Source organism: Semicossyphus pulcher, unplaced genomic scaffold (assembly GCF_022749685.1).
Source record: "Semicossyphus pulcher isolate SPU_LCO1_2020_fin unplaced genomic scaffold, fSemPul1.0.p SCAF_16, whole genome shotgun sequence".
NCBI classification, from domain to species: Eukaryota; Metazoa; Chordata; class Actinopteri; order Labriformes; family Labridae; genus Semicossyphus; species Semicossyphus pulcher.
This window is the reverse complement of record NW_027211670.1, coordinates 20,952,538-21,096,716: the sequence shown is the minus strand read 5'-3', so window position 1 is coordinate 21,096,716 and position 144,179 is coordinate 20,952,538.

Below are 144,179 nucleotides of genomic sequence, written 5' to 3'. Positions count from 1 at the left end.
GCGGTCTCACACTGCTCAAGGTCATTAGTGCTAATGCCACGCTTTTTGCCATCTGCTGAGATTGTTTACACTTGCCTAGATAATTAGCTGCTAATTAGTGGTGGATGGCGGGGAGTATATGTTCTCACTGCGTACGTGTTTGTGCGTGTTGTAGAGATGCTGTGTGTGTGTGTGTGTTTGCTTTTAGCTAATATATGATCGTTATTAAGAACGGCAGGTTGACCTGAGCTTACAGATCTGCTGTCGAGAAGGAGAGAGGGAGGCATGGATGTGTTTATCCCATTGGAAGGACATTCAAGCTGCATAGCTGTACAATATTATATAGAACCGCCAGGGCTCACAGTATACCTACAACCGCCAACAGGTCAAATTTACCTGCTATTAGAATGTATTGATTTTCAAGGTACAAGGTTCATTTATGTATCATTTTACAACACAAAGTTGTATAATGTATATATGCAGCTTACAAAATGACAACATGACAATTAAACATATATATATATAACTATATTTGCAAGGTGCTTCGCAGAAAGAACAGCACATATAGTCCAGAGACCTCCCCGCCATCAGACTCACCGTCACTCGAGGCGCTGAGTCAATCTAAGGCCTGATTTACATCCATGCATCCCTTCCTCTTATCCATGTTGAATCGGAGTTTATGACTTGATGAGTAACTCGCTGACACACGGTAGTAGAAAAAAAGGCGTTGCCATAGTAACATACAATGTATCAATACAGACGTGCGAAATGAATAGCGGGAAAATGACAGCGTTCCACCTCTGGGTAAATTTGACCCGTTGGCGGTTCTAGTGTTAACAAGGTAGAAAAGTAGACACGTAATTTTATGTGCTAAAATCACAAAAATCAACTTTCTAAGACCTTATTGAAAAAGTATAATCTAAGTCTAATAGTCAAACAATTGCCACTACAAAATGGAGCCATGTGTCAGCCACAGAAGGTCCTTCATTGAAACCAACTTCTTGCAATCATAAAGGCAGAAACGTTATAGTGCAACAAAAATGAGTCAAAAGAAAAATCATGAATGCTTCTGTTGTTTTGCTTTTAATCTCTTTGTACTTGACCTCCAAATATTAAGCTTGCAACACTTATAGTTTTAGGGAATAAGTGCAAGTTACAGATTCAAGTTTGGATCTGATTTAATTAGTATTTTTATTAAAAAACTTTTTTCTTTGTATTTATAAAGCAAAAAGATTAAATTTGACTCAACAAAAAAGCCACGAATCAATTAGATACAATTGTAAACGGCTCCAATGTGCTTTGACGGCAGTTTCTAAGGAAAACAAATAGAGACCACTGCAAAAATATGTTTTTAATTGGTTCTACTATTCAAAGGTTTGTTTTTTGTGTGAAATGAGCTTTTGTTTTATTGTGTACAACATTTCTCACTACTTCCTGGAGCTGACACTCTTCCCAAAAATCAAGTTTGAACGTATTCAACGTCGTATGGAATTCATTCGAATTATATCGAACACTAACGGGGGTTACGTAGTGGTACATGCAGCGCTTCTGAGGTGCGTTGGTGTTGAGATGTAGCACAGGCTTATACTAGAAGCGTAGCTCTGTTTGGGAAGAGCTAAGTGAGTGAGAGCGGGGTGGTAGCAATGACTGTATAAAGATGGACGCAATTCTACATCTCCTCTCATTGTACGAAATTGATGCCAAAATACCCACGAGTCGAGCGCTGCTATGTTGTGCTGGTGACGTCATTTGGAGCCAGAGTCTGCGCAGTAGAGATTGGTGGGTGGAGCCGCCGTAGCTACTTCCGCTAACCAAAACACACACTTAACTTAACGGACAAAAACAGCACAGAACAGCAGAACAGCTTCTTGTGTTGGTCTGAAGCAGACATTCACCGGTATGGAAACTTGAATGACTGTAGTGATTGTTTTAGTTACGTCTCCTCTCACCATTCCTCCTCTACTCTGCTAATCCAGAACAGATCGGCTACAGGAGCCGTATTTGTCAACAGAGCTGTCAATCATCATTTTGACAGTATCAAATAACTAATTAAAAATAAACTTGTCAAAACACTTGGACGTAAATCAGCATGATAAGAACTAACTATAATGACAGAAACCATGTTTGAGAAAAATGTATTTGCCGTGTATTTTGATTTTATAGCTTGACTCATGTCCCATCTTTTAACATGGAGGAGGCGGGCTTTATGACCTGTACTGCAGCCAGTCAGCAGGGGGAGATAGAGAGGGTTTGGCTTGACTTTAAGGGAGCTGTCATGATGTCCATCTTTTAATACAGTCTATGGGTGGTAGAGTGTCAGCAGCAATGGAAGCACAGAGAAAACAGTGATAGCTGTATAAACAACCAAACTAATGCACAGTGTAGGCTGTGTTTGTGGATAATAGAGCCTATGACTCTTCAAGCCTCAAGCCACACTCCCGTGTCTTGCTTCCTGCATACTGCTGGCAGATTAAAGTGACAGGAGTCCCGGAGCGGGCTACAGCTTCGGCCCTGGAGCAGAGCAACAATAAGTCTCCCCTTTGCATTCTGACTGCGGTCGGGACACTGATGCAGGAAAGGTTAGCGACGGCTTGGCTCGTTAGTTTTCCCTGTTGGTTTGTAGCAGGCGGCGTATTATCGCCATCTTTTGGAATACAAGGCGCACTACTTTAAACGTGAGAGCATTCTTGAACTCTTCATGCATCTCAGCATGCTCTCCACCAGACTGTCGCGGTGCTGCTGGGTGACGTTAGGCCGCTCTTGGTGCAGCTCGGCTTTGTTCGACAGGTTGCAAACGTCCATCTTCCTCTTGATCACATTCAGGAGGTTTTCAATGGGGTCCACATCTGGATTGGGCTGGCCGTGACGTGTAGAAAAAGGTTGGCCATACAGATCCGGAAGTACCTGAATGTTTCACTATTAATAAGTAAAACACATGTTGTGTTTTGTTTGACATTAGGATTTAATCATTCCCTCTCTCTGTCCCCAGATCTGCCCCCCGTGGAGAGATAATGTGGTGCTGCGTGACCACAAATATATAGCACATGTATGTAGTTAAGCTCATGTGAGGTGGCATTTTAATTAAAAGGCAAGAAAAAAACCACAATCTGGCCCTCGGATTCCAAATAAACACAACACACAGACAGACTGAGCCATCGCAGCACTTTCTCCTCAACAATTTCCGCTCCTTTTTCCGCCTCTTTGTTCTCCTCTCCCGGTTCGTACGGAGAGAAAACACAGATTCTAATCACTTGATGAGATTACATCTTGTGCCCATGTGTTTGTAACAGAGCATGTGGTTTCTACTATAATCTCCACCAGCCTTTATAGTAAAGCAGATGTCGTGGAGGGAGATGGCCCTAATCCAGTGATGTACTATAATCCAGCAGTTCTCTGAATGGTATCACAGAGGATATTACGCTTCCTGTTTAGCGGTTGTTACATGAGGGGGGAAGGCAGGAGGGGTTTGGGTTCGCGTGTGGTTGAAATGTAATGCAGTACGTGTGGGGAAGCGGCTTGCCATAAGTGTGAGTTTTCTTAACCTTGATTCAGACATGAGACCCTTTTTGAAGAGGTCAGGGGTCGTCCTGCCGGTTTTCACAGCTCCTGCATGTCTGCGTAGATTCAACAAGTCCAACGGTCCCCTGCGCCAACAAGCTTTTAAATCAATTGTTAAGCAAACACGCGCACGCCTTTGCTTTACAAAATGAGGGCCGAAGGGGAATCAGAGACCCAAAGCTTCCTCGGTGTTTGGGTATTTGCTGGCATATCTGAAGTGTAGCCTCGGGCCATATGAGAAGTTGAAGACAGGGCTGTTTGCTTTTTATTTTTGTAAGGAATAAGATGTGACAGATAAGAGTATGAGCGAGCATGAGCTGAGAAAAACAGTGCAGCGACGCTGGGGGTTGATTAACACGTAGGTTTGGTGTAACAGACGAGAGGGGCATAACCTCTACTCGGCACTGTCAGATCCAGCAAGAGAGCTCGTTCTGTTCTATTAAACAGCTTGAGTTGTGGCCTTCTGTGACAGGCTGTGTTCTGTGGTGTATCTCAATGTGGAAATACTTAACCAGGCTTCTTCCAGATGAGATTATTCGCTCACATTTTCTGTATTCACAGATTCAAAAGCATAAACCTGCATCTTTCTTATGACCAGAAGGGGGCGACTCCTTTTGTTGCCAAAAGAAATCTGATGGTACGAAACCAGATGAGAAAATAAGCATTATTATAAACATTTCCGTAATGAGTTTATAGATAGTTTCAAGTCTTTTCTTATACAGCAAAAAATGGTCCCATTTAGAGTAAACTCAACAAAAACAACAGGGTATGCTTCAGGGCGGGGTTACCTGTGATTGACAACTCGCTAACACGGCTTCCTGTCAACCAGGATAGAGTCGCAACAGCGTGTAGCCACCCTGTCGTCCAAATATGGTCACTTCTGGTTCCCAAAAAAACAAGATGGCGACGGCCAAAATGCCAAACTTCAATAGGCAGAGTCACAAACGGCTGTGGCTCAGTGGTCGGTCGTTTCTCACTCGGAAGGTTGTTGGTTCGATCCCTGACCGCTACAGTCTACATGTCAAAGTCCCTGGGCAAGACACTGAACCCCGAATTGCTCCTGAAGGCAGGTCGGGTATGATTAAAGATTGACAGGTCATTGCCATCAGTGTGTGAAAGGGTGAATGTGACGTGTAGTGTAAAAACGCTTTGAGTGGTCGGACGACTAGAAAAGCGCAGTACAGTCCATTTACCATCCACAAACCAATGGGTGATGTCACAGTGTCTATAACCACTTCTTTTACACCGTCTGTGGGATCATATGTAACATACAGTATTCTTTGTCAATACTGACTTAATTGCGACTCTCCATCGACATAATACACTGCCCACTTCCCCTCATTATCACTCCAGGATACCGCTTCCTGTTGACGGCTTTAGAGTGCCGTTTCCTGTACGCAGCATGATCCAAACTTATTCTAAATAGCATTCAGCTCGATAAACCCAGCAAAACCCCAAACCATTTGACACAGATACACTGAGAAAAAAAAAGGAGTCTATTTCACACTAATCACCCATCTTGGGTAATGGAGCTTATAGTCCGCCGAGTATGAATCTCTGGCAGATGGTAGATGATAATGCAGCCTCTCCATTGTTGATAAGAGGCTTGAAAATTGAGAACAATGTATCAGAGAAATACAAAAAAGAAATCTGTCTTCCTCCTGTTTCAATTTGGGAAAACAGAAAAGAAAGCATGTCATGCTTTTTGAGGATTTGGAAATGTGTCTCACAGAGACATTTTCTCCTCCAAGTGATGAATATTACCATGCAAGAGTCCAAGGCAGAGTGCATCGCTTCACTCAAATGTAAAAGATGTGATTTCGGGCTGAGTTAAGAATAAAATCTTGCCTGGGGCCCCCTAGAGGCTCGAGCCAGCACTGCTCACAGTTCAAAGATGTTGTTGGCCTCCATGATCTCCTCTGGACTGGGACTGGAAGAAGATCAATATTTATGTTTTTTCCAGATCAAAGGATAACTGTTCAAAAATAAACACTCTGTCCACTGCATCTACCGCCTCCCTCCTCCATCACTCACCACTTCTGTTTCAAATACTTTTTCACCTCAGAAACTCAGAGTTTTCACAGCTTAGGGAGGTTAACTAGGTTCTAACTCAGTTAGGGGCGAAGAATATTTTGATCTTGCCAGAAACGGTCAGCTCTAAATTTAAGGCAGCGTATTCAGATGTGATACTTGTAACAGAAGCAGAAGGTCAAACTCGCGAGGAGAAAGTTTGACACCCACGGGGCTCTTCAATTGGAACAAACATTTTCTTCAGCCCTGCTCTTAATCCACACGTCCTTGTGCGCTCTTTAAACTTTGCAGTGTATTTCGCATGTCAGAAAAGGGAATGTTTTATCCCAAAGAGGAATGTAAAGACGAGAAGCGAGGTTGCACGAGTGTCTGATAGAAAGAAAAGGGCACGGGGGGGTTGTGGAGGTGAGAGGTTTGAAGAGGTGACTGAACAGAAAAGAAATGCTTGTGTTTGCTCCAGCAATGAGCAAAAGAAAAGAGCACAAGTCATTATGTAAAACTTAGAAGATGTTATAATAGTTCTGCAAGGTACTACTCTTCGAGTCTTTATTCCTTCACATTAAAGGTCATAAAAAAAAATCATGAATTTCAAAGATGCTGAACCATTGACTAACAAGAACTTAAGTGTTTAACATTTACATATAATCAACCCGAATCAGCATTCATGAAATGCATAAAGTCTGGAATCACAAGTCATCCTCTTTTTAGTAAAACATCATTGTCAATGCCAAATCTAGGTTTGGCAAAGGCATTTGGAGATACATCAGAAATCCTCCTTTAGCCTCCAAGCCCCTGAGTGGGCGGGTCGGTGTACGCGTTTGATAGACAGCTGAGCTGGCAGGAGCATAGAGAAACCAAGTAAATGAACTTTTAGCGCTTTTATCTGTAGCTTAAAAGCCAAGGACAGACTGTGTTATGTGAGCAGTGCTTTTAAAGAAGTAGTTCGACATTTCGGGAAATAAGGTTATTCACTTTCCTGCCTGGAGTTACATGAGAGCATCAATAGCACTCTCATCTCGGGTGATAAATATAAATCTAGCTGGCAGGCGATTAGCTAAGCTTAGCATAAATACTTGCAGCCAGGAAGAACAGCTACAGCGACTCTTTCCAAAGGTAAAAAAGTCTGCCTAACAAGAACTCTAATGAAAATCTGAATCTAAAAATGACTGAGCAAGCTTTAAATACTTCAGAAAGTCACTTTGCCTAGCCAACATATAGCTCAAGCTTTGCTAACCTAATCTTTGCCGCTTTCTGCTTAGCTAACCTAATTGCCTGCTAGCTTCATACTTAGACATTAGCGTGGTCTTCTCACCTGGCTAACCAAGAAAGAAAAGAATCCTAAAATGATGAAGTCTGTCTTTTAAAAATGAGGACAAGTTTGTTTTACAAGTAAAGATTCAACACCAGACATGTGCCCATGCTTGTTGCTAAGACAGAGACGTTAGCTAGAATGCTAACTTGTTTGTGTTTTTTTAATGTTTTGTCTTAAGCTGCTGTCTGGCTGTTAGTCAGCGTCAGCAATAGAAAATGCTAGAATGGTGACGCTACTGCATTATAGTAATATATATCTTTATATTCAAAGACCAGCCATGTGAAATGCCTCTTTCAAACGAAAGTGATGCTCTTATTCCTGACAGATATCCCCATAGCCTTCAAGTGCGCCATTTTAGCTAGCTTGTCTCAGTGTGAGAAAAAGTTCCCATCAATCCTACTAAATGAAACATCAGGGCGACACAGCAGAACTAATCCCCCTATGGTTAAAAGTCCACAATTACAGCAAACTCTTTGTCCAATTATGCTGAGACAGGACACTGAGGCACACACACTTATTCACACAGACAAAGGAGGGAGAGAAAGAACAAGCTGTTACAATACAGTTAGCTTAGTCCCCGCATTTCAAGGTGCAAGGTGCAGGAACACATTGTAGAAAGAGAAAAGAAAAGAGTGAGAGTGAAAAAAAAAAAAAAAAGCGAGAACAATTACGCCCGCCAAGGACAAAACAGTAATGTAATAAGACCCCGTGTCGCAGAAATTGCCTACCCACTATGAAACATGGCTGCTAACACAATGCGGAGATCAATAGTCGCCCGCTGGAGCTTCCTTCACAGCCCTCATCAAAATAATAACAATGATAATAATTGTAATGGCCTGACACACTAATAATGTCCATAACAATTACAATAAATTACACGCTGTCCGATGTGACGCTTCAAACAATCATTGTCCATTTAGCAGAATTAATCATGAAGGAGGGGGAAACAAGAGTATGTGCCATGCGGGTGTTTAGAGGGCTTGGTGCTTAAATGGATAATTTCTCATCTGTTCACTTTACAAAATGGAACAAGAGGGAGATAAATAAATGTATAAATTGTCTCCAGTTGGGTAGGCAAAGGTCAGAGTGTCTGATAGACGGACTCAGAGCGGAGCCGAAGTCCATGAGATGCACCGACGAGCGAAAAATGCTAATGTGCTAGGTGAGGCTTGTAGGGGAAAGTAGCAGTAATACCCATTTAACGGACTGTGGAGGAGCGCTGCCTGACTAACTGTGCAAGCGGTCTGTGTGTGTATGTGTGTGTGTGTGCTTTGTGTAAGACGCAGGCTCAAGGTTTTGGGGTTCTGCGGAGAGCCATTGTGTGTTAGCTTAAGCCTCAGATTTAACCCTGCTGCACAGGGAGCAAGATCAGCTATTACTGTCAGCAAAGTTATTACAGCTACACACCAGTTGTAGGATTACTCCCTGTGTGCCTGAGCGAATGTGTGTTGAGGAAAATCTGGGAGTTTACATTGTATAAGAGCAGATTTGACAGTATATTATATGTTGTTTGCGTTACCGCAGTATCGTGTGCATGCATGCGTGATAATGTGTCAGAAAGCATGACATGCATATGTGAAATGTCCTTGTCTGCTTACCTGTCTAACCTAATCTGCCGCCTTATGTATGTGCTGCTCTTTGTAGCGTCTCCACCATTGCTGTGTGACATATTTGAACGTTTCACTGACAGCAGGATGATTGGATTGATCATGGTCAACAATCACCCTTCTTGATGGATGGCAGTCAATGTGAAAGCGGATGTTTTTTCAGTATTAAAACACACAGTCTGAAATAAGATATGACACCGGCTTTAAGTGAAAAATAGCGTTCACCGACCCCTGTGGAAAAGATGTGAAAATGAGGTTTAGTATGCAGCCTTAGCTGCTTTTCAGCCTTACAGGACGCATTTGAAATCATCATTATTTTCACTGCAATCAGTTGAAATACACACATTAATAAAACAGATCGGCAGAAATGATCCTCTTTGCTATCAGGAGACCTATAAAGGCAGTACGGGTTCAGAAACAGCATGAGGATTTCATGGAGATGAAATAAAATCCATGAAGATTACATGGAGCATAGGCTTGTGAATTTTGCATTCCATGTTTTCTTTCCACAGTTGAAGTTTAGCTGCTGATTAAAGCCCGGCACAGTGTTTATATGGCAATTCAAAGGCTATATTTCAGCATTTGAGCGCTACCAAAGAAGTGAGCTGGAAATAAGTGAGAAGACTCTGTGGTAAGGTTGGCCTAGATTTGTCTATAAATGGATGCACACCAAGTAAGGTAACGTCTGTGAGTGTTTATTAGAAACCTGAGTACATTCCATGGAAGATGACCAGATGACCACTTGGCCACATAACTGCCAAGAGTGACCCAGGCTATTTCCTCTCAACAAACCAGACGACGGACATCACAATCACAGGCTATGTAGCTGAATGAATTTATTCAGATTTGGCTGGTCAATATGAAGTTTCAACGATGTTTTCCCTGTTACACAAATGTTTATCCGTTTTTTATGAGCACCATCTGCCTGACATAAAAACACTTCCAGAAGACTACGTCCTTACTGCTTCAAGTCATGTCATCCTCGTTTTTAACTGTATCATTTAACCGATGAAGTATTTTGGTCAGCAAGTAAGCTAACGTAAGCAACCGCTCGGCTAGCTCCCAAAGCGGCGTCAGAGAGCGCTGCAGAGACACTGACATTATGTGAGACTTTTTTATCCAGTGTTTTAATTAATAAGTCTGTTTGTTTTAGAGAGGACGAGATATTTGGACTCCTCAATAGGTCATGATAGTGAACAAGAGGAATCCTAAATTCCACGAGCAAAGAAGCTAATGGCAGGTAAGCTAGCTCCTCCTGACTCCTTTGTCTGCTGAAGAGTGCCAAAGAAATGCTTAATTTAAAGTTCAAACTGCTTTATTTGGTTTGATACCTGTTTTAATAACTTTGAAGAAGGGGAGACCTCTCATGACTAGCATGTACAAACAAGCTAGTGGCAGCTAAGCTAGCTCGACCTGCTGTGTCTGCTGAAGAAAGACGTAGAGACACTTAAACTGCTTTATTCAGTTTCATACCTGTTTTTATAACTTTAAAGAAGGGGTGACGTACATACCTCTGTGAATATTTGGACTACTGTTTAAAACTTCATGACAGAGAAGGAATCCTAACTTAAATACAAGACTAGCATGTACAAACAAGCTAGTGGCAGCTAAGCTAGCTCCTCCTGACTCCTGTGTCTGCTGAAGAGTGACGAAGAAACATTTAATTGAAAGTTCAAACTACTTTATTGAAGAAGGGGAGACCTCTCATGACCAGCATGTACAAACTAGTGGCAGCTAAGCTAGCTCGACCTGCTGTGTCTGCTGAAGAAAGATAGAAACACTTCATTGAAACTTCAAACTGCTTTATTTACTTTCATACCTGTTTTTGTAACTTTGAAGAAGGGGAGACCTCTGTGAATATTTGGACTATTGTTTAAAACTTTAAAACAGAGAAGGAATCCTAACTTAAAAACAAGACTAGCATGAACAAACAAGCTAGTGGCAGCTAAGCTAGCTCCTCCTGACTCCTGTGTCCGCTGAAGAGTGAAGAATAAACACTTAATTTAAACTTCAAACTGCTTTATTCTGTTTTATGTCTGTTTTCATAACCTTGTCGGTTTGTTTTGGAGAGGAGACCTCTGCGGATAATTGTTCAATTTAGAGATTTGTTTTGGAAAGTTTACAGCCTGCCATGCAATTGCTAGTGCTTTGTTCCACATACAATGAAGCAGCTCAACACAAAAGTGCACAGATTGGACATACAAAAAGCAAGTCAACTCGGGGGTTTTCTCAATATATTCAAATTGTCAACTTTGAGGGGGCAGCCTTAACAATCCAGACATAAACAGACTCATATGCACTCATACAGCTCAGACACAAATTATCAGTCCCAAGCCTCTCTTCAGAGAAGCACTCATCGTCTCAGAAGCCAGCATAACAGATCTCCTCCTGAGCTTCCAGGTTAAATTAACTCTACTGTCTTGCCATCATCTCCCTCCCTCTTGTCTTGTCTCTTATCTGCAGATGTCTCCTCTTCCTGGGCCCTCCTGACTCTTTTCAAAGCTTCTATTTTAAGGGCTCTGTTTCTCAGTTCGATCGCGCTGTCTGTCTGTAGTTGCTCCAGACGACAAAAGGGAAACAAAATCTGTCTGTGTGTACAGTATTTCTCTGTGAATACGTGTGGGTCTCTGTGTGTGTGTGTGTGATTGTGCCTGTCTGCCTCTTTGTGTTATGTGACTATTTACACAACCTACACATCCCCAGTTATAACAGAGGACCAAAACAGAGTGTTTCCAGATGGAGACACACAGTAGTGGCCCATCCCTTCAACCACAAAGCACACACACTCACACACACACATAGTGGAAGCCTGTCCTGTCGGGGCGTACCATATCTCACTCTCCTGCTATGTTTATCTCTTGTGACAACTTTCCAGGCCAGGCTATTGTTTCACTGTTTATCTGAACCTCAGGCTCCAAAACCAGCAGCACTATGATTCAGTCTTTCTGCTCCCTTTTATAGACTGCGGGCATGAAGTAAGAGGGAAGGCTGCTTGGAGAGGACTGAAGTGAGGGAGGCAGCGTGCTAAGAAATGAGTGTTTTATTCAAGGTCTCTCCAAGGTCTCAAAGCTCATCAGAGCCTGACAGACGTAAACCGGGGATATAGTGTGTCTCCAAACATTTGACATGCATTCGCCATCCCCTTTAATTTGGATTTAAAGGGTCAGTTTTCCCTAATCTCAATTATCAAAACAACTTCCTTTCAGGGGTAGTTGGGAAATATGCTCATTCAGTTTTAAGAAGATCGATATCGATCACTTGTCTGAATGCTGGATATAATGCTAGAGTCAGCAAGCAATTAGCTAAGTTGGCACAAAGACTGAAAGAAAAAAAGGAAGAAACAACTAGCAAAGTAAAAAAAAGAAGAAATGAAATAAAATGTGTACATAAATGGACGTGTTTGAACAACAAGATGTGGATTTACCAGGAGTTAAAAGATGGGAATGTTTCTTGGATTGGCGTCTAGCTTAGCCATGACAAGCTAAGCTAATCGTAGGCTGGCTCTTGCTTCATATGGTGCAAACATGAGGATGCTAATGCTGCTATCATCTAACTCTTAGCAAAGAAAAACTAAATCGTCATGGCTGGATCTGACAAGAGGGCTCAGCAAACTTTAGAACTACTTCAGGAATGTTATCTCACCACCTGCTCCTTTCCTCTATTGCTTCCCCTCTCCATACCATCCTTATCTCTACCCCTGCTTATTTCGGGAAGTCCTCATTCTTCCTAGAATGCCTCATTGCGGTTGGTAGATTGTAGAGATGATTCTGTCCCTTGGAATCTCCAAGGACAGCCCCATCGGGACAAACCTCGTAAACAAGGACAAACCAGCGCACATAGTTTACTGGAATTAGCACGTTAACCGCACTCAAAGCCGTTCTCCTCCTTCCACATTTGGCAAAGGCAGTGATGTACCAAATATGCTCTTTGACAACCTAATTAACAACGGTAAGATGTTGATATTAAACTTATGAGAGAACAGCATTAACATCTGAAGACGAGAGGAAACAGAGTGACTGCTCTCATCTTCAGTGGATGGTAAGCCCACTCTCTGTTCTCGTGGAGCTCTGGTAGGCTTAGAGCCCATTTCGGTCTGTTTAACTCCGACAAAGCAGTTGTCCTGAAAATCCCCCCTTCACTCTACACCGTCCACGGGCCTAGCTCAAAGCCCCGGCACTGACTAAGAACCCGTCAGACACACGAAACATTCCTTTTAATCCCCTTTTCCTTCGGCTTTGCTGTTCCTCAGTGCAACTCAGAACATGCAAGTGCATTAACTTTTGACTGAGGCACTCGTTTGGCTATTAACCATAAGGCCAACATATAGCAGAGATGTCCTCCATTTGTTAGCAGTTTCAAGATGATAGAGCCTATATTGATGCAAAGTCCATTTCCTGAGGCTCATTCTGCTTTAGAAGACAAAACTAACAAGCTCTTGAAGCTTAGGCCCGGCTCAGACTACAGGAGTTTTGGGCCGCTTTTTAACCAATCGCTCCTTCTGGTACCAACTATTGGTTGGTACCAATATTGAACCCAGATTATATGGTAATATTATGGGTTACAGATCCAATCTTAAATCTTCCGAACCGCTCGGAGACACATTTGATACTTAGAATTTAAAATCTGGAGGATTACGGCAGTACTTTCCAAACGAGATCAAAGTAGCTGATGGGGAAGAGAAGAAGAAGAAGAAGATGACGCTGATGGCCCTGTACTCGTTCTAGCCCTTAGGCTAATAACAGCTATTCTACTACTGTTTAACAGAAATTGATCAAGCACAATCAAACCTCAAATTCTTACTGTATAATAGACAACGGGTGATGACTGCTTTTCCTGACCATTTTCTCGTCTAGACTCATTTAGCCTTCTGCTTCTGTTGTCTCATATAAAGCATTGCTATAGCAGCTTGTATTCTCCATTTTTGTTAACATGTTCTTTCCAACGAGATCACACAAGATCACATGGCTTTTTGAAGCGGTAGGGATTTTAAAACTCCTGTGGTTTTAGGCCTCAGAGAAAATTCAATACGCCGACTGCGCCTTAAAGATCTGCTGCCATCTGTAGCTGTTCCAGGGTAGACTTTCTTTCATTCTGTTCACTCACCGTGCCGGCACGGTGATTCATTTCATGCACTAAACCCTCAGAGAGCTATCTATGTATATACATCAGCAAGTGACAAAGTATTCCTATAGCCACCTTTCTCTGTGGTTTCAGGGGATTCTTCTTCGCTGCCTTAAAGCCACAGGTGGTTTGATCGATTGAAGGCTAAACACACAGAGGAGCCAAGATGCAAGATGCGGTCACCCTGCTGGTTGTTAAGGGGGTATATGTAAAAATCTGTGTTTTGCACTACAACAAGAAAGATTCAGAAGTGCTAAATGGTGGTTTTGGAGGGGAGAGGTCAGTCCTAGAGAAGCTTATGCTTATAATTCTCCAGTGGCTAAAGGCCTTGGTGCATAAAAATGACACAAAATATGTTATCAATGTTAGCGAGCAATGTATAGAGGCCAGCAACCTTGAGGGTTTTAGATATAAAACCTAATAATAATCCCTTTGGTTAGTAGCAGCAGTTCATCTCTTAGTGGATGTCTGATTGCCAGGATTCAAAGGCATTTAAATGCAAATCATAACCCCTGTTCCTTTTAAAATTAATACAAAGAAAGGATTTGAGTACAGGCTGTAATACAATTTTAAATCCTTCGCCACTTGGGGATGTGTGGAATGGATACAGACACCATGCTAGAGAAACTGAGAGAGAAAGAAGCTGAAAAAAAAATGATTTGACCTCCTCTCTGAGTCCTTGTTAGTAAAGGCCAATACCCTTTCAGTTCCTCCGTCCTACGCAGCCGAAGCCTTGGCAAGCCAAAAAAGAAACACCAGCACCACAGCGGCAACACAAGAACCAACAGCTAGTGCTCCTCGTCCGTTTGGCCTCATGAATATGCATGTCAGTAATCTTTGCTGTAACATGCCGGGCCTCTGCAACTTTTCCCAACACCAGGGAGCGCCCTGGGGTGTAACAGTCATATTAACACACCAGGATAAGAGGCTAAATGAAATACAGAGAGGACGCCTGGGGGTGATTTGCCCTGCCTAGTGTTGTGTCTAATCAGCATTAGGGCTCTGTTTCTCTCAGTGAGCGAATCTAACTTTTTGGGATGAAACTCCAGCTGAATCACAATAATGATCGGTCTCAGGAGCACATTTGGGACCAACATCTGGCTGACCGCAGCATCTAATGCAAGCGTATTGATACATTGATCGCAGTTGAGGGTCAAATAAAAACGATGAGAAGGATTTATCTCGCCCTCCTTCCTTTCCTCACGTTTAATCATATCCCATCATCTATGAGAGGTAAATACGTTTCCCCCTGGCAGCTATTTACATTTCCCCAATCTGTATGTCGCTAATCCTTCAAGCTATCTTGGACTGAATCATTTCCATACACAGGATTATGCTGCGGCGGAGGGATATCATGAGCTTTTTAGTTGGCTTTTTTTGCAGCAAATGGCCTCTGAGTTTCAGGCTTGCCCAAAACACTTAAGACCTTTATTACAGGCACTTAACCATAAGGCCCGTCAGTGTTGGCGATGGGCTCTAAGTCACAGATAATGGGCTGGGATGCACACACACGGGCCAAACACACACACACACACACAGGTATCATCATCTGTTCTCAGTCAGCAGTGTAAAACTACGACAGCGTTTGACGCAGTGAGATGTGTGTGTGTGTGTGTTTACTGTGCAGTCCTTGCAGACTCCTTAACAAGCCTCCTACTGCTGCTATAGTAGCATCGTCAGTATGCACGGTAGTCACTATGCAAAATATTAGCACATATGATATCAAAACAAGAGGCAAATGTATTTATGTGTTTCACACTGCATGCATGTTTGTGTGTGTGCCTGTTTGCGTGCATGCCTGCGGGCTGATTTTAATTCTTATTGCTTTTTCCAGCCGTTGCACAGGACAATTAGCATTCCAGCCCGCTCCCCCGGTCTCCCTATGAGATGTCTCCTCATTTGAAGATGATACATCCCCTCAAGCTCGTGTGAGTGTCAGAGAGGAAGAGAGGGAAAGAGAGGGTCAAGAAACACTCGCTTTACGTTAGAAGGTCGAAGCAGGCGAGCTGAATGTGCAGTATTCCTCTAAAGTCAAGGCTTTGAAGTGCAATGTTAACCTCCACCCTGACCCTGCTGTGAAAATGAGTCGACAGGGCTGACATAGTTTCAAGCCTTATAGGCTGTGCATAACACTGACACAACAGTGGACATGCATACTACAGGTATACCCCAAAAAAATGCGTCAATATGCAGATGACTCACTCTTTTATACATAAACACATGCGGCGCCAAAACACACACACAAACATGCAGCACACACCCGTATCGACCCTTTGTCCCATGAGTCATCCACCGCACCCTCATTCATCAATATTAGCACTCCACGCACACACTTTTCCGATGTAAAAAGGTATACCGGACCGATGCGCACGCGCACACATTTACCATCCACACAATTACTCCTGCAGCTTCCTCTGTGCGAGCCAAGTAAGTGGGCTGAAGGAGGACGGCGGAAAACAGAGGACACAGAGCTGCTCTGCAATTTCTTGCCAAGCGGTTGACTTGCAGTTACAGCTTCCTCTGATGGAACCGAGCTGAGGTGCGGGGAATTTGATTATTCCGTCCCCCTCTCTCTCTCATTTACTCATTTAATTTCCCCCTTTCAGCAGGAACTTGCTATTTGTTTCTCCACTTGCTCTATTATCCCTCTGCTTTCCACTTATAGCGCTCCATCTTGCTCGTTCTTCTCTCTTTTTATTACCCCCACCCCCTCCTGACTTTATATCTCTGTCTCTCTTAGTGCTTCTCTTTCCTTCTCTCTATATTCTACGAGCTTATCCTCCAGTTTCTGATAAAAAAGTAATAAGGCTTCTAATGGCTTCAATTTCCCTCTCTCTCCTCCTCTCCTGGCAATCCTTTGTGTATTGCATTTCTGAAGATAGCCATTGTTGTTGCTAAAACAAAGGGCAAAAGTGTACGAAAGAGTGCGTGCGTGTGCTCTCAAGGATGCTTGTGAGCATATTCCACATATAAAAGCAGGCAGGTGTGTGTATACGTGCGGCTCTCCCCTGTGATTCTACCCGACCACTTAGGCCAGGGGTTTAATTGAATGGTTGAAGTGGTTGGCTGCTCTTGCCTTCAGTGGGGAGAAGCTACCCATAACCCCCCTCGGGCCACGCTAGGGGCTTGCCCGTGGCTATAAAACTTTCACTAAAGCAATCACATGCATGCTCTGAGAGTGTGAATAAAAGTCTTGATATGTGTTTGTGTGTGTGTGTGTGTGTGTGTGTGTGTGTGTGTGTGTGTGTGTGTGTGTGTGTGTGTGAGGAGGGGGAAGAAAATCAGTGAAGGTCAGCGTCCTCCTCCTCATCTCGCCTTGCCTCCTTCCAAGAACATAGATCCACTTTTAATCTCCCCTGTGATCTCCTACCGTGGTATAAAGAGACCCAATACGGGCCTGAGCTTTGGCGCTATTGTATTCCTTGACTCAGACAATGCCTTCTCCAGCCGCACAGGAAGAATTGGTCTCATAAATAGTCTTAGGGAAATGGGACCCATTCACAGTCCCCCATATAAGACAAACGAGACCTGGTCTAATATATTGTATGTCTTTCCCTTATAAAACAAACCTCTGCCAATGTTTCTGAACCCTCTTTGCAGAGCTACAACACACAGCTTTAAAGTATTTCACAGGTGAATTCACAGGTTAAACCTGTCATGTTACATCTCGTAACCTCTGGGGCCGGTATGGACTTTTGCGACATGCATCTTGTATACCTTACGGAGCCTTGAGTCGTTTTATGTGTGCATGTCTGCTGGAGTGGAAGTAGCCGGTTGCAGCAGAATGACATAAATATTTTGTCTGTGGTAGAAGCAGAGCCAGGAAGCAGAGCCAGGAGAAGAAGAAGCAGGTACCTCAACATCATGGTTTATCACGTTATCTTAAATCTCCAGCAATGAAATGGTTTTTGTTCCAAAGATAATTTTTTGGCCTTTTTGCTTTTATTGGATAAGAAAGCTGAAGATTGACAAGATATAAGGAAGAGAGAGTGGGGGTGACATACCAAAGAGCCGCGAGTCGGAGTTGAATCCACGGCCTATGCATCGAGTACTTTGCCTCTGTACACGGGCGTCTAATCTGCCAGCTGAGCTACACCAGCGCCCCGCGGCAAAGTTGTTTGAATTCTTACGCAACAGACCGCAAATCAAAAACAAGGCAGATTGAACTGTACGTTCTGGAAGTTTTTAAGTGCTTTAAAGCTGAAGTTACAGCTTCTGATGAAGCTTACAGGGGCCAATGTCTCCATGAACAGAAAATAAAAAATGCACATAAATGCAATGTACCCCTGTGATAGCTGTGGAGTAGTTTAGCATACTTTATAGTTAAAAAAGACTCTCATACAGCCTCTGCCTGAAACGACTCGGTCAGCTCCTGTCCCTTTAAGAAACCCCGCCCCTACAAGCCCACTTTCTTCTGATTGGCCAGCTCTTCGAAGCCTCTCCCGATGTCTTTCCTTCACAGCCAAAAAAACACTTTCTCCAAAACATTCTGTCCTTGAACTGGCAGGAAGTTCTGCTGCGTCTCTGGCAGATACCCAAATATAGAGTTCCTCCACTTTGTGACATCACAAAGTGAAGCATCTGAATAAGCCTGTCAGAAAGCGACTCCAACAAATTTTTTACAGATTTGATACTTGACCCACGTTTAGTCTGGACATCCAACATTGTAACATTATCTGTCTTAAAATGTGAAACAGCATAACACGTCCTCTTTAAGATTACTTTTTATTGGACAGGAAGGCTTATGTCCAACAAAAAGTATGTCAAAGTTCTTGCCTTCAGATTTCTGGCTGTAGCTTACATGTGTCCAGTCACAAACAATCTTAATGTCTCCATAAACCTTTCTTTACTGCTTTTGTTGCAATGGAAAGTGACCTGCAGAGATTGCTACAGTTTGTTGGTGTATTTGGAAACATTCTTCTATATTTGCAGACAATTCTTGAGATTTCAAAAAGGAGAGAAACTCCCTGTCTGGGTTTTATTTGGATATATAACACTCTCTAAATGAATTTAAGAAGGATGCCCTCTCTCTAAAACACTCACTGACCCCTGCTCTTGTTTCCTTTTCCTATCCGTCTGGATTCACTCCCAGCCCTTGAAAAGCTCTCCATCTCCCTCCCTTCCTCTCTGTTCTGTCAACTTCATTCTGAAAATGAGCTGAAGAAGAGAGGAAAAGGGCCTACTAGTTAGAAAGAGAGACAGAAAGAGGAGAGATATTAATAGTGACAGGGCAGAGCTATTGAGGGCCTGACGGCCATACCTCTGCCTCTCTCTGAAGGTGTGGGGACGAGGTAATGGGTTGATGGTGACATGTAGAGATGGAGGGATGGATGTAGGGAAGGATATGAAGGGCTAATGCCTATAGATTGCGACCTCTGGGGAGTGAGACGCCATTATCCGGACAGAGTTGGGTTGAGAGGCCTCTAAAAGCCTGAGGTCCCGGCGTTGATCCAACGAGCAGCAGTCCCCGGACTAAGCTAGCAGGGGTTGGTCTATGTAAGTGGACCTGACAACCCCCAACAATGAGGTCTCCCCGCAGAGTCACTACTCCACTGGCAGACTGTTTATTTCAGCCAAGGGAACGTCTGCAGGGATTTGTCTTCTTCTATTTGCTTCCTATAGATGTTCTCATGTCTATGAGTGCCACTATTAGCGTAGCAAGAACAAGCAATATGCCCAACAATCGCTCCATTTTCCAGTGATAAGTGAGGGTTTAATAATCTGTTGTGATTATTTATTTCAAAGATACCTTCTCAAGGCTGTTTGAATACTTTCCTGCTTTGTCCTTTCAAGTTTCTCTTTCAGCAGGAACTTATTTGTTTCCCGACTTGCGTTACTATCCTTTCACTCTTGTTGCGCTCCATCTCGGAAAACAGAAGTCGCAGGACAACGTATAGTAGGTTTATCTTCCAAAATAAAAGGAAAAATACTTTTTGGTTGTCAAGCACCCGGCGTATAAGGGCACACGGTTCTCATGCAGATTAATACTGAGTTACTTTATAATGTACTGACTTAGTTTTGCTTACTATGTCTGTTATATATTATCAGTGTAACAATCTTTTAACAAGCTTTACTCGGCTTTGAATCAAGTGGACTGAACTGAAGAGTTGATGTAATGGAGTGTGTGTTTTGTATCTATGACATGTGGGGTAAAGAATGCTTAAATAGGGAGATAAAAATGCATTTTACAATGATTTGGTTGTGACTCAACTCAACTTAACTTTATGTATACAGCACCGTTCATATAAACAAGCATGCAGCCCAAAGTGCTGCAAAGAGACAGACAGAACATAAGAACAGAAAATGACAACAGATACATTTTTTTTTAAAAGAAATACTTAAAAAATGACTGAATAAATGAATCACTGCAGTAAAAACAATAAAATGATAGAAATGAATTAATTAAAAATCAGTTCAAAGTTAAATAAGAGAAAATAAATACAAGAGATAAAAACTTTGACCAAGGCCACAAAATTACTTTAAACTAAAAGCCAGATTAAAAAGATAATCATTGAATTTAATCCTTTAATTAAAGTGGATAATACTTTCCTGCAGCATGAGCTTTTGTCATTTTGTAAAGAAAAACATTAGTATATCATAATTATATAAATAGTCATCTCTATTCCACATAGATATGTAGAATCTGTCAGCAGGGACGTGGACTTTAGGGACGGAAAGTGTTCTGGTTTCTTATCGTACCACGCTTGTAGTCTGAGTAATATTGACCAATCACGTATCAGCAGTTCTGTGTGGAGAGCAAAAGCAGGGGGAACTTGATGCGCCGTAATGACATCCCGGCTCCCATCAGCGTCATCTGACAACGATTTAGCTTCTCATTAATCTCTGTAAACAAACATCTGCATGCTAACAGCTAACAATCTGTTCTAGATCCGTTCAGCGTTCAGATTTCCAGACTTCCTCGAATACATCAGAAATGATTGATCCGACCTCTCGCCAACAAACAAGCATTTTAAAAGTAGTTTTCATCTGCATCATGATTTTGAAATTTCGGCAAAGGTAAGACCCGTTAATTAAAGTCAATCAGAAGAAAAACAGGTTCTTTTTCTGTTAACAATGCAGCACGCGGAAAAGGAAGTCGTTTAGCGCTAACTGCCGGCTACATGCCCCGGCATATTCACCGTTGTGCCCAGACGCTATATCGTCGTCAGACTGTAGCCGATCGGATCTAAGGGTATATAAATAGTGATGTTAAGTCATTTTAATTTGAAAGTTTATAACACACAGTTTTAAAGTTGTGATTGACTATATTAAGACTTTTTTAGGACTATTGATATACAGTATATTAAATGGAATTGTGACCCCGATAAGGTGTGCTGCAGCTGGTTTCACTGATACCACTTTCTAACACTCATCCTGTGTTGCTTTAACATGAGCTGACAAGCCATAAAACATGACACCACATCCGTCATCAGTGACGATCCTCTGGGGGCTCGTGTGTGTGAAGAGATAACGGAACATCTAAGACATCTTGGATGCAGCATGGATAGAAGGTTGCTGGGATGCTTCCCTGCATCAAAGCACTGTTACAGTCCGTCTGAGGTGAAAGCACATCCACTGTATCTACACTACTTTATAAAGGTAACAGAACTTTACTTGACATCTCGTCAAGTAGTTCTCGGCGCGGTTGCTGTCAGGACGTGTGAAACGGACAGCAGAGTTCTGGGTCAGAGCTGATAAATGATGAAATCCATGAGGACGTTTGGGAGGTTACTCACAAATTCTAGCAGGGTTACTGAGGCAGGGGTGAGACTCCCCACAATGCTGCATGTGGACGACCGCTAAATAAGATTTATATATCATCACTGAGGCAGCGTGTAAATACTCCACCTTGATGATATTTTGGCTCTAACTGCTGCTCTCCCGCCGTGCTCCCGTCACGGTGCGGAGGCAGAGAAAGCTGCAGATCTACCTTATCGTGTGTCTCCATCCATAATGTTCCTGTCATGTTTGCACGGAGTCAGAATAACAGAGATGTATGTCTGAAAGCCAAAAAGCTATTACAGTAACAGATAGACGAACTGAGCGTTATGCTAAAAGGGGCTGTGTACACATTATGCCTGAATAAAAGCAAACGCAGCTGCAGAAATAAACAGCTGCAGTATGTCTGGCTATTTGCATAATGGAAGAGACGGTAGCTGTCACAGCATTGCAGTTTAAAGAGGGAAAACAAAACATGCTGAATGTAGAGCTCACAATGTCAGACATGCACACCGTTTTTAATTCGCTAATACACCTTGATCACATGTTATTAGAGAGACCAACCAGGCGCCAGACTATTATTTACCTAATGCAATGTTTTTTGCATGCACACTTGCATCAATTTTTGATCTCATTTGGAAAACTGGTTGAACAAAAAGTTGCACAACACGTCTACACTGACAGTAGTAAACTGGGCGTGCAGATTTGACATGCATAAGTGTATAAACAGGAGGTCCTATATCAGAGTTCCCCCTCCTCATAACCTGTGTTCATTCTAAGTGACTTATCCTAAAAAGGCCGAAGCTTTCTTGTTCCTTTAGCCGATCATACAGACACACAAGATCAAAGTACGTCCACCTTTTTTAAAAGACTAAGATCCTTTTTGTGTAACCAGAAACAGAAGCCTCGCTCTGAAATCTCGCGGGTGTTGAGGTGTTACCTGAACAGGATGGCGGGTGGAAGCCATGGAGTCGGAGAGAGGGTTTGTTTACGTGGAGGACTGCCAGCGAGAATATATTTCAAAAGCCATGTCTGAATATTTACCTGATGGACGATGAAGATGAGGCATTTGAGCCACCGTCCTGTTCAGGTGACATCTCACCACCCACGAGATTTCAGCACAAGACTTCTCCTTGAGCGAGACTTCTGTTTCGCTCGAGGACGATCTTTGTAGGGATCATTTCCGTAATGTTGTCGAACACCTGGAGTAACAATCTGAGCTTGTCAGTGCACTTTTAGTGGACGTGCTTTGATCGGGCGCGGTTGCCCCAGCAGCCATTGCGGCAGTATCGCAGCAACGGCGGAGGACATCTACTGGACTGATTCCAAATGTTTTCGTTCCTTTGAGTCAATTCGACAATTACATGGATTATATTTAAATCAAGGGCTGCACGGTGGTGCAGTGGTTAGCGCTGTTGCCTCACAGCCAGTTCCTGGTTTGAATCCCGGTTCAGACGTAGGAGGCCTTCCTCTCACAGTTCGTTAGGTTCATTGGTGATTCTAAGCTACCTGTAGATTTGAATGTGAGAGCGAAAGCTTGTCTGTGTCTGTGTGTGAGCCCTGTGAATGACTGGCGATCAGTCCAGGGTGTATCCGACCTCTCGCACAATGACAGCTGGGACTCGAGGGTAGGCGGTATAGATAATGGATGGATATTTAAATCAAGTGCATACTTTTCTTAAATATAAGTGCAAACAGCCTGATTAGTTTTAGAATAAGCTGCTTCCTGGTGTATTTTTAATATGTATTTCTTTTTTGAAAAAGCACAAATGTGTGAATTTAAAAACAGAACTGCCAACAGTTAATTTAGACTCCTAACATGTACTCTGTATTCGCACTGGTGTCACACCGATTGGAAAACCAGTTTCTCAGACTGTACACACGGCCAAGAATTCCACTTCCTCTACAGGCTCCTCTAATCCCCCACCATGATGAAACCAGGCTTCACCTTTTATGTTGGATTTGAAAATGAGGCTGCGGCTGGAAGTTCCCAGCAACCAGGTCCCCTAAAATAAGTGTGTGTAAACGCTTTGGCTGTCTCTGCTGCCCCGATGTTACGAATCTATTTTGACTCAATCTGCTTTTCCTCCGTCTGCTTACACCTGCCATGCCAGCTCCTCTCCGCGTGCTCCAATGGGTGGCCCCTAACTCGACATCACACGATAACATCACCCCTGAACAACTTCCTAAAGGTTAAGATACACTACTAAAACATAGAGTGATAAAAAAGGGATGAAAGATTAAAGCAAAGGCCTGTTGGTCTCCCTGCCTCACTCCTGTTATTTCTCTTTTCTTTATCCTCTTCCAAGGTGCCAGACACCTCGCTCAGCTGGCAGAGCTACAGAGCCGGTGAGGCAGCAACACAGAATGAGACAATGAAAAGAGAGGAGAGGTGCAGAATGGGCCAAATGGCTAGTTGGCTTCAGGCGATGGATCGGCATCGACTCTGCAGGAAGGCGCTGCTTGCATTCACCTGACAGCTTCAATAAGGGCCAAACAACTTTACACAGAGAAGGTCACGGAACCTCTGCTGATATCTTACTTTGCCTCCCACCTGGGCCTAACAGCCGGGGGTCAGGGCTCAAAGGGGCACGTTTTGTTACTATTATTTGTCATTTGGCTTTGGAAATGTAGGCTCCTTATAAAGGAAGAATGAGGAGGGCCAAATGCCTCTGTGCTGAATATAAAACCAATCTTCAGCATGTATGATCAAAAGACAAGAGTGAGAGTGCTGTCAAAATATGTATGCGTATGTGTGAGGAAACTTGTATTGATTTATTCTGTCAGGGGAACGCTTTTCTTTTTGAAAAAACTACAAAATGTGGAGGAGGTTGAAGGTCCAATACTGAATAAATCCGGTTCCATTTTTTCCGTGCAGAAACACCCTTGAAAACAGCACATTTGTCTGGATGCTAATTTCATAGGTGAGATAAACAAAAAGTTTGATTTTGAGAAGTCAGCCCCCAATTGTCTTTGGCTTCTCCCAGCCTCCGCTCCGACACGAAACACATTATGAACAAACACTCTCCTCTTCCCTCATCAGCCGTGCTGGGAACATCTCACACTTGGCAAAAAATGAGGTGTTGCTTGAATCGCAGGTGGGGATGCAAAATAGGTCGCAGCCGTGCGGGAGCCGGAGAGGCAAGAGGCAACGTTTTATAGTTTGTTCGTGGAATGTCAAAAATCCATTCATAATCTATAGTGCTTATTATCTATACGCCCTGGACTGATCGCCTGTCAATCATTGTGCTGACGATAAGACAGAACCTTTCACGATCGCATTCAAACCTACGAGCCACCAATTAACCACTGTTGTCTTATGACTGTGAGGAAGAAGCCGGAGTATCTGGAGGGAACCCATGACTGCAAATTCCAAAGGCCCCCAATGGCCAGACCGGCAAAAATGTAGCAGGTCTAAGGCTGAAACTTGCAGATTAATTTCCAACAAAAAGAATCATTAAATATGAAAATTTCTCGATCTGCTGTTCGGCTTTGTCAGTTTGATAAAAGTAAAACCACCAAAGTCACTGCAGAAATCACAGAACGTGGCAGCACGGCCAAAAACATGTCAATCAATCAAATCAAATTAATGTTTTGCAAGATTAACTACCAATTTACTTGGAGGTAAAACAGAAAGATGTTGTCATTATCCATCATCGCACAGGGAAAGCTTAAGTGTACCGAATACGGCAAGTATTGAAGGTCAAAGCTAAATCAGGAAGGAAACTTTCCGAGGCATCATTAAAGAAAATTAAACCTTATTACGACTTGTAGGGATGCACAATATTGGATTTTTTGCCGATATCAATACCACTACTCTTATTGTAGTGGCCAAAAACTGCCATTCCGCAGACATCTTGCACCCTTCTTCACGCGTGACGGAAGAGGCGTTGTATAAAAGGTCACGTGTCAAATCACTCACATTTCTGAGCGCACCTGAATGCAGCATCCCCCTGAAACACGGCAACGAGGGAGACATGCCCGAGCTTGTTTACGGCACCTACTACGGAGACGTCAGTGATCGCTGACAGACTCTTTTTATCGCCTGTGCGTCCATGAATATGTGAGTTAGTTTTGTACTAATGTTTATGTTACAGTGTGTTAGCGTCAGCTGTGGCCGCGAGTGTATTATCGGCGTGTTTGATGTTGTTAAGTCGGTAAAATGACGAGAATGTGAGCTAACTGTTAGCTAGGTAAGAGTTGTGAAAGTTGTTTAACTCGCGATTCTGTGACTTTTTAGTCTTTGTTTGTTTATTGTTGATAACTTTACACACACACTCGCGCCAAGTTAATGTCGTAGCATTACGTCAAGCTTTTTAATTAGCAGGAAATAATAGCAGAAAAGTGACATATCTGCCGATAATATCGTTCATCCCTAACAGCTTGGGGTTACGGCTGTTGCACTTCACCTGGAGTCCATTATAATGCAGCTGAAAAGCCAAACTGAACCTGATTGCTTTGTTCAAATTAGCACGTTAGCAAGTTCCGCTGAATGACACTTACATAATGAAACAACCTCATATATTCTTTCTGATACAGGTGATTCAGGGCAGTCTGTTGCAGCCAGTGCAGGTTTAAACTATTCCTAAACCTTTATTTTGTCGTGATAACATCCTATCATGCATAAAACACAAGCAGTGGGATGAACAGAAAGGCTGTAAACAAGCTAACGGTTAAGCCACAGTTTCTTAACTGCTGAGCACATGTAAAAGTTGATGATAAAGAGACACATTTCCCTGTTTTCCCTCTTTTCTTCTTCCAAGTACATCCTGCGTATGTTTTCAAGGCTTCTTCTGAGCCTCTTTCTTAGATCTCAGCACTTAATTTCTGAGTACAGTGTTGTTATAACTGACAGCAATGATCGCCAAAGCCACAAAAACAAGAGCCGGGTCTTGTAAAAGGGGAATTTCAGTCCCCTCAAGCCACATAACAGTAGGCTAAGTGAGCATGGTTTTGAAGGCTGGAATGCTGTCTCAGACTATGTGCTCGTTCCTCTTTACCCCTGTCATGATAAAGAAAGCAAGTACTTGAGCCAGCACGCTTCACTGATGTACTGTTCCTGCCTGTCTCTGTGACTGCGCCTCGCTGAAAAGCCTTGTCAGAGGGGGCTGACATCACAGTTCCTCCATCTGTCTCCTTCTGTCTCAGCCATTGTTCTTCGGAGGGTGAGAGCTACGAATGAGACGGGTGAAAACGCAGGACGCTTCCTCCAGCTATGTCCTTCTCCGTTCTCCTGTCCCCCCTCCTCCCTACCGCTCAGTTGATCGATATGCCGCCGTAGGGAGAGCAATGGAAGTTTGGATCAATCTAACTACTGCTGGGAGGGACTGTGATGGGATGAGAAAGGGAGGGTTAGAGACAGAGAAAAAGACAGTAAGAGAAGAAGCGGATAGCAACAATAAGAATGAATCAAGGGACGTAGGACTGAATCAGTCAATAAAAGCATAAGAAAGAGAGGTGATGAAGGTTTATATGATTCAGAACTTAATAAAGGAAAGAGTAGTTCCAAAATATAGTTTGACTAGAATCATATGATACCACAAGTAGGTCAAAAAAAAACAGGAAATAACTCTCAAGGAAGCTTCATTCAGTTGGGGCTCAGGTGTAAGCAGTGGCTGGGAAAGTCGCTGTCCATGGTGCTGAACTGCAAAACACATCCATTTAAGCTGTCAACACTTTCTCACCTCAGAACGAGAAATGACCATGCCAATAAGGCTTGTGTGTGGTGATTTCTTCTAAAAGGGGGTGTCCATATGAGCACAAGATGAGCTCTGCACTGGTTCTAAGAGAACTGGTTGTAAAAGCCAGTTGAAGACTAAATGGAGAATCGAGATGAGTGGAGACTATTGCAGTGAGATTTAGGCTAATGACTGAAATCTGTATTCTTTTAGTATCTTTATAACATCACATAGATTACTGTCTGTACGTGCAATAAAACAACCGCTGTGTTATTAGTTAAACTTACGAGAGAGGGGCTTCTGCTAGATTGGTATCCCGTGGGTTCCAATGCAAATGCTGTGAGCGAAGGATGTACTTACTCAGGCAATCAGCACGATCGCTGCTTTTTAAAAAAGGCTGATTTTTCAGTGCGTTGCTTATTAACAGGATGAGTGTGACCAGATAGGGAAGACAGGCGGACAGGAGTCCTCTTCAAACAGCCTCAACATTTACAGCGTTTACAGAACTCTGTGACGTCATTATAAAGACAAAAAAAATAACCCACTCGAAAAAGGGTTTGTTGTATTACAATAAAACTTTTTTTCCTATGCGGTAAAAGATTGTAACCATAGCAAGGTGGATTTCTTACGTGGCTTTCTTGTTAACCGAGGGCTGACCCCACTTAAAACTGCTTTTTTTCATAGTACCTGGAGTCAGAGTCCTGGCTGGAGCCGCTATAAATCACCTCAGTACTGTATGCCATGACTGCAAACTGGCCTTCTTTACCGGGAGGCTAATGATTGTGTTCCGTTGTCAGCTAGCCCTTCTCTAAGCTGCTCATTGCTAGCTCATTACAGGTGCAAACAATGACATTAAGACAGTACTCCAAGCATTCAGTCCAGCGCAAACTAAGCTAACTAGCAAGTAAGGTCGTCAGGAAGCTCCATGAATCACCAAGAGGACATTGGGACATCAGAGGAAACACCAATACTTCCAATCCATTAAATATGTTTCACCAACAAAAAAAACTATGAAGGAAGTTATAAATTCTCTTTTTTGTCTCAGAAACACTTTAAGTTTTTACTCTTCCCTACACCCAATAGAGACACCAAGTCAGGTTTGTCTTTGGAAGCTTGGTGGATTACATATTTGCAGCTCCTACTGAAGTAATGAGTCGTAATTCGGTTTTGGCAACAGCTGTAATTTAGTTTTGGCCTTGAGCCCATTATTAAGTTATTTGTCAAAAAAAAATTTGGCAAACATTGCAGCTAATCAGTATTGTCGGGTAAATGACTCAGAAAATATGAAATACGACAAAGTTGCCAAAATACACAGAAGTGAGCGCAAAATGTAGATAGTGTCTGGAATCTGAAAGTGCATTAACACGGCTCGGACTGCCAGAAACAATGCGTTTCAGATAGTGCAGTACATGCACTTCAGCTTTGGTTATCTTTCTTGGCGGTGCCGTTAGGCTCGGTACAGATGGATGTTTCCTCATGGATCACTCCAGTAAAACTCCGAAGTGATTTGCACAACTGTAACAAGGCAGATCAAAGCCAAATGGATTTTCTGTTGCCTTTCCCAAAACTATGAATTCTGATCCGATCCTAGAGCCATTACTTCTATTCTTCAGTTGTTGCCACATGCTGTATTGATCGAAACCAAGCTAATACTCCCGTCTTCATGTCAGACCCATTGGTTTAGCTTTTGAGTATAAAGTGCCACAGACAACCGCATTGATTCGCTCCCCTAGGTCAGCAACACAGCAAAAAACAAAACATGGCACAATCTTTTTTCAAACCTCCCTATAAAGTTTGGTAACAGCCATGAGCCGTGAATGAGTAACTTCTCTCACAGCCAAGCTGCCAAAGAAAAGTCAAAAAAGAAATGATGCGAGGGGAGAGATTGAATATCTTGTTTTCCAACTGAAGTGTTCTTAGATACACAGCCGGGGGGAAAAACAACAACAAAAAAAAACTTGATGTTATTTTTTGCCCGCCACTTCTGATCTTCAATTCAACTCCTCCTCAATTTCCTCTGCCTTTGGTATTACCCCTTCCATCGGCTTTATGACCAAAAGCATGCACAGTCGAGGATAAAAGAATCAAACACAGAATCAACATCAGAAACATGATAAAAACGATAGCGCAGTGAGAGAAAGAAGTGGGTGAATCATGCCTGCTTCTCAAGGCAAGCCTCCCGAGACCCGAAGCCTGCAGCAGCGAAGCCAGACAGAATGGATCTGTACTAGAATTAAAACAGAAAAATAATCAAAAAGGACATGAAAGTATCCTCTCATAACCCTTTCTCTTTCTCTCTGCTGCTCTCTTCTGACAACAGAGCTGGGCTCTGGCTTCCAGAAGTCTGATTTGGGAACCAAAAAGAGACGGCCATGGTGGAGGCCCACAATGAAACCACATGAGGCTGAGGCTATGGTTAAAAGACTGGCTGCTCCGAACAGAGAACCATAAGCTGCCCATTTTGACTGAACAGGCAGCCTCGAGATGGCAGCCTGACAATGGACGCTAAAAAAAGGGAATTTCAGTGTTCGCCTCTAAAACTCGACTGCACCAGAAAACCCAGAGCAGCAAATTAACCGAGAACTAAAATGTCAAAAAAGACGTTTGCTCGTGTTTACTTCTGTGCCCTTGAAAGTTGCTTGGTCCCATCTTAGATTTGTGTGGTCCCAGGCCATCAGATTTAATTTCGTGATAGATTTTCTGTTGATTACATTTTCTTCTTGGAGCATTTAGAGCATCAAGATGAGCCAGAAGTTTAGAGAGGACGTTTTAAGCACGAATGTCGTCTCTCCTAGATTCAAACAGGCTAGACACATTAAAGACCAGTCCACCTCCTGATGGCCTTTGAAAACAATACAGATACATTTATCAGGACACAGTACGCCAGGGGTCTCTGACTGGTAGCTTGTGTGACGGCCTCCTGCCAGTAGGGCCTGCTGTCTGTTTCTCTGTTTTTAGTGTTGGTCTTTCTTTGTCCTTGCAGGTCATTGGTGGGTGGCGCTGCAAGACCTGGCCAGTCTCGCAGGGGTATACATATATATATGTATATATATATAGTATAGTAGACCATGCAGTCAATCTGTGCGCCCCCTCTCTCCTCCTCTGCTCAGTTCTACCGGGCTCAGGGTTGGGTTCAGTTCACCTGCAGCTCCTAGTGGTGCATTTCTGTTCGTTAATTTTATGCTTGTTGTACGCTTATTTGTGACTATGTAATAAAACATTTCCATTCTTTAGTTAGCTAAACCGTGCATTCCCGTGTATTTGTCATGTCTCCGAGCCGGGTCGAGACACTTGTGAGACTCCGACGACAATAAATGCACCTTGTAAGCTTCGTCACTCCTCAATTCAAGCAAATACACAGACGTGCCACCCCCTCCGATACAAAATAACAGGATAGGACTATCAGCTGTCAATAAAAAAGAGTGATGCTCCTCCCTCTCTGCCTCATCTGTGGTACCAACGTTACAGTCGACTAAAGAATCAACACGGGGCGCCACCAGCAACTACAGCGATGTGATGTAAGAAGCTCTTGGCCACTTTCCCCTGCAATGCGCTGATTACTCATAGCAGAGATTAGCATTTCATATTTTCCCATTTGAATGAGAAAACCCTTAGAAAATTATGTCTCATGCCACACCAACAGTAGCAAACATGGACATTGGTACACTGGCTAACTGTTGCTAGCAGCTGCTAAGAATTATATAAGGGAATAGAGGTTGTATACCACAGTTCCTGGGTCAATGTGATCCCCATGAATTTGGGTTTTCAACATTAGATGGTCGTATGTAAGTCGTTCAGCAAATGGCTTTTGACCAAATTGTAGGCCTAGAATTAGCATTAGCTGCTAACACTAGCTTTACTTGCTTTTAGATACTTATTTCATGATATAATTTTGCATAGTAAAGAATTGCAATGCAATGCATAGCTGTCAGGTTTGCTGAACAAAGTAGCAGAGCAGGGAATAGTGTGGTTGGCTTGTAGCAAGTATGTGACTGGGGTATGTAATAAGCTAGCAGGGAACATATGATTGAACACAAACAAACTAAAAGCATAAGAGCAAAATTGGAGTCATTTTACAAGATCGGTTCGTAACAACAGGAAAAATGTCAGAAAATAATTTTGGCGTAATCCATGGGAAGGTTTTTGCTCTTTTCCATTAGCATTAGCCGGCTAGTTCTATCAAAAAGAGTGCCCCTTACCTCCAGTGGGATCTAGCTATGCAGATAATTTGGTTTGGGATGGAACCAAAAATAAAATGTCAAAAATATGTGTACAGTACTATCTTCCCCAACATTGGCCTTCAATCTTTGCACATTCTTTTTCCATTTCTGTGTGTACGCTCCCGTGTCTTCACGGTTTTCCCTGTTTTTTTTATATCTTCCTCTCTCTATCTGCTTCCTTCCCTCTCGTTCTCAGGACATGCAGATGACACGGGGCTTGGCCAGACAAAAGTGATTCCACAGTGGTGAGGTCTGCCAGGGAGAGATAGCTTAGACGCAGTGTCACCGCTGTTAGCTAGACGCGGGCTTCAGAGGAAAGGAAGACCCGAGCTGGAGTGAGGAAGGAAAGACAGAGAAATAAAGGAGAGGGAAAGATGGAAAGAAATAGACTTGGCACGAGGGATTTTAAAAACCAGAGGATGGAACCAATGTTCGATTGCACACCGAGTTCCACCATATAGCACTTGCTTAATGAGACTCAGAGGAGAGGGTACTTTTTTTAATGTACTTTGTTTTATCCCTTTCCTTGAGCACCTCTATTAAATCCAAGAGGAAGTTTCCTGGCTCTGGCTGAATGAGATGCACCCCTCAAAGAAAATCTGTGCTGACCCACTTCCCTCGGTGTGTCAGTTATCTGGAGGAAAGCAACACACACACTCTCTACCATCTCCGAGCCTATACTTCAGCTAAAAATAGAAATACACATCCCGGGATCGGTTCCCTTGGAACTTCGCAGCTATCAGATAACAATACACTGGATATAAGTTGGCCCGTATCGACCCAGAGGGAAGTCTTCCTCAGGTTTCGTCTGTTTACACACCCATTCATCCTTCCATCCTTCCGTTATTTCTCCAGTGTGGGTAAATAAAGTTTCAGATGTAGGATGGGAGATCTCCCCAGCCAGACGGGATGAAAAGAAGAGGACCACAAAGACGGACGTGTGTCCAGCTGTCACCCATGCTGCTATCCAATCTCCGATGTGGAATCTCTGTTATGTGTCTGGACATGTGTGACTGACAACTCCTGACAGGCCTGCTCAGGTTCTGGCCCACTGGGATTTACCAACTTTATGAAGTAAGTTTGAAGAATGAATGAAAAGAAGGATACTGAGCAGCTGTTTGAATTAGGTGGTTTTATGGATGTATATCTCTTTAGATGATGTAATGAGTGTTTCAGGGTTTCCGCCAGTTGCAAGCCCAGCAGCCCCATCAAAGTATTTAAGACGCTTTAAAGCTACAGTAACAATGGAGAAACTTGGTTAAAACGGATATAATGGTGGGAAAAATCACCGAAAACATCTGTCGGTTAAGACGTGAATGGTTTGATTTCGGTGCGTCCAAACTTTGCAAGCTAGTTAGCCAGTAAGACAACTAAGTTAAAAGGCAAACAACTTGATCGAGTTTCAGACAGCTAAATACTGGAGATGATGGCAATGAGGAGGAAACATAGGCGGCTCCACTGAGTCAAGAACGTTAGCCTAGCCTTAGGTCCATAGAAAACACCAACAAGAACCTTGTCTTCTGTACAGCTGAGCATCCTGTTCTTGGTAATCCTGGTCGGTCTCCATCAAAAGATTCCAAATTCCCGTGTTTAGTTTTCTATATCAGTATTCTTCTCACCCTCATAGGGTGTAGAGTGAAGTTTAACATTTGACGCTTCCAACTTTCACAAGCTAACTGTACCTTGCAGTCTTAGCTAGCTAAGGCCAAACACTCTATAACACATCTTTAATAAAAGCCAAACAATCTCAGCGAGTTTAAGACGGTCTAGCCCGGTCTAAGGTCGATGAAGCACAGTTGTAAAGCAACATGTCGTCTGCAAAGCTGAGCACTCTGTCCTTGGTAATGCCTCCATGCCGCCCCCAATTACAAGAAACTTATCTGGAGGAAACCCTGTGTTTTTTTTCCGAACTGTAGGTTGAACATGTCAAGGAACCTTTGATCTCCTTTCCATTGATAAAACAGGCAATTAATCAAAAAAAGACCTGAAAACAAGTCAAAAAAGAAGAGTGTAGATGCCGTAATATTCATGCCAATAAAGCATGCTTGGACTCAAATGGCAGAAACTTACAGAACAATAAATCACACTGGCACTTTCTTCCAAAAACACAAAATAGAAGCCACCAAAAGGCAGAACAAAAGAGCTCCCATTCATCTGTTGTACCTCTGAACGTGGGTGGCATCTATCCTGGGTGGCTGTAGTGTGCTTATGAGAATTTGCAGCTATCCTACTACATAGACAGGGCTACATGAGTAACAGGCAACAGAAGGGGTTTCTATGGATTTTACTATAACACCACACAGCTGCGTCTGCGTGTGTGTGTGACTGTGTGTGATGGAGAGAGGGAGAGAGAGAGCAAAAAAGTCGACACAGGGACTTGGAAATGGCACCGTTGCACATTGCCAACTGGCCCAGTCATCTCAGAGTCATTACCAGATGGATTCACACACACACACACACACACACACACACACACACACACACACGCGGAACATCCACCAGCACGGGCAGGTTGGCACAATGAAAGTGCCGTACCTAAAAGGCATCCAGCTAAAAAGAACACACACAATCCTGCACGCGCTTTGACACATCGACCCAGTAGTAAAACTCGCGCTATTTTTATAATTTATCCAAAATAGTCGCTGCGGCTGTCTGGCCGGGTGTTATGCCATGTGGTTTGGTGTCACCTCACAAGCATATCAAAGTCCGACACACATCGGTGCTGCAATTTCAGGCTAGTGATGGAATGGAGCACTAATCTGGCAGGAAGGCAGGAGCTGTTTCTTTAGGGCATGCTGCCTGCTGTTAAATCCCTCTCTACCTCTGCTGCCTGGCTGCTGCAGTGGCACGCTGACCCCTGGCCCAGTTGTTCCGGCACTATTGATGAATGAGGGGGCAGTAGTGTGTGAGTCATGCAAGAGAGAGAGGATTGTGTCGGTATATGTATGTGTGTAGGTGGCTGAGATGGCTGAGTGAATGTGTATTAGTTATAAGGAAACGTATGCATGTTGTTTCTGTATGAACAACCCTTGCGTGTAAGCGGACATTCAGAGTGCCAAGTGCCAATGGAAGTCCACTTATTTCCTACAGGGCTGAGTGAAAAGAGAAACTCAGCCGATGGGTGGTCATGAAAAAAAGTCTGCCCTTGGAAGGCGGCCATAACTTAAATACCTGTGGTCTCTGAACGACAACATTCAATATCCCTGCAAGGTGCCTGTTTGGTCCATTGGTGTAATTATTCTTCCTGCTATAGTGCTTCCTGGCATGTTCAAAATAGACTATAAAAACAGTCGTGGAGGTTTTAAATCATCCATTTTTTTACCTATCTAGCACGTACCAGCTAGGTAAACCATATTTTATCTAGGAACATAAGGAAGTTGCTTAAATGAAGGAACAAAAGGAACATTTTTGACCAACTTTCTGCAAGTGTGCGTAAATTATAACACTGTATTTAAGTTACCACTGGTTCCTTCATTAACCAAGACCAGGTTGACTTGCCGGGATCTTTATACACAGAAGAACAGCACACCAACTGTCGCTGACCTGAATAAGCAGGATGATCATTTAGCAAATGATCTACAGTTCTTGTTGCAGTCATCATATAGGATTCTTTGTATGCCTCATTTCCCTTTCATCTCACACATCTCACCCTACATTTGTCACCAATTCATCTTCAAATCGAAGCATGGTTGTTTCACTCTTGTTGTTTTCTAGGCAGGAAGCAAACAATTCCCTACAATTCTGACAACCTATTTCTCACATAAGGACATCTGCTTATTATTACCGTCTACACAGCACATGCAACTGCTTCTTTTGTGTTCATGTCCCAATAAGGGAAAGAAAAGCAGCCAGAGACAGACAACCCCGCCGAGGATTTGATTATTGACCTTTGCTGTTTTTCCGACCGCAGAGGGACGGTGTTGTCTGGGAAAACAAGAGTTTACATATTGACACATGGCTGTTTGTGTGTCACTTGACCTTGTGGTCACCATTGATCAGAGGTTAACTGGAAGTTAAAAATCGATAAAAATAAATAAAGGTCTGAACTCTGGTAGGGGTCAATTCAGCAGCTGTGTCTGAACTCGACAATGTTAAATACATACTTGCGAAGAGCCCCGGCCCAAGGCACATATTAGGGTCAGTGACTGGATTGTGCTACTCTAGGCTGAAACATCGATTCTCCTTTCACGTTTGGCTTCACATTTCTTTGCCGTTTTTCAATAACGAAGAAAAGATAATGACATTACAACTCACACATTAGATGCTCTGAAACCTGAAGACAGATATGTACATTTTTAGGCCGATACCAACATTTTTAGAATATCTGTATCACCTATACAGATATATCTATGATTGTCCAATATTAGCCTGATATTATTGGCCAATTGATATATTGTCCAAAACCTCAACTTATCCTTACCCCGACTTTAATCCAAAGCACCATTGAATTTAAGCACAGAAGGTCCTCAGTAGGCTGCTAATATCACCTATACAGATATCTGTGATGGCCAATATCGGCCTGGTAATATTGGCCAAAGGATATATTGTGCAAAACCTTATCTACAAAAGCAACTGAATTTATCCCGACTTTTATCCAAAGCACTGTTTAATTTATGCACAGAAGGCTGCTTTCTTGAATAAACAACTATTTCAGATCTATACAGATATATCTGTGATGGCCAATACAACTTGACCTATCCTGAATTCTGTTTGCATTACTTGGTTAAGAACAGATTTACATTCTTAAAGCTAAGTTGTTTCTTTGGCTTGCCACCTGATACAAATGTTTAATGCTTTGACAGAATGCATGGAGTCAGACACAACCACAACACTCGTCTCTTTTCACCCCGTTTAACCACCTTTCTCGAACAGTGATGGGAAAACGTGTTACCATGATTACTGAATGATGTTTGATAATTACGCAGCCTAGGAGGACGCTTCTTTGACAGCTGCTCAAGAACAGATGGATTGTGTAAATGTAAAAGCGGTTGGAATTAAAACGGCACCAATCTAGTGTCACACAATCCTGTGTTTAGCCCCTCTTGCATTCACACCACAAACAAACAAGTACAATTGGAAGTGGCTAGAGACCACCCCCTTTGTTTTGTTGCAAATCACACAAAACAGGAAAGGTGTGAAATCCCTCTTAGACAGCATTAGTTGGATTGGGAACAGTTGCTTTGGTGCACCTGTAAAGCCCTTAAGACACTGTATGTGATAATGGGGTATGCAAATAAGCTTGAGACATGACTTGACATGCATTCACGCAGAGTGATGTTGGTCTTCCAAATTAATATTAAAATCACATTCCTACAATTTGTACTCCTGAAGACTTGCAGTACATACAGAATGAGAGAATTCATGTGAAACTAGAGCATATAAAATTGGATTCCCCCATTGCTTGACCCCGGTGTAGGGCGTGCTCAGAGTTCAGAATAACAGTGCTCTTGGTCTTGTAGCTTTCGAGACTGGCCTGAACGCCCAAGGACACAGGCAGCTGGTCCTTGCAGACCTGCTGGCACTGGAAAGTCTCAGGGATTGTGCCTTAGTCTGTCGGTATAGCTATGTGTTTCCAAATGCTAACAGCTGCGGTCCTCACAGCAACTCCCCCTCTCCCACAGACACACCTGTACAGAAATATGAAGTCCAGGTTGGAGCTGGCATCTGGCACATTAATACCTTTTCCACTCTTTGCCCCAGTCAGCACACCACTGCAGGCAGAGAAGCATTTGTCTTCAAAGAGTCTTCAAACAAGCACGGCGCTGAACTTAATCAAAGACATCACAGACAATAGTAGAGCAATAAAACAGCAGTCCTTTCAGCGTTTAACCGGAGCATATATCCCAGGTGCCCAGAGGGTTTCAGCACTCGGCTTCATAAGTCAGCGATTTTTCAAAGTAATATCTCTGCTTTGTGTCCCACCTGCCTCCTGTTCCAGGGAATCAGGAGATGCCGGTAGTGTGTGTAGTATCTCATACTATTCACTGAATATGGGCTGCACTGGTTGGACGACTGGGTTAGCTGGAGATTAATCAGCAGCTATACCCTTTGATGGGCTTCCAGTGACTTGCTGTCAGGACCAGTGTGCGCTTGACTCAGCAGTTTGGGACATTTGCATTCAACAAGGTGGTTCAACAATATGGAAAAACAGTTCTAGAGTAAGCATCCAGGTCATGGTAATTCTCATTTTAATCCAAAATGCAACTGGACTAACTGTCACTTCTAACTGACGGGTGGACAGAGCTAGAAAGTTAGCCAGTTAGAATTGAAGAAGTCTTTCGGATGAGAAGTGAAACGTCTTCGAGAACTTCAACCAAGTCCAGTTGCCTTTTGTTTGTGTGAAGCGTACGTCCCCACGCATGTACTGTGCTTCAGGATGAAGAGCATGTGCAGAAAGAACGCAACCAGGAAGTATTTAGGTTAAATCATGGACATGACATTACATTTTGTAATTTGTCTTTGGATTGGTTAAAGAAAAGGTTTAAACTACCCTACTGCAATTGATTCAAATTTGCCACTAAGTCCCTTAAAGGGGAAACCAACAAGGTGCACGCAACCTTAGAAACATTTGGGAACTCCAGTGGCAGTATCTGCTTGGTAAATGGTAAAAGGACTGTACTTTTCTAGTCGTTTTCTAGCCTTGCAACCACTCAAAGCACCAGTTAGAATCCATGCACATTCATATACCCATTTCCCACCAAAATAAGGGCGCTGACGCAGGTTTTTCAGACGTGGGAGGATCTGCTTATGGATGCCGATTGTCTCTTTTCCCATTGCCAGTGAAGTATACTCCTGTCTGTCTCTTTTCTGCTGCGTCACCGTCTGACGTCACAAACGCGCCCGAAACAGGGTTGGCAAACAGTGAAGATGTTACTGTGAATAGGTCATTATTGTATATTACTCATTCAGTCTATTTATCAAACTCAGAACGATGTTCGAGCACTGCTCGGACGGAGACGGGCGGACTTTGTAGCTGAGGAGTCGCACGGAGCGAAGTTACAGACGGAGCATAGCATTGCGCCGGAAAGGTGGCGGAGATTTACGCGTCGACTCGGTGTTCCAAACATTGTGTAGCCTTTCCCACTAAGCAACAAAGCCGGATGTTAGCAAGTGTTTTTTTGACCAGTGGGAAAGGAGCTATAGGTTCATAGGGATGCCAATTTGGAGGTTCAGTGTCTTGTCCAAGGACACTTCGACATGTGGACTACAGCAGTCAGAGATCTAACCCCAACCTTCCGATTGAGAGGCGACCACGGAGACCACGGAGACCACGGAGCCACAGCTGCCCCTGGCGCTTGTGTAGGTAACAGTTGAGATTAATTATAGAAACTGGGGGAAGAATGGCGCACACAGACTTTTTTAGGAGCACAGGAAGGTGGAGGACAACAAGATTACAAAAGAAAAAGGTTTATGGATAAGCACCTCATATTGTAGCCACTCTACACTTTGTAGTGCTTAGACATATGGTACAGCGTCCAAGGTTGAGCGGTATAAGTGCATTCGACAAATGGGTCCCTGCAGAGACACCTGTAGGAGGCCAAACTAAAAGTAGCCGTACATTAGGGGCTCTCTTTGTCATCCTCTCTCTCCCACAAACACAAACACACACACACACACACTTTCTCACGCACAAGTACACACATCCACACCCACATAGTGGCTGCTGCCAGTAAGACTTTTGCTTCGTCAGTAAACAGTTGACCGTCCTTGTCAGTAAAATGTTTATGTAGCTGGCCATAGCCCTGGTGAGCCTGGCAGAGGGAGCTGGCTCTGTAGATAAGACTTCAGATGAAAGAGGAGCGTGATGATAAATAATGACACCGAGCCACCAAAGAATAATTACACAGAGAAAAATGGAGAGAAAGAGGGATATTTAAAATGGCCAGAGGGAAATTAGGAAAGTGTGTGTTTTTTAAGCACTTGGCCCCTCGCCATCAGACGCGACTGATACACATCTGGGCTAACTGCAGCTCTCCCCGGGCCAGACGGCAGACTGAGCTAGTGTTCGTGCTGCAAGGTCAACGCACTGTGGAGGCATTTTGGATGATAGTGCAGAATATGTGAATACATTGTCTTCTAGTACTCGCACACATAAACAATAAGGGTAGTCCTTTGCATCTTCAGTGTTTGTTAGTCACAGACTATCTTCTTTTTCTTTCTGCCATCCTTTCTTGTTCTCTTTCCTGTCCTTGTACTAAATCTCCCTTCTTTCTTTTTTAACCCTTCCTCAAATTTCCCGTCAACACATCTTCTTCTCTTTTGTCTCAAACAAACGCTCATCACATTATTTTATAATAACGCAGATACTTTGCAAGAAGTAAAAAAGGCTTCACAATTTGTTCTTTAGCTAACGGCAAGCATTTTCAGGCAACACCGTCAGCTGCTTCGCCTCCTTTGTTGATGTCTCCTCTCTCACTTGCGTCTGTGTTCTCGCTCGGAAAGTAATGGCGTAATCCTCCACATATTAAACCTTAAATACTCAACATGTTTCATATCGTTGGGTCACCCCCTCTAATGTTTTAGAGCATCAAAGAAGAACAGATTTCAGGTCATATATCACTTCAAAAAAACAATGATGCAATGCTAGCACAGAGTGCAACATAAGTCAGAGCATCTACTCGCGTCATTGCATTGACTTTGTATGGAATCTCGCCGCAAGTTCGCATCTATTCACATTCGGTGTGAAGGCACAGCGAGGGCCCGATAAGAAAGAGAGCGTTTTAGCAGCAGGGGCTTTTTTGTAGTTGTTTTCAATGAGAGGCTTTTTGCGCGCTGCTTTTGCGCTGCAGAGCGCCTCGCTTCTTTGAGGAAACGCTCTGAGCGCCTCGAGTTGAAAAAACTTCAACTCAAAGCAGAAAAGCGCCGGACACCATCGCCATTTTTTCTCCTTGTCCAATCAGATGAAAGGAGGCGGGCCTTCTGTCAGTTTAAAAATAACGGTTAGGATTATGACAGCTAATGATTCGGTGGTTGCCGAATCATTATCTGACATTCACAACAGAAAAAAAGGCGCATCAAGCTGCTCTTTTTATATACCGTAGGCTTCAACAGAAAAGCGCCTCTGTCTGATCGGGACCTGAGGGGGCTGCACATGCACATGCCGCCTGAGTAGTTGGAAGGATTCAGTGCCTTGCTCAAGGACACCTCGACGGTGCCCAGGAAAGGAATCGGTAGGAACTCCAGCTATCAATTCCATGCTTGGTCTGCACCGGGACTTGAACCGGCCACCCTCTTCTACAGACTGAACCGTCTACCCCGAAGAAAGGAAAACATGGTAACGGATCACAGAACTCTCCTCACATTGTCATTATTCCCCCTACTCACTCCATCTCCTCAGATCTCCATCCTGTTATTGCAACATTTCATCATCCTCCCCTCCACCAGACACCAGAATGGGGATTTCTTTTATTTCCAACAGCCGAGAATTTGCAGAGAAAGCATAAATAAAAAAACGCGTCGTTTCGACACTGTCGTTAAAAAGTTACCAGATGAAACCACGCTGCTTTATTTTGAACAGCTTCATTTAATGTATTAGCTCTAACATGACTTGTTTTGGCACCAGTGAGAGAACACTTCTGAAGCCATTTTGCCAACCAATCCAGAAGTTTCCCAAATCTCCATAATTTACAAAGAGGCTGACCTAAAAAAGCTTTCTCTACTTGGCTGCTCATATTTACAGTCTGTACAATAAACAGAGTCCCGAGTCTACCTCCCTTCTGCCTTCTATTCTGGCCCCAAACACACATGAAGCGCTCTTTCTTCCTCACTCCCTCGCACACCTCTCTCTCTCTCAGCCATCTTCCCCTAGAAAGCTGATCCGTCTGAGTCGTTGCTCCAGGTTGGGGCTGTTGCAAATCCATTACATCAGATAAAAAAAGGGGACAGAAATCTGATGCCGCTTTACATCCCTGCGGGGTTGACAGAGAGGAGCAGATGAAAAATGGGGGATTACTCCACTCTCTCCTTATTAAGTCTCCACAGAAGGAGGTCCGCCGCAGCCATATGTCCCGTCATCAACTCTTATTGTAATCTGATTGAAATGTTTTGGGAGCGCAGATGACGTCAGGGAGTTGGAGGGGGTTTGAATCCTCAAAACAGCCCCCCCTTCCTCTGTGTCTTTGAGGTCTCAATCTCAGTCAACAACAAGGCTAAACAGAAAATAACACAAGAGGAGTGGCGTGTTGCCAGGTTGTGGGTAATCCTTTATGTGTGTGAGGCCTCGTAGTGAGCAAAAGGCCACTCAGCCAACTAATAATCCCCTATTTGAATAATGGCTTCTATTCTATTTCACTCCCAGCTTCTCTCCATTTAGGCAGCTTGTAATTTCCTCTCTTATCTATGGCTGAGCTCACACAACGAATGAGAGTTCAATCTGCATCTCTCCGCAGACCAATTGAATGCAAAGTGAGAGCAATCGTAGATCATTTCCCCGCTTCCTACACGTCGCCCTCACTGTCTCCCTCCGTCCCAGTCTTCCTCTTCTTCTCTGCCTCGCCTTCTGCCGGCTGTCATCCCGAATGCTCGCGCTCCCTACATCAGCCACCTTGCATTGTCACAGAAGACATTTAAGGTGGAGGGCCCCGGAGATGAAACGATGCAAGTAGTCAGGCTACATTACCCCTTTTCTCCATTTCCATTTAGCTTGCACGACAGAATCCTTGTTGACAGAGGAGGACGCGGGAGGGAAGTAGAGCAGGGTGAGAGAAAGTAGAACACAGCAGAAAATACCTCTTAAAACATTGCTGAATAAACTCTGGCGTGGTGGATGCAAACAGGAAACCGGCGCCAGAGGATGAAAAGTTCATCCGCCACCATTACGATAACAACGGTCACAGCAACCCTGAACTCCTGACAGACACACTCAGCCGCGGTCAGAAGCGCTTTCAAGATGCGCTGCAGTAATGGGATTTGAGGCAGCACTGCACTACAGCTACGCTTACAACATGGAACAGAGTGTAACTGTCTTAACAGGTCTTGGAGAGAGAAGAACAAGTTATCTGCCTTTATTTGCTCTCCTGGGAAGTACTACTGACTGCCATAAAACAAACAAAATAAAGTCTTACTCAGCTGCGAGCATGAGTCATAGCCGGCATCTCCTCCACTACACTGACAGAACACGGTTTGAGAAAATAAAAAGTTTCTCTGCCTTATATACCCTCTACTGCTAGAGACAGCTAATGCTACTCCTGAACAGAAGTCAATTAACTGATTGGTACAAAAATAATAAAGACAAACTAAGGAATCCGATGTGTGATTACTAGGGAAGCCCGAAGGGGACATGCAACTATAGATTTTATGTACTCTGTTTTCCCGTGATAACGAGTAATTTCTGGTTAGTTTCTCAAGATCTCGACTGATTTATCTCGCTATCTCGAGATAACAAAGCTGATTTTCTCGTGATAATGGGATCAAGAAACAAGCAATAGTCTGGTCACTGTGATATTACAGACCACGACATGGCATGCTGCCATTGCCCACGATAATGGGCTAAGTTCAGCCTGTTTCTATGTTTGTCTTGTTCTTTTGCAACTTTGGGGATATGAGTTATGAACTGAAATTAACGCATCATGCCATGTCGTGGTCTGTAATATCACAGTGACCAGACTATTGCTTGTTTCTTGATCCCATTATAACGGGAAAACCAGCTTTGTAATCTCGAGATAATGAGATAAATAAGTCGGGATCTCAAGAAAACAACAGGAAATTGCCGGGCAGCTGGCAACAACTCCAGAGACTCTGTACCACCAGAGGCCAACAGACTGTAAAAGGTCTTAACTCTCCGTAAAACCACAACTTGTTGTTTCCCTCTTTGTGTACTGATACAACAAACGACATGCCGCATGTTAATTTCTGAGCTTTAAAGTATGTTTTTAACTTTGGAGACAGCGAAACAAGCCTTTTCTCAATGCTTTAGTTTTTATGCTAAGCTAAGCTAAGCTAAGGTAAGCTAATCACCTCCTGTCTATAACACACCAAAACAATATTGGTATCTATCTTCTCATCTAATTCTCAGGAATTTAACAAAAGAGTAATTCACCTAAAATTGTAAACTTTTTCTTGTATTACCTTTAATAACTCTTTTTTTAATCATTGCAGATTGGATGTGTTTGTCAGACTTACAACAAAAGAAGACCTAATTTTGGTTTTTGAAAATTGTAATGGCATTTTGATTCCTCTTTTGTTAACTTACACTTTGTGACTAAATAATTTGTTGATTACTTGATAAAAACATCAGCAGATTGATCTTTAATGAAAAACACTTTGTACACCTAAATAAGAATCAAACCAGCACTTCTTTATGGAAGAATGGAAGACATGAAAAATATAACTTTGAGAAAGATTGATGTAAATATTTGTTGTACAATAATTAACACATTTATATTCTGGATATAAATAACTGGTTGCCTTGGTTACATCCGTGGGTGCATTTGAGGCTTCGTTGGAAGTCTCACATATCACTGTCAGGTGTTTCAGCTGTCGTCCATATTTAGCTCACACGGTCAAAGAAGGGCACATCACAACAATGCCCAGCTGTTTTACAGAGCTGTGTTTCAGTAGTTAGAGAGAAGTTAAATGATCAGAGGCGTGGGCAGCACTTTTCTTCAAAGCTTTCTCTTTCTCTTTAACTTCCTAACTCTCCCAGAACTAAGTTTCAATAATGGCTAATTGAGACAAAAACTTTAGTGCAATCAAGTTCATTGAGCGCTCTTGTCCTCTCTTTCTATTGGCCAGAGATGACATAATAGTTATTGATACACTGAAGCAAGTCTCACTCACTTTATAAGTCCCATCACTCTGCTTCTCTTCCCTAACAATTGTTCGACAGAGCTGCCACAAAGGTTACTGAGACATTAAGAGACTGGAGCAAACATCGATGTTGGTTAACTTGTCTGAGACAAATGACCCTGCTTGGGGAACCGTTGAGTGAGCACAGTCTGGGAGCTGCAGGGTTCGTTAGCATTTTGTCCCTGTTGTAAAATGCATACCACTGGCCTGTGTCCAAGTGGACAAACAAAAATGCTATAAGCTCAATGGCTGCCCAATTTTCACACAGCTGATAGATAAAGTTTGCATGTAGCTGGTGAACAATGTTGGGCATTTAGAGAGTTATACTCTGTGAGGGAATGGAGGAGACCAGAACTGAGATAAAAGGGGAGGGAAGATCGGACTGAAGTGGCCAGAAATACAACTCTAAAAAAATGCTACATTTCTCCATGTCAGCTGGATATGTGGCGGCTGTGGCTTAGTGGAAGAGTCGGTCGTCTTTCAATCGGAAGGTCGGAGGTTCGATCCCCAGCTCCCTCAGGCTACATGTCGAAGTGTCCTTTGGCAAGACACTGAACCCCATAGCCATAGGGTATGAATGTGATATCTGATTGACAGTTGGGCACTTTACGTAGCAGCCTCTGCCATCAGTGTGTGAATGTGATATGTAGTGTAAAAGCAGCTTTGAGTGGTCGCAAAGACTAGAAAAGCGCTATATAAGTACAGTCCATTTACCATTTTACCATATGTATGCAGTCACCTGTTTGCTAAGGAAACTTCAGAAGTTGGTTAAAATGGAGCTGCAAGGGGCACTGGTTTAGCTCAGTTGGTAGAGCAGGCGTCCCATATACAGAGGCTACAGTCCTCATTGCACTGATCTCCTGACTCCTGATCTGCCGATCCATTTGGTGCATGTCATCCTCCACTCTCTACTCCCTACATTTCCTGTCTGACTTCATCTGTCCTATCCAATAAAGGCAAAAAGCCAGAAAAATAATCTTAAAAAAAAAAAATGGAGCTGCAATGATTAATCGATTAATCGTAAACAATTTGAATAATCGATTAATCGTTACATCATTTTTCAAGCGGAAATGTCAAACATTCCCTGGTTCCAGCTCCTGGATTTATTCCCTATATTTGACTAAAATACTTATTAAGATAAATTGTGATAATAATCTACATACTAATGGATAATAAAAATAATCGTGTTCACAGCTTGTTCCACTCCGCCCGAGTTGCTGGGAAAAAAAACAAAAGACAGATACTGATGATTTAATATCCAGTACCCAGCTAAATGTACTCTCAGGTACAACTTAAATATGTACAAACCTTAGCTAAGTGCAATAAGAATCCTGCCTTGAGCATTTTGTTAAATGATTTATCTCACCACTGCTTCACAAAAGGATACAAAGAATGCAATACGATCAAAAAGATGAAGAAGACACACAAAGTTAATTTTTTTTTTTGACATTTGTCAAATGTTTGCTTTGTTCTTTTGACATACTTGAGTTTGACTTTTCTCAAGCTCCAAAAAAAGAAGAAAGAATCTAACAAGGGAACATCAAACCTTGGTTTATCTGCTCAAAGCTCACAGCTATGAAACCTGTGAGAAGAGGCAGCGAGCAGACTTTGATTGGAACCATTAGCAAGAAACACGGGGACCAGAGTTCTAGAGGTTGTCAGAGTGTATCACTAAAGCACAAGTAGATTAAACGCACAAAAAATCTCTTGAAAATGTACTGAACATTACAAATTGAAAATTCACCACATAAAAAGGGAACAGTATCTGAGAGAGCACTTTCCCTCTCAGGTGTACAGGTAGGCAGTGAAGGGTGCTTTGAATAATAGCTGTAAATCAATGTGCTCTATGCTAAAAGGCCTGTCGCCTCGCAGTCTTTGCATCCGTGCTGAAGTTTTCAGACTGCTTGGCTGGCATTTTATCGGCATCATGCACCGGCTGCTTTTATGTGAAATATTGGATTTTTTACTCTTTTTTTTCAACGGGCGAAAAAAAAGTCAAAAGAGCTGACTCAGCGGAGGCAAATGCAGTATGTGATCCTCGTTTGATTGAGGACTTCTTTTTTTTTTTATATACCGGATAACAAGAAAGGCCTTCAGACAGTGATTTGCTTCCAGTGAAATGTCTTTATGTGTCCACAACAGTTCCCTTGCCAAACAGTCAGAGGTCCAGGGCAATTCTGTTGTGGTCAGACAGCGAAGAGAGGAAATGATAGGGTGGAAGGCAGCTTGATGGAGAGGTGAGAGAACACCTCAGAGGGAGGGGAGAGGAAAACGAGGAGGGTGAAACTGAGACGGGAAGCAAGAGGCAGAGGTCAGGAGCTCCGATAACTGCCTGCTATTTGTGTGCCGGAGCTGTTAAGCTGCTGGCGCTAATTGCTAAATACCAAATATTCATTATCATTCCAGTCAATAGTCCTTCAGCGTGTGTGTGTGTGTTTGTGTGTGAGTGTGTATTTTTGCAGGTGGCCTGAAGTATTAACAATGCTAGAGGAAGTAGGTCGCTGGAGAATATCAGAGAAGGAATGATAGAATGTTTGAATTACCTGTTTGGACGTCCATCAGTGAGGGGAGGCAGGAGGAACAGAGGAGGGAAAGAAAGAAAACAAATGTTAGAATAATCAGAATAAAGATTTTCACATCAATCTTTGCTAAAAAGCATGCACATTTGATTTCCCCTGCATATATTGTGTTAAAACCAAGCACATATTTTATGCTCAGATGATGAGTCGAAGAAACATTGTGCATGCATTCTGTTTTGCAAGAACTCTCAATACTGAAGAGTTCTCACTTTTGGAAACTTAATTTAATTTGCTACGTTTGGAAAGAGTTCAGCGTCTCAGGCCCAGACGCATTACGGTTCACATCTCATCACATTCTATTTCCCCACCAGCAATCATACGTTAAAGCCGTTCGCTTAAATGAGCTCGGATGTTGTCGCCGGTTGCGCCAATATCCATACGACATTTATTCAGACGGAGGCAAAATAAATAGAAGAGCGGGAAGTGATATACAAGACAGGAGAAAAGAGAATAAAGCAGCTATAGTCTTTGCAACAGCATTGACGTCATTGGCGCTTACACGTCCTGCAGAGAATCAGCTGCTATGATTACGTTCAATCAGATATCATTACGTATTATTGGATGTAACCAGTGAGACGTCACCCATTGGTTCTTGGGGCCCACAGCGTTCCATTTTTGGACGACATTGCTGCGTCTCTATCCTGGCTGGCAGGTCAACGTTGCAGTGACATGTCAATCGCGTATAACCAGGCCCCACTTTTTCAATTGAAATCTAAATGGGACCATATTTACAAAATGATCTGTATCGAAGAAGACTTTGACAAGAGATTGGGACCTTAAACTCAATAAATCTTCTTATGCTGTTGAGTACAATCAGGTATCTTTTTGTAACCAGAATGCAGGCTTAAGGAACTCCAACTCTGGCTTCCCCTAAGGCCACGTCAACTGATTTGGGCAATGCGATCTCACATGTAGGTCCTCCAGGTAACGTCAGAATAAATTCAGGATTCTATGCATGTGTGAAAGGGGCTTCAGAGTTAAACACTGACTATCCAAGTGGCAGATTTCTTCAGCTCTAAAATAAAGACAAAAACACAACCAACACACTGAGATCTGCTCCTGCTAAGCTTTACTTGTGCACTGATTCAGCTCAGCATGGGTCCTGTGTGTGTTCCAGCTTGCTATAAAGACTGGCAAGGAACCATATAAGTTGAAAGATTGCAGGAATAAAAAGTGGGACCAGTATTGAGCGAGAGGGGGGAAAACTTTATTTTAAAGTTAGTATAATTACAGTCTGTTAAGTCTCCGAAGCCTTGAGTCATGGGCGACAATTTGAGGCTGCGGAGCTGCGCTAAACTGGCGTCGGCTGGGGGAGATTTGGCACCAAGACACAGGCATGAAAACGTAACCGGATGGGATTAAAATAGAATGATTATAGTTTTTATATTATTGTCCCTATAGCCTTGAGCTGTGACAATGAATTCATTATGACTAATTCATATACTTATTAACTGTATGCAGCAACATTCATGAACATCATTATTGCTAATTTGATTGTGAAAGCACCAGGAGCTCTAAAAGATAGTAACACCAACACATTTGCTTCTGTTACAAAGAGAGTGAAGAGGAAGACGTGTGCTTTGTCTGCAGGTTTCGTCGCTTAGCAGACCTTGAAATGGAAGACATTGATATTCCAATAGCCACCCACTGTGTTCCAAGCCAACAAGGTGTAAAACAACCCATCAAGAGGAAACTGCAACACTTTGGACCACTTCACGCTGTGAATAACAAACTCTGCAGCCGAACAAGGAGATCTAAGTTTAACTTTTAAATTCTGCTTTCCCTGAGTGTAAAGACACAGGGGAAGAAAAAAACACATCGCTCTGCATTCATCTCTGTCTCGTCATGATTCTTTTCCTCCCTGGCCCTCATCATCCCCTCCCAATCTGTCCCCGTGAGTCAGGACGGGTGAGGTGAGTCAGGCAGATAACCACAGATCTCTTCAGATCCAAGTTCATCTAACTCCTCTCTAGAGTGTCACTCTGCACCACATTTGTCTTCGAGCTCTGCATTGTGGAAAATGGCTGAAAATTGGCTTTTCCCAGGTCGGACTGTCCCCTTCATAGATCACCCAGATGTCCTCCAGATAACTGGCCCACATCCACTGCCAAGGCAGTGCGCTCAAATAACTCTCCCTGATAGCTCTCTTTCTCTCCCCACACTATCAGAGACCAGTCGAGTTAATATCAGATCGAACTCCTTGTATGCTGGCAACACCGAGCACTGACACGGATTATCTGAGGACAACGGAATATATCCTCCAAGTTTGAATACGTAAGCTTAATGGTAGTGGTCTGATCGACTGATAAACAGAGTGGATTTATGGCCGCTTGGTTGTATGCCTCCGCAAACCAGTCAAGTTGCAGTTTACCTTTATGAGTGTGTGTCACAGAATCACTGTGATAAAGGGATATAAGAGAATACTGACAATATTTAAAAATGCAATACCCTGACAGCCAAACAATGGCATGAACAGGCTTACAATCAACAGAAGAGGTCGCACCAGAAGTGACATAATACAAGAAAACGTCTCTCTTTCTATCTGAGCATGAGATTGTCAGTAGACCCATCGAGACGAGCAAAACGAGCAGGTACAGGAGGCGTACAGCTGCGGGGGATTGTCCAGAAATCATCATGGATGGCGTAATTTTCTCAAACAGAAAAGAAAACTAAAGTAAACCAGATGTGATGAAATTGCCTTGTGGTGTTGCTGAGATATCAGGTTCACAAGAATGGGACAGACGTGAGAGCCCAGTGACCTCGACCTTTGACCTTTCAAAACCAAAATCCATCCATTTAATCCTTTAGTCCTAATGATTGGTTGCACCAAATTTGAAGATGCTACCTCCAGGTGTTCTTGAGATAACACAAAAATGAGGTGGAAATAATGGGCGAAAAAGTGTTTTTTATGATGTCACAGTGAAGTTGACCTTTGACCTTTTGGGTAATAAATGTCACTACTTAATCCATTTATTTTGTTATACTTTTATGTAAAATTGTGGTATGAATTCTTGAATTATGGCCTATCGTATTGTTGGAGAGATGACAGTGACCTTTGACCTTTGACCATCCAATTCTTATCAGTAAATCCTCAAGTGTGAGTGGACCTAAAAGTACAGGAGGGGGGGTAGGGGGCAGGTAGTGGTGTTGCAGAGATATCGGGTTTTACAAGAATGGGACAGACGTGAGAGCCCACTGACCTCGACCTTTGACCTTTCGCAACCAAAATCGATTAATTTCATCCTTTAGTCCTGATGGATGGTTGTACCAAATTTGAAGATGCTACCTCCAGGTGTTCTTGAGATAACACAAAAATGAGGAGGAAATAATGGGCGAAAAAGTGTTTTTTATGATGTCACAGTGAAGTTGACCTTTGACCTTTTGGGTAATAAATGTCACTACTTAATCCATTTATTGTGTTATACTTTTGTGTGAAACTGTGGTATTAATTCTTGAATTATGGCCTAACGTATTGTTGGAGAGATGACAGTGACCTTTGACCTTTGACCATCCAATTCTTATCAGTAAATCCTCAAGTGTGAGTGGATTTTACAGGTACAGAAATGGGGTAGGGGGAGGGGAGGTGGTCCACAAGTAATCATGGATGGAGTGCAATATTTATCTCTTGAAAAGATAGAAGAAATTAAAAATAAACCAGGTGTTGTAATTTCCCCTCCAGGTGTACAGACAACCGAGGAACATAATGCCTCTAGCCATGGCTGTCGCTGGTGCAGAGACATAAAAAATGTGTTAAAATACACTCTCATTAGCATTTCTTCAGCATCTTCTTGCACTTTATTGATATTTACCAGAAAAAATGGACGTTAATGGAACTTGTGTTGTGTTCCTTTAAAAAAAAACAGTGGTGGTCAAGTTCTGAACTGTGAGAAAAGAAGAAAAAAAAACCTTAAGGTAGCCTGTGGGTGGAGGCCTTTGATGTTCTGTCTTGTCTTTCTTATCTGCCCTTGTTATTTCTGTTCCCCTTCCTGTACACTGGCCAACACACACACACAGAAACGCACACACACTCACTTTTTCCAGTCATCATTATCTCCCCAGACCTACTACTTGCAGGTGTGTTGTGAATTATCTACGAAGCAGCTTCGGATGAGGTGGCTTCTTTTTTCCTTTTCTCTCACCTGACTCTAACAGGACACTCTCTTTCTGGCAACCAGCCAGTCTGTGTGTGTTTAGGTGTGTGTGTGTGTGTGTGTGTGGATGTAGCAGCTCCCTGCTAACTGATAACAAGCCAATCTAGCAGGATGGACAGAAGGACAAACATGAGGACTGGAGAACAAAGAAGAGAGGACAAAAAAGGTGACAGGAAAAGAAAGACTGGAAAGAAGAAGAAGAACTGGCACTGGTCACTCCTCTTCTTCTTCCTCTTCTTCTTCTTTTCTATAAGTCTAACAGTTTAAAAGGACAGAAGACTGACCCATGTCTTCTTCGCTTGTCTGATTCCTCTCTCCCGCTGTTCAGCTCTCTCTTTCTCTCTGTGTGCAATTTTCTGTCAGTTTCTCTCTCTCTGCCTTCTCTTCCCTCTGAAGGACAATTGGTCTCATTTGATATGAGGAACTGGAGGCAAATCAAACTTTGCTGCATAAGTGGATACGGGGGAGGGGCGGGTGCGATGCAAAGGGAATTGAAATCGACTAGCACTCAATGTCAGAATGCCAATCGTGATCAGTGTCATACTGTATAGGAAACGAAAGCTGCTTTAATGAGAGAACTCTATTCAACTTTTAAGGTGAATAAAGAAATGAAACACACCCCTGTAAGGATGAAACACACACAGCCCTGCGTTCTCTCCACAACGTTAAATTACAGACCACATGACTCCAGAAGCGTGGCCTTTGAGATGACACGCCGTGTGAACTGTGACGGTGTTTGCTGACATGCAGAAGGGAGGGAGAAGAGGGTGTAATTGACCAGTTATAGCCACTGGGAGAGGTTAATTGAGGCGTTCCCGCTTGTGAAGGTGGGGGAGTTTCAATTAATGCTGTGAAGGTTGCCGTCAGAGACGAAGCCACAGGAACACCAAGTCCATTAACGGTTTAATCAGCGCTGGCATTCAGGTGCAACACATATAGGCCGGCTTCTAATAGACTTCATTATGCTGTATGCAGACCAAAGCAAGGTTAAACAGGGGCTATATGTAGTGCACAGAGCATTATGTGCAAACATATATCTACATTATGTATACACAAGGACAGGCTATTGAAACGTGGCTACGGACTAAATATGAGTGTTGGCACTGAAAGCCCTCGGAGACGAGTGTCCTCGTTTGATCAAATATTTCCTTAATTAAACAGACAAAATTAAAAACGGATACATTTGGCTTACTTCTAAGAAGAAAAAGCTTTTGAGGACTTTATTTGAGGAAGTAAAAGATAAAAAGAATCGTATACTCTTTATATCGATACTAAAGGTATCGGTCCAACAGCAAGAACCCTTTTAACATCTGACATATTGTTAGTTCACGCATCACTTAAACTGGGTGTTGGAACTGGTTACTGAACAAATACGTCTGAGTAATGAACGCTTGCAAGTCCTGAAACTTGGCACCGCGTGTCCGCTGAGATTTTCAGCCCCGTTTGTTCTTTGATCAGATGTTTCCTTAACTAATTTTGAATGTCAGACAAATTTAAAAACAGATACATTTGAGAACTTTGGGCTCACTTGTGAGTGGAAACAGTCTGTAAGTAGCTTTTCTTGCACTTTTTATTTCCCTCAAAGTAAAAAAGAAAAAGAGATCAGTGGGTTCTTCTTGTGCGGAACACTAGTAATGTTTTAAAATGAGTCCAATTAACATGCCTGCGTATGCCATGCTTGCAAGTAAAAGTTAGCACTGGATGTGCGCTAAGACTCTCAGCCTTGTTTGTTCTTTGATCAAATATTTATGATATTCAATATTAATAGAATATTAATCCCCAATAAGACTCAAAACAGATACATTTGAGAAGTTTGCCCTACTCTCAAAAAGTAAAGTCTTTATTTGCAGAGCTTTTTATTAGGGATGCAAGATATTGGATTTTTTGCCATTAGCTGATATTTTCCAACCCTTTTTGCCGATTTCAAAACCGATACATTAGGCACTACGGCTGGTATCAATATTGATTTCTCAATTTGGTTAGATTCCGATTCACAGGGTCCTGATTTGATTCGATTTGTGTTACAGTTACAATATCAGTGCACCTCTAACCTTGTGCATTATCAACATGTTTAATGTTTACAATAAGAATTGACCCCAAATAAGTTACATCATGTCCTTTAGTTTAACATGACACACAGCAGTCGACACAATACAAACAATGTTATGAATTAGACAGCTTATGAACTTTTTATCCAGTTCAGATTTTCAGTCTGAACATCTGGCTCGTGGTTTTGATTAAACGAACTGGGCTTCAACTGGCGCGAGATTTGACCACGAGATCTCGTGCGAAGAACAAAGCCACAGGAGAGTTAAGGGGAAAGGCATACTATATAACAACATGCTGAAAATACACTTGCGGCCACAGCTGACGCCAACCGTGTAACATAAACATCAGTGCAAAACTAACTTACATATTCCTGGACGCACACACGATAAAAGCGATCGCTGATGTCTCCGTAGTAGGTGCGGTAAACAAGTCCGGGCATGTCTCCCTCACCGGATTTGAGGGGATGCGCTGAGTCGTGCTGCGTTCAGGAGCGCTCAGAAATGTGAGTGATCAGACACGTTTTTACATATTTTTAAAGATCGGTCTCGGGATTTATGAATCGGTTGCATGAGAATCGATTTGAATCGGAAAAATCTACTTTTTAAACCCAGCCCTATTAGGCACATGGCAGAGAACATCACGTCTCCCCTGTAGTGGAATTGATATCATGCCTGCTCTTATTGTAGTGGCCCACTGGCAGATGCAGAAATAACATAATACAGTGCTTTTTAAAATGTACACATTCACTGGACGAGATAAGAAAAGTACTTAAACTTAGGGTATGTACATAATGCCGTATTTATTTGTTTGTAACATTTTCTTTTCTTTTTTAAGGGAATGATTGAGCATTTAGGCAGAATTAAAACTTTTTATCTGCAGAAAAATGACATATCTGCCGATGCCAATAATGTGCCGATAATATCGTGCATCCCTACTTTTTATACCTCAAAAGAAAAGTGAAAGTCATGTATCAGAAAAAAAAAAAGTCAAAGAATATCAAAGAAGAACATTATGTTTTTGCTACTAAAGTATTAATCTTATCGCAATATTCTTCTACTGAAAATATGTTTTTAGTCTTTAACAGCTGTCAAAATCGATCCTCAAAAACGGCTGTGAAAATTACAGACACCCAAAAAGTACATCCCAAACCCCATCTCTGTCTTGTATTAAATCTCAGTGTTTGTCTTTAAGCCGATGCTACTGGAACAGTTCACTACAAAGCTGCAACAAGTAGTGCTATAAATAACAAGTCTCCTTTGGCCTATAGCAGACAGAAGGCAGGAGAAATATCACTACATTTCATGCACTAAGTGACTTGTCTCTATAAAAGAGTTGTGTATTTACAATTCCCCTTTTATGTGCTGGAGTTTGGCCGGGTTAGAGATGTGGCTTGAAAGGTAAGGGGAGGTCAGCGGCACGTCAGACTTCTATAGCCGTTGGATGACACCGCAGAGCTGCTATTGGTCATGGCTGTAGCGTCTGATCGTGTCTGTCTGGTGCACAATGGCTCCCTGAAGGTAAAACCGCTTATAGGAGGCCGGGACGATTAGGCTTCATTTTATAGCACTGTTCCATGGTGTGGCTGCCTGGGCCCGCACCAGATTTACTCTGCCTGGGGGAGGGAAATAAACTAGAGTCTATATGACGGCTGAAGGAAGTAATGAAATGGCAGTCCCATGAGACACACAAATCCACACACTGTAGGTATTCCCAAGTGTTATAGCCTGAATCAAAGGCTGCTGTCTGGCAGGCATGGCTCAGAACACTGACAGCCTGACTAAAGATTTTCACAAGCCGTAGCTGGTGGAAATTCTTCAGACATCTGAGAGAAGAGCTGAAGGGGAGCAGGCAGACACGATTCAACACAGGCGGAGAAAAGATTTCATTTTGTGTGAGATGTGTATTTTGAATCATAGTTTGAAGATACAAAATCTGACTTCAGTGCTCGACTGTGTGGGCTCGGTAATAGCACGGCTGCCAATTAAATGTAGTGGGGGAAATTGGAATTCCCTTAAGGTAGGATTAAACTTAAATACTATATTTCCATCATCTTTTACACATCAGTTTTCGTGTCAGTTTTTGACTGGTGCTTTTAATTATGTCATCTCGTCTCAGCCTCTCCGTCTGCCACTGTCTAATGCTACCAGACTGGAGAAATCGCACCAGCTGTTTATCTCGTCGAAGCTAACGTCATATATTTGCGTTACGTCAGCGGATGGAAACCAAACGAATGAGTCATTTCTTTTTTTATAAATTAATTTAATTTCGCTCTATATTTGGAGAAAAACTCATCCAGTTTGAGAAGGTCTACAAATAACACTGAGATCCAGCGCAGTGGGCCTATGGAGGGTAAATCCAGCTTATGACAAAAGTGCACGTGGGGTGCATTTAAATTTGTCAACTTCTGCTTCCACCATCGTTTGTAGCATCAACAGGAAATTCATTTTTAATTTGGCTTTAAATTTGGAATAATTTTATTATTTATTTATTTTTACAAAGCTTTATCTAATTTAACTTTTACTTTTTTAATTAATTGATTTTGAACATTTACATTTTACTGGAGTGATTTATTTATTCATTCATTTTTTAATTATTTTTATTGCTTTCATCTTTCAGTCTTTTAAAATGTGACAGATTGTTTTATTTTTCTGTTTGTTCCTTTGTGAAGCACTTTGGGTCGGGCTGGTTTGTTGGGCTTATATGTATAAAAGGTGCTCCAATGGAACTAGTTTCTACCAAAAAGAAGAAATGTTCTGAACAGTAAAGATATAATCTCGAAATTTTTCATTTAAATACATGTCTTTTAAGTCTCTATCTCTCACCGAATGAGGTAACACAATGGTAATTACGCCTGTGGCCCACTGATGAAAGCCTCTGCATTTGCAGTATTACAGACTGGGTGTCTGTGGCGACTTTTGCAGAAAAAATCACAAGCGGCGCCCAGTTAGTGACGCGTTTTCCATCAGCCAGCCGCTGCTTTTCCGGTCTCTGCAAGTGTTGCGAGTAAACAGTAATCTATTATGGCTGAACAAACAAAGAAAAGATGGATGACTACAGATACAACTTCAGAAATAAGTGAAAATCCCCCAAAAAATAAACAAATTCGACGCTCAGATGAAGGCAGACAAATCAAGAGTAAAAACCATGACAAAGGGAGCCAGCTGCAGACGTCTGGTTAAATTGAGACGGGTGTCCAGTAAATACATATTATTGCCAATGGGAGGCGCTCAAGAGCACAAAACTAAAACATTCAAGATGGTATCTTTAAGTGGTGAGAAGAAAAACTCACTCATCAAACTAATGGTGAGAAAGCATGCTGAGCCTCCTGCCATATTCCTGCATGCTGTCTTCATTGCTAGAAAATGTGCGAACTGATGTTTGAAAGGTTGACTATAATTACTGCCTCATGTTTACAGTCAAACCACTTCATTATTTATTGCTACCTCGCCACCAGGGGGTTAAGTTCTTTCTTTTGTTAATATCTGTCTGCATTAACTGGGCAAGGACCGGCTTTGAATGGATTAATCACTCTGATAAACAAGTTCCATGCAGGACCTTCACCTGCTATACTGGCCTGCAGAGGCGACCGACTGCTTTTCATTACGGGACTTCAAAAACATAGAAGTACCTTCAGCTCTTTACATGCCTGGAATGTAATTAGCAATATAAAAGTTTTTCAACCAGCCAAAGACAGTCTGGGATGACTTGGATGCTTGTGCTGTAGAGCAGATGAGGTGGCACGGCAAGAGAGGGGAAAAGCTGCCAATGAGAGGCTGCAGGAAGTTGAAGGAGAGGGAAGGTTTTGCTTTTTAAATCCCTCTATTGACATGACAGCAGGGTGTATTTGAGCACATTTAATGTTTTAGTCCCAGACAAAGGTGGTATTTTTAAGCACTCTTAAAATTGTCCTTTCTAGTAATTTGCTGCAGAGACGCATCAAATGTGAGGAAATTGGGGGGAAATGAGACGAGATCACCGACCGGAAAGAAAGAAAAGAACAGACAGGAAGAAGATAAATTATAGAAGTTTCTGGACCTTGAAAGAGGATACCTGTCAGATCTGAAAATGCCATGAAAGAGGGGCTCTGCATCGAGGTCCACAGACTGTTAAAACTGACAGACCATACTTTTAAATGAGTAAAAACAAAGAGAGTCAAGAACGGTCATTTTGCAATCCAACCGTGTAGTGTTCCCTGTGGATTTACAGCACAAATGTCTGCAACCTCACCCATGCTATTCTGTACATCTAATTTGCCCACCATCCCGTTATAGAATGACACACTTAACCAGGACAGGGAGCGGCATCGGACAATGCGCGCACTGTGCTCCATATTCCCAGACTTCCATTGATTTTCTAACTCTAATATGCCATTTGGTAGCACAGGCTACAGTAACGTGAGCCAGGAACACACTCCACCGCGGCCCCATTCACTGTCAGTAATGACTGTGATGTTGCTGTTTCACATACTGGCCTGGGGTGAAAGGGGTGATAAAAATGGATGCCCGTATTGATAATTAAAGCTAATGACTGTGTCAGTGTGTCAGCTCTAAAGAAAAACCTAGAAAGAAGTTTGAGTGCGACTGCTCTCAAGACCCCATAACACAGTTTTAGAAGCTGAAACTGATGCTCCTATAATAGGTCAATAGTAATCTGATAGAGGAAACAGGGGTAAGGTGATAGTGTAACAGAGATGGAAATATTACTTGATATAGACGTACACTGGAGGTCTTTCATGCATGGAGCCATGGCTGGGTTGACACCCAAACACGGATCCAGCATGAACGATTAATTCTTTGCTCAAACGGGCTTGAAATTTTCTATGATTCTCTATTATTGAACTTAATTATATTTTACAAGGGATGAAATCCTCTGTTAACTGCCGTCTTTCCACATGAAGGGAAAATACTGGGACTTCTCAATCCCCCCGCCATGTGTACCCGGCTCTGCATGCGCGACTTGATCTAATATTTGAAGTTATAACAAATTAATTTCATATACTTTGGAGCTGCGGAGGCCGCGCGTTCTGGACGGCGGTGGAACTGATTGGAAATTTTACATTATTTTCATCACTCACAAGGATGGACCGGTTTGTGAGACAGCTGAGGCTTTCAGGAGGATGAAATTACTTGTGATAGGGGGAAAGGAGTTGAAAATGAGAATGGCCGTCGTGTTGGAGAGAAGACGATAAACAGAGAAAGACAAACAAGATGGAAAAAAACAAGGTAATAGGGCTAAACTAGATGCTGATGTGATGCAGATTGGAGCGTGGTATCTGCATTTTTAAGACCAAACAGCAGGACAGGGATGAAGGGTTGGAGACAGGGTTAAGGATAAATCATGCACAAGTCGTACTAATTCTGGGGTATTGATTTATTTCTGTAGAGGTGCAGGTTTGTTGAACTGTATTTAGAGGGTGTGTTCATGTAGAACAGGGGTTTTAAAAGAAAAAACTATGCATCTCCAACACCGCCCTTAAGGCATGTAACTAGAGTTCCCATTCTTGGGGCTCTGGGGATGACAGGTGAGTATAAATTTGCTGGGCTACCAATTGAGTCCAATGGTAAATGAGCACCATTAAATGTAAACCTTCCCCAAAATGGCCTAAAAGATTTTTCAAAGAGATCCTCAAATTTGACCACCAAATTCTAATCAGTTCATTCTCCAGTCCAAGTGGATGTTTGTGCCAAATTTGAACACATTACATTCAATTGTTCTTGCGATACTGTGTTCCCAGTAATGTGAATGCCGATAGGTCAAAGTGACCTTTACCGTTAGTCACCAAAATGTCATCAGTATGTCACGGAGTTCAACTGGACGTTTATACCAAATTGGAAGATGTTCTCTTCAGGAATTCCAGAGATATCAACAAACGGACAGACAACCCCAAACATAATGCTTCCACAAGGCGTAAGAACGTGACGTTTCTCGGGTAGGATCTGGCAAGTCATGAGACGTATCTTTGGCTAGTCACAGCTCCCCCAAAGGCCTTCATTTCCACCAAAGCCCCATTCGGAAGGGGTTCCTCCCTGATTGAAGACTTTTGATCCAAAACGAACCCATACCCAAAACGTATCTTTAGCAGGAAATAAAGATCAGAATGGAATCAAAACCTCATGAATTCAATTACGAAATATAGAAAAAAATACCGTTGTATGTATGTATGTATGGACTAACGGAACAAGCCTTCTTCCCAGAAGGGAATGTAAAGGAAACCTGAGAAGAGGGCACTGACACCAATCACTACTCGGTAGAACCCAAGCCTCTGCTGACTTTCAGTCAATCCTCACTATTTATTCTTCAGTAATGTGACCTTTCCTTCCCCTTTGCCCCTGAAGGTATCAGTGTTGACATCAGTTTGACAACTGTAAACCGACATACTCTGACCTTAGGGTGCAGCTAATAATTAATAATCCCTCCGTAGCTGAAAGCTTACGATTGATTTCCGTTCAATATTTCAACACAGGTTACATCTGACAAGTGACCCTCAACGGACCAAGTCATGCTATCTTCATAGAGCCAGGAATTGATGAACTTGTGCTATGTGTTTATTTACTGTAAGTGCTGCTTCAAGCTGACAGCTGACCTTTGCTGGCCTTGGATGGATACCGGAGGCAGGATGTAATGCCTTCAGGGTTAGAAGAGACAGGCATGACTTGAGGTTCTTTTCTCTTTTAGATTGTGCAAGAGCACTTGAAATAAATGCTGGTTTGTCTTGACACTTGTAAAATGATCTTCCAAACCACAGTCCGTCAGCATGATACTGTCATTTACATTAAGTGCACCGTTTTTAACCCCATTGCCAGGAAACGAGATTTAATGCGCGAAAGCAAAAGGGAACACAAGATATGGTATCAAATTGGAATTGCAAGTAATACGATCACATTCCCTTGATATCTCTGTGAGAATGCATACATTTGCTGTTTTATCAGATTTCAGGACAGTTTGACAGGAACGTAAGCCTGAGTCACAGTTCCAAATGTAGCGCAATGAAGGAAAGACAAGAGTGTCACCAGACAAGTATGACTAATGGGTGATTGTGCAAAACCCTACTATAGTTACTGACAACCGTTTTAGTACGCCCAGTTGCTGAAATATCTTGCAAAGGCAACTAAGGTAGGGTTAACGCTCGGGAGATATTGTGTTCAAGGAAAATAACCTTTGTTTGAGCAAAGGTTAGGGTAGGCAAACCAAAGCCATGAGGGAAACAGTTCTAGGGGGGTTAGGGTTTTGGAAAGATCCTAGTAATGGGGCTCCGTGCTTCCACTTGTTAAATAATGGAGTACTGGGCTTTACAATCACTGGGACCCATTACTAGTAGATCCTGATAATGGGGAAAAAACCCAAACAACAATGGTAAGCTTGAAAAGAGGCTCCTTGCCTTCAGCCCATCCATAACCGCCACACTTGTTTTGTCTACTTGTTTCATAAAGGAGTACTGGGCTTTACACTCGCTGGTAACAGCACATGTTTTGCATGTAGAGGTATTTCAAATCATTTATTCTTTCCATTTACTTACATACAGTATGTGAGTAACGACAAATATAAAGTAGACCTCTGAATAGTATGATGTCCTGTAACCAATTACTGTTACCTTTATGTTTTCATGATTTCAGTGTGTTGATCTTAAAATAAACGGAAAAAAACGGGAGTCTGTACCGGTCTGAACATGGTGCTTTATTTTGAAATGACCGGATGCTGTATGCTTCTTTCGTGTGTGCCTTCCCGTTTGGAACGATCTGCTCTGTTGAGCTTGACGCGTGTTTGAAGCGGCCTCCGTCAAAAACAGACCCGCCGCGTATCTTTAGCGGAGCAGAGCGGAGACACGCTTCTGGGACGCGCCGGAGACGGACCGCGGCGCGTGCTGTGGAATCACGAGCATTGACTTGAATGGGCGTGATCGACTCCGGAGGTCGCGGCCCAGACGGAACGCGCCGGAGACGGATCGTGTGGAATCGAAGGGTAATGACGAATACAAAGTAGACCTCTGAATAGTTTGCTGTCCGGTAACCAATTACTGTTACCTTAATGTTGAGACACTAATTTGCTTTAACACTTGTTTGACAGTGTAAAACAAAACATTGCAGGCTTTTACAACCGCTGTATTAGATTGCATTCGATTAAACAGCTGTACTTTATAAAGTGGCCACTAAATGGTATGTATTGAGGTTCGTGGAAGTTCATCTCTGTGTGTCCAGCTGCACTATCCTGCTGTTTTGATGTAACACTCTGATGTCTTCAGAGTATTACATTATGTATTCTGTTTTGCTATTACATGTCTCTTCCTGTTTTTTCTTCTGTTTTATTTCACAGCATCGATTTTTTGTTATGATGTTTCATACAACACAGCTGCATTGTGTTTGCCTGTAATATATTACAGTACATTGCGTGCCACTGTGTCGGGCCCTGCTGTGTAGTGCAGCTCTGTAAGATGTTTTGCATTGTCTCAATGTTTTTTAATGTGTTGCCTTGCACAACACAGTGTTCCATTACACATCATTGCATTGTGTTGACACCAAGCAGGTGTATAAAGGCCTGAAGGATTACACTCACTCTCAGAGGAGGTGCCAGGAGCGGGCCTCCAGGACACAGGGCTTTGGGCTAATCTGGTTATACAACAACAGCATTGTTTATTTCACAGTTGTTTAAGTGCTGCTAGCTTGAAGAGGTATTAGTGACATCATCGCAAGCTGTCCGGCGTTCACAAGATTACAATACGGCTTGTTTATATCGTTGAAAGTAAATACACACCAGCTTAAGGTTGTGTAATTGTGGAAGAGTGGTAACAAGGGAAGAATAAATAAGCTCAAATAAAACAAGATAGATGGACAGATGGAAAGCAGATAGTGTAGCGCATGTGCAAAACACAATACACACAGTAAACGCACATATACCCCATTGACATACACACACATACAGCTCCATCCACCAGTCACTAATTAATTGGATGAAAAAGCAAGGCATATTGATTTTCCAATGACACGGACTCAGGGTTTCAAGATCACAGTGCAGCCAGAAATGTGTGTGTGTGTGTGTGTGTGTGTGTGTACTCAGCTTGTGTGTGAGTCTGTGTGTGTTTGTTTGTGCATGCACAGTGCTGTGTACAGTATACGTGTGTTATCTGGCACAACCACCTTACATGTCCATGTTTGGGCTTTTGGAACGCAGGCCTCCAGAGTGCAGCATGTGTCATGTCCATAAAATGACCCCCATCAAACACACACACACACACACACACGCACACACACACAAGACTGATGCCTTCCGGTCTCCCTGTTACACAAAGCAGATCTTTCCACTTTGAGCTGAAGTGGTGGGGAGGTCTAGCCAGGGAGGTATTTTAATGAGATTCCATGACGTTACTTCTAAAACAGGTTGCCTCTTAGAGTCCTTAGTGATGTGGGATAAAGAAAAAATGCAGCCTGTGGTAGTCACACATCCTAAAACAATCACGCCGGCTCTAATCATTCTTTTATGCCGCAGTGAAGACAACTGCTCACATGGAGAAAGATCTGATTAACATTCAGCTGTCCTCTCCGGAGAAAACAACTCTCGCTTGGCAAAGGCTCAAACCAACCTATGTTTAGGTTTGTCTGACAAGCGGTTGTCCTCTCTCGGGAGAGAATGTTCAGAAATGTTAGGATGTACACGAATAAAATCGGCAAAGCAAAAATAAACCTGCAAATCCACTTAGAAATGTGGTGGTGTTGGACTTTTGGTGACACAGGGACTACTTGTTGGCCTAGCAACAAAGCTAATGTCATAGCGTCTCCATCTTGAAAAGTTTATCTCCAAAAGCAGAGAATCCACTGATTGTGGGATTGTTGGGATCTTTCAACTAACAGACTGGTCTTTCTCTTACCAAGACATCTTAGAGTTAACCACACCTTAAAGACCCCCTCCAGTGAAATCCAGTGTTTAACCTTGTAAACATCTCCATGTGGTGTTCTTCATGTGCTACAAGACATATCAGGGACAACATGAGCAGTCATCTCCATGGCTGGGCCTGTCTGCTTTTAAACTGCAGTGTACCAAGGACAGGCTGAACAACATGTTTTCAGATTAGCAGGTTTGAGACATCACAAACCTAAGGAGCCAATCCCGTTAATGGACGGGGTGACGCTACGCATATCATTATGTGTAACCAATGGCAACCACTTGGGTGATGCGCGAGCCATCTGTAACTGTCTACGTAATTTTTGCAAACTCACTATTGACTGCTAACGTTAACGTTAAGTTTCAACAAGTCGCCACTAAACGATGGCAGAGACGTTTTTTGTTTTTGTGACGGAGGTGGCAGTTGGAATTGTGCATAGTGGGCGGGGACTATGCAGATTTGGGAATTTTCAATGAGGGAGAAGGAGGAGATGCCTTTGGGATGATTAAACGCATTTTGCAGAAAAAACAGATACAATTTCTTATTTCAAGCAGAGCATTTTCTGTCTTAAAACATGACTGGAGCTGCTCTTTAAGCATCCAGGTAGAAGATTAAAAACTCATGAGTTGTTCATGGAAGTTACCGACCAATGTCATATGGCATTGTGGGTATGAGGACCTTATATGATGCCATGGGGACTACTTGCGAGCCTTGCAACAAAGCTAATGTCATAGATTCTCCATCCTGAAAAGTTTATCTCCAAAAGCAGAGAATCCACTGATTGTGGGATTGTTGTGATCACCTTCTGTTACCATAACCAAGAAGTCTTAACTGCCTAGAAGTAACCACACCTTAAGCATGGAGGTAGAAGATTCATGTGCTCATGAGTTGTTCATGGAAGTTACTGACCAATGTCATATGGCCTTGTGGGTATGAGGACTCGCCAAGACTGCAGAAAACTGCACACCCAGGTTCCCTGCTGCCATAACGTTTCTCCTCTAAGGACGTAGGTTGGTATGTGGTTAAGGGAACATGTCCAACATAGACAGAGCTGGTGTAGCTGTACGTCCAAGAATTGCTACAGTGGTAGCGAGCCGCTGACCACTCTGTGTTAAGAAAAACATGTGCAAGGCCAAGCAGAACCGTATGGGTAAAATAGCTCACTGCGCAGTATATGCACCATAGTATGAATATGTATTGGCTGGTTTGTATGGTATATATTTACCTGTGGGATTGTGAGTTGGTATTCAGAGAATCGTCTTGGGGTTAAGCGGGGGGAAAAGGCGATAAAGGACTGGGAGGTAGAGAGGGAAAGAAGGCTGACTTGTGCCTGACTGTGAGACACAAAGCCCTTAATTACAATGTACAGGCATCGCAGGAATAGCAGTCCGCCTGGCTGTAATGGGATCCAGATGAGGGAATTATACCATTTCCTGACAAAATGGCTTCAAGATGGGCGACCGCGCTACTGTCCTGACTTCTAATAGAGCCGACGGGAATTAAAGAAATTTAGATTGCAGGGGAGCCGAGTGTGCGCCTGCGACACAGTAGGGGGTAGAATGTGTGTGTTCGAACACTGCAGATCCGATGCTTGTGTGGCCAGAGGGAGGCTGAGAAATATGTAATTGAAACCTTTGATTCAATATTAAACTCCAGGCCTGTTTTATAGTCTACATAGTTTTTACCCTGATACATCCATACCTCTGTGCATTAACTTTGCACACAGCCAAATAGTCACCTTGAAGTAAACTTAGATATCTTTGCAATAACATGTTAAAATCGTGTGCAATAATAGTGGTTTATGGTGGTCGTATTTATTGATAACAGCTGCACAGTTGCACAACTATTGGCAATAATGACGTACTTGAGGAACGTGAAAGTTTGCAAAGTGCTTAACCATGCACATCAACTAATCGTTAAAGCTCCTGTGAGGACTTTTTAGCTGGTTATTAAACAGACTGAAATTAATACTGGTGCCTTTTTATGAGCTACAACAGCAAACAGACCATCAGCGACAAGACTGATTATATCTTTACAGTTACTTTTAATGCTTGTAACCACTACGGGGGGCAGGTGTCAGATGAGGCAATTAACTCCTGAATCAGCCTTTTTTCCACAGATTCACAGCGAGTGAAACGTTTCATGGTAAAAGAAAGCAGGATGAGATGTACAGGACAGGATAAGCAAAGAGATGAGAGGTTCCATTTTGTCCACAGGGGGCGCCAAAATCAACACGAACCAAAAGTTCCTCATAGGAGCTTTAAGATTGCTCAATGAATCTGTCAATGAAGACTGAGGCAACACTGGCTTTGGTAAACAATCAGAGAAGTTTTCTAAAGAGGATCCAGATACAGAGCTTTTAGGGCAGATGTAACACTTACACAGTAGGCCTAATAGTGTCATACGACAGCACATTTGGTCGAAACATTTACCACCAATTTTCTAACCAGCTAGCTGGAAGCTGTCTGAAAATGATACAATGAGATCAGCTATGACCTTTGAAAGACGCCACTCTGTTGGTGACAGTCCGGTCAGTATCTTCTAAAAACAAAACAGAACAATGTTTGACAAAACCAAGCATCAATGGTGCAGTTATTGGCATTGTGAGGACAACTTACTACCTTCGCTGAGAGAACATTATGGACATTAAAATCAAGGCTCATAAACCAAAACTTTTACACCTTTTAAAGACATTTAAAATGATTAAAGACTGCCATTAAAGATGTTTAGAATGACACTTAAAGCTCCTGTGAGGAACTTTCGGTTTGTGTTGATTTTGGCGCCCCCTGTGGACAAAGCCGTACCTCTTACCTTTTTGCTGATTTTGTCCTGTACATTCTTAAGTGGTGGTTTTTAACAAAAAATCTCATCCTACTTTAACAGTCATATGCATCACTCACATAAAATTTTTGGGAAAACGTCAACAAAGGCAGCGTGCAGTTAATCGCCTTGTCTGACACCTACCCCCCGCCAGCAGCTTCAAGCATTAAAAATAACTATATAGAAATAATCAGTCTTGTCTCTGATGGTCTGGTTTGCTTTTGTAGCTCATAAAGAGTCATCAGAATTAATTTCAGTCTGTTTGATAACCAGCGAAAAACTCCTCACAGGAGCTTTAAGTTCAATTCTTGTAGCTCTTGCAAACTGCACCTCTATTTTGATATGAAAACTTACTCTTGCTCATAGATGTGTGCATGTTCTTTTATGTGTAAGCCTGTTTGCTTCGTCTGTTTATCCATGACTTTGTTGGATATCCATGTACCAGATATCAGTAGCTGGCTGAGATCAGTTTCTCATTTAAGGCTATGACAAAGCGCCAGAAGTGTGCCTCTCAACACAGCAAGAGTGATATGGACAGGGTGATGTAACAACAGAAACATGTGATATATGATGGATATGAGACTTTAATCTCAGGAAAACAAAGCGTGCGAGATGACAGACCGAGAGAGCGGGTGAGAAGAAAGAGAAAGAGTAATATCTCGATGAGTGTTGGGTTAGAATTGCAATAACATAGAAAGCCTCACAAAGCTCCATTGTTTTCTCTACCATCACTACCAACTCTTTCTGCCTCCATCACCCTTTTATTGAATGAAATTTCCCACAAGCTCCCCGTTTATCTATTTCCCCCTTCCTGCATTCTCCTCGCGTTTCCCTCGCCGTCTTATTGTCCGTAACACGCTTTGTCAGGTGACATTTCCAGTGAGAAACACGGCTGCTACAGAGGCGCGGCTCTTGTGTGAAATCGAACTCTTTTTGCCATGAATCGCACTTAAAAAGGAAGACATCTTCTTCTCCCGTGGCACCAATCTCCCTTTCTTCTATCTCTACCAGGTTTCTGTGAGTGATGAGAATAAATAGTGGGACTGAAAGGAGAGGAGAAGCGCACATCAGGGACTATTTCATCTCAGAGTTTCACTCTTTTCCATCTCCTTCCAGGTACAGGTACAACTTCTACCTCGTTTTGTGTTCTCTAAGGATCTTTCCAGCAATGTTCTTGTGATTATGTTTAAAGACGGCGTGTAGCTTTGAAAACAGGATAGATTTGGGAATAACCATGTACGTTGATGATGCAGTATTCTACGCCGAGTGTTGATTGAAGCGAAAAGGCAACAACAGATGTGGAGTCGCACTTTCTTAGGCACAGGGGTGAGTGAGGTGTGGGAGTCAAGAGAGCACGAGAAAAAGTGCGACACTGGGACAGTGTAACAGAAAATATGGCATGCCTAGTACCACAGAGAAGCAGGAAAAACAAGAAGAAACAGGGTTGCAATGGAGAGGTGAGCAGAAAAGGAAGAAAAAGAGGAAAGGCAGGAGGTATTAGATGCAGGGTCCAACTCTCCGGGGGGTGACGACATTAAATAAGTGATAAATATTCAACAGAAGGCAAGCAGGCACACAGGAGACACCTTGACAGCCCAAACAAATACTTAGAGAGCACACTCAAGCAACCATACCAACATGTACCAGAATACACAGCAGTCCCCAGTCGATTTTACTGACAGCAGACAACACGAGCAGAATGGGGCTAGTGAAGACGCAGGTGATGAAAAATAAGGATGTGGCGGTCGGCGGGGGGAGATAGGAGACGGAGGTGGAGACGGCAGGAGGAGCTGTTAGTACAGACTGACAATTTGACTATTTTCTTCAGTACTTCCTGTGCCCTCCACGTGCTTTTCCTCATTTCTCTCTTTCCGCCAATCTGTGCCAATCTCGCTTCAATTCGCCTCTGTCCGTCTCCCTGCACTGTACTGCTGAAAAGTTCCAGAAAGCAGACCTGACCCTTCCCCGCAACCCTCTCCTGAGGGGCCATCCATCAGCCGCCGTTCCCAAGACGGATTGAGGGCGGAGAAAGGGGCGGATAAAGAGCTGGAAGGAGGGATGGAGGTGGATGGCGGGGAGTTTCGCGGGTGAGGTCTGGAGGTCAGAGCGGTAAGGCCAGCGAGGGAGAGGGGGCGTCTGTACCGGGGGAAATGAGGTAATATGTCGGAGTCAGGTGAAAAATGGGCATGTCGCTCCACTAGGACGGCTTCTCCGCCTCGCTCGGCCGGACCAGGAGGCGAAAATGACTTTTACTTTGGAAGGTACAGAACACTGCAAAGAGGAAGACACGTGCAGCAACATGCAGCACCGTGCACCTACAGACAAGAGCACTTACAGACTGCAGAGGGGTATATTTGCACTTTCACACATTCACAGACACATACGAACAATCTCTCACCAATGCCCTCATGTCATCACACAGCCATACTCAGCGTGCATTTCTACACACACACACACACACGCAAGTTTCCATATGGCACTCCCATAAAGATGACATGTGTTCTGCAGAGAATGGCTCAACCTTGAGGGTTCTGCTGCTTTGTTAAGAAAAGAAAAAACAATGTGCATCCACACCTTTCTCTCAGTATGTCTGCAGGATCTAGACCATTGTTGAAATCACATCCAATTAAAGGCCTCACTCGCTGTCATGGTTTTATAGAGAATCAGTGACAGAGAGAAACAGATGGAGCGGAAGAGACACAAAGGGTAAGAAAAGGATATATTGAGTTTTTTGCCTGTTTGGCTGTCAGCGTCACCACCAAAAGGAATGAAAACATACTCTGAAACGCAACGGACGCAAAGCTTTCTGTTGTGACTGCACATTTGAGCTGAGCTGTAGAATATGGAATTGTGATTCTGTGTGTGGGAAAACTTCAAGGTGGACCTGTTATCTGTGGAGGTGTAGAAAATGTGCTTCAATCTGCATTTTCAGTTTCTGCATTAAAAATAGTATTTTACGGCAAAAAAGTTTCAAAGCTTTTTGGCAGAGGTGGAAATTTGGTGTATCCATGAGAGTAACTTGTGAAAGAGGAAAATGGAAAAAGAATTGGCTGACACATTGTGATGTACATGTGCAATAATATTACTGATGGAAAAACATTAATTGCATTTCCTTTGCCAAACCTTAATCATACTTAACTTTAAAGGGGCGGTATTATGCTAATTTCAAGCTTCAAATTTCACTCTGTGATACCTGTGGAGTAGCTTAGCATCATTTACAGTTCTCTCTGTGCAGGCCTTCATACAGCCTCCACCTGAAACGACTCAGTCAGCTCTGTCTCTTTAAGAAACCCCGCCCCCTACAAGCCCACTTTCTTCTGATTGGCCAGCTCTCGGAAGCCTGCGGAGGGTCACAAAGTGCAGCGAGTAGAAAAAACAGTGTGAGACCTGACGTTCACAGCAGCCTGCAGACTGAGCTGAGAAGCCTGGGTGTATACAACTTGTTTCAACTTCTCCTTAGTGGCCAATAAGATCACTTACCGCAGCTTTAATGTGGAGTTCATGTTGGTTATAAATGTACAGGAAGTGAAAGTCTTCAGCCATCTAACATCACAACTGTAGGCCAAAGTTCTTTCTTCTCGTTCCAGTCACTTGAACATTAGCCAGATCAAGAATTTTGTTAGCTAGGGAGCTAAAGTTAGCAAAGAGCAACAGATATTTAACATGAAAATGCAAAGAGGAGAGGAGGAGGCCTTTGCAAATAATTTGGCTTCTGGTGGAAAAAACCTTGTGAACAATAAACAGAGAAAGCACTCCTAAAAAAGCAAGCTTAGCACTGAGAGACAAGCTAGCTAGCTAGCTGCAGCTCAGCTTGCAGCACCTCCTGATGTACAGTATCTAATGTACTGTGTCTGATAAAAACTTGAAACTGATTTAGTCATTATCAGTTTGATCAGCATGTTTTGGAGACGAGGAGACCTCTTCAGATAATTTAACAGCTAAAAAAACAAAGTACAGAGACTCCAATGACAAAGTGCTTGTCAACATGGGGTCTTCTTGACTGATGATTCGAATCGTCTACTGTTAGGGGGCAGCCCAACAAAGTCCTGGGCTTAATGACAGGGTAATGGGCCACAAACACATCCCTGATTCTGACCACTAAATTTTTTTTTTCTCCCTTCCCATTCACAGACCATTTCTTTTGTCCTAAAATGGCACATTACCATTTGGAACGTATCCACAAACGATCCATCAACCACTCCCTACTCCCTCACCCCCACCACCAAACACTCTTCCCCTTTTAAAATCATTAATAGTATGTAAATCCCATCATCACCATCGCGCGCCGTGTCTTTCCACAGATGTTGACAGGCTCCACATTTTATAGGTCAGCAGCAGAACGCCAGCTCTGGTTAAAAAGGGTGAGCTCAAAGGCCGCTGGGAAGAAGGGAGCAACAGAAGGAGAGATGAGACGCTTACAGAGGAGCAGGGAGGGCTGACTAGCTTCCTCTGATGTCACCGGCTCCCCACTGAGTCCGAACTCTTTGCTGGGGTTTTTTGTGCCGTGTCGTTTTCAAAAAAACCTTTCAAACTGTACGTCAGTGACAGTGACAGTGACGGCAAGCAACACATTCGTCACACTGTTCCCAACCTGCTTTTAAAAGCCCTTTGAGAATGACTGCTAGCTACAAGAAGAGACAGGCAGACGGACTAGCTCTTATGGCTGCCCAGCAACAAACAGAAAATTTGGAAAGAATGGTATATAAGTCTGAAACGGAGAGCACTAATGAATTTTTGAAGAGTTTTTCAAACCCACTTGGAACTTGGAGTTTAGCGAGCTCCCCCAATCCCAGAGTTTCAGGGCAGAACTCTTATATCTTTGAAATACTTCAGCCTTTCAACTGAGGCTCCTCTGAGTGTGGGCCCAGAGCTCTCTGACTGTCAGCGCCTAAATCCTGCAGCAGTGTAAGGTCCTCTGGAAACCTCTAAACAGTCAGAGACCTGCTGACGAGAGGAAATGTACCGAGGAGTAAGTAAAAGATACACTCAATAAACCCTTGAACATGAACTTACTTTACTTTGAAAAAACATTGATAGATGGAAAGAACATTTCCACTTTAGGATTATCTTGCCAATCAGTTGTCGGACTGCTCTCAAAAAGTAATATTAAAATTTTAAATAGTAAAATTTAAATATAAAGTAGTAAAGAAAGATATTTGTAAGGAACAACTGGGACTAAATTGACTGTGGAAAGATGATAAAGTCTGAAACGAATCATACGGCTTTAACTTTATTTTGAAAGAAAAGCTTTGACTGGCAAATGTGTGGTTCAGCGACAACTGATGGGTGCAATTAATGTCAGAGTGTGTGCACAGATCAGAGACCAAACTACCTGACTAATGGTGCCTGGTTTCATTCTGACCCATTGATAAGTCATTTTTGCTGAGCTGAATACAGCCATTAGCTGTTGGTTCATTTCTTTCTGTAATTACACGTTTTTTTTTGATAAGTTGAAGAGCTAAGCCTCGGCCCCTTTATCAAATCATACCATCATGTTTTGTTTCTACTATCACACATGTACACATGGGCAGAGGAGACGGAGACAAAGAGAGCCAGAGAGAGGCAGAGATGCCCCCATTAAGTGTACATCAATCACGTACAGGAAGCAATTCAGCCTGGCACAGGTAGACAGGAAATTAGAGAGAAGCTGGCAAACCAAGCACTCAAACACACACACACAAACGTGCATGAAGAAGAACACAAGAGTGCACACACACACACTCGTGGTTGGACTGGTCTTGGGGAGGCTGGCAGGAAATTGGACAGTCAGGAAGTAGTCCTGAGTACTGGGCGGAGATTGTTGTGTCATGGGAGTTTCTTTCTATTTTGTCTGTCTCTTTAAATAGCCTCAAGAAATTGGTTCAGACTGATTGGTAACAATAGATCGCTGATTGGTTCACATGTTGCCAGTGCACTGACTGTACCTTGAATTGAAAGCTGAAGCCAATCTTGTTGCTTTGATTTACAAGCTGTTCTTTTGCCTTTTAATCAGTGGTTCTTTAGAGCTACTGGCTCCAGAGTGACTTTTTACTATAGTGCCAATAGCAACTTCTCTGAAAGACACTCTCAATGTTTCTTGAAATAGAAACACTTTAGCCCCCTGGGAAGAATCGAATGATATCATGGCCGTCAGTTGTCTGCCTTTGGTGATCAGTTTAGGGCTGGGTATCAATATGGATTTCTCAATTTGATTCCGATTCACAGTGTCCCAATTCGATTCGATTTCATGAATTAGACAACTTATTAACTTTTTTTCCAATTCAGAATTTTAGTCTGTACATCTGGCTTGTGGAAACGAACTGGGCTTCAACTTGCGTGAGATTTGGCCACAAGATCCCATAGCGTGAAGAACAAGAGAGTTACAGGGAAACATAACAACGTGCCGGAAAAACACTCGCGGCCAAAGCCGACGCTAACAGAGAGCAACATAAACGTCAGTGCAAAACTAACTTACATATTCATGGACGCACACGCGATAAAAAGACTTCGTCAGCGATTGCTGACATCTCCGTAGTAGCTACAGTAAACAAGTCCGGGCATGTCTCCCTCACTGCCATGTTTCGAGGGGATGCGATGAGTCAGGCTGCATTCAGGAGCGCTCAGGAATGTGAGTAATCAGACACGTTTTTACAAATTTTTATAGATTCATCTGGGACTTATGAATTGATATTGGGTCATTCAAATGAGAATCGATTCGAATCGGAATAAACTATTTCTTAAACCCAGCACTAGATCAGTTCAGCAAATAGTTCTTAAAAGGGCATACAGGAAACCTTAGCTGCTGTTGCTTTGTCATATTGCCCAAAAGTGTGAAAAAAAAAGTGTGAGTCAGAGGTGTCGATATTTAATGACACTTCTTTGTTGCAGCAGAGTACAACACACTGCATAACTACATTTAAAGATGCGGCATCTAAAAGTAAATTGACACAAAATACTGAGAGTATAATCAGGTTGCTGAATCTTTAAAGCAGTGGTTCCCAACCTGGGGTCCTGGGCGAGGCTTTGTCTGCACTGAGCTTGTCGAGATTAGATTTGCACGTTAAATATAACCATTCAGATATAGTAGCTACTTTGTAGGCCGCACCTCTGCAACCTACAGACTGATTGGTGTTAATTTTTGCCAATAAAGATTTGGAATGAATCACTTTATTGTTTTGGTGTACGTGGGTGCGGGGTAGGGGGGCACAGCCTGTCTTTGATACAAGCAGGGGGGCTCCAAGGAAAACAGGTTGGGAACCACTGCTTTAGGGCATGCTTGCATTTTACAACAAAAGCAACAGGATTAAAACTCTATGATTGAAAGTTCATTAACAAAATGCTCCTTGTGAGTTGACTGGAACCTTACACTAGTTTTGTCAAAGACACGGGTATTCTCTAATGTCATGGTTCATCTTTTGTACCACTCATTATAACAGAGAATTTTCATATCCACCTCTCTGAATTCACCTGGCACAGTCTGTAGGAGTGTGCCAATTCTAATCAGCCTCTAGGTCTTTTTGTGCCCTCCAATATTTCTCCTCGTTCTTCTCTTCTGTGCGCGTTTATGAATTAGATTCTTTATTTTCTTTGCCGCAGTTTGTGCCGCCATTGGCATCTTTTTATTGACTCTTTATTTACATGAGGCAGCTACAATTTCCCTCGCGTTCCCTCTAAACACACAGTAGGACTTAAGTGAGCAGCACTCGTTAGAACTGTTCATTGGATGGTCTCATTGGTAAGTAATGTCAACCTCTTACAATACCTTTGTTCCCAGCGTCTCTGTTACTTTCCAAAGCTGAGAGAAAAGGTGAGAAGTGAGCCCGGGTGTGAACTCATTGTCATGCTTTTAGATTAATCACTTCCAATGTGAGCCATCCAGGGGAGGCTGTCAGAATCAGAATCAGTTGTATTGTGTGCACAAACAAGGAACTTGACTGACTGTTTTCTATTCAATTGCAATATACTTACCCAGGTGTAGACGAACAGTTCAGAACAAGGACAAAAACCAATGCTTAACAATTAAAGGTTTTGAAAAGACTCGACTGTTTGGTACGCAAGTATGTGTGTTGGATTGCATAATGATTTAAATTCTTCCGTTCTGCATTTGAGATGAAAACAGAGCCAATAAACGAAAACAGAAAAGTAGCACAGAGTGAAGCACTGAGGCTTCCATCCACTGTGCCATCTAGCGTCATGGCTCTCTGAAAACACGCACCATTATCCCAGTATTCAAATGATACGCATTGCGCCATGTTGACGATGGCCACATTGTGTCTCCACCTTCGAGTGTGGCAATTCCAACCAATCTATAGTTTTTCTTTCTAAAATGACCCAACCTTAACTGCTAGAGCCCTAACCCTCAAATTCCACAGGATCCGTGCATTCCGTGTGCGATGCGACCTCCGGAGACGATCACGCCCATTCAAGTCAATGCTCGTGATTCCACAGCAGGTGCTGCGGTCCGTCTCCGGCGCATCCCAGAAGCGTCTCTCCGCTCTGCTCCGCTAAAGATGTGTGCCGAGTCTTATTTTTGAGGGAGGCCGCTTAAGCATGCGTCAAGCTGAACAGAGCAGATCGTTCCAAACAGGAAGTCACTCACGAAAACAGCATGAACAGACCGGTACAGACTCCCGTTTTTATAACAACAACACACTGACATCTTGTACTCGGTAGTGTACTCAGCCATGGTAGAAGCACAAAAATTACAGAATGATATCCAAATGAGCAGTTAATCAATCGCAATTCCAGCTGCTTGGGCCAGCGCTCCGCTCCGCTGCGGATCAGACACGCTTCCTGTGGGCGAGTGCTGGCGCCGTCTGACAGACCAGAACCACGGCGCAGACGGAACGCACCGGACACGGATCCTGTGGGATGCACGCGTAACTTAAATAATTTCCATCTCTGTCCCTGTCTCTCTGTATGGCATATTTCTTTCAATACACCACTTATGCATTCATTATTAAGCATTCATTATTGCCCTTGTACGAACCGGAAAACACTGCATGTGTTAATTTTTAATGTGCTGAATTACACCAACAAGCACAAAGTGAGCTTACTGTAAAGTCAGTTATGTATGCAGGACGTGACTTTGTCCATCAGCTATGAGTTGCACCGATGACCCGAGCATCCAGGGAGTCAGCCACCTGCCAGGAACCTCAACCTCTCACCTTGAGGACTCCTCACTTACTGCTGAGCGATCGCTGTGCAGACTGACACCCTGCTGACTGAGCTGATCATGACTGAGATTCTGAACCCCAGCATGTCTTTCCAACATATCACAAATATACACCCACAGACGCACACATATGCACAGCAGAGAACCCACTGTGGTTGGATGTGGTCACATGGTTGGGTGTGTTGAGCTGTAACTGCCACCAGTGTGGGATGTGCACTCAAATCCTGTGGAGAATTACGCATGGTTAGTGCGCGTCAGGTCCATTTCCATGCTTGTTAAATGCCAGGTTGCGGTTGGAAGCATGAATATTTCAGCGTCTGGTGGTAAGATAATCACTCTGATTAAATGGCTGACATGGTACAAGGCTGAGACAATAACAGGAAGTGAAGGGAAAAGAAAAGGAGGCGGCGGCACAGTACAGAGGGAAACAACTACAAAATTGTGTGTTGAAATTTTGCTGTAAGTAGCGGAGAAAATGTGAAAATATGTGAAGATGTTAAATTTTCAACGTTACGTTGGGCTGCCGCCTAAAAAACGGCGATGCAATTATCAGGTGAAAATATCCCAACTCGACTTGCATTTTGTTGGTCGATGCCAAGAAGCAGCAAAAACATGTAAGGCAGTAAATCTCAAAATGACCCTCCAATCCATCCATCCATTATCTACCACTTATCCTGTTCAAGGTCACGGGGGGGGCTTGAACCAATCCCAAATGTCACTGGGCTAGAGGCCGGGTTACACCCTGGACAGATCGCCAGTGAATCACAGATCTGACACATAGAGACAGACAACCTTTCACGCTCACATTCACACCTACGGCCACAAATTAACAAGCTTTGGACGGGAGGCATGCACGAGGAGAACATGCAAACTCCACTTGTTCGAACTAGGAACCTTCTCGCTGTGAGGTGACAGATGAATGATCTGCAAAGGGCGGCTGTAGCTCAGTGGTGGAGTCGGTCAATCGGAAGGTTGGAGGGTCGATCCCCTGCTTCCTACATGTCGAAGTCTAGGAAGCACACTGTACCCAAAATTGCTCCCGGTGGCATAGCCAACGGGTATGAATGTGATAACTGATTGATAGCTGGGCACTTTACGTAGCAGCCTCTGCCATCAGTGTGTGAAAGGGTGAATGTGACATGTAGTGTAAAAGCAGCTTTGAGTGGTTGCAAAAGCACTATATAGGTACAGTCCATTTAAAAGTCTCAATGGACCCGGTGATTGAATTTGATACCAACACTAGATGAAGTCTCTCTCTTGTCTCTCTGACACTCTTTGGTGGGCTTCCGTATAACGTTGGTTTTCATTGTTTCTATGCGCTACATATTGAAACAGTAAGACAGTAGTCTGCTGGAAATGTTTCAGTGTGAGACTCGTAGGCTGATGAGGAGATTTGTGTGGTGCTGTACTGAATAAATATTTGTATTCAACACCTATTTGAGGTCCCACTGACAGATACCTGAATTAGGTAAAGCCCTAATGTGAAGAAACATCTTCATGCAAACCAGAAATATGCTATAAAAAATACCACAACCTAATCTTTTAGCAATCTAATCTTGTCAGCAGTTCAATAAAATCTCCGTCAGACCATTTGAGAGAAAAAATATCTTTCACTAATGAATGTAAATTTAGAGCCGGGAGCCTGGTGTGGCTGAGAGCAAGAGCTTTCACCTTCATTCATTAGGTGTGAAATACGAGTCAGAATGCAACAGCCAGAGCCGGAGTCGTCTCTAACATTCATTTCCAACCAAACACTGTCAGTGAGAGTGCGCTTGATTTTACTTGATGTCTGATCAAATATTCTGGACAATCGCTAGAGAGGTGTAGAAAATGTCAGAAGGGTCAGCAATATTTTTATTACGCTGGATATAAAAAAAGAACACACGTCAAAAAAGTAAACTTCTTGGAAAGCCGGACGAGGTAGCTGATGCTCAAATGCATTTTTAACCTTTTCCAGGGAAAGGTTTGGGCGCATGTAGCTTATAAAACATGTCTACACGTGGGGGAAAAAATGCCAGCTGTCAGTTAAGGCAACAAGAAAAAGGGCAAAAAATGAGACATTTGCATTCTGTAAGACACAGGTAGAGGCAGCCGGAGACGGGAAGGAGATAAATAAAGAATTGAGTTTTTCACACTTTTTTCTCTCACCTGTGATGCTCAGGTTAGCTCGGAGGAAGAAAAGCTACGAGTCTGCGGGGCTCTGCTCCTGCCTCTGGCGTCACGGGGAGGCTTCAGTCCACTTGTGGTTGGTGCTAAATACTGACTACAGCTATTGCTGTAGCAGGATGATGAATTTGTAATAACCCTGGGGTTGTTGCGCTACATCGGCTGTGGGCAAGACCTAAGGTTTATCTGGTAAGGATGTGTGGAAGGATACATAGTAATTACAACTTGAAAATTAGCTTCCGAATTAATCTTCTTTATCGTTATCAATCCTGCGTTCACTATAGTGTCATCGCACGAGAGCATTTTGAGGGTGCAATCTATCATCAAACCATGGGAGAATAATCTCCCCTCAGCCTGAGCAACACACTCCAATACTTTACTAACCACGAGAGACCATTCTCATTACACTGATTCCCCCCTTTCCTTTTTTCTCTTAATTCATTTTCGGCCTCTTATCGGCTTGATTAAAAGATAAGAGAAGGTTGATTATTTATTAAAAGCCTTCCATCTCCTCTTTTAGGTTCGACCGCGCTGTAATGATTTTTTTATTCTCGCTCTCCTTGCTCCCCTCATCTTTGATTCAGTGTCTTCCACCGCCATATGCAAATACACAGACTCACACCCTCACGAGCGCACACACAATTTAATTAGGAGCCAATTAGAGAAACACTTTCATGCTATTCTTTTTATTCCGTCCCTGCCCTCCTAAGTGTTCCAGCTAAGGTGTGAAACGAGAGAAAACAAGGCAGTGGAAGGAAAACCAAATTGGTTAAATTGATTGTCTGTCTTGTCCGGCAGCTCTCAATCAGATAAGCTAATAATTCTGTGCTGAAAGAGATCTTACTCGTGCTGTTACTATAAGCAGATGCAGCATTCTGGTCCAGCACCTGTTGATGGCTCAGTGGCTAAACTAGCAGAGAGAAAGTGATACCGTTAGCTAGAAGTGGTATTTCTCACAAAGATCTGAGCCTCCACTGGGATCCAGGTGTTAATATGAATAGTAAGCAGTCCTCTTGTGTATGCGTGTGTTTGTGGAGAAAATCCCGTTCACAGGTGCGAGGATTTATGAGCTTCCAGGCTCTCAAGTTTGTCAAGTGACTTAAAACCAACAAAGATACACTGCTCGTACATGCAGGGGAATGAAATCCACACTGAGCGCCTGCTTTGATCGTGTTTTACAGGAGATTGAAATTGTTTTTGTTTTGTTTTTTGTAAATGGTCAGAAGAATATTGCCACTAGGACTACATAGGACTACAATTCCCACGGTGCTCCAGCCAATCAATAGAGACCGCTGTGCGCAATTTGAAGCTGGAAGACGCAGACGAGAGACAGTTCTCAACTTGTTTTTATCGCACAACGTAAAGAGAGATCATTGAAGTTTGCTTATTATATTATTTGCGTTTTGTCCTTTTGATTTGATCAGTTCTGACTACTGTAAAGGCCTATTTTCTTTGTTGATTAATATAAGATAAGATAATCCCTTATTGATCCCCGGGGGGGAAATGCGGGTGTTACAGCACTACAAAGACAAAATAGCAAGTCAGTGAATACAGTATAAAAAAAAGAAAAAAAAGAATATATAGATGAATAAAAAACTATGAGGAATAATTGTTGGAACAACTTCGATTTATTTTAAGTAACCGCACTAGCCATCCGACAATCAAGCCAGTCCGACGAGCCAAACAAGTCACCAAACGTGACAGAGCAAGCCAAATAATTTGAAAGATAACGGGTTGGACATGTCTATATCTTAAAGCCGTCTAATAGAAAACAAGTAGAAGGAAGCCCCGATAGAAATTCACAAACAACAAATGTTACAGCCTCATATGTTACAAAGTCCCCCAAGGAACTTCCCCAAAACCACTATTGGAAATCCCTCCGACACACTCTAAAATGTAGCATCCAGACGGCTAACGTTGAGTTGCTACCCCAGTTACAATCCCGTAATTTATAACCCCTTCAAAAACTTGCCTTGTTTCTCTTCAAAAAACAGCAGCATACACAGAAATAACTATATAATGCTAGCAACTAGCAACTACACTTTGATAGCGCTAAAGAAGAACTGCTAGCAGGAAGTGTAACGTTACTCTAAGCTAACAAAATGTCAACCATTAGTGTTTTTACCACAATTTTAGTCTGTTTATTATATTGAAAGGTAAAAAAATAAAATCTAAAAAGGTTTCTTCGGGTCAGAACTACAAAGACAGGAGAGACTGCAGGTAAAGCTAGAGCTAACGTTAGCCTAGCTTGTTTCTAGGCTAGGATTCCTTCAGTGCACTTAGCCTGGTCATTCAACAATGATAGCAAGCATATAACCGTACTATCCAAGAAATATACAGTTGTTGAAAAATGGTTATGAAAATGTAAACATGTATACTTTCTGTATATCGTAATGTTATCAGAGGGGTACATGGTATTAGACCGTACCCAAGTCTAGGTATCAGAATCAGTGGAGAGAAGAAAAAATGCAAAAGAGAACCTCTCTACCAAAACATGTTGTGCACATGTGAGAAATGACTCAACTGCCTGCTTTAAATCAGATTTCACAGCAGATTGAAATACACAAATAAATAGGATTCTTTCCTACAGCCACACACGCTACGAATCCCAAAGGACCCACATCCTGGTGCGGCACCGTTCTTTCTTCCCACCCTCTTCCTGCTATTACTCTCCCACCTGCTACAACAACCCAAGGAACGGGAAATCTATTCCCTATTCACGTGTCAACCCCGCTACCTTTCATACCCATTTCAGAATCTGGGTGTGCGCTGCATTAAAAGTGGAATGGAGAATTAGAAAAATGCTCCCTAGCAGCCACAGAGTAAATAGGCATATAATTAGCATAAAAGTGCTTGTAAGGAGGTGAGAAAAGCACCGATTATGCATTTCTCTCACAGAGAGAAGGCAACCGGTTCACTTTCAGATGATAAGCCACACTGGCATGAGGCTGAGTTAAAAGCGTAATGGGAGAAAAAGGCAAAGCTTGTGCATCTGAACACACTTCCTTTACATACTGAGCAGAGCTGTTAGCTATGGTTTTTATGTGGATGTACTAGAAGATTTTTTTTTTTAAACAAAAATGTTCCTACCCCCCAGGGTTGTTCTGTAGTGACTCCTTGTTCTGGTTTCTTTCTCCTCCTCTTGATGCTTTCTTCCTCTTCTCTCTGTTCTTTTCAGTTTCTTTGTCCTGGGCTATGAGGTACAGTTTGTTCTTTACAGTTAGCAGTTGGTGCTGTTACCAGTTGGCTTGCTAGGGAGCTAGCTTCTCCCACAGTGATGTATACTGTTAATAGTCAAATGGTCTCTCAGCTTGACTTGAAATGTGGCAACTTTCCCCCCTCAAATTAAACCCTTTCAAAACTGGCCTCTGGTTGGCGGCCTAGGTGGCATGGTCCGGTTAAATCAGCTAAAGTATCAAAAATAGCTTCGATTCTTTTTGCAGCATAGCTAAGACTTTTGTGTCTCGCACTGATGTCATTATGTTACGTTACTAGAGTTAGAACATGGCTTTACATCACAACACAAATGGACACAAAATGGCCATTATTATCCTGTTTAAAACATCCATCCAACCATCCATCTATTCATCCATTATCTTCCGGCCGGGTCGCGGTGGCTTAGCAAGGTGACCCAGGCAGAGTTTTCCAGCTCCTCCTGGGGGATTCGGAGGTGTTCCCAGGCCAGAAGGGATATATAATCCCTCCAGCGAGTTCTAGGTCTGCTCCCGGGGTCTCCTCCCAGTTGGACGTGCCCAGAAAACCTCCAAAGGGAGGTGCTCAGGTGGCATCCTAATCAGATGCCTGAACCACCTTAACCAAAGAACAAGAAAATGCTGCCAGGGATCAGCACACCAAGATGCCCGCCTTCACCTGCCGCCCGGTCGACATTACACCCAACCCTTGTGCCTATCCCTGCGGGTGGTGGGCCCACAAGGCGGCGGCTCAACGTTTCTTCTTCAGGCTGTGCCCGGCCGGACCCCATGGATGAGAGCCCGGCCCCAGCCCCAGTCTCCCTGATCCGGGCGAGGTAGCTGTTTAAGGTTTCTGCCTTTTAATAGTCGTTTTTTAAAGCAATTTGTCTTGGGAGACCCTACCAGGGTGTAGTACCCGGACAACACAGCTCCCAGGTTCACAGAGACACGCAAACCTCTCCACCACGTTAAGGTGGCGATTCATGGAGGGGATTTTTAAGACGATCTATCATTCTCTCTGCACCTAATAAGGCTTCCTCCATTTCTGTCATCAGGTTGTATGTTTGTTGATGACATCATTACGTTACAAACATGTGGTGTAAAAGGCGGTAAAAGTGGTTTTGGCTTTAAATGCTATTTAACAATTTTTTCTAAAATTCATGACAAAATTTCCACACTTTTATCAATTATTATACTTTAATGACTCACATAACCTTTTAGTTTAGCTTTTACAGATTCCAGAGTTATGAAGTATTTGGCAAAATGGGTAGGCTCAAGAGTTCAAAGGGTTAATTTAAAATAAAACTTAGCTTTCAACATGACTGAAAAGCAATTAAATCTTGTGATGACAAGAATCTTGCATTTCGAGTTTCTGGGAAGGTACAAACATTCAGTAGTGAGACAGATGAATCACTCCGGTGTCAAAGGTTTACCAAAACCATATGATTTCCAGCCACAAAGCTTTCTTCTCTCTCGGCGGGAGTCCCAGACTCAATTATGCCACCCACAACAATAGCAGGTTTGCCGTATGCAATAAAAGTGCAAAACATAAACTAGTTATTGTCTTTCTATGAGCGAGTTGATCTTCCAAGGTGCATAAAGGCCAAAGAGATGAATAATATCCTTGGGTAAAATGTTTCAGTCCAGCTCATTCGTAACCTAAAGTCTGCATTACTTCACTGATGCAATAATATGAAGAGAAAAACAACACGGGGGCAAAGGGACTGTAATGCAATCCCATGAAGGCAGTGCATCTCGCTGAAACGTCAGAAAAAGCCTTCTCCTCCTCCGTTCTGCAAATATGCACACTCCACAATCCATCTCGCTCGACCCGCTCCCCCGAAGGATATAATCTCTGGTATATGTGGGGGGAAAAAAAACTATACATAATAAACATCCAGAGGAGCTTCTTTGTTTGCAGTTGGGCCCTTTGGACTGTCTGACCGAATGCTTGAAGAGGAGTGCACACCGCGGCATGCCAGGCATATTGTGTACACTCTTCTTCGTTGATGCAATGATGAAAATAGTGAAGAGGAATGAAGACAGGGAGGCTTTAAGGTGTGATGCTGAAATTCATGTCTGCGTCAATCGATCATAGAAAGATTGCCATGGAGAGAAAGAATGCTGACAACTTGTTTGTACAGTTTGGAGCTACAACTGCGCTGCTATACCCCTTTCCCACCGAAATTAGCGCGTTGACGCAGGTTTTTTAGATTGTCTCTTTTCCCATTGCCAGTGAAGTATACTCCTTTCGGTCTCTGTTGCGTCACCGTCTGGCGTCACAAACGCGCCCGAAACAGGGTTAGTAAACAGTGAAGACGTTACGGTGGTTAGGTCTTTATTGTATCTATTACTCATTCAGTCTGTTTATCAAACTCGGCACAGACAAATCTGGAATGATGTTCGAGCGCTGCTCGGACAGAGACGGGCGGAATTTGTAGCTGAGATGACAAGGAGTCGCAGAAGTTACAGACAGAGCATAACATCGCGCCGGAAAGGAGTGAAGAAAAGCGCGTCGACACAGGTTTTGTGTTCCCATCAATACCGATCGGAGCCGAGGCGATAATTACCCGGGTCTACCGCAGAGTCATTTGACCCAGGTCCGAATGCTCATTGTAGCCTTTCCCACTAAGCTAACTAAGTGTTAGCGAATGTTAGTAGGTTTTTTGACCAGTGGCAAAGGGGCTTGCGTTAAATTTACAGTATGTTATGCAATCCATGTTAATTTTGATCTTGTAAATATCAAATGGTTTTAAAATCTTATGTTGTGCATTTTATTGTCATCTTCGTATTTTTACGATTATTATCAATAGGGTTTAATTTGCATGTAATTATTATGGTTCTCTTTCCTTATTTAAATGTTCATCTGACCGTTTTCATTTATATATATTTCCTTTATTGTGAAGCACTTTGAGCTATATTCCTCGTACGAACGTTGCTCTACAAATAAAGTGTTTTATTATCATTATCACATTATCACCACCAGATAGCTCGGAGCCATGCACAGCACTTGTAAAGCTACAACCGACACAGTGAAACCTTTATAAGTTGAATTATAAATGCATAAAAAGGCACTACACAATGAGAGCCATCCCATTACACAACTGGAAACAGTGCATCCTACGCAGCAGACTGGAAAATTAAAACGCTCTATATCGGGCACCTCAACCCTAAAGTGGTAAATCGGATGCCGCCACATGCTGCTGGCTTTTCTCCACATATCACCGTGCGTGTCATTGAAAGTGAAGGCAGGCCTTCGGCATGAAAGGAAGAATTACAGCACTTTGCCTTTAATAGACTCTGCTTGCGACTATGCTAACACTTACACTTTCCACGCTGCCCGACCAGTGAGACAGCCGCTTTGACAGGCATGAAATGTCACCGCCGGGACAAACAAAGCCAGAGAGACAAAGTCAGTGAAGGAGAGGATGGCGACATGCAGTACAAAGTTACCATGGTGAGCAGTGCACCTGGGCCTTGCTGTGATTTTTCACTGTATAGAGCTCTTGAGTCTGTCTGGATTGTCTGACATTGCACCTGCAAAAAAAAAACACTCTTCTGCACAGCCAAAAACCACAGACAGGAGCAACAGAAGGTGAAGCTCCCACAAAGGATCACACCAGCAGAGTAACAAAAGATCCAGACGATGTTTCTTTTTTTCTTTGACTCTTCTCCCAACATTCCTTCTATCTAATCTGACCCCGACAAACAGCAGGCAGGTTGAAAGGAACTGAAAACAGTGTGATGACTGAGAGAAGTGGACGCAGCATGAAATCACAGAGCCTCGCAGTCAGCAACATTAACCATTGTGAGCACTCTGGGTAAAAACGGAGGAGTGCTGTCCTGGAGGCACTTTCCTGTTTTCTTCTTTATCACTGAAGAAGAAAAGGACGGTTAAAAAAAAAGAAGAAGAAGAAGAAGAGGAGGACAGAGCCAGGGAAAGTTGATGACAATGGACAATATGCCGCGCTGCTTTCCACTTGATAAAAAGTTAAAGAGGTGGGTGAATTATACATGACTATATGGGAAGACATCAGCCTGCACATCCATAAAATTGTCAGCTGTGTATTAACGATTCCCTTTGTTGAACTCTGTCCCGGCAGACACCAGCCTCCGCTGCGATCATCTGTGCATGTTCTGCGCCTCGCTCACGCACGAGGTTACCTCTCTTCTTCATGTTATCATTCACCAAAAATCAGCGCGACAAAAAGGATACAGTGAAGATGAGGGAGCACTCCATGGTGAGTCAAATATTTATATTGCGTCCTTTATGGTTGCAGAGCAGCACTGTGAGAACATGCTATTAGATAGTTCACGTTATTAATATTTACTCTGCATACATGACACCTTGCTCCGTGACCTTTCAACACAGCTTTCAGGAGAAACAATCCTCTGTTAACACGGATAAAAACCTTTCAAACAGGTCCGCCATCTTCCGTTTCTGCTTCCCTTTTTTCCAAGTTGCTTTTCACATGTAGTCATGTCTGTTGCACCACATTAACTGCGCTGTGAGCACACACAGGGCACCAGAGGACACACTGGGGGCCAGCTCAGAGACCCGGGGATGGTGTATGTGTAGAAACGACAGACTGGTGTGGGAGGCTGACATAGCCACAGAGGTAATTAGATACTTGGATGTCATGTTTAACATGCTCCCGCTCTCTTTTTCCAGCTCCTCTCTGCGTCTCGTTCTGTCTCTGTCAGAGTGTCCTCGTATCGCTCTCTCTGATGGCTAATAGAACACGATTTGGACACTGGAGGAAAAAAAAGAACTGTGGAGGATGAAGCTTCACAAATCTGACGCATTCAGGGGAAATAATTCAGCTCAGTTCAGTAATAAGATATTAAACAACTTAGAATCTAAGATCCACAACCGTGTTTTTAACCTTTCTACCCCTTAGGTGGAAAAAAAACCCCCTCCAATCGAATCCTGTTGATGAGGGTTGTTAAAACTCACAGCACGTCGTTACAAATTCTACTCAAGATCAAATATTAGTCAAATATGTCAGACTGAATTACAAGCAAATGCGAGTGTGAGCGGAGCTGCTAATGGGCACTTCTTCATTTGGTTTTTGAGGCACGTACTCGCAGACTTTCCCCATCAATCTACAAGAGGCGGTCAGTTTTGGAAGCAAGGGAACATTTTCTCTCTGTTAGCATTTTTTTGAAGCTCGCCATCATCTGTCATGACGTGAGGCTGCTTGGAAGAGAACTCTGTCTAAAGCATTTCAAGAGTAATCACACTGGGAACAGCTTTTAAAATCAGGTAACATTTACTGGAGACTTTTGGAGGCAACTGTAATACACTGACCAGCCATGACATTATGACCTGTCACCTGTCAGTGGGTTGGATATGTTCGGCAGCAAGTGAACATTTTGTCCTTGAAGTTGACGTGTCGGAAGAAGGAAAAATGGGTAAAGATTTGAGAGACTTTGACAAGGGCCAATTTGTGATGGCTATTTGTGATCTGCGGTGGTCAGCACCTACCTAAAGTGGTCCAAGGAACAACGAGACCAGGTCAAAACCTATCACCGCATCAGGTCAATGTGCGCTTTTGTGGGCAATGTGTTACAAGGACTGTCCTAATGAGGCTGATGACAATGTGTTTGAAAGCAGGTGCGCGCTGCGGATGTAGGTGAGGACAGCGGACGAGCAGCGGAGGAGCAGCCCTGCCTACTCCCCGAACAAACTATCCAGAGCCGTATAGACAGAGAGTCCAATGTGCTCCATGATCCGCCATTGCGATGTCGTTACGCTCTCTGTCTCTACGGCTGTGAAAGTACCGTCACTCACTCACAAACAGACCCATGTGTAGGGCTGACCCCAGCCGTCAACCAAAAAACTAGTGAACTGGCGACAGGGTCATTGATTGGCATGGGGAGCCAAGTCTGGCCCGTGTGGTTGGATCCAACAGAAGAGCTACTGTAGCTCGAACTGCTAAAAAAGTTGATGTCTCTGATAGAAAGGTGTCCGAACACACAGAGCATCTAGGCTGAGGTGGTCATTTTGTTATGGCTGATCTGTGTAATCCAAAACAGGACAATTTCTTGGTCCTGACATCACGTCAAGGGCTCCTGCTGCTCCAGTAGCATTTGTACAACAGTTCACTTTGTGTAAAGGAAGGATTTATTAGTCTCTTGGAATAAGTGAGATGTGTTTATAGGGTTAAATTGACCTAGAAGAAGAAAGTAGTGGTTGTAGTAGTTGCTATTTGTTAACTCTTTGTAGCTCCAAGAAAGCTCCCATGATGTTTTAAGCATAGAAGTTTCCCCTTTTTTCCTGGATTATCCTTCGTCTTCATCCGGATTGTCTCTTATACAGGTAAGAAGTCGTGCAAGTGGATTGCCATTTTTGGACAAGGGAGATTGAAGCCATTTGTAACAGGCCGCTTGACTGTCTTGGACATGGTGTCCCTCCGAAGCTGCCAAAAAATAAATTGACTTTCTTTAACAATTTGTGTCACACAAAATACAGCTCCCATGATGGCTTAAACTAGCAGCATGTTTCTTATGGTTAATCCTCATCTTCACCAAGATTGTCTCTTAAACAGGTAACAAGGTGTCAAATAGGATTGATTCTCATTCTCATGCCGTATTCCCATAGCAGTCTTTGGCTTGTGGGAAACGCTGTTTCTTAAAGTGTCTTAAAACAGAAAAAAGTTGACTCTTTGTGGTACCACAAATGTTTGGAACTATAGTTTGGAATTAGATTTAGGTGCATTAACTACTTTACCAAATGAATGTGCATTTTTCATGTTGCCTTCCCAGAGAAATATTGAAATGTTACACTACAATATTTAGCTCCCGCTGTGATAAAAGCTTGCTAATTGTAGGCACGGTAGCACTTTTTCAGCTTATTCTGGTGTGTTATCATCCCCCTCTCCACACTATCATCTATAACCATCACGTTTGCAGAACACATTTTTGCATCGCTGCAGAGATATTTAATTTGTTATGTCCAATCAATTACCTTGTCAGATCAGACATCTGAAATGGGGAAAAAATGAGGTTCCTCTTCACTGTGGTGGATATGAGCTCACACAAATGATCACAGTCTCTCTGTCTCCGAGTTGTACAGTCCTTTACACAGACATGGTGAGTCATTTTCCAGCCTCGGGGAAGGGTGTAATTGAAGCCTGGTGAAAGATAATGTAATTTGGAATAGATCATAAATAATGAATTGTCAGGACCCAACTAAAGTACATGGGAGGAAATATTATCTGGTGTTTTAACTGTAGCCTGGGTACGTGATAAAGTGGATGTATCTTCAGTTAATACTGCTGTCTAGCCAGTGGGCAAGAGGAATTAAAACAAGCCAAAGAGTGTATGGTAAAAAGAAACCCTACAGCCAAATGAGGAATAAAACATCCAAGCCTTCTGTCTCTGGCTTTCTTTCAAACATGACATTAAGCTGTTTTAAACGTTGCCGACAGGAAAACCAGCTTGCCTGAAGAAGACAAAACCCGCCCATATTTTAGTCCACAAGGGGTCCCGCAAGGTTCAATTCTGGGCCCATTACCATTTCTATTAACTTAAATTGCCAAGGAGAGAATATTCTTACATCTGATTGCATTTCTATGCTGATGACACTGTCATTTACTGCGTAGCACCTTCTTCTGCTCAAGCTTTTGCAAATCTATAGCACACACTTGATAGAGTACAAGAACGGCTTTTTCTAAGTGCGGACAAAACAAAACTTTTGTTCTGTACCACTTCAAGAAAAGTAACATGGTCAAGTTTGTATCTACTTTTCAAATACCTATGTTGTCTTATTTAGGACCACTTACGTTTATATTACATCTTCAATATGTTACTGAAAAGCTGGTATTCAAGGATACCAGAGAAACGATGGTAAAACTGTCAGACAGTCCAGACTTCCAGACTGCTGCCATGTCTGATGGAACCTGCTATTCACCATCTCTCCCACGTCAATCCTCAGCTCGAGCTCATATATCAAACTCACACAGCAGTCCGTTAGCCGCCGTCTCTATCACCTCCCGGAGGTCGACCAGAGAGATGAGATTCTGGGATAACATTGGCGGCAAGGGTGGGCCCGGGTCAACAATGACTGACTGTGGGGTTTAGGCCTTGTGACGAGGTCGGGCCCCTCCGGCTGACCCCACTACCACCAGCGTTCCCTTCGCTCCCGCCCTTCCCACGGCGTGCCCTGTGTTCCCCTCTGCTTACGCTGATGGATAGGAGTGTGTGGGGAGGCGGGGGTTGGTTTCTTGAACACGACCGCACTGATATCCGCTGTTTTGACAGTGATCCCTGCTGGCCATCACTCAGCAGAGAAACTCCCATCATCTCCTTCTCCCCTGACTCCTGTTGCCCTCTTAATCTCCTCTTGTCCTACTCCCTTCATCCGGCTGAGCCTATTGTTTTACTCCGTCTTCTTTTCAGGATCCGTCTCCGTCTGGTGGATTTGCATAGTTGTCCGCCCACAGCTGAAACGCCTCCCAAACCAGAGTCCCTTAACCTCAGTCTCTTGTCCCTCATTCAAGATGAACAAACAAAAAGGAGTGGGGACAGTTCGGTCGGGATATATTTTTTGCAACTGGTAATTTTCTGTATTTCAAGCGCTGGAAGTGAACACTGTGGGGACTGGTTCCAAACCACTGAAGAGTGCAAAAGAGGGGAATTTAACCGAGGCTTTTATCGGAATTCAGCGCCGCATCAAGCAGATCTTAAAATAAACAGTTGAATTGCTGCCTGACCTTTATGTGATTCATCTTAATTCATTAGACATATGAGGAAAAACAAGCCCAATGGAATGAGTTGTACTTTGCTTAAATGGCCCAGAAAACAATTACTGAAGAGTTAATAACTTTCCATTGTGGCTGTTAAAGCGTAAACAAGAGGGCAAGAGTGTAAATTGCACTTTCAGAACGACAGGAGTACAATGCTACTGCAATAAGGGCATCAGACGACGTATACTTATACTCCCTATTGTTGTGGGCGCACACAGAGTCCTGCCCGTGTCCTCTAAAACTCAACCAGCCCTGTTGTTGATAACAAAGCCGCCTGGCACGCAGCCAGTTTTTTGCCCCACGAAATGCCACCATTTGTCCTGAGTTGACAGATTCCAGACCCAGGGTGAAAACAAGTAAAAAAAAAAATAAAAAACACACACACCCCGCTGTAACATCCTCGACCTCCATCACACAAAGCTGACTACCATCTGTGGTTTGATCTTTGCATTTGAGGGGGGGTTGAAAGGGCTCAGTCATCCAGCAATGACAAGCAATGTTCCTCTGCTCTCATCCATCCTGTTTGGCATTGAATAAAGTGGCATAGTTCACACACACACACACAAACACACATATACTGTATATATACACATTCAGACTCACTGAGTGTCAGCATTATCATTGACCAGCCCATTGGTTTGCTAACGGCCGTCAAGCTCAGGTGAATAAAACAGACTGGATGCAGTTGGCTTACCTTTAACTTGCCAGTACTTCATGTTAAATGACTGCTTGTGCATTGTTTGCATACTTTCCATTAAGGATGCGCCTTTTTTTAATTGCTCAATCCTTTTAAATCAGCCATATAGTTTCTATATTCTCCTTCCAAACTGCAGGATTTTTTTCTCATTTTTAGAGCTAAGATGTTTTTACAGTTGAATTTCCTGGAGTATCTTTGAAGGCTTAATTTCCCTATAGTCTGTACAACCGAAAGGTTATGTAAGTTATGCTCCGGCTGTTATGGTTTTCAATTTGGATCAATTTAAACGGGATTATGCAAATATGATCTCCCACGGCCAGTTTGCGGATACCCCCTGCCGCCCAAGCGTTTCCGCCCCGTTTCACACGTAAAGCAGCGTACCCACATCGTCAACAAACGTACAACATGAAGACTTAAAGACAGACTTTCAGCAGCAACACGAACGAAGGCTCGAGCTATTAGCTTTTATTTTAGATTGATTTAAACAGGGTCAAGTAATAAAAACGGACCACCTATGGCCGCCTGCATGAGGCCTGTTTTCAAAGGCTCCTAGATTGTGCCATCTAAATATAAATAAATGATTTGGGAAGATGTGGTTTTATCTTTTCTTTAACCATTTGAGTGAAAGAAAGAAGTTATGTTCCCATTCTGAGGACGAATAAAGCTGCGTTTGGACGGATGGATGGAAGAAAATAATGTCAGGACTTCTTATATTCTTCCCGACAATTCCTTAAACTCCCCGAAGGGCCTGCCTCGTATCTGCACTCAGCAGCTACGCATGAGCCACTTGGAAAACCAACTGTTTACTCTGCGCTTCTTCCCTCGCACACACGCACATTTCCCTCTCTCATCCTTTCTTTTTCTTACACGGATTTATTTACATTTCTCTCTCTTATGCAGCAGCTTGTTTACATCTGTTTCTCCTCACTTACTCGCTCGCCTTTTTCCTCCTCTCTCACATATATATACAAGCTTATTTACTCACCACTGTGTTCCCTCACTGATCCCCTTTTGAAAACCACTTAATTAGAAAAGCCTGCAAGGCTCACATGCGCCATCCCCCACCCCCCCCTCCCCCGCATCGCACACACCTCCTGCCATCCTCTTTACACCACCAACTCCTCTCTCCTTTTTCAAATGCATCCTCCTTGTACTTTTTTCAGACTTATCGCGTGTCTCTTCGTGCTTTACCTGAGTAATTACACTAAGAGATTAGAGGTGGTGGTGTGACCCAGTAAACAACACAACAGCTGTAAGGACATAAATATTCATCTAGGTATTAATATTAGGAGCGCAACACTGGTAGAGCTAAAGGGGGGCAGGGGACTGGATACAGGACACAAGAAGATGCTGAAGAAATTACTTTGGTACAACTAATTTTTAACCCCAAATCCACAATAGCCATGACAATTAGAAATGAGTGACAATCCAAATTTAAAACACTGCCATACTGTCAAAGCCACAGTCAGTCAAAGCTGGTGGTCTCTGTCATCGATAGAAGCAATATTTGAAATTGGCAGCATAGCTGTGGAGAAAATTGTACAAACAGCTCGTGGTTTCGCCCATTCTATATTCCTACAACACCCAGCATGCATTGCGCCCCTCCCTCTGAAAGGAACGGCCCAGCGAGAGACACTGGAGTGAAATACTACCGTTTTTGCTGCAGGCAACGGCTCAGAGCGGTACACAATCAGAAAAATGACGAGAAAATACCGGGGGATCGTCTTAGAAATCTTCAGGTCTGCAGTCTACATTTCAAACCCGATGATTTTGACCGAGACATGATATCAGCGGCGGGCATCCTAGATTGAGGAAGTGTAGTTTAGCAAGCTCCATGGCCTCCTCCGGATGACGCCTTTTACATAGTCTGGCGGAGGTTTTCCAGGGCCCATTGGAGAAGCGGATAGCGTCCTCCAAAGGCACAGAGGGCCTTTCTACCATACTGACATTAGCTCCCCATAATAGCATGATAGGAGGTTGAGTCGTAGTTGAAGTTTCTGTAAAACTTTAATGAAATTGGATTTTAATTTGGAGTGGTTAAGCTGTGATATTTCATTCCAGCTATTTTGCCTGTGTTAGCGTCGTCAGTGGGCTAGGTATTAACCAGTTTAGGAGTTTAGTGGGGGCTGTTGCTGATCTATTTTTGGCAGCAGGTGTTTAACGTAGGCTTAGGGAGTTTATCTCTGCAATAATATAGCACTAGCTAATGCTCCATAGACTTTCTTCAGCATGTTTGAGAACTCTTTGCATAGCATGCTAACTGCTAACTTTGATATGCATAGCAAAGCATTATGTAACCCACCATTCAGTGACCAGTTATGATTTTCAGATAGCACGACTTCAGCTTCCACCTCTGATTCTGACTCAGACGATGTAAACATATTGTGCTGCCCTACGCTCATTTTCACATGCGTCACTGGCAGATGTCTACCAAACTGGGATCTCCAACGCCTGCACAATTGTGAGAAGTCGACACAGCAAAATGAGCTGTTTTTTGACCTAGGTTTTCTAATAGTTATGACGGTTTATTTTCACTCAGATTTGTGTAGTTGGTTAATGAGACTCTAAACTTTATTCTCTATGTATTATTATAATTTCAAGCCACATTTCCAGAGGCTTTAAAAGAGACACATTTGAAAAACACACAAACGTCTGTGATTCAGGAGACACAGGGGGAGAGGACAAACACTCATTAGCAACAGGTCTACTATAATAAGTACTTGAGGGAGCATAGCCACAATGGTAACCCACACACCAGTGGCAATCATCAACTTAATGATGTGAACCCTGCTTTCCTAGGTCACTGAAGAGGCGACAATGCTTTAGGCTATCTGCCTCCCTCAAAGTGCTTTGAAGTGTTCTCCAAGTCGCTAAAGTAGGAACTGCAGGATACAAAGTGTGCATCTTAAATTTTTAAATGAAAGGACACCAGACTTGTTTTTCCCTCACTTGTACTGTAGATATGCAAAATATAGAAAAACCTCCAAACCATAACAGATCTGAACCCAAACTTAGTCATTCCTCTGAACTCTCTGAGCTCATGGAAAGGAAGCTGCGGTTCATGATTAAAAACACACGCCATGCCTTCCCTTCTGTCTTTTGTCTCTCATTGGATGTGACCTGGAGTGTACTGTTGTTAAATCTTCTGTTCAGAAACACACACACTTACACACACACACTTACACACACACACACAGCACTGGGGGGGTTGATTCACAGTGTTCTCAGATACACACTCCGACCTACTTACCCTGACAGCCGGGAGTGGTGTTGCATGCCCGGCCCGGAAAAACTGTGGCGGTATTGATATGCTATTTATAATTTCTTTTTTGCATAAATTACATTAGTCAAAATGGGAAAAGGGGAGAGGAGAAATGGGAGAAGGGGGCAGAGGCAACCCAGTTTGTGCTGAGTGCATAGCAAGTTTTATAGGATTTGTTTTGCCTCTCAGTTGTCACTAAGACCAGGGATCAAAAAGTTCGGCTAATGAAGGTGAGAGCGACATTGTGTGCCTTTATGTACTGATTAACTCTCGTCAAACACAGCCAGGACAGGCTTTTGTCTTTGGAACTGAGAGAGCCCTTATGCTATGTGACCAGACACTCACAGATCAACTCACTGTGTATTGACTCTAACCGCGACTAATGACAGTGGGGAGAGTGAAACGCTGCAGCCCACTCGCCCCTAATTGGCTTAACATCTGAAGTGGACACGCCTGAATGGGCGGATAAAGGTGTACACTCCATGACATGGTGGCTTAGTCATGAAGAGCATATTCAAAAGGCAAAACTACAGAGTGGGACTCGACTCATCTCCAAGCGAAAACGATAAAAAGCAACATCATTAAATGGAAAACCGAATACAAATAGTTGGAGCTTTGTTCTCTATCTTGTAAAGACCATATGCTCATCCCTATGTGTATACAAGCTGTTTAAAAAGATGATATACCATGTAGTGATCTAATATTTTTCTTGCCTGAATCATTTTGAGCACTCCCTGCACACACTGTGCGAAGGATTAAACCTACCCTACTGCTGCAAACAGATCTAAAACTGATGCGGCTGACGCTGACCAGGTCTGCCGCACGACCTCATCCCAGGTTGTCAAATTCCAACGCTTTGTCACTGCCCTTTGGCCTCTCATATGGATGCACAACTGTTTGGTGGTTAATGTCAAACTCTCTGTTTGGACAGGTTTAAACAAAAGAAACTATATGGCAAAGGTTAGGGAAAACACCATGTGCTGGGTGTTTAGACGTGGGTGAAGTTCCTGGGTTTTTTGGCTCGTCCATTGGCCTCAAAAGCAGACTGTCTTGAAGTTTCTACTACCCCAGTTTCTCTGAGCATCCAAAATTGCTGTGGAAGGGTTTATGTTGCGTTTAGTTGAAACCCCTTTGCCTTCAATACAGATGCTGAAGAGGTACCTGGTGCATACCGTGTGAGTCGCAACAAAGCATTGGAATTTGACTCCTTGAGAATGGTACTGGACGGAGATCCGCAGTCTACTCTAATCAGGGAAGATGGGATATAAAAAGCAATGTCCTATGTGTCACTGGATGTCTTGTGAAACTTCAGATCGTCAGCCTTTTGAACTTAAGCCTGGGTCAGAACCAAAAGTGGGTCACTTTCAATTTCGTTCCCATATGACATAAAGTTTTACTGAGCGTCTATCCAAAGCTTGGATGCCAAATTTCCAACTTTGGTCCCAAACTTCTAACATTTATAGAGCCCCGGCTCTTCGTTAATAAGTTCAACACTGAACCAGAATGCAATGCTCAATCATCATCTTGACGCCAATTCTTCTTAAAACAGCAATACGCCCAAGCCACAAAATAACAGCTTCCCTCATGCCAAGGTACCAAAACAGGGCTCAGTAGCGTCCTGAGCCTGAACCAGAAGGCCAATTCACTTATCAGCTCTCTCCATCAGCCACTGAATTATAGGAAACGTCTGCCAAATGCATCTAAACCCTGATCGCTCTGACTCTGCCGAACCTTCAAGCTCTGACTGCGATACACAGCCTGAAACCAATTGGATCGAGAGAAAGGAAATGGGGGGGAAAAAACAGTTGGCATCCATATATGGTTCGTACGGGAAAGAGTGCTGATTACGGCAATAGGACGAAACATTTATTGGGATTCATTCTGCTGATTTATTCATGTCAGTTAAGCAACTGATGGAGAAGAGTCAGATTGGGGGTGGCAGGCGGTGTACTCTTTTTCTTCCCATTCTGTTCTTTTTTTTTTCATTCTGTAAGCTACAGAAGCAAACCCTGCGCCTGCTCACGGTCATCATTGCCAGGTTCAATAAAGCAATCATCTCTGAAAAATGGCAAACTTTCATTTCATCCTGTACCTCCGCATCGCAATGCCACATGGGCCATTTTAAGATGTGAGATTTAATCAAGGCGATGGCATGGCAAATAGAAGTTCCATCCTAATCAGAGCTGAGAGGGTTATTATAATTACGCTGTTTTTTTTGGCCTCACAGTTCAGCACAGTATGTCCCTCTCCATCATTTCACATCAAATACCATCTCTTCCTGTGTAGCTTTTAGCAAGAGGACAGACTGCAGGGTTGGTAAAAGAGCCCACCTTGGGGTCACCAATCATATGGAGGACTTGTACATAACTCTGTCACTTCCTGACACCTCCCCCTTCAAATGGGAGAGCAATGGCAGGCATAAATCGCAGGCTGAGGCCGCCCAATCAATAGGCTGCCCAATTGACTGACGTGCCATTTGTCATAAGAGGACTGGTCGCTTTCTTGTACCTGCTAAGATGTGGCTATTTCGGGCATTCTTACTGTAGAGTCCAACTCTACCGAAGAAGAACTGCTGTGGTAGCACCACCAATGTGAAACATAGGCATCGGTATATTTCTCTATTGGACTAACTCTCCCTGTCGAATTTGTTCAGAAAGTTAGTTTGGGCAAGTCTGAGGACTTCATCAATCTTCCTTGATAATCTTAGCACTGCTTTCAACTGAGGCGAAATTCATCTTGCAAGTTTCCAAGACCGGCACGATGAACCATTTTAATTTGGACACATTCTTCATCATGTTTTAGGAGCAGTAGCCTGGATCAAAACCCTCCTTTGCTTTGAAAGGCCACAAAAGGACGGCTATTAAGGCTGACAATATTCATAACTTCATTTATTAGATGGATGATTATCTGAAGCTTCAATATGGGGAGAAAAGATATGTCACTTGGGTTGGGCATGGCCTATTCTCTCCAGCCTTTGCCTGTCATCATTAGACAAGCATATATAGAATATCAATTAAGAAACATAAAAGGTTGAAAATCTGGACCAGAGTTGTTAATTATGTCGAATGCCATTAGCGGGGTCAGACAGCCAGCCCTCGTGGAGAATAGCCAAAGCATTGGTTTCACTACAGAGAGATTTTTTTTGAGTGGTCAAAGAGATACTTCATAATTGCTTCCACTTTCAGCGGGTTACAGAAGTTAAATGCTCTGCACATTCGTCCCGTTTAATCTATTAATGCAGCTTAATAATTGATACACTGCCTCTTTGGCCGTGGTCTTGGCCCATAATCAATTAGTCATTTTAATGAGTTGGCCAAGGAGCCGGACGAGACAGTTCACCATGAACTCTAGAACCAGAAGACAAAACTTAATTGTAGGCATGATGTTAGTTTGACCCGAAATGCACTCAAGGGGAATTTGAACTCCGTATCTGAGTTCTGAATTCTTGATATAACCAGAAATCTTATCTGTACTGCTGTTTTTAACGTCACTGCTCTCATTTGCTTTTAATCGCATGTAAAGTTAACTACTTTGACATGGTGGCCATAATGGAACTTTGATACTGATAATCAGGAATGGTCGTTCGACGTAATCCCCTCAGGAGTTTGCTTGAACAACATATCAACCACAGTTATTCTTTTACCTGCAGGTGGGAAATGCGGCGAGAGTGTGAATTATCTGCTGCTTCTTCGGAGATGGGTGCAACCAAACAAACATTAATTACTCATACCCTGATTCTCAACTAGGCTCTCACTCATTATTTACCGCATATCACCAGCTGCCTTGCGAGTCTTACCGAAAGGTTAATGAAGAACTGAGAGATATGAAGGCCGCCCAAGCCTCCTGCCAGTCCTCTGGTTCGTCTCATATTTGTGTGTGTGTCTGTGTTTGTGTGTACACTTGCATCCCGTCAGGTGGCTGCAACAGACGCGGGTGTGCCTGCCATTTCTTAATTATTGATAATGAAGCCTACTGAGACTGCAGCAAAAGATGAAGGGGAAATGGCAAACTGATGCAGTCAGATATAATAACAATACAAGTCATGATGGTGCTCTAATGAGAACAATTACGCGAGTATACCCTCGACAGCCACAACAATACAACTCATTGTGGCGTTCTAGGGAGCCGATTTCTGTATGATCTTTCTTCATCGCAGACATCATTTTTATCATAAGCGAACCCCTTCTACCCAAAACCCTTCATCATGACAAAAGCTTCCACATCCAAGAACTATACTCCTCCATGTTTTCTACGCTGCCGGTTTTTCAAACCCCAACTTGCATTGTCATCTCAGCAGAGGCCATGAATAATTCTGACAGTAGTTGCGCCTATGATGAGCACAAACTCACAAACAGACAGGAGGAATGTGTAAAAAAGCCCAGCACCCCGTGTGCCGCATCAAACAATCGCTGTGACCTTCCCAGCCTCGGGGGAGACGGTTTTACATCCCAACACTCATTAAATCCCTTGAGGTTTAGGGCCATGATAAAGCAAACAAATGGCTCGTAATCACAGCGGTAATAAGCAGAGGGGTGGTCATTAGAGATGCTATTCATCCCATATGGAATGCCTCATCGAGAACTGGAGACCCGTCTCTTATTGTGCCAGAGTGACTTATTGTCTCTGGCAGTGCAGCGACTGATCGTCCTTGCCTGTATGGGGGGGCTTATCCTCAAAGCCATGCCACCCACACGCCTTGTTTGCAAGGCATTATTAAAGCCCAGCCCGCACTGACTCAGGGCTGTATGCAAGTCTCAGCGTACCATGATCAACCCCAGGCCTGTAACTCACAATTCCTCTCATAACAGTATAATGAGGCAAGCAGAGTGAAGGATTAAGGAGAACGCACCTGGTTTTTGGATCAAGGCATGGCCTATTTGAGCTGGCAGGGGTTAGAACTTAAATTGGAATAAGCTAAATATAATAAGCAGGAATGGGTAGATCGAAATCTAAGAGCCGGAAAAATGTTGAAACTATATTCTGGCTGTTAAAATAGTTTAGAAATAGTGGAAGGGGCATGTGTCCAACATTGAAAGAGTTAGCGGTTACGGTTGACAAAAGGTACGTGCTTTTAGCTTCAGCTGTAGGTAAAGAGAAGAGAAAGGAAGTGCACCGAGTGAAGGAACATTCTCGGACTCATATGGTCCGAATGAAATGTGTTGCCTCTGTTCTCTAATTGCTGTGGGTCTGCTAACGTTATCGCAAAGGCATCTTTCACTAGCGTGACAATGACCAATGGAAACCACCTTAAGAGACTTACAGATACCAGAACTTGCACTTCACAACAAAAAAGATTGATATGCGTATTCTTTTGAAGTTACCTGGTAAAGCATGCCTAACATGCCAGAACCAGTACTTAACCACCTTCTTCTATACAGCAATAGCAGATACTCCTTATATATAAAACCTATGCCACAGGGTTGTTTACTCACTTTGCAATTTAAGGGTTTTGCTAATTGCTTTTCTGAAGTGATTATCCAAAGAGTTCTTAGAAAGTCCCCAAAGCCACTTCTAAATATGTGCTCAGGCATTACAGAACACAAAATGCATGCACAATAAAAAATAAAAAAGGGGCTCTTACCTTTTTTTTTGCAACCAGTCAGGATAAACAGCACCGGGAGAAAAAAGGAAAGGGAAAACTTTCATTAGAATGGTCACTGTACACTTTACACATAATTATACATGTTAATATCTTACAGCTCAGTACAGATGTTTGCTTTTTCTATTTATGTTTTGTAAGGAAAAACTGCAAAACACCAACCCAATTATTTATGCATGTATATATATGCCAATATAATGAGCATCTTATAGTGAGCAGCAGCAATGACTGTAGCAGTGAAAGGAGCTCATTAAAAGTAGTGTGCATCTTGCTAAGTTGGTTAGCAGCAGCAGTGATTGCAGCGACTGTAGCATAGTTAGTAGCGATGATCGTAGCAAAGAGCAGCAGCAATGCTAGTAGTAGTAATCTGGTTGACAAGCAAAGACAATATTGGCAGTAGCAGTTGGCTGCTTAGTAAATGGCAGCAATTGGCAACATCATAGCCAGTAGTAGTACCAGTTCCAGTAGTGGCAAAAATGATAGTGACCAACAGCAATGACTGTTTAGCATCTATATCTGCGGCAGGAACATAGTTAGCAGCAGCAATGACTTTAGCTGGCAAAAAAACATAGCTAGCAGCAATGATTGTAGCAGTAGGATTAGCAGCAAGGACTATGACCACATATAGTGAGCAGCAATGGTTGTAGCAGTAACATACTGGGCAGCCACAGTGACTGTCGCAATACTGTGGTAGCAATAACAATAGCGGCGGCAATGGCTGTATTAGCAAAATCGTGACCAGTGGTAGCAAAGATTATGACCAACATAGTGAGCAACAGCAATGACTGTTTAGCATCTATATCTGCAGCAGGAACATAGTTAGCAGCAGCAGTGACTTTAGCTGGCAAAAAATATAGCTAGCAGCAATGATCGTAGCAGTAAGATTAGCAGCGAGGACTACGATCACATATAGTGAGCAGCAATGTAGGGGCAGCAGCAGTAAAAGGAACTTTCAGACAGAGTATGGTTCCTGTAAAAGCCTTAAAGCAGTAGCAGTGACTGTAGCAACATTGATATTGTTAGTAGCAATGGCTGTAGCAATTACCTAGCAAGAAGCAGCAGCGAATGTAGCAGCAATGATTGTAGCCGTACTTAGTGAATGGCGGCAATAGCTGTATTTGCAAGATCGTGACCAGTAGTAGCGAAGATTATGACACCAACATAGTGACTAACAGCAATGACTGTTTAGCATCTATATCTGCAGCTGTAAGATAGTTAGCAGCAGCAATGACTTCAGCTGCAATAACATAGCTAGCAGCACTGCTAGTAGCAGTATGGCTGGCAGCAGGAGTGAATGCACCAACAGTATCAGTGCAGTAGTTGTACCAGTGACTTGGCAAGCAGCAGCAGCAATGACTGTAGCAGCAAAAACTATCACACCAGCAGCCATGACTGTTTAGCATCTATAACTGGAGCAGTGACATAGTTAGCACCAGAAATGACTGTAGCAACAATACAGTAAACGGTGGAAATGACTGATGGCAACACCGTGAGCATTAGCAATAACAGTAGAGGCAACATAGTGATCGTAAGCAATCTCTGCAGCGATTACATAAGGACCTTAATAGTTTGTTTAATAATTACTGGGTGTTAGATATGGTGGCCTATATGCAACCCCAGTGTGTCACAAGTATAGCAGCATGAGTATGTCTGTGTAAACAAGCTCAACAGGCTCCACTCCATTATTGATACGGTGAATTAAAGGCCTTGTGCTCATGTGCTATGATGCCCTTTTTTTCTTGGCGTCCAATTTTCTATCAATACACTTATTTAAATTCATCTGCTACAGAGAAAAATACGAGACTGCGCCATGCATTTTATGTCGATGTTTAGGTGTTAAGCAGGGGCCTGCTGAATTCATTTTGACTGACTGGAGCATGCACTGCCATTTGCTAAACAACCCAACACTCTAGACTTATGGTTTCATTATAGTTCCATTAGCTGAGAGGGGGGAAAAAAGAGAAGGAGGGGCAAGAGGGAGGGAGAATAAAAATCCAAAGGACGATAATTGAAGATGAGAAAGAAGCAGGGAAGGTTGAGAGGGTGGGGAGAGCTAGAAAATGATGAGCTGAAGAGCATACAAAGAGGAAAAAAATATTCTTTCATCTTGTCAGCTTTCAGGAAGACTCATGCTCTGTTAACTGAAGGAGTAAAGCCCGGCCCATACTTCACAACTATCATCACCCGTGGATCGAGAGACAGTCGGAGAAAAAAAAGAGCAAGAAGAGAGTTAAAGAGTGAGAAAAATAAGTGAAATGAGGGCTACGCTGCGAAGGCAAGAGATGTGAGGGAAAAACAGAAAGAGATGGGAGGAGAATAACCCAAAAACTCAGAGGAAAGTACATGATCAGAAACTACTGACGGCTCTAAATAAGGCTTTTTCAATTTTTCAGCTATTGAGAAGGAAGAGAAGCGAGAGGTGAGCTGTGATTCAGACGTTATCTCTGCTCAGCTGCATTCACAAATGGTGACAAACTCTGTACTGTCCACTCGTACCCACAAAGCTGAGTCAGAGTGAGCCACATCTGTCACATTAGTGTCCATTTATGCCTTTCAAAAAATTCTTACAAATGATCCTACTGTACCTTCTTATGCTTCACAAATGTTTCCACATTAATTTGGCTGTTTTGTTATTTCAGTTGAAATATAATTTTCTGCCACCTCCAGCTACAGATAAATAAAAGCATTGCAGGTACAATAAAAACATGCTATTTCCGTTTGTCCTCATGCATAATTCATGCGGTACAGTTTTTAATTTTCAATGTCAGCCAAAGTGATTCCGTTACATTTGGGCCGGCCAAGAACATAATAAGAAAACAGTCCTGCTAAGAAAGGCGCAGCAACTTAAGCTGAATACTATGAATTGCCTCATTTCGTTCTGTAGATAAGTCCCCCTCGTTGCCACATTGGACGCAACCCAATTTGAGTATACATCTTAAAAGTGTCATCTGTGGTCAGGTCTGGAGCACGAGTCTATCAGAGAGTAATTGGAACAGCTTGGGCTGTAAAGCAGACCTCTACTTAGCTCAGTTTCACTATTAATGCCCGACCAGAGAAGCACACTGCCAATTCCCCTCATGGTGGCAATCCGGCTTTATTGATCCCATCATTCCTATTTTTATTAAGGCTCCTCATGTCCGCCATATATAACTAGCTCTCCACAAAAAGGCATTGGGATTGTGATTGCTCTACTTTGGGTTGATATAAAAGCCACTTGGCTTTTGGGGCACAAGCTCTGGATATGCCGCTGCTTTCACTCAACCCGCTCCCGTTGCGAATGCTTCTCAGACATGAGGTCACAGACGCCTTTTTGATGCTCGGCTTCAAATTAAGTGGAGACTTCTTTGGAATGAAGTGCGTCTCGCCACATATTTGGGTGTTTTGTTCAAAAACAGCAGGCTGGTGTCCCACTAAAGACGGCCTTCCGGGCCCATACACCAAGCTCGGTTTTATAAAACATGCCCTCAAAGCTCCTTTCCTCGCATAAAATGTTTCAAAATGGTCCTTGTGGTTCTGTGAATGTGTACAAAGGAGACCGTGTGTGTCTGTGTGAATTTGTCCGTCACAGTTAACAGTTCATGCGAGCAGACAAGCTGAGACTAATAACCCGCCTTTGTGCCATTCAGTTGGGTAGCTGCACAGTTCAATGGCACAAAATGGGTCATCATCAAAAGGCATGCTCACATAAAGAGCAATTTGCCATCAAAAGACATTTAAAATAACAGCTTTTGTTTTGCTTAATGGCACATAAGCAAAATACACAGTTCTATTACAAATAACAGATTTGAAAGGGAGCTGTTGAATTTTGTGAACTTTACTTGTAATAAATCCCTTCTTGGCTCATAAAAGCAGGATGCAGATAGTTATATGCTTCTCTAAATTCAATTGTACAGCAGTTTTTAAAGTGATCATCTCGAGATATCCAGACAGTGTCGCATGTGTGACGTCCGCGGTTGGCTCCGGTTGTAACTCTTGATTTTCCGCGCTGACGGTCGCTTTCCTTTTTAGACTGTTTGCTTCATCTGAGCGTCGAGCTTGTTTCTTTTTCTTTGGATTTTCACTTATTTTTGAAGTTGTATCTGTAGTCATCCATCTTTTCTTTGTTTGTTCAGCCATAGTAGATTACTGTTTACTCGCAACACTTACAGAGACCGGAAAAACAGCCGCTGTACACGTGTTTTCGATATGTTAGCTCCGCCTACCCTCCCTGGCAGACCAACCTCTGCTGGGTGATGGAAAATGCGTCGCTAACTGGGCGCCACTTGTGTTTTTTTCTGCGAAAGTCGCCACAGACCCCCTGCAAAGGCTTTAATCAGTGGACTATAGGCTCAACTGCCGTTGTTGTTACCTCATTCAGCGATAGATAGAGACTTAAAGCTCCTGTGAGGAACTTTCTGTTTGTGTTGATTTTGGCGCCACCTGTGGACAAAGCCGTACATCTTATCTCTTTGCTGATTTTGTCCTGTACATGCTTAAGTCATATTTTTTAACAATAAATCTCATCCTGCTTCTTTAACAGTCATATGTATCACTCACTTCAAATTTCTGCCCTGGAAAATGTAAACAAAGGCAGCGTGTAGTTAATCACTTCGTCTGACACCTTAATGTGAAAATGTTTTATTCAGACTTCATGCACTCATCTTTGCAATCCAAACCGGATATGGCCTGATCAAATTCCACTGGCTTAAAGGCAAACGTCCGGCTGAAAGCCAGATTCAATGGCGATCTTAAACCTATCACACCTCCAGATAATCTGCATTCGACCTGAGTGACCCCCAAAGCCCCCCTGATCCAAGCCTCCAATCTAGATTAGAATCAAAGTTAAAAAGAGTCGGTATAACCTAGATTAAAGGGATACTAAATCCTGACCATCGTCATATACAAACAAACTAACATCTGCATAAATCTCAGAGAACGTCTTTGACCTGATATCCCCGAATGTGTCATTAATTATTCATGTTTGAACACCTACTGTAGAGCAGCACTTTTCATGAGAAAATTATGCATTTCAAGCGAACATCTGTTTATGTGCACTTCTTGTTTAGTGGTTACCAAATGTGTGTGTGCGTGTCTTTGTTCGACTGTGTGTGTCTGTATAAGCAGGGGAGAGTCTCACCATAAATTTAAGTCAAAACCTGAGTGGATTTCACGAAGAATTTGTGTGTGCATTCATCAGTTCGCTTACAATTACAGTGCGTTTGTCAGCAGGAACACACACGCACGCACACACACAGCCTCCTAATATTAACACCAACTGATGTTCTGTTTCATCTCAAGACTTTCAAGCGCTATTATTGAGTCTACCTCCCTGTTTCCCAGGACACCAACATCTCTCAATTATAAAATCATTCAAGGGCAATTAATTCCGCTATAAAGAGAAAAGGCAGACGACACAGTATATAAATAGAAAGGAAGGGAAAAGAGGAGGGGATGCAGAGATGGGGTTGACGGAGGAAGCAGAAAATAAGGTAATTGTGGGGAACAAAGCCGAGGCATTCAGGTGGGTTTTGAGGCCTTTTTTTGGTAGCGCAATTCTCCTTTTTGGTAAAGCATTTACTCTTCACATGGCCCCAAATGAAGTTAACAGGACTGATGTGTTCTCTGAAAATGGCTCTCAGAAGTACTTACATTCTCTTCTGCTGAAATGGGGCCTTTCATTGATACCGATGCAATAATAGATGGCTTCAAGAGTACCTGCTCTGTCTTTGTAGTACAATCGCGGCTTTCAATATGAGACAGACAGATCCGTCTTTGCCTTGGTTAACTAAAACCGATCTTAAAAGAGACTGTCACGCATCTGATGATGAGAGAGAAGCTGAAGGATTTGATGAGGTTTTTACGATGTTGAAGTCAAGGCTTGTTCACCCACCTTGTTAAAAAACATCCAATAATTCAGGTAAAAAACAGCTGCTACGCTCTGTGGTTTTCAGTGAGCCTTTGCCAAGCAAGGCTTCGTCTGATTTTGTTAACAAAGTGTCAAACATTCGCAGGCAGCTCACCCATCCAACTGAAGATGTAACAGATGAGATGAAAGCCCGTGTTTCTCTAGAATGTTTTGATTCGGTTTCCACTGAAGCTCTCACAGAGACGTGAATGAAGTCTGCTTTCTGTCCTTTTGACAGACTACTCACAAGATTTCCAAACGACTCATACTTTTGAACTGATACAATTAACTGGTACTATTCATGCCTATTTTAGCATGGAACCACTAATACGGATTCATATGTAGACATACCGATATTTACAACATAAGGCCAACCCAAAAACCTCCCTTTAGTCTATGATTTATGTAAAAGAAAATAAACAGTTGTAGTCAAGACAACTGATTTCATCTATAGGATGGTCGCAAAGAAGTTTCTATGTGGGTTTAGAGTTAACATCAAGGCAGCTGTACTACAAGGGAGTAAGTATGTGCTTTTATGCTGTTAAAGCAAAGTTATCCTCCATTTAAGTTCTTCAATGCAGCACTTTATACATATGAAATCAGCTTCGCATCTCACGTGCTGCTTGTACTTTTTTCTTGTCTTATCTGCATGTCCTCATCCGCCGAAATTACTTACGGGGTACCTCAGGGTTTAGCTCCGGGCCCAGTTTTATTTTCATTAATAAGCTACAACTTTAGCACCCTACTCACAAACACATTATCTGTTTTTTTTTTCATGTAGCTGAAACATAATTTAACATCTAAAGTAAAATAATAATGTTGAAGATTTTCATTTAAATAAAGGGCCGATCTTTGTATTTCAATCATTTTTCTTTCTATTCCAAAACTCCTACCCTAAAATCACGGTAAATCATGGTTCATCCTAATAAAGAGTTTATTTTGCAGGCCTCCAATCTATGATTACATTGACATTTTCTATATTGATTAAAACAGCTCTCGTATGAAATCTTACATATCTAATTTTACTCTGGTGCTTTGACATTTTCTTGTTTCTCGTGATTAACGGCTGGGTGGATAATTATAGGAACATGTTTCCTTGCCACTTCTTCTGTTCTGTTCTTCTGTGTTTTCTTCAGTGATCAGTAATTGTGTGGATAAATATCACCAAGGATATTTATGACTTCAGTTCTTGTTTAATTTCTTCTTGATCCTCTAAATTGTTGTAACATTTTATCAAGTTCACAATTGCCCAGTGATGCTAACAGATGCTGTAACCTACACATACAGCCGCAGACTAATGGAACAATGACAACAGTTTGCTGTTTACACAGGCAATTAATGTTTGACCATAAAAGTGTAAAATATATGCAAATAGCCTCCCACATTTTGTTTACTCTAATAAGTGGTCATGATATAAGTATGCTAATACTCTCCAAGGTTACAGGATGTGAAAATAACAAGCTTGCGCGCTCAGGAACACACTGCAGCTGTACGTACCTTTAGGTGAAATATGTCAGTTGAACAAAAGTTAACAACTTGCAATACTCTAAAGAAGAATGAAGAACCATATGGTGTTTTATAAAATGCTAGAATAGAGGGCTCTGCATTAATTTCAGGGTGTAGTAACCCTCCTAACCAACAAGTAAAACTTTGCCTTAAAAATAGATACAAAATTAAGAGTGAGTCCCAATGTGCGTCCAAAAATAACCACCAGAAATATCTGTCTTGGCAGGGATTTTAAAAGTAAGAACCAGAGATGTGGACTTGAGACTTGGTGACATGGACTTGAGTTTTGATGACTTGCCATTGACTTGACAGAAAATAAATGACTTGAGACTCGACTTGAACTTGCAAGTTAATGACTTGAGACTTGACTTGACTTGAAGCACGATGACTCGGATGACTTGCGTGTGTTCATAAGTTTGAATGTTAGCTGTAAAATATAAAATTATAAAAAGTTTCTGTCTAACTATCAAGTATGTACGCAGCGCAAACTGGGAATCATGATTGGACGACTCAAAAAGCTCCCCTGTATGTGATTGTCATGATTGGATGACTGTCTGTTAGTCAAACTCCTCGCTATGGCAACACGCAACATCAAAGCCCCCAAATAGAAGCCTCATCAGTCGTACTCGTTACTACTCAATACGGTCTCAGACCAGACCGTCATTATGGCTGCGTCTGTGCCAAGATAATACAGATACAATTCATTGTCATACTTTTGAACAGGTTATATAAATTGGCCACTAATATCATTATTAGATGAGCTACTACCTTGTCTTTTATCTCTATAAAGAGCGGATACTACAGGTAAGAGTGCTGTATCTTGGGTGGAAAAAAAGTGACTCGACTTGACTTGACTTGCCCAAGAAAAAATGACTCGAGACTTGGACCAAATGACTTGAGACTTACTTGGGACCTCAGCAAAGATGACTTGGTCACAACACTGGTAAGAACAACTGTTACAAAGCTAACTGAGTTCATCAGTGTGTTTGATAAGATAAAAAATTATGTTTGGATGGCCAGTTCACTAAAATATATCGAGTTAACACAAAGGAGAAAATAAGTGTGCCCAAAACAGGAGACAAACATACGCACAATGCAGTAATAAGAAGTCCACTGCCAAAGGCCAATATCAGAGCACTCCAATTAAACAGAATGCATACAGAGAAACCTTGAAAAAGCAGGAGAGCAGAAAAAGAAACAAAGATGGGATTAGAGATGAACCCAGCATGTCATCTTGAATGCTGCAAAACAAAATAACGAAAAAGTACATTCCTCAAGTCCTTTTGTGTGTGTTGTGTCGTGCACGCTAGAATAATTGCTGTTTCCGGAAGATGTCTACTTCCCTATTCTGCGCCGGGCAGAAGATATAAAACAGAATCCTGCTTTCGCCCTAATTGAGTCAGCGTACAGTTAGCAAATTAAAACAATTACATCTGCGGGCCAGTAGTCCACTGAACCATGAACTGCACAACAACAATATGGAGGGAGATTTCAGCAAGTAGAAGCAGCCTCATTAATACGCGTGGGGGGAGGAGAGGGGGAGGAAGCAGTGTAATCAAGCAGGAGCTTATTCAGCTGAAAACATCTAAGATTTTGCCAAAGATATGCGGCTACAGCTGGGTAGTGTACGAACAGAGAGACCCAGATTAGCTGTGATTGAGTGTGTGTGTGTGCGTCTTGGTGTGTGTGCTGTCTGCATTAATATGTGTGCCTTTTGTATCTGCGTGTCTCCCTACGTGCTCTTCTGAGCACAAATATACGCCAAATCAATTCAAATTAGGTCATCTCTTCACTCAGTCTAATGTTCCATAAAAGATGTAAGAGGGCCCATCCGTATCGCTGTCTGTTTCTGACATTACTTATCTCTAGGTGTCTGCTGCAGCCTCTCAGGCAATACAGGCCATTTCTACGGCAAACTTAATGGACTGTTACATAAGCCACCTAAAGCCCGTCCTGCCATTCGTGACACCGAGTGCGAGAAGGGACTGTGAAGCCACTAAGAGGAATTTTAAAGGAAAATGCCTTAGGAAATGACAAGCCCTAAAAGGGTCCTAATCTGGAGTCACCCCAACGGCGAAAGGCGAAGGCTTTCAGGGTACAGGTTACCTGGACTTTGGAGAAGTTAGTGGCTGATGAAACTTCCACAGAAGAGAGGGAAAGTACCAGCAGGGAAAGTTGCAGGAAAGGAGCAGTTTTTTTTAAATTATCACTTTATCAATTTGTTCTTCCACTTGTTAAATCAGAAACTTGTTAAAAAAACAGCTCATTTTCATGATAATTTCACCTCAAGACTATGTGGGTGTGGCAGATTACTTTTGATTGTCAACTTCCTGTCTTTAGGCACAGCAACAGATTATGTGACAATCAGCGTAGTGCAGCTTTATATGCTTGAGTCAGATTCAGAGGAGGAAGGAGAAGCCCAACCCCTTACCCTAATCCAAATAATAATTTCAAGCGGTCACTGAATCCTAAATTACAAAATGCTTTGCTATCCATATCATAGTTAGCAGATAGCATACATATGGTAAATGGGCTGTACTTATACAGCACTTTTCTAGTCTTGCAACCACTCAAAGCTGCTTTTACACTACATGTCACATTCACACACTGATGGCAGAGGCTGCTACTTAAAGTGCCCGACCATCAGACACATTCACACACAAATGGCTCTGCCATCATGAGCTATTTTGGGTTCAGTGTCTCGCCCAGGGACACTTGGACATGTGACTGAGGGAGCTGGGGGTCGAACCACTAACCTTCCAATTGAAAATCGACCGACTCTACCACTGAGCCACAGCCGCCCCTGTTGCTTAGCTAACATATGCAAGGTTAGCTAAGATAAAACTATTTCTTCTCAAGGCCATGAATGCAATGCTAGTAAGCAATGTTAGCTAGTGTTGTTTTTAGCTAACCCCAGACACAAAAACAACTTCTGCCAAAAATTAGATCTTCAAAGTCCCCCACTAAATGAAGACAGCCATGACTAGACAACTGCGGTCGACCCTTAACTAATTCAGCCGTTAGTAATCATTCGCAGCTGTCATTACTTTACAAAAGATGCTAATGCTGGATGTAAACAGCCAGATAGCTACTGTTTGACTTTTACTGTGGGCAGATTGTGGAATTAATTACATAATCGTTATCCAAGCGTGACCACACCACATTGAAACCCAACATCAGGAATGTTTTTCTTCTCAAGGCTATGAATGCAGTGCTAGTAAGCAATGTTAGCTAGTGTTGTTTTTAGCTAGCTTAACTCCCAACCCCAGACACAAAAACAACCTCTGTAAAAAATTAGATCTTCAAGGTCTCCCACTAAATGAAGACAGCCATGACTAGACAACTGCGGTCGACCTTTAACTAATTCAGCTGTCAGTAATACTTTGCAGCTGTCATTACTTGCCCGCGAAAGATTCTAACACTGGATGTAAAGAGCCAGATAGCTACTGTTTGACTTTTGCTGTGGGCAGATTGTGGAATTAATTCGCTATCCAAGCTTAACCACACCACATTGAACCCAACATCAGGAAAGTTTACAGAAACTCAAGTGACAATATCTGAGTTTACAACTAATTTTAATCCCTTATTAACCCAAGATGCTAATTTACCCCCTGATTTTGGTTGACAATGGCTGTAAATGCTGACTTGAAGTGGGTCTGGATAATAGTAGATGGTAACTGCATTGATAATCTGCAGAAACATAAGAGGGCTGACTGAAAAACTGCTTTCAGGCCACACTTGTTAAACGAAGAAAGGTTGCCGGTTCAAACACTGGTCGCCAAACTCTTTAAAGAAATGGGCAGAGGGGCTTAAGTTTCGCGGGAGGTTGCCCACTATCACCTCAAACCACTCAGCCTCTAATGCGCGATTTGCAGAACTTGCAAAGCGAAAGAACCTGAAATGAACCCTCCTCTCTATTTCCTCCTTCTCCTCTCCCACTATCTCCTCCTTCACACCACGCTGCAGAGAATCCCAGTGGGTAGACGAGCGCTCGCATCTGAACCTCAGAGAAGACTAGGGAGGTGATAGGTTGGAAATGTGTCCCTTGGGGAGGGATCGAGTGTGCCGTGAGAGGCGGCTGTCATGAAGAGGTTCAAACATCAAACACGTCAACATCTGTGGCAGAAAAAGCCAAGTGAGGAGACGAAGGAGGTGACAGACAGAGAGAGAACAACAGGAGAGGTGGGTGTTTTATAAAACATGAAAGGGAAACTGCTGCAGATTAATTTTGCAGCATAAACACCCACATACTGTACATTAATACTACTACCAGCTGAGTACTACTTCTCAGCACTTAATGGGAACTTGTGTCGAAGTAGGTCGCCAATATCACGCTCATCAACTCTTAAGTACACAAATAATTAAAGCCTTGTCGTTCATGTGATGCATTTCCTTCTTGTGTCGTTTCATATTTGTGTCATAGAGTCAGCGTCTATGCGCAGTGTCACATCAGTTTCAAAAGTGAATCAGTCAGCATTACCGGGAGCTGCTCTGTCCCACAGAGATTGTTCCAAACTCACTTTGATAAGATTCTATTAAAATGATATGTAGGCCAAGCCGGAGTGGGCAAGTTTAAAATAACAGCCTACTTTGAATAATGGAGACAATTCTGTGCCCTCATATCTATAATAGGGGCTTGAATATTTTGGACATTTCATTCATGGCAGGGATTTGTGATTCAACATGGATGTGTCATAGACATTGATAATGTGTATTTACACTATAAGGCCCCCCACATCCCGCTCTTTCTTATACCTACTGTACTTTATTATAACCAAATTAGAAAGATCTCAGTTTCGTTCTCTTTGGCAACACCAATGGAGATAAACGGTAATTGCAGGAGCACACTTCCCAGATATAGTGTCGCATGTGTGACATCCACGGTTGGCACGATTTTCCTCGCTTACTTTGGCTTTCCTTTTTCGACTGTTATTTTGGAAGTTGTATCTGTAGTCATCGATCTTTTGTTCAGTCATAGGAGATTACTGTTTACTTGCAACACTTGCAGAGACTAGAAAAACTGCCACTTTAAGTTGCCTGAGCCGCGCCTTCCCTCCTCTGGCAGACCAACCACTGCTGGGTGAAAGAAAACGCCTCACTGACTGGGCGCCACTTCTGACACCCAGTCTGTAATACTGCAAATGCAAAGGCTTTCATCAGCGGGCCATAGGCTCAATCACCATTGTGTTACCTCATTTGGTGATAGATAGTGACTTAACAGACATTTATCTAAATGAAAATCTTCAAGATTATCACTTTAAAAACAGACTATTTGCAGCATTGGCATTTTCTCTTGCATTTTTACATTGTTATATCCAGCTAAGTTACAACAATCTTGACACAAAAAACAGCCTAAATACTTGAAAAAAACACCCAAAATACAGTATTTCATTATATTTTCTTAAAGGGGCAGTCCACTAATTTAACACATTTGCAGTTTATTTGTCATGAAGAGTAAAACTCAGCCTGGGAAAGTTGTTTTTACAATATGTAGTGGATTTTAAAGCAATTAATCTTCTGTATCTATCTCCTATATCTTCTGTAGCTCTGGATGGAGCTTTCCAAATGTTGAAATATAAGCTTGATGATGTCATGAGGGTTGTCTCCATTTGGGCTTGAGGCTTTAACTCTTAACAGAAAACCTGTGTGACAAATTGGAGGTGGATGTTTTGAAAGAATTGAGTGTTTAGAAGCAGAGAGGGACTGTGCTCAGTTGCATTATGGGTAATGTAGGAGCGTGACCCAGACAAAGGACTAAAAGTCAGGGCATCTTGGCCTCTGCTGCTGCAATTTTAACAATTCTTTCTTTCATCTGTCCCTCAAATGTCCCCCAGCTCTATGAAAGTGCATTACTAAATTGCAGAGTAGCTCTTTAAAAGGATATATTGGAGATGTAAAATTGAACTTAAGTGCAAGGTTTATAAGTGCAGGTCTCAGTCCATGTGAACTTTCCTGACAGGAGGAGGAAGTCCTCAAGAAGGCTTCAGATGTGTCCAAAGCCAGTGCATTAAATACAATACCAACTGGTGTATGTGATAGTCATTCAGGAGTACATGTGACAGCACATTTCAGTCAGTTTAAGCAGCGCTTTAGAGAACATCATTGGCCAACAAAAAAATGCCAGATAGAGCCGACAGTGACTCATGAAATATTTAAAACCTAGAGTTAATGGCCTCTAATGTTAAAAGCCAGACAGTTTTTTTTAAAAGGAAACAGAGGATAAACTGTACATCATTTCAGTTATTAAATGAACACCTTCAATCTAGATTGGTGTTGTTTAATTAAGCCCAGAACGCTTTGGGATAGTTCCATATCCCAGGACTGCACCAGTTTAGATGCTTGACTCTAATGTTTCTTATCTCAATTCAAGTCTGAACATCTTTTTGACTCTGTCTCTAAAATTGAAACAAACAAAAAGCTATTAAAATATCTTCAAAACGCAGCTTCATTTGTTTATCGAATCCATACACTCACAGTTCCACACATCCTGCCCAGCTCAACCATCTGCTGGCTGTCTGATGTGTTGGCTACGCTGAGCGGCTCCACTGAAGCAGCTAGGGGTTAAGTGCCATGCTGAAAGGCACCTTGGGGTGGTCACGAGGGCCCAGACATTTTTGGCCACAAGTCAACAGTCTGCTCAGGACTGTCAACGTTGTATACTTTACCTCCTGCAGAGAGCTATAGTTTGTTTTTACTGGAGGAGTTTATTAACCGGGAACACGCACCCTCCCCCGTCTCAGAAAACAGTAGTACTGGCACTTGTATTGTTAAAAGTAAATAAGATGTGATTTGAGTGGGTGGAAACACACACGCTCCTGATAAGTGAATGGCTTCTTTTTAATTGCCAGTCTGGCGCACCGGGAGGCCAGTAGTACGACTTTATATACTTGCTAATAAAGATAATAAAGAGGGGAGTTAGGATGATGTATAGATGGAGAGCAGAAACAGAAAAATATCCAAAAACCCCTGGAGTCCAACACACACACACACACACAGCATGCATGGTCTAGTGTGTGTGACAGGCTGAGATATCGCTCTGTCCCACAGCAACGCAGCAGACTTTGATAGTGAGAGCTACAATAAGGCATTTCCGGTCGTGTCTCGTCTCTATAGATAAAAGAAGCCCTTAAATACATTCAGTTAATTTGCACATTTGGGTTGTACTTGGCTCATTATTTCCAGTTGTATTACAAGATGTACATTAAATTACTGTCATTTATGTATATGTTTAAAACACGACTGTGTTAAGTACTTGATTCTGATTGGTTAATCACGGCATTCCGAGGTCTGTTATTTCTCGATAACAGACAGTTGCTTTGAAGAACAGACCGTTGCTAGGATGCTGCTCTAATCACACAATCCTGAGGACTGAATGTAATTATATCAATCCGCCGAAAGAAGTCCAGTAAATCTGACATCGGTCTGTTTACGGAGGGAAAAATGAAAAGAGACAAAAACAGTGGAGAGAAAACAATAATGGTTATAATACACAAAAACTGAAGGCTACGACAGAGAGATCCACAAAACTGAAGACGGCACATGAAGTAAACATTTAACAGAACACAGTACGGGATACAGCCGTGTTTAAAGATGGTAAATGGAAAAGAAAATGTCAACAGACTCTGCTGAAACAGCTAGCTTAGCTCATTTTAATGTGACTAATAACAGCTAGCTTAGCTCATTTTAATGTGAGTAGAAACAGCTAGCTTAGCTTATTGTGATGTGAGTAGAAACAGCTAGCTTAGCTCATTTTAATGTGAATAATAACAGCTAGCTTAGCGTATTGTAATGTGAGTAATAACAGCTAGCTTAGCTCATTTTAATGTGAGTAAAAAAAGCTATGTTAGCTCATTTTAAGAAGGCTACATAGTTCACCGTTGCTATGGAAGCAGCTCTCACTGTGAGTGTAACAGACTATTTTTCAAAGGAAAACGGAAAATAAGCATTTTTAAATTAATAAATTCAATTCAAAACCAATATATATTGTTTTTAATAATTGATTTTGTAAGTAGAAAGGTGTGTAATAATATTGAACTTGTTTAGAGAGATTATGAAGTAAAAGCAATGCATTTTAGTTTCCTCAAACTGTTTCTTGTAACAAATACAACCTGAATGGATATAGAGACATAAAATATGAGTTTGTTTGAAACAAGCTGACTGGTTCATCTCGTGTCATCCTCAAATAACTGTCATTTAACACTGTATATTTCCATCTGCAACATGCAGGATAACTGCTTTTAAAATCTCTGCAGTCACGTAGAAAATACCCATGTGCGTCATGCCTCATTAAAGGAAAAAAAGAATGAGAAACAGTATTACAAGACACTCAAGACGAATGCAGCACGCCATGAGTAATCCGAGCGGCGGATTCGTACAGGCTGTTTTTAGCTCTGAAGTTTTAAAAATTAAAAATCAACTTCAGCATAATTTTGTCCCTTCGTGGCCTTCCTCATTCGAGTGTCTCGCTCACGGCAACATTTTAAATTACCGTACATCAAGGTAATTTAAGTCAGCGGAAAAAAAATGGCAAGGGAATTTCACTGGCGGAGGATTCATCCCCGACTTCTTTGTCGAGCCTTAACGAGCTGAACCTTACAACGCCAACACACATATTCTCTGTCACACTGCAAGACACAAACACACATAGATTATTTTAGCGACTACACACAACAAATGTCTCATCACACGTCTCATTTCCTTCCTGTTTTCTCAAATAAAATGGATGTTAGTGTAGCTGTAAGGAAGACACTGGAATCTATTACGTACGCACTCTGGGTCATCACACGGGCTGACTCATCGGCTAAATAAGCAGCTGAAATGAACGCTTCCGTGCATATCTTCTCTTTTACATAAAGAAATAATTAAAGAAAATGAGAAAAAATGCAAACTCTGGAGAAGAAGTCGAAGCTGGAAGGTGTTTTTTTTTTTTTTTTCTAGCGCGCACCATTTTTCATCTTTAAATTAAAGCTGAAAGCAGCAGGTCTCCTTAGGCAGACAACTGCTAAACTCCATCAGGAGAGAGGAGCGCTGCAGCTCATACCAAGCAGACCAGCGGTGGGAATACGCGGCGTAAGCGTCTACTGAGATGAACATCATCTCTCTGTTGGTTTGTGTGTTTTTTTGTTGCGTATGGTTAAGACTGAAGCAAAGAGCTGGAGTGTGGTGTTATTACGCACACGCCTACGCACAACGGAGACCCCCCAAAGGCCCCACAGAGCAGGTAAAGTAAATAATCTGAATCCCCCGTGTGCTAAGGATAGGGTGTGTGCCGTCATGTGTGTGCCACTGCGACGTCTCCAGGGCGGCCTTGTGTTTGTGTGGAAACAGAGAGACAAAATAAGGTGTGTGTGTGTACACTGCCTCATACATGATTGATTGGAGGATTTGGTCTTCTCTCCATAAACAAGGCTCCCTCAGTGTGAACAGGGCAGCCTGTTTGAGCATGCATAGGTAAGCCAGCGAAATCGCCTGATCAACATTCAAACCGCATACGCGCTGGGCACTGACTCTCATTTCCTCTCCTCCGTCCTCTTTCCTTCCCTTTCTTCACTTTGATTCGGCTCAATTCAAGTTATTTCAAAACCAACCGCCCTTGTTTTACTTCCAGCTCTTCTTCCTCCACTCTCCTCCTTATCTTCTTCCTGTTGTTTTGTTCCATTGTCATCTTTCATCCTCCTCTATCCACTCATCTCCTCTGTTCTGCTCTCCTCTCTTTAACTCGCTTCTATTCAAGTCTTTTTCAATTCACTTCGTTTTCTTCTCCTCTTCTATTTCTCCTTCCCATCTCTTCGTTTCTTTCTGTTCTGCTCCATTGTCATATCTTCTCTGAGTTTGGATCCCTTTCGTCTTCCCCCATGTATGTAATATTCATGTAAGGCCATTAAGGAAACACACACACACAAGGCTGAACAGACAAGGATGAAATAAGCAACTCTGAATACAAAACAATAATCCGCACACGGCTCACACATCCGATTTCCGCCCGCTGAATGACCACTCCCCTGTTCCGTTTATACTCATTTCCGTTCAAAGCTTTTTGTCTGTCTTGCGATGTCATGAAAAAGCAAAGCGGGTACGTTCGGGAAGAAGCTCCTTAGTCAGCTCCCCTTAAATGAAGTGACACTTTCAACTTGGGGGCCCTGTAAGTGCGAGCGGCTTAATGTCAGACAATGCTGCCGTTGTAAGTGTGAGGGCTGTGCAGAGGAGGAGAATCAAAAGACCAGACATCCACTGTCATTTAGTCACAGAGAGGAGACATGAGAAAGAAGTAATTAGTGAGAAGCGGTTTAAGAGACGGGGAGAAATGGCAGCAAGGGACAAGGGGAAAAAATAGCAGTGGGAGAGAGGGAGTGAAAGAAAGGATGACAGCGAGGGGGAGACGTGAGGATTGAAACGAAGGCTCAGAGAGGAAATTAGACGGCAGGAAATAAGACGGGAATATGACAGAAGCGGAACAAGTTTGGACTATTGGAGAGGTTTTAAACTAGCCTACTGTTCAGTTTACTTTTTTTGAAGGTCAAATTGTAATTGAAAACACAAAATGTCACCTATTGCAAAGAAAACTGTGCTCACAGTAATAGTCAGAGTTAAACCAGGAAGTCTGTATAAGACTTTTGTAGTTTTCTCTCAGAAATAAGTTGTCTAGCTGCTTCTGTTTCTCGCCCTAGTATTGATATACAGCCATGCTAGCAGCTTTGGAGCTAGCATGCTAACGTGACTGAATTGCAAATTTGATGTTTAGCTGGATTTCAAGCAGATTATTAGACTTTACAGCGATACACAACTCAGAATTTCAGACTAATCTTATTTTTCTCTTATTTTAATCTTATTTTTTTTAAGTCCTTGAAAACATAAAAATCCCAATCCTGTTTTGGATGAAAAATATGTTTTCCCTTTCAAAAAAACAGTCAATTGGGTGGCGGCCATCTTTTTTCAATCAAATTGTGTCATAATGTACAACAGATGTCGTTCAAAAGATCATTTTCCAGATGGCAGCCATCTTGGATTTGGCCCTCTGGCAATAAATCCCAGGATTTTTGTCAGGGACCTGGTAGGTAAATTTTTTTTTATAAAAGCAGTCAAATGACTCAACAAAACATCTTAGCCAGAGAATGATCACGGAATTGAGATTCTTGACGTAACTACATATACTAGCTTAAATCGCGTTTTACCTTTTGTTACGAGCGTTCATTAAAACATAACACATCCCACACAACATAACACATTCATAGCTGACCGCTCTTTTAGTGTTTCGAGTCATGTACACGCCGTGTTTACCTACATCGCTAAACTAGATGATGAAGGATTTTGGTCAGGTAGGGCGCTAAAGTTAGCGAGAGCTCAACTCTCTGTTGAGCTAGCTTCTCAAAGAGCATCAGAAAGACACTGAAATTGAAGGATTCAGTGTTTTCACGAGTATTAACTACCCAGTCTGTCTCTCTTGACCTCTGAGGAAGTCAGCTATTAGGTTCCTTGTGAATGATGAAGACTGAAGACCAAATAAAACCTTTGGCGGGCGAAGGAAAGCGTTGAAGAGACACTTAATTTTACTGCCAAGCTGTGTTTTTAATCACCTGGTATGTTTACATTTAAAAGAAGGAGACCTTTGCGGATGATTCTGCTCCTGATACAAACCTCGTGAAGAAAAACCCTGGAGAGAAACAAGGTTTGTTGATCCTGTATTGCTCTATGTGCAATTACACAGCTAAAAAAACTGCAGAGTTATATCAGCAGATGATTAAATAATCGTTTTCAGGCGGCCGCCTGATTAGACTAACCCACTGGGCACCGTGGATGTCTGTTCAAAATGTCATTGCTACTATTCCAGTAGATGTCAAGAGATGTTCTTATGAAACAAGATGGTGGACTAACCAACCGACAGACTTTGCCATCTCTCGAGCCGCACAACTGATGTTGTCAAAGAAAAAAACTAGCTCTGAATTTCCCCTTGAACAGGAAAGGAAAATGGAACCAAAAGAGGGTGAGGAAAAACAGAGGGACGGGGACATTGAAGGGCATCCAACCCTATAGTTAGCAGGTGGTGCTGAGGCCCGGTATGTGGTCCCTCCTGAGAGCAGCGGGGCAGACAGGGGTCCCGTCCCAGCAGTCAGAATTATGGCAGCGAGATGTTATTTTGGCTCAGAGAGCTGAAGTGTCATCCTACACAGGGCTAAACTGTTCTGACAAAACAGCAGTATTCAACCTTGTGTGTTTCTGTGTGTGTGTGTGTGTGTGCCTGCCACGTCAGCCAGCAGTAGCAGCCTGGGGGAGGCCCTGTCATGCATTTCACAGTCCCGACAACTCATAATGCCATTGTTAGCATATGGTTGTGTGCTAAGTGAGTTGTCTTTTGCCTTATCAAATATTTACAATTACAAACAGAGTGAAACCCTCGCCCTGGTTGGCATCCATGTTTAATTGATGCCTCTCTCTCTCCTCCTCCTCCTCTCGCCTTGTTGTCTTTTTTGCTTTTAAGTTTTCTTGTCTTGGATTTCAGGAGCTGAATACACAAAACATGTCGTGGCTAAGATTAGCTCCTACATGGACAATTTAGGAGAAACTTGTCAGTCCTAAATGAAAGGGGGACTCCACTCAGCCAAACTTGTGTAATGGTATAACTGGTGATGTCACAATAATGCCACGTTTGCTTGCTTTAGAAAGAGCCTGCGTTACAAGCAAGGGGTTTTGGGTTTGAAGACAGGTTATGTTAATGTCAATGTCACAATTTCATTTATCAGATGCTTCTGTCCAAAGTGACGTACATCTGAGAGTTACTACAACACAAGCAATGATCAAGACAGGAGGGAACGAAGTCAGTAAGAGCCAACAAACAGCTTTGAGTGCGATCGGACACTGGTGCCGACAGACAGACAGTGCACAGAGGGGTGTAAAGAAGCAGCGTCAACAAGGTCAATACAGTCATCATCATCATGAATATCCTAATCAACATCAACGACATCCTCAATGTCATCATCATCAATAGCATCAATATCATGACGTGCAGAGGTGTTCATAAAGAGCTGGGTCTTTAGCTTCTTCTTAAAGGTGAAAGGGACTCTGCGGCCCGAAGGGAGTTTGGTAATTCGTTCTACCACTGGGGACGACTGAGGAGAAGAGTCTAGTTAGAGACTTAGGGCCCTGTTGTGATGGGAGTACCAGGCCCCTTTCATTGGTAGAGCGTAGTGGGCAGGAGAGAGTGTAGACCTGGATGAGGGCGTTCAGGTAGACAGGAGCTGTTTTTGTTGCTGTTTTGTGAGCGAGCAACAGGGTTTTGAATTTGATGGGAGCGGCGACTGGGAGACAGTGGAGGGATATAAACAGCAGAGTGACGTGCCGTTTTGGGTTGATTGAAGACCAGTCAAGCTGCTGCGTTCTGGGTCGTCTGCAGAGGTTTGAATGTGCGCGCAGGGTCAGGTCTTGTGGAAAAAAGATTGCGCCACTATGGAAAAGTAGTCCCCTGTTTTGTTTTCCTTTAGACTCTACATGCCATGTATTGATCCGCCTTTTGTGTGTTCCCCAGCTTTATGTGAAATACTTAATTGATTGCGTGGTAGTCTTTAAAAACAGCAATGGCAAAAGCATCTTAGCAGTAAAACTAGCTTCCAGGCCAGTAACAAGCTAAAGGTCATCAGGGGACTCTGAAGTCAATAAATCATAATCAAAACCAGTCCCTAAAGAGTCTACTGTTGACAGTTTACTTCCTGACCACGTCAACGTGTTTAATAGACCTGCTGACAGACCTTGCTGCTTCAGTGGGAGCAGAGCGAGTTTTGCCAAACTGTTGTTTGTAGGTAAAAATCCTTTTCCAGACTTTCTATATCTTCATGGCAATTATTTGAAAACCTTGTGTTGCTTGTGTTGCAAATGCAATGGCAAATAGATGCAGAATCAAAAGATGAAGATGTGTTTGCCAACTGGAATAAATATCCGTTTATCTATGCACACAGCTGGACGTCACTTTGTGCACGGACACGGTCTGTTCTTACAAACAACAGCACGTAAGCTCACAACATGGTGGCTTTGAATATGCTGCCATTAAGAACTGGCAGTATGTGTACCTCCTGCTGTAACGTTGCGATAAAGAAGTCACCAACAAAGTCTGCTCCCCTGTCAACAAATATCTGTCGGCGTGTCATCTTTAGAAACCAGTTCAACCCAGGGCCCTTATCTTATCTGAACAATTCTCTCCAGTCTGCTCAAACAGCCTTGTGAAAATATCTTGGGCGGAAACTCTTAACTCAGAAGTTTTAGTGCCATTAAGAAGCACTACAAGTGGTCCATAACTTTCACAGATGTGATGCTTAGTGGGTCATCTATTTGTTCCTATGCATCGACTCCTCCCTCGCAGCCTGCCGTCCTACGTAGATCAAACCGTTGAATTAACTGTATGCTGCCCAATCATTTAGTTACAAACACATGAACCTTTGCGTAGCCCCTCCCCCCCTAGGGTAGCGGTGTCACTGCAGTCCTTTCACTGTGAGTTACAGCTGCAAAGTCAAGAATGCCTCCCAGTTGGTCAATCCATTGAAGGTGCAATGGAAACAGAATGTGGTAGCATTCAGCCAGCAATGGCTATGGTTGGATCATTGTTCACCCTTCTTCAAGGCAGGATATCAAACCATAATTATTTTTGAGTAACTTACATTTAAAGGACAAAGGACAACAAGGTTCACATCCTGGCCAGAGAAGACCGCTCGTTTGAAAGAGGTGTCAAGGAAGCCATCCATGTTACGCTTGAAAAACCATCCCTTAACAGATCACCAGTGCAGTGTTGAATTCTCTGCCCAAACAGCCGAGATCACACTCAGGATCATGTGAGCCAAATGACCCATCCACACCAGAAGGTACTAACGACTCTCAGTGATACTAGGCCATAGCTGAGGCTAACGACCCACCTTTGTTACTCATCTATTAGCAAACTAATGACCTACAGAGGCTTATATTTCTAGCTCCGTCCACCAGTCAGTTTAGAAGTGAAGAAGCCTTTCGGATGAGAGGTGAAACGTCTTCAAGAACTTGATATTCTCTGGTATTGTCTCTTTGATTTGGAGAAACAAACACGTACACCCAAAAACTTTGGTTAAAATGCAGGTGGTTTTCAATTCCATGGCACAGTATGAATCTCTTTTTTTCCCCACCGTGGCTAAACTTCAAAAGAAGAAATAAATACAAACAGTAGGACTGGCAAACTTCACAGAAATAGTCCTAAGATTGGTTTTTAAGTTGAGCTAAAAACTGTGAGCAAAAAGTTTCTTTCTGCATGGAATAAAAAGTAAGTTTTGGCTCAGTAAGTTTGGACTATAATGACCCCCAACTGTCTACCAATCCATCCGACTTCCTAGCTCCTACTTGGGGGAACCTCAGGCGATCCAAGGCCAGGTGGGTGATATAATATAATGTTCTACAGAGATGTGTAGTTAAGCTGAATAAGCACATATTCATCAATTATCCAACTGCCTTAACTCTTATAATTGTATCCAGTTAGTAAATTCTCGACCACAGACACATGCATTTAACTATCTTTGTCAGTTCGTACCCTTCTATGAATGAGCTAAGAATATTCTCTGCTCTGTATGTGGATGGATCCCACACTTGTAAGTTTAACACACTTACCAAATCCAAGCAAATTGGATCCTAAAGATGTTTATAATCCAAATATTACACAAAGCCTCTGATCATGGAGGCCGACTGAGCTCAGTTTGCAAATAGCAGAAATGGTTTGGCTTCGTTTTTAGAAACAGACACTCAAACCAACTATTTGAGAGAGACCATTCACTGAGAAGTTTTAAATCACTGCAAAGAAAAGAAAGAACATGCGGAAAGCCGCGTCCGTATTAATTTTACGAGCGTTCCACAATCAAAACCAGCAAACGTTGATGTTTCATCGATGGCGTGCAGACGTCTGTGACAGCTTGATAGATTCTATCTGAGCGCTGCCTGATAACAGTAATTTATACCAGCATTACAGTCTCCCTGGAATACTTTAAAACATGCAGCATGCGAGAGCACGTAATTATAACCAATGTGTTTTGGTTTGAAATTTGAAATTCTATGGATGTGGTCCATATTGCTGACATAAGTGTCACAGAAAAGGTCGGATATCGAGTAACATTCAAAAACGTCTTCATGTTTATCAATCAATATTTCATCAGTCAATGTTTCAGCAGTCTAACTCAGTTGGAACTTTCTACCAGCTTTTATTTTGAAGATGCAACTTTTATTCTCTTCATGAATCAACCCTTTTCTCCACATGAAAGTTCATCCCCGACTTTGTCTCTATTTCAATTCACTTTCTTTCCCCTTGTCATGCTTTATGTTACATCACCCTCCCTCCCACGCAAACACACATCGCCATTGTGCTCTAATCAGATTTTAGCATTAACAGGATTAGACCTGAACAAAGGTTTTCCCTTTACAGAGATAGGGAATGAAAACTGTCTATTATACCACTATCAAGAAAAGGGAAAAACACAGATATTAGATAAGAGAAGTGACATGCTCAATCATATCAGATCGCAGCAAATGATATCAACAAATCGTAGATAAAAATAATCCAACTTTCTTTTCCACTGCAACAAAAAAAAAACCGGTAGCGATATGCAGAAAGAATTTCAAAAAGGGCATGTAGTCGTTGTCTCCCATCTTATCAGATTTCACGCCTGTGGGGATGAAACAAGGCGAATGCGGACATCCACTCGGGCACGGTGATGGACGGACACCCGCCGGATCGGGACCCCAAAGGAAAAGGGCGATGGATAGACAGAAAGGAGTGAAATGTCTGTTTCCTTCAGGGCGCAGGGTTTATGAGGTAGTGTGGAAGGGTGCCAAATCAGATACCAGCACATCAAAACTGGCCTCGGGGGGTGAAGCAGTCGAGGAATGACACCGAGTCCTGGGCGAAACAAAAAGCGCACTTACAACGGCCTGCATACACAAAGATACAGACAAACATTACACACTATAATTCTTGTTTTTATATTGCTAGGGTGCAAAAATTGACACATGAGCAATCTTTACACACACAAGAAAGCAAGAAAGCACCCACACACACTCTGAGAAATGCCCACTGGTCTGTACACATCAGATTTTCAACCCACCCTCTCCCTGCTTCAGTCAGAAATCACATTACCTCCACCAACCCAATCCGCAATAAGCACTAAGCAGCGGCTACATCCACCTTGTCAAACTCGTGAGAGCGCCATTACAGCGCTGCTCAGAACTGTGTTGCACCCGCTCAGGAAAACAATCAAGAACGCAGCCATCCATCCACCCAGACAGAGAGGGGGATAGGGTAACACTTCCAATATTTCCTCTCATATGGGACGGTAACAAGCGAGTTTGAAAGAACGGAGAAGTGGAGGTAGAGAAGAGGGGAGGGCAGGAAGAAGTACGAGTAGGCTGTTTAATCATTAGTGAGAGGAGATAGGCCTGCAGGGCGGTGGCAGCAGCAGCACAATTGGCAGCTCTGGTCATTCATTTAGAGTGACATTCATTAGTCTGCTTTATAATGTGCCTCCTCTACATGGAGGAAAGGATGGAGTGTAAGGTGGAGAACAGGCTCTCTGAATCACAGACGTGGACTCTATCATACCCGGGCCCTGTCTCTGTCTGAAACCCAAATATGGAAGCTTATCTGGGCTTATAGGGCTGACTATTGAGGCTGCCAACTGATAGTTTGCAGGGTGGAAAGGAATTCAAATCTTGTTACTGTTCTCTGTTAGCGTGTTAAAAATTGTGGATGTTTGGTTGTTGGAAGGTTGGTCGGTCATCGTCTGCTGTGAAATTGCGATCTTGGATTCAGTCGGCTACAGTCTGAGGATGATGTAGCCTCTGGGGACGACGGTGAACATGCCGGGCGTGCATAAACAACTTCCAGTCAAGACTTCCTTCCTTTTCTGCGTGCTGCATTGTTCACAGCAAAAGAACCCGTCTTTCTTGTGATTGACTTTAATTAACGGGTCTTGTTTTTGCCAAAAGTCAGAATGAAGCTCTGTCAGGTCTGTCCTTGAAAGGAGAAGAAAACTACTTTTAAAATGCTCGTTTGTTGAACGGAGGTCGGATCGATCATTTGTGATGCATTCGAGGAAATCGGGAAATCGGAATGCTGAGCGGCTTTCGTGACACGGCGTCAGGGAATTTATCTCAAGTTGAATTTTAGATCTAGAACAGATTGTTAGCTGTTAGCATGCAGATGTCTGTTTATAGAGATTAATAAGAAGCTAAATCGTCGTCAGGTAGACGCTGATGGGAGCCGGGATGTCATTACGCCGCATTATGTTCCGCCTGCTTTTCACTCTCCACATGGTTTTTCCTGCATACGCCACAGCCACAGATACGTGATTGGTCAATATTACTCGGACTACAAGTGTAGCACAAACGGAAACCAGAACAATTTCACAGTGAAATTGTAACAGGCACATTTTTACTATTTACTGACAATAAAAGTTAATGGAATTTATTTTTTAAAAGGTCCGTTTTATTGTGAAATAGAATAAAAAAACACACCCACCCAGTCACATGAACCCTGAAAAACATAAAGGCAAAAAATCTGAATCTTAGATGCAAGATGGCTGCCCATTTTTTCTTCACTTCTGTTCTATTTTCTATTAAACTGGATAACCCAAAGTGAAGGTGGTAAAAAATTCAGAAAGGAAGAAAGTGAGTAGGTATGACAGAAATAAATAAAGTAAAAAGAAAGAAAGAAAGAGCGTGCATGTAAAAACCTCCAGTCAGCATGTCATTGCATCTCACTTTTCTGTGGTCTTTTGAGTCTTTTATTAAGGCTAATTAGGCTCTCTGTAGGTCTGTCCAGTCTTTTCTCTCCACATGAAGCGATTGAGCAGCCACTCGGAAGAATATGGCACACTGCTGGGACGGATGAAACAACCCTGACGCGCTGAGCGGAGGAGGGCGGGAGAGCGAGCGTTTGAGCTCCTCAGTTCTTTTTTTCCTATGTTCCAGTGTGCGCTCACTATAATGGCTTGTATCCTCAAACCTGCACATTAAGAGCAGTGTTTTCCACAAATTGCCACAAAGCAGTTTTGTCAATAACACGCCACTCTGGGGGGACACACTGTTGGCTACAACCCTCAGTGCTTCTCTTCCTAATTGAAGCATCACTGGTGCTATCTGTGGTTCACATCACTTCGGTTACTACTTATTATTATGTAAGCGCGAAGAATCATTCTGTTTTTGTTCATTGAAGGTGCGATGAAAACAGAACACGGGAAATGTCGGCCAGCAATGGTTGTTTACTGTTAAAATGTGTTGTATTATTTGAAACTAAAGTCCCGTTAGCTGCCAGACTTGCTTATGATGGACTTCCTGCCTGACTGGATCAATGGTAAGGCTGGCCGTAAAGCCATATCTATTTCTGAGTAGAGAATATTGAGAGTATTGAAACTAATAACAAGTTGGCGTTGTTGCTTGGTCAGATTCTTGGTCTCATTATTTCATCAGATATCTGTGAACTGGATTGGGACACGATAAAATTGATCTTATTGTAGATTATTTTATTCCTTCTGCAAAATATGGAACACTGATACGGGGAATGTTTTATTGTTAGAGAAAAAACTGAAGCAAATTGACTTTTTTTTTTTTCGAATTATAAATGCCTCATTACAACCATAGACTGTATAAAAAGATGGACGACATAACAGCTCCCTAAAAGTGAAGCCAAACCCTCTCTATCGCCCCCTGCTGACTGGCTGCAGTATAAGTCATAAAGCCCGCCTCCTCCATGTTAACAGATGGGACATGAGTCAAACTATAAAATCAAAATACAGGTCAAATAAATGTTTCTCAAACATGGTTTCTGTCATTATAGTTAGTTCTTATCATGCTGATTTACGTCCAAGTGTTGCTGTAAAAAGGATGATTGACAGCTCTGTTGACAAATCCGGCTCGTGCAGCCGATCTGTTCCAGATTAGCAGACTGGAGAAGGAACGGCGAGAGGAGACGTCACTAAAACAATCACTACAGTCATTGACCAACACAAGAAGCTGTTCTGCTGTTAAACACGCCGGCGTGCGGGATCCTTGCTGTTTTCTCCGGTAAGTTCAGTGTGTGTTTGGGTTAGCGGAAGTGGCTACGGCGGCTCCACCTGCCGATCTCTACTGCGCAGACTCTGGCTCCAAATGATGTCACCTTCGCAAGATGGCAGCGCCCGTCACGGGGGCTATTTTGACTTCAATTTCGTACATTGAGAGCAGCTGGAGAAGTGTCATGAATCTTTATATACAGTCATCGGTTACAACATATAAAACTAAGCTTCAGTGTCCAGCTTAAGCTTGAAAATGCAGATTTTGAAAACTTTATTAAACAAAGAGCTATTATTTATTACACATGGTATTCGTTAACAGTTTGAGTTGTGTTAATGTAGTTGTTTTAGCAGTTTAAGCACTATAAAAGCTGAGGTTTAAAGTTTGTTCTTGAAAAAACCTTCTTACCACAAGGTTCTTTGGGAACTAATAAAAAGAGATAAATGGAAATCTAAAAATCTACAATGACAACTTGGCAAGCTCCATCTTTATTTTTCAAATGTTGTACAAAAAGCTTTTGTAAAGGTTACCTCATCGAGTGGCACCACTAAGCCGTGTTACTCTGACATTTCAACTAAATATGTCAGCGTTAAAAAAATGTCAATGTCCTACTTATGGTCCGTGTGCCTGTTTAATATTTGAGGTGGTTGAGAGGGAAGGATCAAGGGAAGGTCTTCCCATGAGTAATCTGTTGATTTAGTCGACCCTGGTTTGCTGATAAAAACAATATTGCATCTTTGTCACTTCAGACGACCGTAGCTGTAAGAAGCAAACACGACCCGTAGCTCCTCGAACTAAAACGGCTCCATTACGCATTTATGTGTGAAAGAGAAACTATCAGCCTACATGTTAACCTTCCAGAAGAAAAATTGCGTTCTCCTCTAAATGATTCAGCCTGGGGAAATACTAATACCAACACAAAGAGAACTGTAATCTGAATTCCATTTTCCCCCTGCATATCTCTCGTAGATTACAGCCTCTAGGCAAGAAAAACCCCTCAAGGATTCAGGCTTTTAGCATATGGGTAAAAAAAACACACGGCACCATGGGGAGTCTGAGCAAAACACTCTTCTGGGAGAATCTTTTACCTCAACTTTAATTGTGAAGAATTAATTGCTGGAAACTTTTGTCCCTGACAAAAGCGGTCCCCGATTCATTAACGGTGTCATTAATAAAAGATGACGTTTCTTGTCTTTAATTAGAATTAGCGATGGGGGAATTGAGAGACAGGAAGAGAATGAGAGAGAAAGAGGAGAAGGAGAGGGCGACGGAGGGTCAGAGGGTGAGAGAGAAATGGATGGCACATTAAGGAATTGGGGAGGTAAGTGAGGAAGAAAGAGAGGAGCAAAAATAAAGACATGGCTCTTGAGAGATTGGAGTGAAAATCAGTAGCTTAAGCTAAATGTTTGGAGCGGAGCAGGACAGATAAATTGACCGATTCATCTAGGAATCCATCTTCTTTTCTAACAGATCTTTTGTCCAGGTAACACAGCGCTAACATTCCTTCAGTTTACACTGCAAACCAACGTATTTGTTGAAGATTGTCCTCATGAAGAAGAAAAATGAACACGTGGAAATGTGGAATTTGTTAGCTGTGAGGTGTAGCGTAACTGCAGCTGACTGCCTTTGACAGCGAGAAGAGATGAGACTTCAACCAGTTCCCCTGCCTGCTAACACTCTGAGCAATAAAGTCATATCTCATCTCGTGCTCCAACACACACAGATACACACAGACGATCCGATACGTCTCCGTGTTGCCGGCAGAAGAAAAGAAACTTTTTATTTGACTCGTGATAAAAGCCATCTCTTTGTCTTTCCTCGCCCTCTCCATTTTTTTCTCTTCTCCTTCCCTGCGCCGCGTTCAGTCCGGCGCCTGGCGAAGTGAAGATAAGTGAAGACGGCATCACACTGAGTTTGAAGTGGAGACATCCTCCCAATCAGTTAAAAAAGCCGGCGCGGCGCTGCATGAGCCTCAAAAGTACACATTATCCAACCATTACAGCAATCAAAAAACAATATGCTGTTTTATGCGACGCTGACTGCGCCTTAAGCGTCGTATTTTATAAACCTGCAAATTGGGCCAAGAATCTACATCGTGCACTGATTGATTTGTTCTCATCTCTGTCACGGAGAACGTTTGAATCATTTAATTGCAGCGGTGGGAGCAGTTACTCAGCTCCCAAACTGCCAAAAGAATGAATCGGAGTCTAAGGAATCTATATTCTCTTTCTATTTTCACACAAACCTGCCAGACAAAATAAGGCTATTTTGCAAAACCACAGACAGACGTGAACAAAGTTCCGGTTTAAGACGATGACATTTGATTTTCCCTTCAACTCTGGTATTTACGGTACGAACCCATCGCTGCTTTCCTGAGCTCCTGTGGTTCATAGTAATGTTAAAGTCCTCTTCAAATAAAAGTTAATTCCCCAAACAGGCTCTTCAGTCGCCCAGACGTCGTTGGGCTTTGCCGTGTCTGACTGAGGCTGGTATTGGACATAAATCCTGTGCTGCATATTGTCAAACACGAATTCCCAGGTTTAGCATATCCTGACTAAAAACTGTTCCAAAATCAACGTGAATCATTTTAATCACTTTGACACATTTAGCCTTAACCTAGCCGTCTAACTACACGTTGTGGGGGCCAGTAGAAGCCATGAACTGAGCCTGGGTCTGGTGAAGATGGCAATGCTGCGCAGTGTCCATTAAGTGTCAAGTGGAAGGTTAATCATAAGTATTGGGATGAGGTCACAAGGGGAGGGGTTTCTTCACTGAGCGCTTACCCTTATCATTAGGGTTAGGGATGAGGTCACCCCCTACCCTAGCCTTAACCACTCATCTTCCTTGCTCTCTCTTCTCTCCTCTCATGAAGATGAGGGAGCAGGAGGAGGCAGAGCGTACCGCACGGTGCTGCGTGGGTGAGTGCTCGCCTCGGACAGGGCCCCTCACCCCGGCTCTGCCTCCCCCGTCTTCTTTCTCACACACCTCCTTCTACAAACTCTTCTCTCTATCCCTCTCTCTAGATTTATACATTGTTGTTTAATTGAAACTTAACTATGGTCTATTGTCTCCTGTTTTTTTTTTATTGTATATATTTATTTCTATATACTGTATATAAATAATTTGTATAATATATTTGTACCCATAGTAGTTTTAGATCTAGTTTTTTTAGTGTCTAAGTGTCTGTGTTACCTTGTCTAACCTGTCTTTGTTTTTAAGTTTAGTCTGTCTGTTTATTTTGTGTGTCTGTACATTGAGAGCAAAGAAAACCAAGAGTCTAAACCCTCGTATGTGCCCACATACTTGGCCAATAAAGCTAATGATTCTGATTCTGAAACTTACATTTTTCCGTCAGTTGACGGAGCCCCAGCTGCACTACTTAAGCGACAAACTAAAAGGGGGGTGACATGAATGTTAAACAGTTGCAGTAGAAAAAGAAACCCCACTTTGTTTGTTTTTTACCTCTAATAAGATTGACCTCATTGTAAGGGCACACGTTTTAATCATGTAAATATGATCCCTCATCTGACATGACTATATGCACACTGTTTTTACTTTAAAGACTGAGAAACTACCTCATGTAATCTGTTATAATTATATATAAACAGTATATATTTGTCATATTATTTCTTTGCACTATTGTCTCTCGTAGCTTGTACGTATTAGTTTAATATCTAACGTCTAAGGCAGGCTTGTACTCTTTAGTTTAATATTTAATGTTTAGTGCTTGTACATAGAGGGCGAAGTTAAACCGGGGTCATTGCATGTGTACATACCTGCCCAGTAAAGCTGATTCTGACTCTGATATAACAGGAAATGTGGGGAAGAGAGAAGGTGAATGACACGCACCAAAGGGCCTTGGTTGGAGTCCAACCAGCAGTGGATGCGGCGAGGACTCTGCTCTACCGCAGCTAAACCGGCGCCTCAAGAAATCTCACTTTTACTCACTTGCGTAGAAAATTATTTGTCAGACAGTGGAGTGCATGGTTTAATTAGCTGTTAAGCATAATTTCCTTGTTAACTTCCAGTTGCTTTGACATTAAAAAAAATAGGGTCAGAGTGATTTTACAAAAATCGCTTGACTTTCTAACATGGAAATTTGTTTTGGACATGTAATGGGGCGAGGTAAAAGTTCTCAAAAGCTTTTATGTAAATTGCAATTTTTGTTGTCTATCATTTTGTAAATTTTGAATTTCAAACAGAAACATTTTGCATACAAGTCCAAAATGTCAAAAACAGATCAGAATCAGCTTTATTGTATGTATTAAGTATGTGGGCACATACAAGGAATTTGAGTCCGGGTTTTCTGTGCTCTCAGTGTACAGACATATTAAACAAGGACAGGTTAGAGAAGGTAACACAGACACTTAGACACTATAACCTAAATCTAAAACTACTATATACAGACATAGACAGGAGACGATAGACAATAGTGCAATGGTGCAATAGAGAGTGCCAAGCTGCAGAGATAAATGTGGTTGTGAATCAGGCTGTTATGTACAAGAGGTAGGTGGTTGTATTTATAGAGAATGTGAATTGACCGTAAATACTGTAAACTGAAAATAGATTGTACATTGGGAGAGTTGGGCAGCACATACAATTATCGATCACATTGAAACTCATGTACGGCAGATACACTCTGAACTGTAGTTAATATCTATTTCAATAAAAATCTTAAATGTTTATATAACTTTATTAAAGCATAAGTCCATCTACTTTTCTTTACTTAAAATAAGTTATAATGGGATTTCTGGTATATGTTCGTGTCATATGTTCATGTTTAAAATCCGACTACATTTTTACAAACTAAAACTTAAGTAAAATAAGCAAACTGAAATAATTCAACATGATGAATAATGTAAAACACTGGGACTAATTTGTGTAGTAAAATAGATTCAAGCATCACGGTAGCATGGTGGAGCGCTGCATTATTCAGCTGTCTGGCTGTAAGTGTGCAGATTGGTGCGTGCCCGGTGTATGAGGCAGGAGGCTCTATACATTTTTTATTGGATACCTTGTTACTGAGGTCAGAGAACATCTCTGCTAAATGCCTACTTTGTTTTGATGAATTTATGTCCTCTTTGCTTGAGAGTGGGAACGAAACGTGAGTGCTCCTTCATGTGTGAGTATGCATCGTCCGCTGTGTTCACCGTCCGTGCTCTCAGTGTTAAGTCTATCAGGGAGGGAACTTGTTGACCTCGAGACTCCTGGCGAACAATGCTCGAATGCCTGCTGTATGCTAAACAATCTGGAGGCGTATGGCTTTCTGTGTACGAGTGTGTTACTGTGTGTGTATATTTGTATATGAACCTGGCAGTGAATAATCAGCCTGCAGAGCTGGACAGAGAGAATGTTGAGAGAATTTCTACCTGCAGGTATCTGGACTGACTTGTTTTTCCTAGTGTGGATGGTTATCTGTGGTATCTTTTTGGGTGTTATTATGTGATCTAACCTTTAATTTGCATCCTCTGTGAGTGATGTTGCAAACGTCCCTCGATGCTGTTTTTCCAATCGCTTCTGTTTCCTGCTTTTTGTGTGTCTGTCTGCCTTTTCATTGGTCTGTCTGCGCGATTATCTACAAAAATAGCAGCAGGTGTCTTGGCTCTGATTCCTCAGTAGTTCCCTTTTCCCTAATGCTTTGCTCTATATTTATGAAGGCTCTAAATACAGCGATAAAAAGCATATAGGCTGGAAAACGGTTATGGATCCCCTGTGGTAGAGTTTCGATGTTTCTTTTTACGGCCGAAACACAAATGATGTGTGAGGTGGAGGCAATTAGAGACGGATGGAGGGCTGTCCATGTCTGCTACAGAGAGAAGAGGAGAAAAACAGACATTTCTTTTTTTCTGAACACACACTCTTGCCAGCACATACAAATGCACAGGCACACGCACCAGACACAGCTGCTGTTAAGGCCATTACAATGATTCAGACGTGCCTCTGGGAAATGGTATGAGTCACCTACGAGTAGGGTTTCTGTTTGTCCACAGAGTTAAGCCTCAAGCTTTACCACTTCTGATAAATGCATTGACACAGCAGATATTTCCTGCCTGTGTTCAAAGCATTGGGCTGTGCTGAGGTAATTGCCGCTTACAGGAGAATAAAAATAGTTAAAGAAATATTTAACATTACACGTTTTTATAGTTTTTAATTTCCGGGTCCATTTGTTCTAAAGGAGGGGACAATTCTGCTTCAATCTAAAACACAGGCGAATGATGAACACTAAAGGAATGCTAACCCAAAACCAAACTAAAGCTCGTAGGAACAGCTAATGCTACTAGCAGCTCGACTCTCAGCTCCTCCTGACGTCCTGTGTCTGTTGTAGCACATTGTAGAGACACTTATTTTTCCATGAAACTCCTATATTTAGTGTTTTACCAGTTTAAAATCAACTTCTGTTAAAAACCTTGAGAATGCAGAACACCAAAGGAATGCTAATCGCAAAACAAGCTGAAGCTCCTAAAAACAAGCTCGGCTAATGCTACTAGCAGCTCCTTTTTCAGCTCCTCCTCCCCCTCTGTCTGTTGTAGCGCATTGTAGAGACACCTTTATCAAACCTAAAACTCTTTCATTAAGTGTTTTTATCAGTTTAAAGTTGGCTTCTGTTAAAAACCTTGTGAATGCTGAACACTAAAGGAATGCTAACCCCGAAACAAGCTAAAGCTCCCAGAAGCAAGCTGAGCAAACGCTATTAGCAGCTCTTTTTTCAGCTCCTCCTGACGTCCTGTGTCTGTTGTACATCATACAGACAGTTTTTTAAAATGAAACTCTTTTATGAAGAGTTTTTATCAGTAAAAAATCAGCTTCTGTTAAAAACCTTGTGAATGCTGAACACTAAAGGAATGCTAACCCCAAAACAAGCTAAAGCTCCTCGAAGCAAGCTGAGCTAACACTATTAGAAGCCCTTTTTTCAGCTCCTCCTGACATCCTGTGCGTGTTGTAACTCATCATAGAGACACCTCTTTTTAATGTCTAACTCTTATTTAGTGTTTTCACCGGTTTAAAATCCGCTCCAGATATAAAAAAAAAACCTTGTGAACACTGGAAGAATCTGCTAGCTAACAAACTTTGTTTCACAAAACAAGCTAAGCTTAAGCTAGTAGCAGCTTGGCCCGCAGCCCACACGGACATGCTGTGAGGAGCATAGAAGATACAAGTGACTTTTAATGTGAAGCTGCTAACTTTAGTATTTTTGCTGATTTATATAATCTCTACTTTTAATAGAAAAAGAACACAGCCTTACAATAGTGTGATTGAACTTTAGCGCAGGTTAGCAAACTATATTCTTCAGTTTAACGAATTACCTGTGTGGTTTCGTCAGGCCTCTGCCATTATTAGGATACTCTGCAGACTGACAACATGAAAACTATTGTGGTTAATATAAATACTAAAAAATTGTGATATTATCACATCTCAGCCCGAAGAAACTGTTTCTTTCTTCATATGTATTCATGATAAAGTTACAGATCACTACAAAGGTTTCCTGTTGACTCATTAGTGTCCTAGATCATACGGTAAAATACAGTACAAAGTAAAAACATGAATATGAAGAGGCACACACAGAGCTCATATAGACCCAACATGTGCTAAAGGTATCATAATGGGGTTCAGCAGGTTAACCAATCAACTCCTGAAACAAAGGAAGCAATGAGATCCTGCAGGCGCACGGTCGTCTCAGGTAGACAAGGCGACCAAAGACCTCATTTAGTAAATTGGTCGGCACGCTCGGCTAATTGTCATCTCGCACGTTTTTTTCTTTGAAAGACAGCACAAGCATTACATGCAAAGACTCCCGTCATCCTATTAATGTGACACGGCTTGTGCGACCCTGCGCAAACTCACCGCTAAAATGAAGATAACTCTAAAGACTGGAAATGCAAACAAAAGACGGGAGGCCCAGAATAATTGAGGGACCTGATAAGGAAATCATGGTCCATTTCTTTATGTAGATGAAGAACAGAGCGCGCCTGGAATAGATGAGATGTCTCTTTTGACATGAGAAGTGTTCCAATTATTGTTGTAAGCCCAGAATTAAAAAGTCAAACATTGCGCTCAGCAGAGAGAGAAAAGGGCTGCATACCAGGGGTGGCTGCATATGCATAATGATCTGCATAGAACATACATGCTGCTATAATGACACACGCAATCAGTCAAGCGTGGATTTTATCATTATCCACATAGAAACGGCCTCAACACAGACCATAAAGTTGGTTACGAATGAGCTCCGGGAAGAATCAACCTTATTCAAGGGCACGTTCGCGTGTCAGCAGGCCGGGGCGTGAATGTGAGTACACACAAAGGCATGCAGAGACAGGGAAAAACACAGAATCTTCAATAATCTTTGAACACACACAACGCCTGCTACAAGTTCTTTTGTGTGTCTGAGCAGTTGTGCAAATCTGGCGGCGTGCCTACGTGTCGCCACGGCGCTCTGCTGTCACTGTGTACCAGCTGCCTTGTTCAGGGGGGTAAGGGATCTTTAATCACACAAACACACACACACGCACACACGCATACAGTGTCTGGCAAATTACTGCCTGCTGACTGGAATTGATAAACCGATGGCAACAAAAACAGGGTAAGCCAAAGCCATCAGTTCAGCAGAACCAGCAGAATTTTAAACTTTAAACGATACTAGTTAAAAAACACATATTCATACCACGGCAAAAATCGTAATCATACCATCCAAAATGGGGTGAATATATTCAGTACTCATACAGAAAAGTAACTGTTAAAAACTAGTCGAAGGTGTGGAAGTGTAGGTGTGTGAATTTGCTTTTTAAAACTTAACCCCAGTGAAACATTCAGAATAATATATGTATAGCTCGCTCGGCCAACACTGCGCTCTCTCTTTTGCTCGCGGCAGCTTTTGGTTAAAAAAATGTAATGTTTTTTTTTTTTCCTTAAAGCTTCTGTACTTTCAGATACTTTCAAGAGTCACATTAAGCTTTGGATCCTTTGAAACACAGGGTATCCAAAAAATATAAAGTATCAAAACTTAGAAAGCTTTGAAGTTGTGTAGGAGACAAAGAGTCGTGGTTAAGACAACCGAGGAACCTTGGGTCAACATGTAAAAGCTGTAGAAAGCGGAACCTCAACAGAGCCGCATCATTTACGGCTGACCTCTGGCTTCAGATCCGTGAATCCGAGATCAGACAAAGGCACGAAGAGCATGAGGGAAATATGGTGGTGCTGATGGTGAGCTGTGGAGGCGGAGGGGAGAGAGATCAGAGATCACAGATTTTGGAGAGAAGTAAGGCATGGCTGTTTATGAAGCTGCTGCAGCAGCTGCATGACCATACCCATAGAAATGACATGGGGCCTCTCTGTAGGGGCAAAGACTGCAAACAAGAGTCTTGAGGATTGATCCTAATACACTAATGATGCTGCAGCTGTCACGGACTTATCACTCCTCGCTCTCCAATGCTCTTTCCACTGCTGCGTGCAGACACAGCCCTCACGCTCCTTTGAACTCTCCTCAGACCTTCCTCTCTTCCTCCCTTCTTCTGTTCTTCACACCGCTTTCTCACTTGTTATGCATTCCACTCAGTTTCTTTTCTTTTCTTTCGAACAACCTGGTGCTTTTATTTTACTTTTCGTACAGATTTTAAGTTATTGATTTGCACCTGTGGAGATTTAATCACTTTTTCCTGCACAATTGAAAACACAATGTTCTCAATTGCTTAACAATGTAGCTAACAATATCTCTCCCGTCTTTGTGACTATTTCTAAAATGACATGTGTGCACACCTGCTGCTCTCTCCGCTTGAAAGGTCCATCCACATCACGTCTCTCCATCCCTCCACCTGTCTCCTTCCCTCAGAAGTTTCCTACACTAATCTCACTCAGCAAAGCGGCAGCACAAATCTCCAAATGTCCAATTGTTTACCTCGGCCAAGTGTTTCACGCCCCTCCCGGGGTCCAATTTGTCTGGTGGCGCCTGAAGTCTGAGTGTTGTCGTCTGCCTCGGCTGCCTGCACGCCGTGTAAGAACTCAAGATGGCAGCGTGCGACGAGCAACAGATTGGCATTTTCCTGTGGCGAGGTGTTCTCACTTTGATTCTCAATGGCAGATGTTGAGTGGCACCTTTTGGGAAGAAAGCCAGACGAAACAATGTCTATGCACCAAGGCACATCACTGGCGACTGACAGTGACATGCGATGTGACGTTTTCTTCAGAAGCTGATGTCAAATCTGCTCTGTTTTTGTTTTTGGCACCTGGATTTCTCCGGATGTATCAATTTTACTTATTGTCACAACGAAATGGCAGACAAACGGCTGTATTTCATCTCAACTAATCAGCGAGACTGGAAACAAAACACAGCTCAGTTCCAGAGCAGCGAGGACGAACATGGCAGAAATGTCAAAGAATCTCACACTCTAATTAGTACAGAGCAATTAAACACAAAATTATGACTGAAAAAATGGAGAACTACATTCACCACCAGTCACAGACATACTATATTCCTAATCATTGATTAAATATGAATAATTAATTTCATTAAAACCATTTCTTATTAAAATTTTGCTCTAAGGCAAGAAAACGGGCTAATCATGGTGTTTCATTCAGTAATCAATTTCTGCATAAAAAGATTATGATCCAACATTGCTTTAATGTCATTGTATCTATAAATAATGAAGTCATTTTTTGTACCATGGGCTGCAGTATTCACCACGTTCACATGGCAGCCATTTTCCTCTGATCTCACGCCATGGGTGGGAAGCTAATCGCTGTTTTGATGTCGTACAGCTGCATCACTGGGTTGCGAATTACAGTAGAAATCTGACAAATCTTGGTAGTTCCATTGCTTTTTATTGATTAGCAGCTGACACAACCACGGAGAGTGAAACTCCAAAGGGACAATGGGCCATATTTCAAGGTCAATCCACATATTTGATGACAGCTAAGTCCCTGTCAGTAGTCAGCGCATGCGCAGAATTGAACCTGTTTTACGACACTGCCCGATCTGTTCCACGCATGCAGCGCTCGACTCGAGAGAGTTGTGTTCGTGTGCTGGTGGTCGAATTGCCGTGTAACATTAGATTACAGAGTTGTGTCATTGTGTTGGCTGTCAAATTAGCTAGTTTTACCAACTTTGCTAATTAGCATGTATGATACAGAGTTCTTTTAACAATCAATGTTAATAAAACAAGCAGTTGTGCAACCTTTCTGTGCTTTTATGTTGGCTAATAACGGCCACATACTGTTATTTGTATTGCAGGGTAGTGTGTTTGTCTAATATTGTGTTGTTAATTAAGTTATTAAAAAAAGACTTCAAACGTTCACACGTGAGGTACAAATCGTGCAGGGATAAGTATGAGCATGCGCAGAACGGATCGGGCAGCCGGGACGGATGGGGTACTGACAGTCCCAACCAATGTTAGCGTTCAACCAATTTCTAGCTAACATTAACATTAGCTAACTCTCATATAACCATTAGCCAACAAGTAAAACCTTTTATATTAGCAAGGCGGTAGTGTTAGCTTGGAAGTAATTGCTTGCTAGCGTTAACGGTCGTCTTATGGTAGCTAATGAGTTGGCAAACATTTTGTTTTCCCTTGAAAAATAGCACAATGTTCCTTTGTATTTTCACTATCAATAATCGTTTCAGTTGCTGATCAAGCTGGAAGGAGTTAAAATGTCTGTTGAGCTCCCTTTGTGCATAAGACGATCAACATCAGCAGTACGACATGAGCGTCCCATCTCAGAGGACAATGGCCGCCATGTGAATTTGGTGAATTGGGATAAATGACTGCATCAAGCCAATAAGGGTTGCCAATCAACCTACTTTATGAATGGAAAACGATGAAATTGAGTAGTTGTGTCCTCTTTTTTCTTTGCTTTGGGGCCAGTTCGGGACACAGCACACTGCCTGGTAGGCTGTATGTTCCCTGCTGAGGATATCAATAATGTTTTTTCCTTTTGGGGAGGAAGCACTGCGCGTTCGTTAACATGGCATTTTGGTTTCCAGTTGTCCCTTCAGTGGTTCCAGATGAAATATTTAGCTCTGCATATATACAGGACATTAAATTGTAAATCAGGGCTGGTTTTCAATCAGTCTGCGAGGACAAAATGAAAAGTTGAATGGAGAATTGGTTGGCTGACAAAGAACATGAAATGGTACTCCAGGTTCTTTCATGGCCTCGCTGAATTCCAGGAGTGAGAGCGCGGCTCCAGACTCGCAGGCTGGAAAAAGGAACCAGAGCCCGGATAAGCTCTTTAGTCCCTGAATGTATATTTAGCTGTGATCTCAGGCGAGTTGGAGGCTGAGAAACTGACGAAGCCATGATTCTGATTTAATTAACACTGAGAAAATGGACCTCTTATACATGATGTTATTTAAATCGAGCTACAATTAAACTGTGGTATCTAAAGCATTCATTCTTATTGCAACAGAAAGCCGAGGCTGAGCTGAGACATTGTTGCGTATGTTAAGTGTTTTGTAAAACAGGATGCACTATGGGAAGGAGGCAAGCCGGCGGAGGCAGTGTGATGCTTTGGGCAATGTTCAGTTGGAAACCTTGTATCCTGCCATGTCATGTGGATGTTACTTCATGGTATTCCCTAATGGCAGTGGCCTCTTTCAGCAGGATAATGCGCCCTGCCACACTGCAAACATTGTTCAGGAATGGTTTGAGGAACACGACATCGAGCTCAAGGTGTTGACTTTCTTGCTGCAAATTCCCAAGATCTCCATCGAATCGAGCATCTGTGGGACATGCTGGACAAACAAGTCTGATCCATGGAGGCCCCACCACGCAGCTTACAGGACTGAAAGGAGCTGCTATCGTCTTGGTGCCAGATACCTCAGCACACCTTCAGAGGTCTAGCGGAGTCCATGCCTCGACGGGGCAGGGCTGTTTTGGCGTTAAAAGGCAGTCCTACACAATATTAGGTATATATTGGATGCCATCTTATACACGGATGGCAGGGGTGCAGGAGTGCCATACCAGAGTCCCGGGTTTGCAGCAACGCTCGGGTCTTTGTGTCAGTTTAGGCAACAAAACCACTTAAGTTAAGGTTAGCAAAAAATCCTGTTATTAAAGGAGGGTGTTGTGCTAATTTCCAGCTTCATATTTCACTGTGTGATACCTGTGGAGTATCCATGGAGGCCCCCCCTTGCAGCTTACAAGACTGAAAGGATGTGCTACTAACGTCTTGGTGCCAGATACCTCAGCGCACCTTCAGAGGTCTAGCGGAGTCCATGCCTCGACGGGGCAGGGCTGTTTTGGCATCAAAAGGCGGTCCTACACAATATTAGGCAGGTGGTCATAACGTTATGGCTGATCCATGTATATAAATAAATATATATATAGTAATAACTAGAGCATAATATACATAGATTAGGATTTGAGACACTTGGCATCACAACAAGCAAATATATGAAGGTAGCACCTGTATTTCAGTTGCAGGTAAAACTAAATTTGCATTTAAATGTGCATAAAAATTAACAGATCCAAAAAAATTGTTCAAAAAGTATTATTTTCTAAATAAAGTTAAAGTTTAAAATACTTTACAAAGACAATGACAAGTAACTTCATGCAGAAAGTGGACTGCTTTAAAGCAGTAGTTCAATAAATAGACTTGGCACAGAGATCCACTTGAGTCATAAAAATAGTCTCGACAACAATGGATGTTAGGTAAAGCTGCCGGGGGGTCAGATTTTATTGGATTGCATTATTTATTTATCTGTTCGTGCCCATATTGTTGTTGATTTTGTCGGGAATGCAGCCAGAAAAGCAAACACAGGATTTTCTCCACTGATCATTATTCACACAAATAAAGCAAAGATGTATCCCAAAACTAATATTCCTTCTGAAAGCGTGACTCATTAGAAATAATGACACAGATCTAGTGAGTGCATAAACCTTTTCAAACACAAAATGGAAGTGGAGCAAAATAAAAATCGCAGTTTCTAGCAATTCCACAGGGATGAATAGAGCTGCCTGAAAGCCCGTGCTTTACTGAAAAGGAACGGAGCAGCAAATGTCATGCCAGACCCTCTGTGAAATGTGAAATTATTAATGTTAGCAATCTTTCTAAGATTCAAATTCTCCTCGTGCTGCTGTGAATGGAAGGAATGAAAGAGCTAAAACCAAATAGAGCATTCACAGACACATTTATGGCAGGAGAACTCCCCGCAGCAGAGCTAATCTGAAGCAGACATAGTATGAGGTCAACACAGAATCCCTCACACAATAAACCAACTCTGTACTTCATTAGTGCGGACTTCACGCTGCGAAAGTTTTCCAAGAAGCATTTCAGCCAGAAAGAAAATGAAGAATTATGGGTGTTGAAGTAGGAAGTTCTCCTGGCAGTCGCGCGGAGTTTCCTACTGTAGAAAAGTCTTTGGCGTTCACCCCGGCTGTAATCAGACGTATCAGGCACCGCTGCACGCTGCGGCCCGCGCGCCCAACTCCCAGTCAATTTGATATATTAAACAATTATTGAATATGCCACCAAACAAAACCCAGTGACACAAAGAGCTGTGTAAATCTCTGGCTGCTTCCCCTAAATTATGTATGACTCAATGAATTATTCATAAAGAGGAAGTGGAAGAGGAGGAAGACGATGACGGCAAATAAGAAGGAGAGGGGGAAAAAGTGTTGAAAATAAAACAATGGCCTGCAAATGGAATAAAGGGAGTAAACATAAACGCTCCGTAAAAGGCCGAGCTGCGTCTGTTTAGTGGAAGCGCGTGATCTTGGCAAATCGGAACGAGTCAGTCAATTCAAATTGAGTCGGCTGTCATTCATGGATGAATAGAGGCTTATTATGATGATAACATTACGGTGACGGCTTGCATGCATGACGGATCAGCAGCCAGTGCAGTGTTACAGGACGATAATGTGATTGGCAAACAAAAAAGCAAAGGGGAGCGAGAGTGCTGGTGTGTACGAGCGAACGTCTGTTTGTGTGTGTAGCAGTGGACATTGATGGATATTTGTAGGGCAGCAATCAGCTCCCCATTCACTGTGCAGCCCAGTCTCCTGGACGTGTGTGTATTACTCGACTGCTTTCTTAATTATGTTGTGGTGACAACGTAATCGCTGCCTGGATTTTGATCTTTCTGAGGGGAATGAAACACTACATGTATTTATCGGGATGTATTTGCATGGAGGTGGTTGGGTTGGATGGCTGGCGTGCAGGAGTGTAACACTAGAGTCCCGGGTTTGCGTCCATGCTTGTCATGAGTTATTTAATTTGTATATTTGTTGTTTAGGTCACTTCCTGTTTTACTTTGTCGCCTTCTCTCCTGCGATGTTCCATTTCCTGCTTTTCTGTGTTTGGCGGAGGTTTTCCAGGGCCCATTGGAGAAGCGGATAGCGTCCTCCAACGGCACAGAGCGAAATTCCTTTTTTTCTCCCTGCCATGATAGCATTAGCTCCCCATGATAGCGTGATAGGACTGAGGCTGAAAATTGGCGAACTGGCTTTTTAAAGTTTTAATAATCCTGTAGTCACTGTGAGCGCCCATTAGGGTAAATATCGCATTAAATTTGTCGTAAGTTAGAATTTCATTTAACAGACGCTTTTGTCCAAAGCGACGTACATCTGAGAAAAAACACACACCTGAGGCAAAAACAAACACCTGAAAAAAATCGTCTAAAACAAATAATTAGAAAGAAAAAGATAAATTTCCCCCCACAGTGATGTGCTGTCACAAACATCATATGAACATGATTTCCAGGAGACATGGCTGCACTGTGCGACAATGTCTATATATAAAGTATTTCATGCGTAAGGGCCTAATCTCGAGCTCAGTACTGTAATCCCGGCTTTAAATGAGTTAATTAGATAGATTTACATGGATTATATGTTAACTAAAACTCCTAAATTGACCCTATTGCCAGATTTAGGATTTAGCAAATATTGCAACAGACGACGGACGCATCATCACCCTGCGCACGTTTGACTTGTGCTTTCTAAATATTGCCGCGGACCGGGTCTGATTACAGGCTATAGTTATTGCAACCCAGGTGCTCCGGGCTGCACGGGTTAGCTGAGCTGTCACCGGCCCCCTGCCTCACTAGCGACAGTGTTTTACATATAGATTGAATTACCTGGAACATTTCTGCCCTATGTAAATGACCATTATGCTAATAGTGTGCAACAACCCACATTGAGGGCACAGAGCACAGATTTGCTGCAAGAGTGTGTGTGTGTGTGTGTGTGTGTGTGTGTGTCAGGGAATTTCAACTTGGTGGCCCTGTTCTTGGAGGTTCTAGTCGAAGACAACGGCAAAACTAAGGCGACAAAAAGTGTGACTAATCTGCTAAGACTGCATCAAATTTCATATCAAACGCAAGCTGTAAAGCAAAACGAGGAATGTGGGACACCCTTTCTAACCCCACAAAGAGACAGCGAGACAGAATGCAGACATACGGACTAGCAGCGGCTTAGCTCCAACCATAAAGCTGTAGGGAGATGAGATCATGACACACATGGGACCCCAGAGAAAGAACAGGTGCAGAATACAAGGACAGATGACAGCTGCAAGAGTGTGACTGACAAAGAATGCAGCCTGTAAGAGGCAGTGAAGAAGAAAGAAAAAGGTGAATTAACTTAGAATGACAGATATGTGAAATAAAATATGATTAGAACCTGCAGAGAAGAAGAAAAGGTGCGGCAGGAAGTGAGAAAGATCTCCACAGTCTGCTCAGAAGGTCACAAGGTGTCACACTGTAACGCTACGAGCAAGAAGAGGAAGAGAGAAATGATGTATGCGTGCTATACAATTTGAATGTCATGGTCATCCAGCTTGCAGAGAAAAGAGACAAAGGAGTGGAAGCAGTGTGCTCGAGTTCCAGTAAGAAAAGGGAAACGGTGATCATTAGCTGAATGCCAGGCCTCGGCTAATGAGGGGCGAACTGGAGCGCGGAGCAGAGCACTGGGGAGCTGAGCTAGCTTTTACTGAGCAATTCTGGGAGCAAGGGCCGCCGCGTTCCCGCTGTCTGCTATTCTGGTCTGATTGGAGTGGTCTGAAGCAAACCAGCAAGCTCATTGTGCCGAGGTTGGGAGGGGGGCTGAGAGAGGAGGAAGAGCACAAAAGAGATGCTTGTGCCCACCGGGGATCAGGTTGCAAGGCTGAGGGTCATCATCTCTGGCCTCTTCCTTTGCTGGCTGCATTCCTCGGACCGGGCTAATTCAAAGCACATCTGTTGCCGTTGTTCACACAGTTCGAAAGCCTTCGGCTCTTTTGTTGCTGCCTTTTTATACACCCTTTACTCCTCTCTTGTCCGTGTTTCGGATTGGTGTTTGCTGTGTGTGTTTTCTTATTGAATTGATTGTCTTTCATCTTTTAGCAATATCTGACTCCCTGTTCTTCTCCCACCAGTTTCTCTTACTAAATCACTGACTTCTTTTTTATATTGGCTTCCAGCTCCCTCTCACTGTTTGTTTGCTTGTTTGTGACCAACATATGCCGACGACTAATGGCTCTATTTGCATATAATCTACTGTATACATTAATGCTTCCAAGTAACATACCTATTAATTTTGGCCACCCTTAACCGCACTACCCGACGCCGTCAGACCAAACAAGCCTTACATAACTCTGCTATTATCTAGTGCGATGTTGACCATAAAAAAAGTAACTCTACCTGGGGAGATTATTAGGCCTTGGCGCGGAGGTCTGCACTCGATTGAAGCTTTCCTTGTTCTTTCTGTTGCCTCGGGTCTTTCATGTCTTGCCAAAGAGATTGACCAAGGATGCCAAAAATATCCCCCGGACTCAATCCGATACTATGCCAGAAAAACATTTGTTTGTGTTTCATCTTTAGTAGTGATCTTTCTGTTTACACCCGTAACAACATGTATTAATGACCACAAAAACAGGGCTCAAACACAGTTTTGTTTCCCTTGGGGATAACTGACCGTCTAGGACTCTGATGTTCCCGTTTTGCGAGGATTCACCATCCTGCTATTGGCAATAAAAAGTGTACTAATCACATTGTGCGCTGATTATTATTCATAGAGTTGATGCCATGTAAAACAGGGAACTGAGACACCCATGTTCAAAGCTGTCTGGGCTGATTAGCATGCCAGAGTTCTGCTCGTGTATCCTGGGTGAGTCATTACCGAAATGTCTCTAATTGCACACTCGTCGATTAGACCTGCTTTCTCTTTCACAGTGACCCTGACAAGCTGATGACTAAAGTTGAAGAGTTTGTTACGTCTTTTCTCCTTCTTTTTTTTTCTCCTGATTTCTCCAAGTTGAATGTGAGTGTAAAAAGTTATCTCTGTTTTATGAGGCCAGGAACAAACTTGTGGAAGGTTTAACTTCTCACATGCATGAATGCAGAGCAGCACCACTGTGTATGTGGTCATCCCCAAAGGCTAAAAGGAGGACAAGTGGATTATTGGGCTTGATGAAATTGGTTGAAATGATTATGTGTAGATGAGGTAATTCAGAGTGGTCCTCGTTTATACGTTGACTTTCAGCGC